This window comes from Dipodomys spectabilis, unplaced genomic scaffold, assembly GCF_019054845.1.
Source record: "Dipodomys spectabilis isolate Male_0828 unplaced genomic scaffold, ASM1905484v1 ptg000783l, whole genome shotgun sequence".
Taxonomy (NCBI): domain Eukaryota; kingdom Metazoa; phylum Chordata; class Mammalia; order Rodentia; family Heteromyidae; genus Dipodomys; species Dipodomys spectabilis.
Genome location: NW_024871460.1, coordinates 8,234,931 through 8,372,500, shown reverse-complemented (window position 1 = coordinate 8,372,500; position 137,570 = coordinate 8,234,931). Strand labels below are relative to the sequence as shown.

The following is a 137,570-nucleotide window of genomic DNA, read 5'->3' as shown; positions in this document are numbered from 1 at the left end:
TTGGTATTCTTGTATATACATTTATCTAATTTGGGGAGGGAAGAAGATATATATATATATATATATAAAAGAACATAACCCCACTTAAAACAGGTTGGAAAGAAAAAAAATTTTTTTTAAAGAAAGGGAGCTACAGATGACTCTAAGGTTTGGGGGCTGAGCAGGGCTATTAGCCTAAATGGAGAGAATGCAGATGGAGCAAGTTTGAGGAGTAAGATCAAGATTTCCAGAATAAATCAAATCAGAGCTACATAAATAATCAGCTACTATCTCATGGCTGAGAGGCAGAGGAGACTAAATTATTGCAAATTTATGTAGATTACAACAAACTAACCCTGAGAGTAACTGCTCCAGTTTGAAAATCACATATATTTTGAAAACAGTGACTCTGTTTCTTGAATAAAACGTAAACTATTTAAATCTGTGGGAAATTCTAAATATTGCCCTTCATGTTTATCAGAAACATTTGTTTCTCAAATTCACCTTGAGTACACAGATAGTTTAGCATGCAGGAGAAGCTCTTTGAAAAATCTGTGGAAAGCTTTTTGAACTTGAAGGGCAGAGAGAGCTCTTAAGTGATGAATCTAAGTAAATACTTGCCTCGTTATGTAAATTAATTTAGGTACCCAAGACATGATGTTATTTTGCTGAAAGTTTCTGAGTGTTCTGAGTTTTGGGATCACTTTCAAACTGTTTTCATTGTATTTGATGTTGGTATAATTTGGGGAGGGGAAGGGAAAAAACAAATTGTTTAAATAGGGATACAGGTGGACCCATTGAAGCAATGAGATGTACAAGACATTATGTTGAAAAGCAAACTTTACAACTTTGCAGGGGCGGGCAGTGTTGGGGGAAATGGGAGGGCAAGGATGGTAAGGGGAAACAAAGGAGGAGGCAACAATGCTTGATAAGAAATGTACTCATTACCTTGCTCATGTAATTGTAACCCCTCTGTATGGTATTTTCACAATAAAAAAAACTTATTAATAAAAAAAAACAGTTCTAACTTTCTTTGAACACCTTGACAAACTCTCTTAGGGATAAGAGATAGATTGAAGCTAGTTCAAAGTGATATAAACAAAGGCTGGATACAGTAGTATCTGCCTGGGATGGCTTAGAACCATGATTCTTGGATCTCAACCCCTTGAGTAGCTAGCATTACAGGCATGAGCTACCAGGGTTTGATATTGATCAAAGAAACCTTAGAAAAAGAGACTGTAGGCCTTACAAACTCTTTTCTCTCAAGATATACAGCTTATCTTTATTGTTGTTGCTGTTTTTGTTGGTCGTGCGGCCTGAACTCTGGGCCTGGGCACTGTCCCTCACCTCTTCAGCTCAAGGCTAGTGCTCTACCACTTGAGCCACAGCGCCACTTTCAGCTTTTTCTGTTTATGTAGTGCAGGGCCTCATGCATGCAAAGCAAGCACTCTACCACTGAGCCACCTTCCCATCCTACAGCTTATCCTTTTGAAAAGAGCCCAACAATGTTTGGAGAATCTCGCATCAGTGTCTTGCACAAGTTTGTCCAACTAACACCTGGTGAAACCAGGATTTGAACCCTTTGAACATGGAATTACTTGTCTCAAAGGTGGTCAGCAATCCTAAGAGACTAGGAGTTTTTGTGGTCTGTTAATCCCATTTGCTCCCCAGTAGAATGAAAAATTTTGACATTGATGTACTGGAGTGGAGGCAATGTGGGATTAAGCCCTTTATAGTTGGTTTCCTAAGGTGTCAGCTAAACTCAAGTCTAACCCTTATGACACTTCTATGAGCTTCCATCCCCTTAGGTAGAGTTGCTCACAATCATGTGCCTTGTAATTCCCCTCTACCATATTTTCAGCAAATGATAATGTTATCTCATTATAATATCTATACTGGTGAATTTATGGCCTGTGACCTCTTTGAGGTCAAAGGTTTTCTCTGTTCTGATCTCTTTTGGTTCCCTATTGCCCTACATACAGTAGATATATGATAAATATTTGTGCTAGCAGGGTGAGAATAGAAAAAAAAGAAAGAAAAGCAGATATACAAGTGACTAAAGTGATAATTATCTTCTGTAATTATTTTATAATTTTTTTTCAATTGTTAATTCCACACTTTTAGTGTTAAAATTGCCCCAAATAGCTAGAGATGTTTCATGCCATCAAAGGAAGAATCTAATTTTTTTTGTTTGTTTTTTGTTGGTCGTGGGGCTTGAACTCTGGGCCTGGGTGCTGTCCCTCAGTCTGATGTTTTTATAGGATCATATTTTAAATCACCTTCTCTACTAAACTTTACAAATGTATAACCTTTCTCTGTCTCACTCTCTCACACACATGATAACCATCCTGTTAAAAGTTTATGTTTCATGTTTTCCCTACTGTAAAGTCAAGCTTAATTTCAGTATTGGTTAGTCTATCATTTGTTTTGCCTCTAAAATGTCTCATTAGCAGAAGTGAAGTTTTTTCACCTAGTCATAAACTTACTAATGGACTTTACTTTCGAAGATACTAATCTTATACACAAAAAATGCTTTAGGAGCATACTATTATCTAGTCATAATTTGAGTCCATGTTGACATCAGAATGCACTCAATTTTGGGTGACTGGGATCCAGAATATGTGCGAACTTCAGAGTTACAGTTGGTAAAGAATGGAAGTTGTCGGGGGCTGGGAAAGTGGCTCAGTGGTAGAGCACTTGCCTTGCATGCCTGAGGCCCTGGGTTCGATTCCTCAGCACCACATAAGCAAAAAGAAAAAAGCCGGAAGTGGCGCTGTGGCTCAAGTGGTAGAGCGCTAGCCTTGAGCTGAAGAGCTGAGGGACAGCGCCCAGGCCCAGAGTTCAGGCCCCACGACCGGACCCCCCACCCCCCCCCAAAAAAAAAGAATGGAAGTTGTCAAAATCATGACATTTATACATGAATTTACTGGGTCATACAACTGAAGTTCAGAGATAGAGTTAGCTTCAGCCTTAATTGGATCCAGATGTTTGGTTTCATTCAGATTACACTTTCCATATCCATCTCTATTTTGCTTTGCTTTGCTTTGGCTTTACTCTCAGGTAGATGGTTTCCATTTCATGGTCTCCTAGAGGGTATAGTCTCAAGATCAAGAGGAAAAAGGATCACTCTTCTCTTACTTGTTACAACAAGTCTCAAGAACTTGCCAATCCTGGGGCCATTAGGAAGCTCAGCAGTATGTGGTTGATGTCTGACTGGTTGGCTCTGGGTCACATGCCAGAATCGGGGCCGTGGTATTAGAGATAATACCAGGTTTAGGAAGAATGATACTATACCATTTTTAAAGAAATGACAAGACTGGGAAAAAATAGTGTCAAGTGAAGTCAGTCAGGCCCAGAGATACAAAGGATCCATGTTTTCCCTTACACGTGGAAGCTCAATTTAGCTTACAAACTCATAAGGAAATACGTTGGGTGGCATGCAAGTGTATACAATGTATTCATGGAAATAGGGTAGATCCAAGGGAGATCTCAAATAGTGCAATTCCTTGGAAAACCAAAGTTCAGCATCAACAAAAACTGTCAGGGATGTGAAGAAAAAGGAACACTATTTCAGGGCTGGTGGGAATGTAACCATGCTGGACAGCAGCCTGGAAGTTCCTTTAAAAATTAAACATGGACCTTACCTACCACCCAGGCATACCACACTTGGGCATTTGCCCGAACTTCACAAGCCAGGACACCACAAAGACAGTAGCACATCCATGTTCAATGCTGCACTATTCACAATAGCCAAGTTATAGAAACAACCCAGGCGCCCTACAATAGATGAGTGGATCAAAAAATGTGGTACCTATACACAATAGAATTCTACCCAGCCATTTGTAGGGAAGTAGATGATCCTAGAACGTTTCGTGGTAAGTGAGTTGGGCCAAGGTCAGAGACAAACAGCTCATGTTTTCTCTCATATGTGGAAGCTATATCTAAAATACATCAGGACATGATACAGGACTCTGGGCATTCACACACAGTGAGACCAGAGGTGTATATTCTGTGCCTCTGATCAAATAAAATACAATTTATCAAAATGAATTCCAGGAATTAGAAACAAAAGGTTTTTTTCTTTGTTGTCATTTTTCTTTAATTAATTAATTAATTAATTTTTGTTGGTCATGGGGCTTGAACTCTGGGCCTGAGCGCTGTCCCTCAGCTCTTCAGATCAAGGCTAGCATGCTACCACTTGAGCTACAACGCTACTTCTGGTTTTCTGGTGGTTTATTGGAGATAAGAGTTTCATGGACTTTCCTGCCCAGGCTGGCTTTGAACTGCGCGATCCTCAGATCTCAGCCTCCTGAGTAGCTAGGATTACAGGCATGAGCCACTGGCGCCCGGTTTTCTTTTTGCTTTTTTTCATTTGTTTATCTACCTTTGGTAAGGTAAGGGTGGGTTTACAGAAATGGAGGGACAAAGGGTGAACAAATGCAGCAATGGCACTCACTAGACACTATGTTGAAAATGAACTGTTTAACTTGTGGGTGGGACCAAGAGGGGAAAAACTGGGAGTGAGGGAAGAGGTGACATTGTCCAAAAAGAAATGCAATCATTACCTGACTATGTAACTGTAACCCCTTTATGCATCCACTGTATAATCACAATAAAAAAAAATGAAAACAACAACAAAAGAAATTTGTCTTTAGAACCAGTACACTTTTGAGATACTTCATCTTGACCTCTAGGGGGAGCTCCAGCCTCCTCTATGAATTCCTCCTCTGACATTTTCCAGAGGATTCTTGTTCCATGTCCAAGAATTGAGAAGAATCTTTTAAGGGTAGATTCCTGGATATTTTTTTTTAAAAATTTTTGTATTTTTGAGTATGTATCTCTCTTCTGATAATACAGCCATAAAAATACTAGTCCAGGGATATTGCTGTTTGGGATTGCCCATCTTAGAAAGGTCTGCAGATGTTGGATATTTGTCATCTATATTAAGTGGATTTAATATATGCAATTTGACTGCTTACCATAGCTTTTATCAAAAAGATGAACACTAAGTGTTGACCAAAATGCAGAGAAAAGGGAGCTCACATACATTGTTGACAGGAATGCAAAAAAACACAGCCATCATGGAAAACTACACAGAGAACTCTGAAAATTGCAAATGGAAATATCACATGATCCAGTACATCTTCTTTGGATCCATAACCCCAGCAATTGAAATCAATTAGATGGCTACCTGAGGCTGGAAGTGGAGGTGGGTGAAGAACCTGGAGAGTGAAAGAGGGCACAACCTTTGAGATTCATGGAAGGACAGAATGGAAGGCCAATAATAATAGTATATTTCACATAACTAAGAGTAAATTTCAGATGTTTCACTCTAAGAAATACCGAGGAAGGCCAGGCACTGGTGTCTCATGCCTGTAATCCTAGCTATTCAGGAGGTTGAGAAGGGTTTGAAGCCAGCCAGGGTAGGAAAGTCCCTGTGAGTATTAGCTCCAATTAACCACTCAAAAACCAGAAGTGGTGCTGTGGCTCAAGTGGTAGAGTGTTAGCCTTAAGCACAAAGAGGCTCAGGAATAGTGCCCAAGCCCTAAGTTCAAGCCCCACAACCAACAAAAAATAAAGAAATAATGAGGAAGAACAGAAATGTTTGTGCTAATGAGCTTGAGTTAATCCTGCCTTGTGTACTTTTGTCAAAACATCATGTTGTATTCCATTTCATCAACGTATACAAATATAATTGTCAATGAAGTACTCTTACTAATAGGAAAACTTTTGACTGTCAATTAATTTTAATTTTAAATAAAAATGTTTAGCACAGTGATGACAATACATTTGACTGAGACTATTTCACATGAGACTGGGAAAGTTCAAATACTTTGTTTACATTTAAGCAGTCAAGTGGCAGATCTGAGAGAGTTGAGCTCAAATCTTGAAATTAATGTGCTTCCAGGTCACAGGGAAGATGAGGGGAAAAGTGAAATCACCATCACAGGACAGGATTACAATATTTAAAGGCCTTCTACAAATCTACCTTCCCTGTGGAGATTCATAGTCCTACGACTATGAATTTCACTTTGGGAGAAAGTAACCTCAAGAACTTTGTCACTAATTTTAGAGAATAATATTTCGGGATAAAAGAAAATGCAAGCTATGTGAATAGTTCTTGTTCTCTTGTGTGCTTTTGAAACTTGTTCTGAAGATAATTTGCTATTGGGGAGGAATTTTATTCAGTATCAGCACTATAGAAAAAGTATACTTTTTTTCCCCCCAGGGGACTGCTTTGAAGTAAAACATTAACTTACTGTCTGGTCACATAGATCTATCTACAGGTTTTTGAATAGGAATCAATGATAAATAGGATTATGTCTTTTCTTAGGGAGTTTATGATGTACTTGAGTAGGTAGATAGGTAGATAGTGGATTTCATTACAATGGGATTTGTGTAATATAAAGCTTCTGCCTGCCATAAAATCCTTTGATTGTGCAATATGTGATACCAGTATTAATTAATTTGGTACAAGACAAGATTATAAATAAGTAAATAAGCATGTTGATTTGTAATGTTTTTGGAAATGTATTCTGTCTAGGAGCTTTGGGAAAAGCTTGTGTGGGAAACAACATTTGTGCTAGAGCTCAGATCATTTAATAATAATGTTTCCCAAGAAGTATGGGGATGTGGCTCCATGGTGGAGCAGATGTATAACCTGAAAAGCCCTGGGTTCAAGCCCCAGCACTACAACAACAATGAAAATAATGTGTACCAGGGACATAGAGGTCGTCAATAAATGGTTTTGTCTCTTGGTTGGACTTTTTTGAGGTTGAGATTAGCCTTCAATTGTGATTCTCTGGTCTTAGTCTCCTGAGTGAATACTCTCTGTGTCTGTGTCTCTGTGTCTGTCTGTCTGTCTCTGTCTCTCTGTCTCTCTATCTCTGTCTCTCTCTTTGTCTCTCTCTCTCTCTGTCTCTGTCGCTGTCTCTCTCTCTCTATCTCATTTAAATCTACCATATGTATACACTTGGATACCACCCAACATATTTACTTACAGGTTTATAAGCTAAATCTAGTTTTCACATATATGGGAAAACATGGATCCTTTGTCTTTCTGGGACTGACTTACTTGACTTAGCATAATTTTTTCTAGGTCTTTCCATTTCTTTACAAATGGTACAATATCATTCTTTCTACTGGATGAATAAAATTTAGTATTTCTAAAATGAGCCAATGACATAATCTTTCTAATGTCCATGTCCTGTATCTGTAGCATAGTATGGTGGACATAGACTTTTAAAGCTTTATTATATAGAATAGATAACTGGGCAGATAAATGAATATAGCCCGGACTTTCCAATTCAAGCCAAATAAATGTATGTTGCTCAACACTAAGGCTTTGACAGCAACTTTGGTTTTAAGCCCATGACCAGCTCATTAGGCCATCCCTAAGGACCTGGCAGCATTAGGCCAAAGTTTAAGGGGTTTAATGCCTCCCTAGGTTACATCTCCGTATTTACTTAGTATTAACCGCCCGTTAGAGTTACTTTCCTGAATAACTTCAGGCCCTTCCTTGTGAAGTCAGGAAGACAGAGGTGAAGTAAGAGCTGGACCTCTCTTTCCCTCCTTTTCATGCTGTGAAGCACAGGCCTTCACTGTAGCTGGCAGGATTGCTTCTTCTGACTTGGGCCTGTTTTCTGCATTGTGGTCCAGGGACCTGCTTTATCGATATCACTTGGCACATCATCTGCTTAGCACACAATTCCTGGATCCTGCTCCCTGCTCAGAGCAACTCAACACATTTTTCTTTGTTGTGTGTGCCAGTCCTGGGGCCTGAGGTCTGTCCCTGAGAGTCATTTTGTATTTTGTTCAAGGTTGTCACTCTTCTACTTGAGCCACAGCACTTCTGACCTTTTTTTTTTTTTTTTGGTCATGAGGTTTGAACTCTGGGCCTGGGCGCTGTCCCTGCTCTCTTCAGCTCAAGGCTAGTGCTCTACCACTTGAGCTACAGAGCCACTTCCGGTTTTCTGAGTGGTTTATTGGAGATAAGAGTCTCATGGACTTTTGGACTTTCATGCCTGGGCTGGCTTTGAACTGTGATCCTCAGATCTCAGCCTCCTGAGTAGCTAGGATTACAGGTGAGAGCCACAGGTGCCTGCTTCTGACCTTTTTTGGAGTAGTTTATTAGAGACAAGAGTCTCACAGACTTTCTTGCCAGGGCTGGCTTTGAACCACAATCCTCAGATCTCACCCTCCTGAAGTAGCTAGGATTACAGGTGTGAGCTACCAGCACCTGGTTTTAACCCACATTTCCCCCCCACCCCCCTTTTGGACAGTTGTGGGGCTTGAGTTCAGGGCCTGGGCAAAGACCCTGACCCTCTTTGTACTCAATGTTAGCGCTCTACCACTTGAGCCACAGCTCCACTTCCAGTTGTTTTTGAGTAGTTAATTGGAGGTAAGTCTCATGGGGACTTTACTGCCCTGGCTTCAAATTCCTATACTCAGATCTCAGCCTTCTGAGTAGCTAGGATTACAGGCATGAGCAACACACACTTTTTTTTTTGGGTGGTCCGGTCGTGGGGCCTGAACTCTGGGGCTGGGCGCTGTCCCTCAGCTCTTCAGCTCAAGGCTAGCACTCTACCACTTGAGCCACAGTACCACTTCTGGCTTTTTTCTTTTTGTTTATGTGGTGCTGAGGAATCGAACCCAGGGCCTCAGGCATGCAAGGCAAGCACTCTACCACTGAGCCACCTTCCCAGTCCCCAAGACACACTTTAATAAAGAGGCTGGAAAGTATATTTTTAACAAGCACTCCAGTGATGTAGATTCTCACCTCCATTAAGAAAGATAAAATAAATATAACCCCTCCTTTGGCTGCTTCCAGTCATCTTGGAAATCAGCTAACAACATGCTGACCCATAGGGTATATCCTTCTTCTCAGGAGGGCTGCCCTTCACTTCAGCCCTCTCTCCAGGTACTAACCTATGACAAGATTGTTACTAACTATCCTGGTTTACAAATGACAAGATAGGTACTAAGCTTAGTGCTCTCAAAATTCACCTATTGAGCAATGTCCTTGCATTTATAGTCATTTTTTACTTGATGTATTTTAAAGCTCTAGTATCAGGTTCATAAATTTTTACTACTTCTATATCTTTGTAATTGATATTTTATCATTATCAAGTGACCTTATTATCCCTGGCAATATATTCGTTATAAATATATTTTATCTAAGCTGGGCACCAGTGGCTCTTGCCTGTAATCCTAGGTACTCAGGAGGATGAGATATGAGGATCATAGTTTAAAGACAGCCCAGGAAGGAAAGTCCATGAAATTATTATCTCCAATAAAGTACTCAAAAAAGCTGGAAGTGGCACTGTGGCTCAAATGGTAGAGTGCTAGCCTTGAGCACAAAGAAGCTCAGGGACACAGTCCAGGCCCTGATTTCAAGCAAAAAGAAAAAAAATATATATTTAATATTAACATAGCCACACCAGCTTTATTTTGAAAGTTTCTTAATCCATATTTGCTTTTCTTTTATTTGTTGCTTCTTCTTCGTTTATTGTACAGAACAACAGGCTTCATTATAACATTTTCATACACCCCCACACACCCCTATATATATAAATATATATAATATTTCTCAATTGTATACACTTTTTCCATTGACCTCTTTTGTTCCCCCTCACAACTCCAACGGGTCTCCTTCTTCCCCAACAGTTAATGGTATTCTTTTTATTAATTTTAATTTTTGTCTTTTTCTATCTGAGATTCATTTTGGATAGTTTTTGTTGGTATGTTGTTAAGTTTATTAAACTTGTTTTGCAAGGTATAATGGACATTACTCTCATTTAATTATTTGCTTTGCCATTTTGATATTATGATTTTATTTCTAGATGTTTGCCTACGGTCTTAAAAACTGTTTTGCATACTTCTGTTGAATGCATTCCATCTTTCCTCTGACTCTAGGGCGTATGGAATGCATTACGATAACTGTTTCAATATCTATCTCTACTCATTCTAGATCTGTTATTTATGGGTCTGTTTCCATTCATCATTTTTCCTCATTATCTTGGGTTATATTTTTCTACATCGTTGTGTGCCTTATTTTATAATTCAGTGCTAGTCACTGACAATTGTTCCTTACTGGGTGACTGGTTTTATATTCCTTCTTGAAATAAAAACAATATAGTTACTTGGTAACAATTCAGTAAATTCAGCTTTGTTAGGCGATACCTGAGCAATGCTTGGTCCAAGGCTTACTCTGTCCCCGTTAGTGAGGCAAAACTCCCTTGAGTATCTGCACAATATCTGGAGAATTATGACAGCCTTCATTCTGACTGGTTAGAGCAAGAACTACTTGTTAGCCTTGTTTGAATTCCACGTGTTGTTTTTATAATGCTTTCAGGTGGCTTTTTTCCACTTCCACATCATTTCTTTTTATACAGGGGGTCAACAGTCCCCAACTGGAGACTCTGGGGGCGCCCCCTGCAGCCTCCTCTCGGAAGCACATGTATCTCTGGAGGTCTGATTTGGGAACTCTAGCCACCCTTTCCTCTGGGCTTCAACGTCATCTCTTCGTCTCCAGCAGTTTTGATGGGCTCCTGGCTCCTGGTTCTACTCTCCAAGCAGAAAGTTATAAGACTCCTAAGACTCATTTCATTTATTTCCACTTCTCAGGAAACAGAAGCCTTTTATTACTAATGTCCAATATCTTCAAAACTATTGTTTCATCTATATTGTTTTTTAGTTAGTACAGATGTGAGAGTAGCAGTAGTAGACGTTATTCATCTTGATTAGCAGCAGAATTTTCGCAGCTGTGGTACTTGGAGACTTTAAACCTGAAGTATTGGTGACTATTGTTAAAGAATGGTGTGAAGTCAGAGGCAAAACATGGTTTAGTTTTTAAAGGAAGAGGAGAGTTGTGTGATTCCATGTAAGGTCAGCCTGGATGGGAATGTCATTGTTGTTGGTTATTAGAAATGAGTCTTCTCTGTTTTTAATGGTGGCAATTCTGTGGACCATGATGAAATCATGTATCATAATGAGCTCATCCTAGATGAGGCTACAAAGAAGAAAAAGGTCCTGGGGAGATATGTCCTCTAAATTTAGAATACCTGGGCTTATGAACCATCAAGCCTTACTATCTCTTGGAGCTGCTGCTGCTGCATGGGGGGGGGGCAGGTAATTATTATTCATGATAATAGCAACCCTTATTTTTTAGCACTTGATATATGCAGGAAATCTGTTACGTTACACTGTTTATATACATACAAACAATCTCAATATGTAGATATTTTCTCTTATTTTGTAAATGATGGAATTAAGTTCAGATAGATAGACCAACACCTACAGTGTCTCTCAAATATTAAAAGCTACAGATTGGATTTAAAACTAAATCACTAAGATGGCAAGGTCAAACTCTTATATGTGATTGCAAACTACTGGAACTCTCGCCAGTCACTTTAGTATCTTTTGAGAAGATTTTTTTTTGTTTTTTAAAGATCAAGAAAGAACTCAAGAAGTGTTTTTGTGGCTGGGTATAGTGGTGTATACCTACAATCCCAGCTCTGGGGAGACAGAGGCAGTATTGTGAATTTGACACCATCTTGGGCTACACAGAAAGAGTCTATCTAAACAAGTGGGATTTTTTTTTTTTTTTGTATTCCACGCACTTTTAGCAAAGCATCTTAAGGAGAGAGGAATACAGCTGTCATCAACCAGTGTCGGCCTGGCTTGAATCAATCCAGGGCAAGTAAAACCAGGGGACTTGAATAGAGTTCTCATCATGAATTCATTTGGAGGTTTGGGGCACTGACTAAATTTTGCCTTTTGAAATCTAAACTGACATTAAACAGAGATTGACAGGTTCCCTTAGAAGAAATCTCATGTTTGCCCAAAGCCTGGGGGCAACTTGGTCAAGATGTCATGTTGTTCCACTTTAGCTCAAGTCCTTTGAAAATAGAATCAAGAAAGTTGAATTTTTATTCCATTGGGTAAGAATTCTAAGGTTCTGTTGCTGAGACCAGGATTCAATTTAATCTAATTCAACCAACATTTATTAAATGACTTGTCTCTGCCAGGTGCATTTTAGGCTAGAAAATCAAAGAGGAATAAGACACAATTCCTACCCTGGAGGAAATGAGTCTAGCTGGAGAGATGGAGGCATAAACAAATAATTAGGATAGGATGGAATAAATATGATGGAAGAAATCTGTATATAAAGAGTAATAAGGACTCAGAGGACGGGCCAGTGGTCACAGCTCCAGGTTGGAAAGGTTAGACCAGGATGGTTTTCATGCTTATCTGGATGCTTCATAAATAATATGATTTCAAGATTTTCAACATTATATTATATTGCTCTAGGAATGTAATGATCATGTCACTTCAAAATGTTTTCTTTTCTTTGTTTCTATAATTCTACATGTATCTCCAGGTTCTTAATGCTAGGAATATAGTGAGAGGAAGGTGGAGAATTCTAAATGGCATCCAGAGCTTGCTCAGATTTAATTGCACTCTGGGGCTGGAGTATGTCATTGGACCTTTTGGTTTTCATCAGAAATGGTATTATAAATACATTTTGTTTAGTAACCTCTTGGATATCAATAGCAGACATCAGAAGCTTTCCCAGAATGATATGATTGGAATTCTACTAACAGAAGGTGATAGCTTTCTCAAGTGCGAGTTGAAATTTGAGGATGCTGTGATTATATTCTACTATCACAGACTACAACAAGATTCAACTTTGTTAAAATGGAAAGGTATTATTAAGAATAGGTCTTAATAACAAATCACAATTTAGTCATGGTATTATAATCTGTATGTATTAGGAATCTTCGTCATAATGAATAACAATCCAACACCCACCAAGTGCGTAAACAGAGGAAGTTGTTGGTTCTGACAATTTGGCTGAAGGCTAAAGAAGTCTTCATATGTTCTCCAGGGTTTCAGGAGCCACTGAAACGTGAAATCCCAGCAATACCAGTTCTTACTCCATCTCCATGGCCTTCCCATGCTCTCATATCTTGCTTTTCACCCTCTCTCTCTAAGCCATAATTTCCTCCACTGGTGAGGAATGGGCTCACAGGAATCTCTCTGTTTAACCAGGTCTGTCCAAGCTCCTTAATGAAAAGCAAAATTTTAGTCTTAGATGGCCTGGATTTTTTTCTCAGACATACGAATACTGTCATAGAGTTAAAAATAAAGATTAGATTCCTCCATATCTGGGTCCAATCTTAGATAGGCTATTAGGACCAACCATCAGAACAGATGACAGTGGCTGCTGGGAGCAGCATCAACAATCTAAGCAGATTGAATCATAATGGCCTTGAGTCTTTTGACCACCAACATCTGTCTAGAGGAAGGGCTGTTGCAGCCACTAGATCTCTGGGATGTGTGTTTCTCCTAGACATTCTTTTGATTCTTCCCTTCTCTGTGTGTCGGTTTCATTTTTAGGGTGACAAGATGGCCACAGGTATTCCAGGCATGAGTCCCCAAAATCCCTTGCTCAAACTTAATCTAATGCCTGTGTTGCACCAGCAGCAAAGGGAATTGGGCCATTCGATTGACTTAGACAAATACAAACTGGAGCATCCAATTGGCTCCGAGAAGTGAGAACTGAAAAAGAAGTAGGATTCTGTTATACAAAGAGGAAACGGTGGACCTAGATGTATCTTGGGTTGGGCAGTCAACAGCATATGCTACAAGACTCAGGGTATTAGGGCAGTGACAATGCTGTGTGGCTCTAGAGAAGAATTTCAGAAGGAACATCCACCCCAACCACACTCTCCACATTAACAAGGCAGTTTTCCTAATGGCTTTACTTATAAAACACAATTAAATATTACCATAGGTAGAAAAAGCCATCGGAAATACAAGGCATTTCAGGGAATGGATCCCTTCACATTTTCTTTCTACTTCTCCAGTGGGTAGTAGAGCTCTAGAGATCTTTCAGATCAAAGTGGAATGGACTAGGGAGCTGGAATGTGTTGGAGTGAATTTGAAAGTATTATAAAAAGGAAAAAGTGAAAGAGCTTTTTGTATTATGATGTGTTACTTAATATTGATAAGTTAGTGTGATGTTGGACTGTGGTTTTGCAAATGTTCTGAATGGAGGAGGCTGAGTAAGAGATAGCTAGGTGATGATGATGATGATGATGATGATGATGATGATGATGATGATGATTTGCTAGTTATAGGGTTTGAATTCAATAGTTCATAGTTGACATAATTACTTCTTGAGCTAACCTACTAATTTCTGGCTTTTTGATGGTTAATTGGAAATAAAAGTCTTCTACATTTTCTGCCCAGGCTGATTACTCTTAGGTTTTTAAAAAGAGGTTGCTGAGTAGGAACCACACCACACACGTGGTATTCAGGTAAGGGGTAGGTTTATTCATCGTTCTGGCTGGCTCCAGGCCATGTTGGCACTCCATGCGGCTGGGCAAGACCTGGGCAAGAGACCTGGAAAAGAGATCATCTGGGCCTGGGCTAGGCCTTATCTAGGTTATGGGCGGGGAAAGGTGTGGCCACATCAAATTGAGATGTGACCTCAGCAGATTCAGATATGACCTCTTCCAGGTGTGCCAGTTGCCTAGGTAATGCAGTACTGGGCGGAGACTTTGCTGCGAGGAGGGTGGAGTCTGCTTGCCATCCAGGAGCGGACCTTACAATACAAACAGCAATCATCAGATTTTAGTCTCTTGAGTAGCAAGATTATAGGCACTATCTATTGGTGTTATTTCTTATCATTGCAAGTGAGTCTGAACTTAGCATAAATCATTTAATTAAAATATTACATTGAAATGATATTTTTCTTGATAACTAAGGTGTTTTTTTTTTTTTTTTAATTTCCTTAAAATTTCTACCATAGTGAGGCTTCCCTTTCCTGGCCCTTTTTCCCCTACACAGGCGAAGTGCCACTTTCTAGTAAATTATCTTGACCAAGCAGGCTATTCTTTCTAAGCCTCAGATTCTGCAAAAGAGGAACACAGGCTATAGTCCTTTTTTTTTTTTTTGCAGGGTGGGGAGGGGCAGAAGATTTAGTCTAGAGCCTGGTATACAAAAGTTCTATATATAAATATTACTTAGCTAGCAATATTAGAACCTGGAAACCAGTACACACCTGGTTACAGAAAATGGGGTTAGAAGGTAAGTGGGGTTTAGTTTGTGAATGACTCTGTCATGAGGGGTCAGGGTCAGTGTAGGTTTAAAAATGCCACGCCCTTCTCATGGAAGGCTTTGTGGGTGTGAGGCTTAGACAATCTCACAGGGCCTTGTGTGGTTTTGTGTTTTGCCTTAAAACCTTTAATAATTTTTCAACCAAAGGTCTTGTGTGTGTATGTGTGTGTGTGTGTGTGTTTGTGTGTGTGTGTTGTATTCCCTCACATGTGACATAACTAGTTTTGCCCCCTTAAGCCAATATGAGGGAGGGAAGAGGAGAGGGGAGAAAGAAAGAAAGGAGGGAGAGAGAGAGGGGGAGAGAGAAAGGGGGGAGGGAGGGAGAGAAAGAGAGAGAGAGGACCAAGGTTGGCAGCAGTGCACCTCCCCCTCCTGCAGTGGAGAGTTTGGGACCTCTGTTTCCCACAGCTGGAGCTGTGGTTCTCAGGCATCTTCCTCTCTGAGCCATTTCCCCTTCCTCTACTCCCTTTGTGAAGCTTCTTAATTCCCAGACGCTGGCCATCGGCCCCCAGCACAGCCCTCACCAGCAGGTGGAAGCCGCCTGGTTTGTTGAGTTCGTGGTAGGGTTGGCGTGTGGTGGCTTTCCCCTCCAGTTTTGTGGGCTTGGGTACTTTCGCTTGATCATGTTTCATGAGCGAGGAGGATTCAGCCCCACTGAAAATCACAGGCCGTGGGTCTTGCAGAAACGCGAAGCTCAAGAAGGAAAGCACAGAAAAATCGCCCCCCTCTCACTCGGGAGGGCTTTCCAAATGGCCCAAACCGCTTGGAAGGCTGTCTGGCTGCCCAGAGGCAGCGCGCGTTCCTGGGGGTTTCCACACAGCGTGGGGAAGGATGGCCGAGGAAGCCGCCAGTAAGATGATCCGGCAGAGCAATATTGTCCTTGGAGCCCCCTGGGTGTGGGCCCTGTTTGCCCAGGTGCGGCACTCATGTGCAAAGTGTCCACTCAGCCCCTCGGCCACTGGGCCTTGCCCAGACAGCCAGGTGCAAACCCTGGGCGGTGGGCTTCGCCTTTGGAAACCCACACCTCGAGAATGGGGAGGGGGGAAATAACCTGGGAGAGAGTGTGTGGCACCTCCTGGTGCAAGGATGTGCCTAGAATAACAAGGGGAGGAAATCCACACCAAAGGCAAGCACAGCAGAAGGGCTCCGACTACTCTTAGAAGCGATGAACATGAGAAAGAAAACGGAACTGGGGTTCAAACTGTGGCTGAGGTTATGACAGTAAATAAATCAGCGGGTCTGGAAAATGTTAAGTCTCAACAAGAAAATTAGGACGTTGCAACACTATCGTGGAATGAGTATTATTTTAGCAATATAAATTACTAACACGTGTCTCCTCTCTGCGGGTATCTTTTATTTATTCATAGGGAGACTCGACTTCTTCAAGAGAGAGAATGTGGTATAGCAATACGGGAAATGATTTGGCCACCCCCTAGCTAGGTGCACTTGGGTGGGCTGTTGAAGATCTCTCTCAGCCTCATCTCATTTATTTGTAGATGGAATGGAATAGTAGCTGTTTCCAAATACTTGGCAGCCATGGGGAGAAAGAAAGGCAATTTAATATGATTATGGAATATGCAAGACACAAGCATACACCCACACAGCTATCAATGGCACAGAGCTTTCAGGAGAGAATACAAAGCAGAAATCATACTAGGTGCTGGGCACCATAGGTACTCCATGAATACTGTAGTTGCTCCACAAGGTGAACAGGGTGGAACGAGACAGCTGTTTCTGCAGCCAGCTCAGGTGTCAAGGAGAAAGTTTGACAGATGTGGGAAGAGCAGGGTCAGGCATCATGGTCTTATTTCAGGCATCCTTTTCTAAAAGATGGCCAGGAGTTTGAGTGACATCACAATATGATTCGGTCCACTGAACCTGTTTGACACATGATCACAATGTTTGCCCTGCAGCTGACAGCTCGCCATGCCTCTGTGTCCTGTCCCCACCCACAAGTGTGCTGATCCTGTCACCGCCTCACAGGAAGAAGAAGGGATGAGTGGGAAGGGTCCTGGAAACAGCTGGAAAAAAGACCCTCTATAGACTCTCAACTGCCTCATTTGGGCCCTACATCAAATCACAGCTTTACAAATGTTCTCTGCTGAGTATGACTGAATATAGGGGTTTCCCATAGCAGTACTTTTATTTGCATTCATGACACATGCGGTCAATGCACCTTTTGGTCTTGGGAATCTGGTTTGTTTTATAAATGCTGGCCTCTTCCAGCTGGCCTTGATTTGCTTTTGATGAACACTCCCTCTAGACATCGCTGGAACAGCAGGTTTGAGGTTACTTGGACAGAAAAAGCAATCATGGAGGCCCACATGACTTATTCATTTATTTGTCTGAATTCATTCGACAAACCCCGAGTATTCGCTGTTGGCCCAGCATGGTGAGAGCTCTGGGGCTGCAGAAGTAAATGGGGCCATCTTTGAAACCTTCCCCTGCCACCTAGGAGCTCAGGTTCCTGTGGAGCAGACACTCAAGATGCAACTATGTTTTAATATGATAGAGTTGGGATAATACACTAAGTATTTCCTGAGCTGTTTCTATGTGTCAGAAGCTGTCCTGAGTTGAGGATACAATTATGTAGGTATAATACCTCACGTCAAGAGTTCATACAGAGTCTTAAGGAAAGTTAACATTTCACGGTTATAGACAGCAAGGTGAAGACAGTCCTCTGTGGGAGGAATCCTGGATGGCTTTCAGAAGAGGTGATGATATTTAAGCCAACCTTACTTATTGAATAGGGTTTTCCATGAAGCCTATGGGACAGAAAAGTCATACAGTGGGGAACAGGGCAGTAAATGCACTCTCAATGCCACACCTGCCAGTGTAGGCACCTTTGTATTTAGGGGAGGGAAGACAAGAAGGTGAAACCGAAAAGGAGGCTTATGTATCTTTGTAAGGAGTTTGGACTTCATTCTGTAAGTGCTGAGGTTTTATACAGGCCTTAACCTTGTGGTTGAGAATGATTTTTCAATGGTGATGAGGAACATGGAGTTTTGGAGGTTGGCAGGGAGACAGGAATAGTGCCAGAGGGAATGGTTAGCATTATCCAGTTTCCTAAAATGGAAATGATAAGAGTTTAATGGCTGTGGTGCTGATGAAGGGACAGAAGAGGAAACCTCTAGGGGCAGAATCTCTAGAACCATAGAACATGAATTGGAGCATTAGATGAGAAGAAGTAGAAGGGGTGGAATTCAAACTGAAGGCTAGGCTTCCTGTATCAATGACATAAATGCCCAATGCATGGCAATATGGCTAAGATCATAGGAGACTATCTTAGATGATCCTTTACTAGCTTTCACATGACTGTAAAGTCACCCTCGTCCACAGTGTAGATAGACAGCTTGTTGGCTTCTGCAAATGCTGTTAGGTTAAGAATGCTGTTTGTTACAGCACATATGCACATTTATGCATGTATGTGTGTGCCTGTGTATAGGTGCATGTGTATAGACACACATAGGGCATCTATCTTGATGCATGCCTGGCTAAGTGATCATCCATGAGCTTATTGACAACTTTTTTTAATGACATGTTAATGAAGCTATACCACGATGAAGTCATGTACCTGGGCTCTGGAGCTGAACTGCCCAAGCACAAGCCCTGGTTCTAGTCCTTCTATTGGATAAGTGATCTAGAGTGAGTAAAGTTACTACTTTCTGACTGTTTTCTCTTTATAAAACCAACCATATTTTTTACATTTAATTAATTCATGGTGGTAATTCACAGAGAGGTCACAGCCCTCTCTGTCTCTTTGTCTCTGTCTCTGTCTCTCTCCCGCTGTCTCTCTCTATCTGTGATTTTTCTTTTGGTGGTACTGGGGTTTGAACTCAAGGCTTCATACTTGGGCCACTCCTTCAACTTCCTTTTTGCTATTTTTTTTTGAGATAGAGTCTAGTGAACTTTTCTGCCCAAGGCTGGCCTTGAACCCTGATTCTCCAAATCTCATCCTCCCAAATAGCAAGGATTATATGCATGAGTCGCTAGTGCCCAGCCTCTTATTATCTTCTGTTGACAAGGACGTCTCCACAGGAGAAAATCCTCCAGGGATTTTACATGTTGCTACTGTCTTTTGCTGACATGCAGGGCCCTGGTTTTATGTGAGACTCTGGGTCATGGCTCACCTATCTCAGCTCCATCAATGTTAGAATCAGCATTATAAGGGCTTGCCTATAGCAGCATGATCCCAGGGTTATAGATAAAGATGCAGTGATTGGAAGCATTAAGCAGCTCACATCAGAAAAATCACACAGCTCAGGAAGCAGGATGTAAAAGAGGACTGCTTCACCAGTGTCAGTGATGGCAATTTGGGTTGTTGTGAGGGCAGCCAGGGACCAGAGAAGCCACCATTTCCAGCAGGCCACTGGCAGGGAGGACTTCAGCAGTTCAACACAAAGAGCCATGCTGGTCCTCAGGGTTTAAGAGCCCCTCTAGCACCATGGCAACCTAGAAGGTGTGTTTTGTTATTGGAGAGATAGATTGTGCATCTTCCTTTCTCATGCTCCCAGTGGGCCACAAACAAGTGCTCCTCCTCCTCTTCTTCTTTTTTTTTTCTTTTAAGGATTTAGAGTTGTGATAGAAGCCTTGAAACAAAAGGGGTAGCACCCTACAACTTGAGCCACGGCTCTATATCCAGCTTTTTGCGGGTTCATTGGAGATAAGAGCCTCAAACTTTCCTACCAGTGCTGGCTTTGAATGGCAACCTTCAGATCTCAGCCTCGCTGTGTAGCTGGGATTATAGGCATGAGCCATCAGCACTCAGCAGTGGACAAAAATCGTTTTCCACAGATAACTTTCCCAAGATTGAGGAAGTGTGGTTCCATTGGAAGCCACTGCTACAAATACTCATCATTTTCTTCTCTTTGGCACCCTCCCCCCCCCGCCCCCATCAGACACTAAGCCTCACTGGAAGTCTCTCATGTTGTGCTTTGTCAGCGAAGGAAAATCTGGTTTGCCTCTATGTCAGGTATGTCACTTTAGCTCAGCGGAATATTTGAAAATCTACACCTTAAAAACAGATGAAATAGGTAAGCTGAGGCAATCTAGTCATAATCCATTGCTTTTCTAAAGCATTTACTCCTGAGATGCTTTATATCACCCATCTCCCTCTTTCCACTGACATGATCTACAAATTCCTATTTGCACAGATCTTTTCAAGAGATTGCGTTTTGAGGGAAGCAGTATTTGTTGGGAAGATTTGAGGACAGATCTAAAAACAAAGAAAAAAGGAAAAGAAAGATTGCATCTACGTTTAAAAATATGGTCTGGGGGCCAGGAGTTGGTGGCTCACGCCTGTAATCCTATCTACTCAGGAGGCTGAGATCTGAGGATCGAAGTTCAAAGCCAGCCTGGGTATGAAACTCTGTGAGATTCTTATCTCCAATAAAACCCTCAGAAAACTGGAAGTGGCGCTGTGGCTCAAGTGGTAGAGCTCTTGCCTTGAGCTGAAGAGCTGAGGGACAATGTCTAGGCCCAGAGTTCAAGCCCCACAACCAGAAAAAAAAAAAAAGGTCTGTATTCTGTAATCTATAGAGATTACAAAGAAATGAAAAGCCCTTTAAACGATTAGGTTGAAAAGGAATGACTTTTCACAGTCCCAGTGAGTCTCCACCTCTCATTTCTGTGCTCCTGGCAGAAGGCTGGAGTTGTCTCATGAGGCTGTAGGTGGCTTACAGGCTTCATACAATATGCCAAAGTGTAGGTAAACTGACAGAACTGAAAACAATATGTTGCATGATTTCATTTTCTTTTGACACTTAAAATTAATTGTATTTCTGCATTAATTGCAACAATTGGAAAATCATTTAAAAATCTATTTACAATCGCAGGAGATTGCCATATTTTTAGTAATAGATGTAACCAAAATGATGTAACACTTGTACATGGAACCCTCAAAGCAGGGAGAAACAGAAGAAGACCTTGCTAAAACGATCATTTTACTTTCTTATCACTTGTGAGCCAAACAAATGCAAAGAGATTAATATACCCCATCATCTCATTTCACTCTTACAGCTGAAATTAATTGTTCCTATTTGGCCTGTGGGAAAACTGAAGCTTTGGGAAGTAAAGTCATTCATGAAGACTCAAAACATTGATCATAGATTCTTGATTTAAATGTAGATGTCAGTGTCATAGTTAACATTTATTGAGCTCTTACTGTGGACCTAGGCACTATTCTAAATATTTTCATGTGTGAAACTCATTTAATCCTTACAATAATGAGGGCCTCGAGAGGTAAAATGACTAGGAAGAACTGGCTCCAGAATCTTCTCCCCTAGCCATTGTGTCCTAGAGTTTTTCTAGAAAATTCTGCCACTCTATTTGCCACACCTCTATTGTACTGCCTAACCCTTGCCCTGTTTTATTTTAGCAGTAGCACTTCTTATAGCCAAAATACTTTATTCTTGCTGCATGATGTTTAGTTTCCCTTTTGGAGTTGTTTTCTCACACTAAAATACAAGCTCCAGACATCTGGTCCTCTTTGTTTACTACTGTATCCCTAATGTATTTATAATTCCTGGCTCAGCTATGACCTGATAACTAGAGAATAATGTCTGGCACATAACAAGCAGCAAGTATATTAATGAGATAATGATTGAATCACAGGCACATCTGTAAGCTCATCAGAAAAGATAGCTACTCAGAATCTACCCTGTTATCAGCCTGCTTTTGATCCTGATTTCGAATCCAGTTTAGCAGAATGGTAAGTAAGTAGCACAAATTGCTCTGGGACAGAAAGTGGACCAAATCAAGAAGTCATCCAGATGAGGGAAGGAAAGAGGAAGGATGGGAGCTAGAGAAGGGTATCAGTGGTGGGAATACACCTGTTGGTAGCAAGGGCTACAGATGAAGAGGAAGAAGCAGCAAGAAGATCTGAGTGGAGGGGATGGTTGTTCAAGGGAGAAAGGAGTTAGGTTAAGAGCTGTACAGGAGGGGGACAAGTTTGCAAGACGGGGGAGCTGTTGCTGCTCCTGAAACAGATCAAAAGGGAGCAATGACTGCTAATTATGAAGAGAGAGAAAGCGGAGAGAAGCTGAGAAAGCTCTTATTGCATGCCCTTGATCCTCCCAGCGCACAAACTGGATAATGCTTTCTGCAGGTACGTCAAAGAAAGTCATGATTACAAAATATGTCAGATAAAAGGATGGCTTGCCATTAATGAAACATGGAACAGGAGACAGAAATTTGCCTCACCTAAGAGATAAGGTTCTAATAAGCAGTCATTCATAATGACAGTACATCAAGATGTGGCAATAATTAGTGCAAAATAGTTCTCTGCAACACTGTTAGCGAAAGCAGGTTGTGGCTGATGGAGAAGTACTGGTTTGGGTTGTTTCCGCTGAATCAACTTTTATAGGAACAGCAATTCTTTTTCATCCTGATATCCTGATGAGATAAAAGATTTATGCCAGTAGAAAAGTGGGGAGGGGCTCTTGCCTTCCAAAGTGACATGGTGACTGGCCTTCTGAGTCTAGAAAGACACCTGTGGCTCCTGGCTCCTGGTGACCCTCATTTGCTTCATTCTGATTCTGTGTGTCTGGTCAACCTGAGACCTGGTTGCTTCTTGTTTATTATTTGAAACTTGCATTTGCCCTCTTTGTATTTCCAGTGTTTTCCAAGCACTTGTCTTTTCTTTTGTCTTCTCTAACTGATAACTAGTTTTCTGTTCCAGAAATCTTTCTACTTAGGTGCGTATTCTTTTGGGACTCTGCTCTGTCCTTGAGCATTTTTGCTCAAGGTTAGTGATCTATCACTTGAACCTCACCTCAATTCTGTTTTTTGGTTTTGTTTTGGTGGTTAATTGGAGATAAGAGTTTTATGGACTTTCCTGACAGGGCTTTGAACCATAACCCTTATGTCTCAGCCTCCTAAATAGGATTACAGATGTGAGGCCCCCAGCACCTAGCTTAGAAGCATACTTTTGTATTTTTTTTCCCTTGGGTCCAGTTGTGGGGCCTGAACTCTGGGCCTGGATGCTGTCCCTCAGCTCTTCAGCTCAAGGCTAGCGCTTTACCATTAGAGCCACAGTGCCACTTCTGGCTTTTTTCTTTTTGCTTATGTGGTGCTGAGGAATCGAACCCAGGACCTCATGCATGCAAGGCAAGCGCTCTACCACTCAGCCACCTTCCCAGCCCCTACTTTTGTATTTTTTATATATCACTGAATAGCAAAGTGTGTTAGTTAACTATCACTGTGACAAAACACTTGATACAAAGAAAAGAAAGGGAAAGTCAGGCGCTGGTGGCTCACATCTGTAATTCTAGATACTTAGGAGCCTGAGATCTGAGGATCATGGTTTGAAGCCAGCCAGGGCAGGAAAATCCTTGAGACTCTGATCTCCAACTACCCACCAGAAAACTGGAAGTGGCACTGTGGCTCAAGTAGTAGAGTGCTAGTCTTGAGCTGAAGAGCTGACAGACAGCATGTAAGCCAAGTTCAAACCCCACCACCGACCAAAAAAAAAAAAAAAAAAAAAAGAAAAATAGAAGAAGAGGAAGCACTTATTTGGCTATGGATTTAGAGCTTCAGTCTGTGGTGGCTTTGGTCATTGCTGTGGGTTTGTGGCAAGATAAAGCATCATAATAGAGATCATGGAGCAATGTAGAGCATGTCATCCTGGCCACAGAGGAAAGACGAAGGGGCTGGGAAAATACACATTCCTGAAGAGCATATCTCTAGTGACTTTTTCTTTTTCTTTCTTTCTCTCTCTCTTTCTCTTTCTCTCTCTCTCTTTCTCTCTTTCTCTCTTTCTCTCTTTCTCTCTCTTTCTCTCTTTCTTTCTTTCTTTCTTTCTTTCTTTCTTTCTTTCTTTCTTTCTTTCTTTCTTTCTTTCTTTCTTTCTTTCTTTCTTTCTTTCTTTCTTTCTCTCTCTCTCTCTCTTTCTTTTTCTTTCTTTTTGCCTGTCCTGGGGCTTGATCCTGAGCTTCTTTTTGCTCAAGGCTAGGCACTCCACTACTTGAGCCACAACACCACTTCTGGCTTTTTCTGTGTGTGTGGTGCTGAGGAATCTAACCCAGGGCTTCATGCATGCTAGGCAAGCAATTTACCACTAAGTCACATTCCCAGCCCCTGGTGACTATTTCTTTGTTTGTTTGTTTTTGAGTCTGGTCATGGGGCCTGAACTCTGGGCCTGGGCGCTGTCCCTCAGCTCTTCAGCTCAAGGCTAGTGCTCTACCACTTGAGCCACAGTGCCACTTCTGCCTTTTTTCTTTTTGCTTATGTGGTGCTGAGGAATCGAACCCAGGGCCTCAGGCATGCAAGGCAAGCACTCTACCACTGAGCCACCTTCCCAGCCCCTGGTGACTATTTCTTAAAGCTAGGCCACAACTCCTAACATTTCTACCAGCTTCCTTCAGCCTATTAAACTAGGAATCCACAAGTGGAGTAATCCATTTATGAGGTTCAAGTCTTCATGATCCAAGCACCTCACAGAGGCCTGATCAGTGAGTGAATCCTGCTTCACTGGAGACCAAGCTTATATATATGAGCTTTAGGGGGATATTGAAGATGTAAACAACACAAAGTTCTCTCCCTATCAGAGGCTAATACTTACCACCCGACAATTTCTATGTGAGAAGTATAGGAACAGACAATTCAATGTCTGTGGCTCAAGGTTTCTCTCTAGGCTGCAGTGATGGTGTTATTTTGGGCTGCAGTCTCATCAGAAAGCTTGACTGGGAGTTCAATAACTTTCCATTGGGTCTTACCTCAGGGAAGCTCATAGCATGGTGGCTGGCTCCGCTCACAATGAGCAAGAGAAGGCCAGCAAAATCGAAGTCAGAAATTTTGTAACATAATCTCAGAGGTGACATCCATTACTCTTTCCTTATTGTACTCATTCAAAGGCAAGTCTCCTAGATATAGGATTTTTTTTTTTGGTCTTTTTCTCTCTGTATCTCATTTGATATAGCTTTCATTGTTATGTCTTTCAGTTCAAAAAGCTTTTTTTCTGCAGTGTCTAATGTTTTAATAATTCTATTTAATACTTTTTAAACATTTCAATCATTTTGATCTTTCAAAATATTCTTTTTACTTAACACGTTCAATACTTACTTTCTTCAACATATGGAATATAGTCCGTGAATTATTGACTTTCTTTTCTACTAATTCTTTATGTAGCATCAGTTTTAACTCATTATATACGGGTTTCTTTAACGCATGTTTGAACTTTGAGATTGTCTCCCAGAATCTAAGAATTTTACCATGCTAGATGCTGAATAAATTATCTATTCATATATTCTTTTTTGCAGTACTGGGATTTTTGAACTCAGGGCCTTATGCTTGCTAGGTAATGCTCTACCACTTGAATCATACCTCCAAAGCCCTCTTTTTTGCTTTGTTATTTTTCAGTTAGAGTTAGAATCTTACTTTTTTATTTTCTTGCAAGACTGAGCTCCATCTACCTATGTTTCCTGTATAGCTAGCATCAGGATGTTCTTCAACACCTCAGGCTTGTTCCGTTTTTAAAAACAAAACAAAATAAAACCTCTTGTTTCATTTCCTGGAATTCATTTCTGTAAACATTATTTTGCATGATCAGAAGCACAGAGGCTTTGCACCGTTGAGTCTCCTCCTTTGGTCTCACTGTATGTGAATGCCTAGAATCCTTTATAATTTATCATGTCCCAGTGTATTTTGATCTAGCTTCCACATGTGAAAGAAAACATGTGCTGTTTGTCTCTTTGAGCTGGCTGACTTTACTTAACATGTTTTGTTCTAGGTCCATCATTTTCCTGCAAATGACATAATATTATTCTTTCTAATGTCTATGTAAAATTCCATTGTGTATAGCTACCACATTTTGGATCCACTCATCTATTGTAGGGCATCTGGGCTGTTTCCATAGCTTGACTATTGTGAATAGTACAGCAATGAACATGGGTGTGCAAGTGTCTTTATCAGGCTTGTTCTTTAAGATGGGGTCTTTCTACCTCTGCCCAGGCTGATCTAGAACTGTGATCTTCCTATTTCAGCCTCCCACTTTAGCTAAGGTTATAGGCATGAGCCGTAACACAAGGCGTGGCATTCCTCTTCCTCTCTCCTCCTCTCCTCTCCCTTCTCTCCCTTTCCTTGCCATCCCCTCCTTTTCTCTTCCCTTTCCCTTCCCCTCTATATTCTCCCCCTCCCCTTCATTTCCCTCTTCTTAACTTTCCTTGCTTCCTTTCTTCTCTCCTTTCTCTTTCATTCCCTTCCTTCCCCCTCCTTTATTTTTCTCTTTTTCTATTTCCCATGTGAGATGTTTGAAAAGCAAGGCCATTTGCTTCTCTACTGATAGAACTGAGGGTTGTGCAATGGAATCGACCTAATTAATTCGTATAGTTTCATAACAGAGATTTTTTTTTAGTTTAAAGTCTATAGATTCCTAAGGGATATAAGCACTTAAAAACACACTTCTAATTGAAATGAAGCATTTCCTTTAATTATAAACACAAGCAAAAAATCATAAAGAGTGTTAGTCAAACCTGAGACCTTATCAACTTGGAGAAACCACACATATTTTTTAATATTACATCACGGTTATTGCAGATATGCAAAGTATTATTTGTGTTCATTACTATTCATTGCTACTTCAAAATTATAGTAGATTTCCTACTTAATGTTAGATCATAGTATTTACATTCATTAATAAGGAGCATTATTTTTTTATCACAAATACATTAAAAGTACTTTGGTAATTATATTTTAATATTGTTAGCTTTCTTCGTAAATTACCTTGTGCTTGTAGAACACTATTTTGACAAGCTTCTAAGACATCTAAAGGGATAAAATAATTCAGGATTGCCTGTGACAGTTATACCTCACAAAATTTCTGGTGGGAGTCACCTCAAGAAGAGACCAGGTAAATAGCAACAGGAAGTTCCTAGCTTTTCATGTATAGCTCCTCCCCAGCTGGGAGATATGAGGCTGTAACCCAACCCTGGGAGAATCTGACCTTCTTCTCTTATTTTAGGCTCACTGAACTGCTGAACTCAGCAGTTTATCTGTCTGATGTGATAGTTTCCATCAGGGCCAGGACTTACTAAGTTTGGGAGCCGAAGTTCTCTGCAAAGCTTAGCTGATGACAGAGTTGCGTCTCTTCTTTCCTGATGAGCTGGCGCCAAGATGCCTTTCTACATCAATGAAATAGCTTCAACTCTGACATTCTGGCTTGGGGCTTCCTTTCATTTAATCAGCAACAATTCCATCCTGTCTTGGAATCCATTAAATTCAGGACACAGGGCCTATGTCATCTCACTGATCTCTAACTCTGCATCTGCCCTCCTGATGCTCCTCCTCCTCTGTCCACATGCTCTCCAGCTGTGGCAGGTGATGCTGCCAGGAGACCAGAAGGTTGCAGCATCAGGCCTTGCGGGGGCCTGCTGAGATTAGCTATCAGCTTGCACTATTTGACAGAGGAGAATAACAACAAAATCAAGTCCAAAGCAAAGGCCACATGCAGCTGAAATCTCTGATCTTGTCATGCTTTGACCACAGAGCTCTCTGACCCAGAACTCTCTTTTTCTAAGATTAACTGAAAGACAAAACCTTCTGGTCTCTGTTAGCTGAATACATATACATATCTCCATTTTTTTCCTTTAGTTAGACTTAATGAGAACTAACATGTTGCAGTTGTAGTGCTTTCCTAGTTGTGATTAATTTAGTCTTCAAAGCTATTGTGTACATCGTTTGACTCATTTGACTAATGAGATCTCTAAGTCTACAAAGGTTCAAGTCAACCCACATGATTTGTAAGTAAAGGCAGGCCCGGGGACTTATAAAGGGATTGGCTCATAGGATTATGGTAACCAAGAAAATCCACAATAGGTTCTCTGCAGGTTGAAGGCCTTGTATGTGAATATGGCTGAGGCCAAGTCCAAAGGCTTCAGACTGAGCAAAGCCAATGGTATCATACTTGGTTTGACGTTGAAAGCTTGTATACCTGGTGGGGGACACTGGTGTGAAATATGGAGTCCAAAGGCTGATAAATCTGAGGTTCTGATGTCCAAAGCAGGTATGTCTTAGCTTTCAGAATGAAGATGCCAATTTGCCACCTATATTCCTTCATTTTGGTCCTTTGTGCAACTGGATGGTTTTGTTTTCCAACTCTTGAGATAGAAATGTGTTCCAACCCATTTTTGTTTTCTTTTGTTCAACTATAAAAAGGAACATCATAAAATAATGGTAAATGGAAACTGACACTTGAGCCTCAATGTCAGGAGAAATAGAGAGGTGTAGTGACTACAACACCATAAAATTCACATGCCTTCTGAAAGGGACAGCGTCACTCAGCCCCAGCTCATGGTTGCCTGTGAGAATGTATGTATCCCACCCAACTCATCTGACCGGGAAAACGTCCACGAGGCTGGGTTTTGTGATTCCAAGATTTGTAAATATTGAGAAATTCATATTGATATTTTTCAAAATTTGTTTAAAAGAACACAGAAAGCAACTAACAGAGTGTCTGGTGTTTGTATTATACAGAATATAGCATTCTGTTTACTGCAGTCTAAAGTGGATTAAGACAGAGATCAATTGTTCAGTATACTTTTCTTTCTCTCTTTTCTTTCTTTCTTTTTGTCTCAAGATTGGAACTCGTTGATGCTTTGTTCTTCGGCTGGTGCTCTACCACCTGAGCCATGCCTCCAAACTTTTGTTCAGTATTCTTAAGATGTTACTTCCTGTCTCTGTCTTTAGACTTTTTATCTGTACATCAGAAGTGTAAAAGGCCATTAACAAAAATTCAGGCTTGAACGTGACACTGTTAAACATTCTCCTAATAGAGATTTAATTTCATAAAACTGGCCTTTTCCTTGAATTAAAAAAAAATTAAGATAGTTATAGCCACATGTATCTCTACACCGTCAGGACAGATTAGTTAGGACCATTATGCCACAAACTAGTGCTTCATTGTACCAGAAATCCTTTTGTGTAACTTAGAAACAAACTATACTGCCTGAACAAATCAAGATAGGAAGTATTAATGTATAGTTCATGTTCGTGTTTTTTGAGTTACTTTTCTTTTTGAGATAGCATCTTAGTATGTAGGATAGGCTGGCTTTGAACCTGTCATCTATCTTCCTCAGCCTGCCAAGTACTGTGATTCCAGGAATATCTAGCACATCTACCTGGGAGTTACTTTTCCAAGTATTTTCACATAAGATTTTTATTTCAGGTGCAAACACATCATATAGCATAACCAAAGATTCTCTCCTTACAGCTGGCCAGGAATAGTTACCTACCAAAGCCAAGTTGCCCTTATCTTCCCAAGAGCCCTTTCATCTCTGATTGAAGTACTCATTAAAACCACATTGCTTGGAGACTAGTACAATTCCTGAACACAGTTGAGTGCGGTACTTCACATTGCTTGGGCATCATAGTAGAAATGATTCCAGGGTTGTGTTTGAAAATAAAAATCTGGGGTGTCCTGGTTAGTGGGTGCATGTGAGTGCACTGAGATCCTGGGAGACATTGCCAACCAAATGTAGAAAAAAAACATAGGCAAGAAAAAGTTGAAGGTGATAGTTTATGACAAGATAGGCGGCTGTGAAGGAACTTAGGCACGTGCCCATGGGAACAAGCTGTTGGCACATCATTCCCCTAGATGATACTTTACTATATGATCTTTTGGGAAAACTCTATATGACATGGCTTCTGTATGAAAGGATAAGTATGGATCACTTTAATAGATTTTCCAGACAATACCCAACTTTAGGAGTCACAGGGCCATGTTTCAATCAAGAAGTAGTGTTCTTTATAACCTGTATTTCATTTCAATGTGCAGTTCGGTGGCTAGTTCATCACTGTTTCTTTCCTTTGCCTTCTTTAGAATCATTTTAAGTATACTTTTCCAAAAAGACAACCTCTAACATCGCCAAAGTCACTGAGCAGAGCTCTTACCGCTGTGAACATTTCAGGTAATACTGTTCTTAGTATTCTATGTCATCTTTCTTTGGTTCTCATTTACTTTCTTGGCTGCCACAAGTCTCTCATTTATCTGTCTCCTGCCTCTTCTGTCAGGACATTCTGAGAGGTAATTTTTCATCCTGTCTGTTTCCTTATCCCAATGGTCCATTCGTTTCCTCCAGACTCTTTTTCCTTCTTCTTCCATTCCCCCTTCATGACAGCACTTTGTCGAGCAGCCTTTTAAAGCATTCAAGAGTTGACAGCAGAGGATGGTGCTTGGTCTCGAATGCCAAGAGGAGTTGACTTCCTAGTGATTACAAGGTTTCTAGTCTGTCATTGCACTCTGTTGGTAAGTGGTGGAAACCCAAGTGAGCACAAGGAAAGGGGGATCTATTGGATTCCTTACCAGACATTATACTGGGACAAAGCAGAAAGGAAGGCGTTGCTGTAGGAACTTGGATCTCACAAACTAGCAACAGAATTCCATGCTGCTGGGTTTCTGCCTTCTTGTTTTTCTACTTTTCTTTTCTGATTTGTTTCATTCCGTAGACAGAGCTTTTCTATGTGTTGGGAATAGAGCTATTGACTTTTAGGTCCACATTATTATCCTCTAAAACACAGGACTTCCTACCGTACCACCCCCACATCACTCCCAGGGAAGATACCTGGTTGGTCTTATTGGTCATAACACTCTCGCATAATAAACTGTAACCTCATAGAGATGTTGAGAGAATTCAATGAGGTAATCTGCATGATATGCCTACTGTTGAGCTTGGCCCATAGAAAGTATTTCACAAATTTTAGTCATGATAAACAGAGTATGTGGGCAAAAAAAAAATTTGATGAGTTTATGTTTCTCCAAAGAGCAGCAGTAACTATGCCTGAGCTTGTTTTAAACTTTTTTAAAAAATAGACACATACTTGTATATACTTGTAGGGTCAGATATGTGCTGACCCTACACATCTACATTATGTAATGAACAAGTCATGGTAATTAGCATATCCATCACCACATTGTTATTTTTATTTTTTTCTGCAGTGAGAGCATTCACATAGCTCTCCTCTAGGCTGGGAATGTAGTTCACTGATAGGGCACTTAACTAGCATGCCCAATGCCTGAGTTTGATTCCCAGAACTGCAAAACAAAATGTCCAAACCAAAAAACAGAAAACAAAACCTTTCTTGTAGCAATTTTGGAACAAACATTATTGTTAACTATAGTCATTCTAATTCACTTACAACATAGAAACCTACTCCTCCCATTTAATGTAGCTATTAACCAGCCTTGCTCCAGCCTCTGGCAACCACCTTGTACTCTGTTTCTATGCATTCCGTCTTTGAGATCCTGCAGTACGTGGCTTTCTGTGCCTGGCCAATTTCATTTAACCTAATGTCCTCCACATCTGCCTATGTTGTCACAACCAATAAGACTTCATCTTGTATTTTTTTTTTTTTTTTGGTCAAGTTGTAGTCTACTGTGTATTGGCACCACATTTTCTTTTTTTTTATTGCATTTATTCTAAAAAGGTTAAAATCGTAATTCAAATTTATAAAGTCTGTAATACAGTTACTAGAAAATACCCTGTTCTTTTTTTTTTAATGATTTTTGTGTGTGTGTGTGAAAATACTGGACAGAGGGGTTACAATTACATGGGCAAGATAATGAGTACATTTCTTATCAAGCATTGTAGCCTCCTCCTTTGTTTCCCCTTCCTATCCCTTCCCATCCTCCCCCTACCCTCCCACCCAATCCTCCCCCCCACCACCAAAGTTGTAAAGTTCGTTTTTCCACATAACGACTTGTACATCTCATTGTTGCAATGAATCCACCTGCATCCCTATTTAAATGATTTGTTTTTTCCCTTCCCTTCCACAAATTATACCAACCTCAAATACAGTGAAAGCAGGGGTTATACCATGGGGGAGGGACATACAAAGCAACAAAGAAATAATCTTATAAATGTGTTAGAAACAATCACCTGAAAGAAAAAACATTTGAATACATATCTTAGGGTTCATTTCCCTAACATCAACTTATCTGAGCTTTTCTGCTTGACTCAGACATATACTACATATACCATGGGACCTATTTCTTTGGGCCTGGCTTACTTCACTTATTATAATTTTTTCCAAGTCTTTCCATTTCCTAACAAATGGGGCAATGTCATTCTTTCTGATGGAGGCATAGAATTCCATTGTGTATATATACCACATTTTCTTGATCCATTCATCTACCGAGGGGCATCTGGGTTGGTTCCATATCTTAGCTATGGTAAATAAGGCTGCAATAAACATAGTCGTGCTGGTAGCTTTAGTGTGGTATTGTTTGTGAACATTTGGGTAAATGCCCAAAAGTGGGATTGCTGGGTCATAGAGGAGCTCTATGTGAAGTCTTTTGAGGAACCTCCATACTGCTTTCCAAAGTGGTTGAACAAGTTTATACTCCCACCAACAATGCAGTAAGCTTCCCTTCCCTCCAGCATCCCCTCCAGCATCTGTTGTTGTTAGAGTTCTTGATTATAGCCATTCTAACTGGGGTGAGGTGGAATCTCAATGTTGTTTTGATTTGCATTTCTTTTATGGCTAGAGAGGTTGAGCATTTCTTCATGTATCTATGGGCCATCCTTCTTTCCTCTTCAGAGAAGTTTCTCTTTAAGTCTTTTGCCCACTTATTTATTGGGCAGTTGTTTCTTTGAAGATTTGTTGTTGGGAGCTTTAATTTTTTGAGTTCCAAGTATATTTTAGATATGAGACCCTTGTCTGTTGTATGGCTAGTGAAGATCTTCTCCCAATCCGTGGGCTTTCTATTAATCTTGCTAGCTATGTCCTTTGTCATGCAGAAGCTCTGCAACTTCATGCAATCCCATTTGTCCAACCTTTCTTTAATTTGTTGTGTTTCTGGGTCTCTATTAAGAAAATTTCTGCCTGTGGCACCACATTTTCTTTACCCAGTGTTCCATTTTTCTTAGACATTGATTTCAAATTTTGTGTTATTAAGAATATGAAGCTCTTAACCATTTGTCACTTTGGGGCTCTTACATTTGTCCAGAATCAAGATAAAGGTGATTTTTGATAATCAAGAAATTCCTGAGAAACAAACTGCTAATACAGCTGCTGTTTACCCTTGGCCCACATCCTTAGCCATCAATGCCTTTGTCAGTAGGTCAGTGTTCAGGAGGACACTGCTATCTTTTTCTTTCTTCTAAGTGGTTTTCCAGAGTCCCTTCCTCCCCAGCTCCTAAGCTGTGAGAGGCTCAGATACCCCCTTGGCCATAGGAGGGTGGTCTGGTCAGGTTCCCAGGCAGTAAGAACCCTATGCAAGCCAAGCTGGAGCCAGACAGACTTACAGAAGTGATGGCTTTACACAATCACTTCTGGGAAAGGTTTTTAGCTATCTCTTCTGCATTTTGTCCTTAGATTCGCAGGTTAACCTGGTTTTTTTATCACTTCTATGCCTTTGCCTGTGTTATTTTCTTCCTTTAACAACCTTTGCTTCTATCCTCTCTGCTCTTCTGTACACCACCTGTTGAACCAAACTCCTCCCCATTCTTCATGACCTAATTTCAATGCTACTCACTGTTCCCTTATACTTTTCTTTTTGTATGCGCCAGTCCTGGGGCTTAAACCCCGGGCCTGGGGAGGGGGGCACTGTCACTGACCTTTTGTGCACAAGGCTACCACTTGAGCCACAGCTCTACTTTTGGCTTTTTTTTTTGTGGTTGAATGGAGGGAAGAGTCTCACAGACATTTCTGCACAGGTGGCTTTCAAGCTTAATCTTCAGGTCTCCTGAGAAGCTAGGACTATAGACCTGAGCCATTGGTGCCCGGCTCATACTTTTTAAAGGAATAATTACAAGGATTGTATAAATATGCGGTTAGAATCTGACCTGTCTTGTGCCCAGTAAATGTTGAGTTGGAATTCTTTTTCTCATTAATTTTTACCCTTTTGAGGGTGTTTATAGAGGCCGTCAACTGTGATGAAGTTTCAGGAAGAATGTGGAAGTTGATTTTGCTTGCAGTCTCCTTCAAGAGAATCCTTGAGTGCTATTAAACTGACAGTACTTGTGGAAGTTCCCCCCAGAAATCAACCTGAACTATATTGCATCCTCTTACCTTGCAGAAATCGACTTTCAAATTAAGGCCTAACATCATCATCATTAGAAAGGAGGACTCTTCTGTCCGAGGAAGCTGTGCGGTTATTACTGTAACGATATTTGTGGTGCCTTCCGGATTGTAAAGTCTGCATCTACATTACCCTGATCAGTGTTCTTCAGGATCATGAGCTGGTAGGGCGGGGTGGGGTTTCAGATACCGACTCTATAATCAAGCAAATGTGACAGTCTCTTTGATATAAGCACAATCAAAACAAATTTAGGACGGCTTGGTGGGGGGTAGAGAAGTGAAGTAACAAAAGGACAAAAACAACTCTGTTTTCTAGAAAGCAAAGCTTCATGCCAATAGTATTGTGGGGATCTGGAATCCCAACTCAAGAGTTCTCCTGGTTTTATCACTTCCTTAAACTCTACAGGGTTGTCTTCCAAACTTTCTACCTGAATCTGGGCCTTTGGCCATTTGTTCTCATCTGCCCTGCTCTGGAGGAGCCAAGCCTCCTGCCTTGGCAGGGAAGCAGGGATCTTGCTCGGTGATCTGGCAGGGGTGGTTCGCTAGTGTTCCATGGAACAAACCTTTGGCTGCTAGCAGATGAAAGATGATAGATAGATTACTCTCCCGTTTTTGTTACTTTCTCTCTGTCTCTGTCTCTCTTTTAGAGCAAAAGCCATGAGATTTGAAGAACTATAGAAACCCATCTGCAAATGACACAAGAGTCCCAGGATCCATAAATGGACAGTTTAAAATTTAACCTTCTTATACAATCATTTGAAGACTTAAAAACTACTCATACTTTACTCTCAGTACCACCCAATCTGCAGACATCGACTCACCAGAGTTATTTTCACCCTTTACCATTGGTTATGTGGAATCCAACAAGCAGACATCATTGCCTCAACTCATGAGTCACAAATAGCTGGGGGCTGGGAAGGTGGCTCAGTGGCAGAGCACTTGCCTTGCATGCATGAGGCCCTGGGTTCGATTCCTCAGCACCACATAAGCAAAAAGAAAAAAGCCAGAAGTGGTGCTGTGGCTCAAGTGGTAGAGCGCTAGCCTTGAGCTGAAGAGCTAAGGGACAGCACCCAGGCCCAGAGTTTAGGCCCCACCCCCCCCACCCCCCCCAAAAAAAGAGTCACAAATAGGGATCCAATGACTCTGAGACTACAGACCAGCTTTCCAAAATTCACAGGTAGTGAAGAGAAGCAAATGGGGAAATTACAGTATATTCCACTAATTTTCATCAATGAGAGAAACCATTGTGAAGAGAGAAAAGATGGGGGCATCATTGGAGAAACTGAATTTATTCAATTGTTCTAATTCTCTACTACTGAAAAAAATGTTAGCTCTACAACAGGAAGGACCATCTCTGTTCTATTCATGGCAATAGTCCTAGAACCAGTCATTCCTTGGTTAGGGTAATCACTCCATATTTGTGACCTGAAAACCAGTTAGGAGTCCTAGAGCAGCCCCTACAGGCTACACACCACGCTCAGAACTTTCCTTGAATTATGTTAGCTAATTATCACAGGGGTTGTACAAATGTCCTTGGAAGACTTTGGGAAGTTAAGACATTCACCATGGTTTCTAGTTAGAGGAAGAGCTGATGATGGTGGACTCTCATTCTTCCTCTTCCAATCCCATCTCCAGCATGAGGTTTAACTCACTTCCTAAGGAGAAGCTGTGCTGCTGTTTTGAGGGTTCACTGTGGATACCACTATGGTGCACTGATTCTGCCCTTACTCATTTTCATAGCTCTTAGGAGACTGTCATCAGCAGCTGGGATAATTAGAATGGGACACAAGAGCCCCCCGGGCAGATGTCTTCTGGAAATAACACGTACCAGCGTGCTCAACTTGGAGAGCATGGCCCCATCCTTGAACCGTACACGTTTCCTGTTGAACAGCTGTTAGCCAATGGAGAACTAATTAGTCCTGGAGTATAATTAATCGCTGATCACAGAGGGCACTGCCTCCCAGCAATGGGGGCTCCAGATGCCTGGCCCACATTTGAAATAGTAACTCTGAGGATGATGCTAAATTCTGGAAGTGAAAATGGCCACCAAAGAATTACTTGCCTGTATCAGAAACAGTGCGATGTAGATTCCTGGGCTAACTTTCAGGCTTACAAGACACAATGGTCCACACTGATGGGCTTGCTAGCCTCTGGGAATCCCTACCTTGTGTGGCTTGGGAGACCTAAAATGTTCCTTTTGTCTCTAAAGACCTTGGGAAAAATTAATAGTGTTGCTAAACAGCCAGTATGTTGCTTCTGAGGCAGCACTAAAGGGCCCAGGTACCCTGCTTTGGGGGCACAAATGACTTTTCCTTGTGGTCCAGAGTTGATTCAACAGAAGCCATAACTATGAGGCTTGAGCCAGGAGTGCTAATGAATGCCTGTAGTCCCAGCATTCAAGAGGCCATGGTAGGAGGACAGACTTCAAGGCCTGGGGTAAAACAGGGAGTTTAAGGCTAGTTTGGTTTACATAGTTTATCATCAAAAAGAAACTACATTGAATATGTTCAAGTTTATTGACTTAAGCAATGTTACAAAAAACCAATTTTAAATCATCTTATTTTTTAAATTATCTTATTCCATTTTGTCTTACAATCATTGTATATATATATACATATATATATATATATAACTGTCCATACAGATGTAGCATGGTGTGATATGAATGCATAGATATCACATGTATATATAATGTCTAACAGCCAAATACCATGTATATATAATGCATTGTCCTCAGAAATGTATCATTTTTGGTCAGGAATGTACAAAATCTTCTTTACTAATGATTTTGAAATATTCAGTTATAATTATCCAGTTACTCTTTGGTGGTATAGAACCTTAGCAGTTATTTCTCTTCTCCAGCCCTTCTACTCACTTACCATCCTCTATCCCCTCCTCTACATTTCCCAGGTTCTGCTAACTGCTCTTTTTTTGTTGTTGGTCATGGGGCTTGACCTCTGGGCTTGGGCACTATCCCGTAGCTTTTTAGCTCAAAGCAAGCGCTCTACCACTTGAGCCATAGCGCCACTTCTCGTTTTCTAGTGATTTATTGGAGCTAAGAGTCTCATGGAGTTTCCTCCCAGGCTGGGTTTGAACCGTGATCCCCAGATCTCAGCCTCCTGAGTAGCTAGGATTACAGTTGTGAGCCACTGGTGCCTGGCTCTGCTAACTACTCTTCTATTCCCCACTTCCAGATCAATCTATTGGCTTCCATATGTAAGAACAGTTATTATTTGCCGGGTGCCAGTGACTCATGCCTGCAATACTATTCCATTGTGTATTAATATTCACATTTTCTTTTTGCTGATAACAGGGTTTGCATTTACAGTGTTGCACTTGCTTCAGAAACACATCCAGTTGTACGACTTCAGAAACACATCCAGCTCAGCCTTTTCTGGTGATTTTGGAGCTGGAGTATCAAAGCTTTTTTTTTTGTTTTGCTTTTGGGTCCGGTCGTGGGGCCTGAACTCTGGGCCTGGGTGCTGTCCCTCAGTTCTTCAGCTCAAGGCTAGCGCTCTACTACTTGAGCTACAGCACCACTTCCGGCTTTTTTTTTTCTGCTTATGTAGTGCTGAGGAATCGAACCCAGGGCCTCATACATGCAAGGCAAGTGCTCTACCACTGAGCCACCTTCCCAGCCCTATCAGAGCTTTTCTGCACAGCTGGCCTTGAACTGTGATCTTCTGATCTCAGCCTCCCAAGTAGGAAGGTTTGCAGGCATGAGCCAATGGTTCCTAGCTGACACATTTTCTTTCAGTTGTCAGTGGACACAGCTGGCTATTGTATTACTGGTGCAATATACATGTTTTAACATACTGCTATTTTTGGTTTTATTTTGTGGTACCTCCAGACTCACTTCTGTATTGACTATACATCCCCAACAACAGCATTTGAGTGTCCCTGTTTACTAATTCCTTACCTGTCCTTTCCTATGTCCAAATGTGGCTGAAATTTTACCAGGTGCTGTGCTTGCCCTCCCTCTCACTCTCAGGGACCCTCCCCACCTTCTATTACACAAGGTCTCTAGTTGCCATCATTTATATCCACGACCTGCAGCACAGCTGAAAGGTAGCAAAGGGGAAATGGTCTTGAAATACACTTCCTAACCCACAGTAGCCAAGATCTGGTATTACCCACCAGTGGATAAATGGATACAGAAGAAAATGTGGTATGCATACGTAACAGAATACTACTCAGCCATAAAAAGGGATGCAGTCTGGATGTTTGTGGCAGTTGAGGAGCCAGGAAGAAGACACCGAGTGAAATAAGGTAGGCAGAGAAAGCCAAATGCTACATGATCTCCTTTGTGACGTCAACAGAAGCTGCTCATACAGGATGGGGAGAGATGAAGAGCTAGAGAGGAGAAACAACTTCTGACCTTTTACATAGCTGCATAACTATAGTTAAAAAGTAATATGCTCTTAGCAGAACACAAAGGCACAAGACGTATGTGCCTCTGTGTACGTGTTGAAATGAACTCCAGGAAAAAATATACTAAGTAAGGAACACGTAACTCCCCTCCCCCACCAATTTCATTATTATACAACACACACACCCAGAAATATCACTCTAACCCACAAATAACCACAATTATGTGTCAAAACTCAACTTCCTGTCTTCACTTTTGCCAACTCACAACATGAAAAGGTAGTTAGAAGAGATCCTTATTTGCAAAGTTGCTGTTCCCCACTGAGGCTCGAGGGGCCTCCTTCCTTGGGAGAGGCCAAGTACTGACTTCTACAATCAATAAACACAGGCTGGGAATCTTCCCTGCATGTAAACCTGGGCTAGGCTTGTTAATTTTAGGAAAGACAAACTTTTTTTTTTGGTGGTACTGGAGTTTGAACTGCAGTATCAGGGCTTCTCCCTTCCCATGCCCCAAATACCGACTTTTCAGATAAGGTCTCTTCCTGCCTTTTGCTCTGGTTAGCCACAGATCATGATCTTTCTACCTCTACTTTCAGGTAGCTCAGAATACAAATGATGAATTTTAAAAAGCCCTCATAAAATTTCCAGTATATAAATGATCTAATGATTTCATACATGAAAAATCTAGAGAAAATGATCTTACAGTAGACCCTCTGATTTGATATTGTGAATTTAACAGAACTTACAGGGATATAAACACCTTCAAGACTCTCTAGGTAATATAGGCCTGGCTTGATTACTGATGGCTTTCAATTAGTATCTCATTCAGCCCTTAACAAAGCAGCTAAGGTTCAGAAAGGTGAACATGTGCATAGGGCCTGCTAGTCATGGGGCAGAGTTGAGCTTTAAATCCAGATGTACATGATGTAAGTTGTGATTTTCTACAGGGAGGTCTTAAACTGGATAGTATCTCAATTTTTATTTTTTATACAGAGAGGTCTAATTTGATTGTGTGTCAACTTTTTTTCAAAGATAGTTTCAAGAATCATGAGGAAACAACGTAAAATACATTAACTGTAGGTTACATATCACTTCTAAATATCATACTTTGAAACTCGGCCTGGGCACTGTCCCTCAGCATTTAAACTCAAGGCTAGCATTCTAGCACTTGAGCCACAGCGCCATTTCTGGCTTTTTCTGCTTATGTGGTGCTGAGGAATAGAACCCAGGGCCTCAAGCATACAGGGCAAGCACTCTAACACTGAGCCACCTTCCTACACAGGCACAGTTTCTAGGTAGTATTATCTGAGTTTGGGTAGGGATTTTTCTCCCTGGTGATTTAGACCTCTTGCCATTCATTAAACAGTATGTAGTTTGCTTAGATGTTAAACATTTGAAATCCCCTCTTAGGATGGTAGAAAAGTATTGCTAAGTTATAAGGACATTTAGTAAGAAAACCTGACCTAGTGTGAAATGGATTATGAATCAGAACTGTCCCTGAGGAACATATACTTCAGCTGGAATCTGAAAGGAAAGCAAGACTGGGTTACCTTAATCAGAGTAAAAACACGTTCCAGAAGTACCAAGTGGCTTTACTAACCACAGTGTAGCCATACTGGTCTTTAATAGGTGGAGCTCACCTTTTCTCTATTCAACCCCTTTACATCTTCCAAATGCCTTCAGGTTTTTCACTTCTCAGAACTTGACCTTCCTCAAGATACCCTTCCTAACTACCCTATCACTAAATTCTGCAACTTGTTCCACATTTTCAATCCTAGTTTATCATTATTTGTCTTCATGACAGAATATAAAGTGTATGAAGTCTGAGAAGTTTATTTTGTGTACTCGGGCTTTAGGCACCCTGTGGAGGTTTAGAATCCCCTTACTGACTGCAAAGACACTAGGTCTTGTGTACAATGTAACTTCTAAAACTCACTCCATACCAACAGTTATTCTAAATAAAGTGAACAAAAGAGGCACTCTGCCATGTTAACTTTCCCACACAACTCTTCCCCGGGGAAACCACTAACTGAAAAATTCTCCAAAATGTACAGCTTATAAACACAATTTTTATTAGAAAAGTTATACATAACATAGCATCAACTATTTTCAAGAACAATATTAAACCCAAAAAGCAACAAAAACCAGACTAACAAAATGTGTAACAAACTAATGACCTTTCTATAATCAAACATTCAATTATCTACAATGTCTTTTTACAAGGGGGAAACCCATGGTTTACAGGCACATCATATTGAAAATAAAACTTCAATAGCAATTTTAAACAATTACCATCCTTAAACTGAATTATTAAAACAGTAATTACGAGTTCACAAATTCAAAATATTTCACACAATTTTAAATTACTGGGTATACATGGAAGTCTGAATTTTAAGTGATTTTATTTTTCCCACAAAAGTGCCAAGACTTAAGCCAGAACTTTTCAGTATAATTTTTCCCTAAAAAGTTAAGTCGTGCTTTGATAATTATAATAGTCATATAATTTGTGGTACTATCTGGTCTGTTAATAATACAGCTTTTACCTGGATCTGTTTTTCTTAAATTATAGGAAACCAAATATAGGATTTCAGCAAAGAGCTATTGAAGAATTCCAAACAGAGGAGTGTGCAGCACTGGAAAGAGATGGGTACTAACATTTGTAATAAATATCAGAGAAGCCATTAGTTTTTACAGCATTGTTTGCTTAAAGGTTAAGTCAACCTGTTTAATTTTCCATCGTTATGTCCCTTTAGGGAATTTTCTATTTTGATGATCTGAATACTCAAAACATCTTTAAATCTGGTTTATAGCTCCTGGAAAGTTAGAAATGCTTTAACAGTCCCAAGCCCATTTTTACTTATTATGGAGCTGCACTAAGACAACATAATTTGGGACAGTAAAATTTACCAAAAAAGGTTAAATGGAATGATTGGCAAACCACAATGATCTAAACCAAGTGGAACCTTTTTTTTTTTGATAGCCAAAGGTCAGTAAGGCTCAGTGCAAATTTACATACTTGTGCTCCTTAGGGAACTAATGCTGAAAGTCGCAAGGTTTCTACTGTTTCAGGTACTATGCCCAGGATCTGGGTTAATCAAACTGTTGCTTTTATTGATGGAAAGAGTTGTCTCTTCTAGTCAAAAGGATGGACACCACAGTTTCTAATTCAAATGTCAGGTTTTCCTTTTCAACACAGTAATTGAGAATTAAGATGAAAAGTAATGACTTTTGACTGTTATTCAGTATTACTTAGTGCACCAAGATTGCACACTTCTGTTCTGAAAGTAGTTAAAATAATGTTCTGGGTCTTAGTTCCTATAAGCAGTTTCCTTTAATGATGAAATGGGCAAATTAAAATTACTGGAAAAAATGAAAAAAGAAAATGCAGATATTTTATACAGACAAAAATCTAACAATTCTCTTAAAGGGTTTTGTGTGCCCTACACACGGGGGGCAATTTGAATTCACTAGTGTATGAACACTAGCTCCTCAAATAATATGGAACCGTGGTCCAGGTGTTGCAATGATATCACTGTAAGGCTCCTCCTGTGACAGCTCAATAGCTTGCTGCTTCTTAAGAACCAAAAAGCTGTAGAATTTCGCTGCAGCCTGCTTTCGGTTTGTGTTTCGACATAATTCAAGCAAACTGATAGACTGAGCTCCAGTTTTAGCAAGGGCTCGCTGGAAAAAAAAGACAAAGTAAATTATAGCACAGTGATAACTGAAAAATGAAGCCTATTTGGTACTGGAAAACGTAAACTATGTATTCTCCTGGGACTGGGCTTGTGCTTTTTGAATCTGTTGTGACCTCATGTATACTATGTTTAAAAGCAAGCAAAGCTTAAGAAACTAATGAATAAATTTGCTACAATACATATTATTTGAGCAAGTCATTTCTTCATACATCCATCTAGTGTGACAGAATGGTGAATTCATGTCTTTTGAATTTTGAAGTATCAACAATTCCCTAATGAATCTATTTTCTAGGACACATTGAGCAACTTCTCTCCACTGGACATTACGATCCAGGGATAATGACATCTGAGGGTATATAATAAATCAACACATCAAATTCACTCAACCAAAACAGATGCAAACTTACAAATATACTACCACAGGTCTGGTTTTTTTTTTTTCTTGTCGGTCCTGGGGCTTAAACTCTGGACCTGGGTGCTGTCCCTCAGCTCTTCAGTTCAAGGCGAGTACTCTACCACTTGAGCCACAGCACAACTTCCAATTTTCTGGTGGTTAACTGGAGATATGAGGTTCATGCACTTTGCTGCCCGGGCTGGCTTTGGAACGTGATCCTCAAATCTCAGCCTCCTGAGTAGCTAGGATTACAGGCATGAGCCACCAGCACCTGACTGGTTGTTTTTTTCTTTAAAATAACGGTGAAAAGTCTCTGAATTTCTAGACATACTCTTGGCCTAACAGTTATCAACAAGGCCAAAAATACTAGATGAAGTATTTTTCTCTTATACTGGTATACCTGAAGGCCATGGAGCATCTGCTGAGTTCTTTTGTTCCATCTCCTTTCTTCTTGATCCTGATCACCCCCTGAAGCATCTTCATCCTGAATGAAAATATCCCCCAAAAGATGAAAGACTGCTTTGATGCAAAATAAAATATTTCTACATCTCCTAAAAATGCTTAACATTTATTTTTCTGGTGCCAGACCTGCAACTTGAACTTAGGGCTGGGTGTTGTGCCAGAACTTTTTGTTCAAGGCTAGCACTCTACACTTGAGCTACAGCTCCACTTCTGGCTTTCTGGTGGTTAATTGGAACTTAAGAGTCTCATGGACTTTCCTGCTTGGGCTGACTTCAAACTGTGATCCTCAGTTCTAAGCTTCCTGATTAGCTACAATTATAAGCCTCAGCACCACCAGCATCCAACGTTTGTTAAAGTATGATTTCATAGATTAAATCTATTCTGGCAAGCTCCTAGCATCATTGTGGACCAATACTGAAGAACCTCAAAATTGGCATTGGTATTGGCGTATATGGCATATTAAAAGAAATGGACTATAATTCTTAGTCCATATTTTAATTCAGACCCACTGCATAAATGATTCTCTGAACTCTGAAGCTGGTGTCAGGCAGAGGTTGTACATATCCTCAGCTGTGTGGGCATTACATACCAACCACATTCCAAAAACCCAGGCAGGGGTCTGCAGAAAACACCATTTTTAATATTGACCTAAATACTAAGTCTGAGACAATGTCACACAGCTGCATTTAGATTGAGCAATTGTGAAACTAAAATTTGCTTTAACACAGTACCAACTGTTATCTATGGCTGACTACAGTGAATTAAAAGTATGAATAAATGCTAATAAAAATGTATTGAATCTGTAACTACTAATCTTGGAAAATATATATATGTTTTTTTAAATTTTGGGTCCGGTCGTGAGGCCTGAACTCTGGGCCTGGGCGCTGTCCCTCAGCTCTTCAGCTCAAGGCTAGCGCTCTACCACTTGAGCCACAGTGCCACTTCCGGGTTTTTTCTTTTTGCTTATGTGGTGCTGAGGAATTGAACCCAGGGCCTCATGCATGCAAGGCAAGCACTCTACCACTGAGCCACCTTCCCAGTTCTTGGAAAAAATTTAAAGCTTCATTATTACCAGAAAGACATCTTAAAAGATTTAAATATACAATAGAGCATCAAGAATAAATTCAATCATACTATTACCTCAACAACTGTTTTACCTTTAGTTAAAAAACAGTCCATGAAAAAAGTAAATTCAGTTTTAGAGCAGCTCTAGCTTTTTAAAAGATAAAAGGCATTGAAGGCCTTACCAAAACTACTTTAATGGAGTCATGTTATGACAACAGCAGTAAAAATTAGCCATTGATCATAAGATAGTACAAACTATACTAATTTAAAACTCAATCAACAAGTAAATGTAAGGGAATTCCTGTGTCCTTCAAAAACCTACAAGGAAACCCATGAATTACAGCACACAAAATCTGATCTACTAATGAAGAATTATGACACTTTAGGAATTTAGTTAAGTTTTAATTCCGTGTGAACACTTTTCATCTCTCTGATGTCTAGTATCAACTTAAATTTAACACAAAAAGTAAAAGGGGGTCAAGACTATTGATAAATCTGGAACAGGTATTTATCAGGAATTTAGTTTACTTACTTCCTCCTCTTCCTCTTCTTCTTTTTCCTTCTCTTTCTCCTTCTCTTTCTCTGGTAGAAGTTCTAACTCTGGTATTAGTTGACAGATATTAGGAGGTTCTTCTGGGGGAAGCTCTACAGGTGGTATTTCCATCTGTTCTACCTGCTGAGGCTTAAGACAATAAAAATAAGACAATGTAAGACAGCCTCAATGGTTACTTTCAAATATCGAATAACAATACAAGTTTTCCAGCTGAAAAATACTGTGGTTTTATCTCTCTCCTTTCCTAGTCTCAAAACTGACAGTTTTTTTTCAAGTTGCAAAGTAACAGCATCAAACAAATAGTTAATGATTACGCTAAAAAGTGTTATTGTTCTTTTTAGAAGTCATATATTCCTCAATTCCAAGAAATTTTTGAACAACTAAAAAGAAACCAGACAAAAATGGAAGCAAGCTTTCCCATGAATAGTTTAGAAAAAAACACAAATAACCTATTGACCCTCATGACAAAAAAAATGTGAACTAGTTCAGAATTACTGGATAGAATTGTTATAAAACTATCATACAGTAATATATAATCTTAAGCTTTTATTCTCAAAGCTTTGGAACTGTATGACAGCAAGTAACACAGGGAATAGGAGACTATTTCTAAACATGTTTTCTGTATTCCTTCCCTTATGAGCTTAATAGTTAAAAGCATCACAGGAGAGTAGTATTAGTCACCTACCACTACCTATTTCCATGCCTAGGCAGAAAAAGGCTCCTAACTGATGGCTTCTCACCAGGGGGCCAGAGAACTAGTTTCTTAGAATTGCCAACTAATTTTCTTCTGCTCATGCCTCTTGATGTAGACAGAAATGGGACCCTAGTATCTTCCACTCAGGTAGACTATGCTCCTATCTTCAGTTCACATTCTTCCCAGTGTGGTAATGGGAAGGACTCAGACTTACCATTTCCTGCCTAAAACAATACGCTTAAGAGCTCCTTCAATACCACTTGTTATTACCTGTACTAATAACTTCCAATGCTTTGCTTACTTACAGGCATCACTGGCTCTGGGTCAATTTGTTCAGCTTTTCGCTTAACTCCCTGAGGTGGAGGTGGGGGCATGGCAGACTCATCCAAGTTTGTTCTGCTAGCTTCCACGATTGACTCTTGGAGGCGGCTTGGCTCCTCCAGTATGGGCTCATCTGCAAATGATTATATGAAAAGTTAGGGTACGCAGTTTTGACAATATTTTAGAACAATCTAATTTCTAAATTAGTAATAGTAAGACATACTTTCTCTAATGAAGATCAGATAAAAATTTACCTCCACAAAGATTATCCAACTTATACAGGTGAAGGAAAGGTCTGGCAAAGAGTAAATACCACTTCCACTCCAATACTTGGCAAACTATCAACCCATCTAATCCTCAACTGTAAACTTTTCTGAAGACAAAGCTTACTGAATAAGGTAATCCAATACATTCCCCTGTCCCAAACTTTGAGCATACTTTTACATTCCTCATTTCTTTTACTTTTGGCAAAGAAAGGGTAATATTAAGTGCTATAAGCCAAATATTAATTTCAACTTCATCTGGGAACTATCCCAACAAAACGGACCAATAACATCACGCTGTTGATGCTGCTGCTGTTGATCTTCTCTAGGAACCTCTGGATTTTCAAATTCTTTGAGGAACTCATCCAAATTATCTGCCTCTCCTCCTTTCCTTCTTTTTCTAAGGTCTTCTGGTACAAGTGGTGTAAGACAGCGTGTAAAGAGCTATGAAAAAAATACAAGTATAAAAGAAATCATACCAACTAAAAACTCACCGACATTTCTTATCAGTTTAATGAAGTTGAAATCACTGTATATAACTTAGCATTTTTACTTAACATCATCAGAATGACAATTTCATCTTAAAAATGATTTTAAGTATAAGCTTCCAAATTGTAACAACAATTAACAGAAATAATTTATCTCAATTTTAAGCTTTCATAATCACAAACTGAAGATATATATCAAAGCATACCAAAGTTTTATTGAGCTGTTTCATTAAACGTCATGATTATCTAAAGTTTAAAATGGCTATATACTATTGTGAATTATCTCATTCTTTATCTCGCCCTACTTTTTTTTTTTTTTTTTTTGTCGGTCGTGGGGCTTGAACTCTGGGCCTGGGTGCTGTCCCTCAGCTCTTCAGCTCAAGAGCGCTCTACCACTTGAGCTACAGCGCCACTTCCGGTTTTCTGGTGGTTTATTGGAGATAGGAGTCTCAGGGTCTCTCCTGCCAGGGCTGGCTTTGAACCGCGATCCTCAGATCTCAGCCTCCTGAGTAGCTAGGATTACAGGCGTGAGCCACCAGCGCCCGGCTATCTCGCCCTACTTTTAATATTTAAGTTTCTCACTACATCTTCACAGCTTTCTCCAATCTTAAAACGCTCTTTATAAATTGTCATGAGTCTATTTTACAGAACCTCCTTTACGATGATTAGCACAAGGCTGCCACTACAGAGCAGCTTCATCATAACCCTGATGGTGCGCTTCATATTACAGTAAAATTTGCTTTTATATGCACATTCCAACTTAAGGTAGAATAACAGCCTACAAACACTGCTTCACTAATTAGCACCTCTGAAACTTATTTTAGAATAGGATGGAAGCAAAATGAGGAAAAGCTAGACATCTTTACTACAGAAAAAATAAAAATTACCTTGTATTTTACTCAGAAAACAATATCCAGAGAATATGTTTGAAGGTAGTATATATTAAGACAATACAGCAAAGTTTACTATAGGCATTTGAGTAGAAATTATCAAAAATGTTAGTGGTTATTTCAGTAATGAGAAAAATCATTCCATATCTTAGATGTAGATGTCACTTACCACTATATTGCAGATAAAGTTATATACAGGATATTGGGATTTGAGAAAATGTTGGTGTGCCATACATTTGAAAAATATCAAAAATGATTTAAAACTTTTAGAAACATTTAAGTCATGTTAAGTGTTTATTAAATAAAAATATTCCCACAAATGGTAATTACCTTCAGTAGTCTGTTATTCCATAATGGCTGAGCAGGTAAAGAGAAAAGTTTTTCCACTCCTCCTGTCTCTTTCCACATCATCAATTTCTTGGTGGGTGGTGCCAAATCCAAAGTTGTAACAATATCAGAATAATCACTAAGCTGGGCTCGAATGGTCTTGCTATCTAACTCTTTTACACTGTCAACAATTAGCTTCCTCTTCCTCTTGGCTTTTGTTTCTTTCACTAGAATATAGATAAAAAGAAAAAAGGCCATTTTCTAGAAAGGCTAGCATGGAACATACATACATACACACATAAATATATACATATGTGTGTGTGTATGTATATGTGTATATGATCTGGTCTGTCTCCTCTGCTTTTTTTTTTTTTTTGAAAAGGTGATGAGCAGGAGGGTTACAGTTGTATAAGGTAATGAATACACTTGTTTTTAATCATTGTTACCCTATTTAACTCCCACTTGCCTCTCCGTATTCCCTTCCCCCCAAGTTGTAAGGTTCTTATCCCACAGTGTCAAAAGTGAGTATCAATGCTGCATTGGTACATCCTCTGTCCTGCTGTTTCTGTGATTCCCTTACATATAAAAACACATGGTACTGAAAACTAAGAGAAATGGAAAACAAACAACAACAACAAACGACATATAGGGCATATTAATAACTTGTTTCCACATATTGGACTTGATGTTGAAATGTTTCATTATATATGGTCCTGTCACAGAGCAATTGGGTTATTTGGATCCCCTGTTAAGAATATCGTAGACATTCTAATTCTTACAAATGATCTCCTCTGCTTTTCTACACAGTCCATTGTAGACAGTCCTTACAAAAGCAGAATGTTTTTAATTGACATTTTCCAAGTACCACTTAGAATGGAGGTTGGTATATAACAGGAGTTCAACAGAAATTTACAGAATGAATAAATATGTACAGACTTTCAGCACAAAATATTTTTTTAAATGCAAAGGCCAATATATTTTAGCCTATTTAGCGTTTGTGCTGTGTACACTAGCATTAACACATTTGCCTAAGAGTTGGATAATATTGTGGGTTCTGATATTTCTTTGCTATGTAATCATGAAAAGTTATCTTGCTAAATTCAGTTTTTGGTTTGAAAAAAAGTCAACTGTGAAATATTCCCCTAGTGTCTGACATAGAATAAGTGCCCATAAATAGTTACAAGTACTATTATTTTTACTGGAAAAGTTCTACTTCATATATGGCAATTGCATAAGGTCCTTGGATAAAGTAGAACACATTCAAGCCCTGTTAAGAGACCCGAAACACCATATACCATACATTTTTCCATATTGGAGTTGCTATAATACTATAATATTTTCTATAATAAAGCAGGTAGCAGCTCAATTTTTCAAGTAACTTCTGTGACTAAATTCCTCAAGACTTTTATTAATTTATTTTATAATTCATGTTTTTGTAAATACAAATTTTATAAACATAAAATTTAAAATAAATTTATAAATTTAAATATAAAAATGAGGCATTGTATCTCAGCTTTAATAAAACATCCATGAGATCCCTAATTAAAAAAAAAATACTGTAAGAAGTACAGACTGCCTGTCTAATGGAGTCTCTTCCCCTTACATCAAGCATCAAGTTCTTTCAATGGCTCTTTCAATGTCATACACCTATCCTACCTACATTTTTCTCTGTGGTATGTTACTATCTAGCTTTAATTGTCCAGGTTTCCTTAGTTATTAACATTGTTGATGAAGACTTGCTCATCTTTATATCTTTTTTACATGTATGTATCTTTAGTTCTAAATTAAAACCAGATTCACAATAAGTTTTCTGTACAACATTGTAGTCCAAGCTACAACGTTCATTGATTGGGTTATTCTCAGTAGGAAACTAAATTTTGTCCTACTTAAAAGTAAAAGCGCTGTAATTTTTATTTCAAATTTCTTTTTTGACTCAGAAGCAGCTGTCCAATTAAACAGTATGTGTTACAACAAGCACTAACAGAAAATGACTACTAATTTTAGACTCAAGCCTATTTTCATTATTCTTAAAGTATTTTTAGATTTTCCCAAATTGTGGCTCAATTATATAGAATCTAGAACTTTAGACGACAACTGATTAATCTTGTACTCTATTGTAAAATATCCTGTGGTGTTTTCTAATTGTTACACATGCGAACTGCTACTATCCTAAGGATCTGGAAATGACTTAAGATGTTATTAGTAGAAAACTTGCTTTATATTTTTATGCTTTATAGTAACTTATAGTCTACCAAATATTCAAATTGTAATGAAGATGGATAGATGACTATGACAGATGAGAAAATAACAATAGTAGCATACCAGTTGGAAGCCATGGACCAGAACTGCAATCTTTTCTTCTGTACACTGTGTATAAATCTAAAGGTTTGCTCACCAGTTATATCAATGGGCTCCAAAGCAAATGCTTCTTCCTCATTTGGAACAAGTGTAGTTTGATCAGTCATAGTTGGCATTGGTTCAACAGGATCTACTGAATCAGGACTATCAGGCCCACCCACTATAAAAACAAATGGTTACAATAGGATTATGTATAATACATTAGCAAAGATGGAATAGAAATCCCTCTCTGTTGTGACTGGGAAGGTGGCTCAGTGGTAAAGTGCTTGCCTTGCATGCATGAGGTCCTGGGTTCAAGTCCTCAGTACCACATAAGCAAAAAGAAAAAAGCTGGAAGTGGCACTGTGGCTCAAGTGGTAGAGTGCTAGCCTTGAGCTGAAGAGCTGAGGGACAGCACCCAGGCCCAGAGTTCAGGCCCCATGACCGGGCCCCCCTCCCAAAAAAAAGAAATCCCTCTCTGAACCCAAAAGACGCACCTGTGGTACTAAAAAACAACCCCCAACCAACTACTTTTCTATTTGTAAGGTAGCCCCCCAGAGTTGAATTCAGATGAGCAAAAAAAGGGAGGGCACAGTACTAATTAGAACTAGTAACCATAAGAACTGTCTCAAGGATATTAATAGTTTATACTTCAGCTTTTGTTTGTAGTTTTTGATGTGAACCTTTTTTGGCTGCCATACAATCAACCCCAGAATCACTGAAGATAAAAATGCTCACTTGATACGTTATCGTCCTCATCCATATCATCATGAGCAGGCTGCTCTGGCAACATTACTCCTGCCTCTGAGAGGGCGGGGGGATCATCAAAGATGCCACCATCGTTATTACTAATCAGTTTATCATCTGAAATACAAAATACAATTTAAATAAACTGTTTAAATTAGTGGCTTAAATTTAAACCTATTAAATTTGTAGGCTTCTTTCCAAAAAAGCTTCAAGTATAAAACAAACGTATAGAACAATTACTACATAAATCTAGGGCACATATTTAAGAATGTGTTTACTTAGAAATGAAAATATCAATAGTACAGTGCAAAGAGAACCAGTAAACTTTACAACCCAGATACCTTTTTCTTTACAAACATCAGGCAAAACCATTTTTAGGTTAGTTGTACAGAAAACAATTCACACACACACACACTCTCTAATATCCATAATTAGTAACTTCTCCAAAACAGCACAAATGAATAAAGAAATCACAATAACCAACTTTTGGTGACTTACCTAATATTCCACCATCATTTCCTTCTCCAAAATTATCATCTTTATATTGGTCTTCGTATTCTAGATGGTTAATTTTCTCATTCAGGTTGCTGGTGCTCTGTTCAGGCTCTAAGAGGAGGTTAGAAGCACTAGTGCTTACTAACATATCGTCATCCTCAAAAGCACTGCCTTCTCTCATTATTTCACGATCATCCATTCCAAAGTCACCTGAGCAAATTTTAGTCATTAGTGAAAAAGGTTTATTACAGACACATTGCTTAAGTCTTATTTGTCTTCAAATATTAAAAACTGCTAGTTTAAACTTTATGCTCCTAGGACATGACTAACACAATCAGACTTAGATCTAAATTTAGGTTACCATAAATAATGTTAGGTAATCTTAACTATGTTATTTTCAGCAGTGTTCACATTTAAAACTTGTTAAAACAATGTGGCTTACTACCCATTTTAAATGATTAGATTTTCAAGCAGTGTTTACAATAATGTACCTAGATTAGATTAATGTGAGCAATACCTTCTATGTTGGGGCTTCCCACAAAAATGAAAAATATAAGTTCTTTCATTGTGCATGAAAAGCAGGGGTATGTAAAAAATAGGTGATGATGTTTAATATACCGCTTAGCAAGACAATAAACCTTTTTGAAAACAGATGAAGTATTAACTGTCAAAATCAATGTAGTAAGAAGCCTGGTTTTCTTTTTGAAATTGCTAGGAGTCTCAAACATAATTAAAACAAATGACTAGCAATTTTTTTTAATTTTTTACCAAAATCATTTTCTTGTAGGATACTGATGTTCCCAACTTCTTCTCTCATGGTTATCTCTTCCACTCTGCTCTGGTTCAGGCTGAACTGCTGGGCTACATCGATGTCACTTTAAAAGAAGTTCAAATATATTTTATTTTCAAGTTTTACTATAATGTATTTCTAAGAGGAACTCCTCCCACTCCCCATTGTCTTTAGATATATAAACCCATCAAGTTGAGAAGTCTAATATTCATGGGCTGGGAAGGTGGCTCAGTGGTAGAGCGCCTGCCTTGCATGCATGAGGCCCTGGGTTCGATTCCTCAGCACCACATAAGCCGAAAAAAAAAAAGCCGCAAGTGGCACTGTGGCTCAAGTGGTAGAGCATTAACCTTGAGCTGAAGAACTGAGGGACAGAGCCCAGGCCCAGAGCTCAGGCCCTCGACTGGACTCCCCTCCCCCCAAAAAAAGAGAAGTCTAATATTCAGTATTTGATAAATTCCAAAACTCATCACCTAAGTGTATAGGATAGAGGGAAATATGAGAAATGACAGGTTACACAGGTATGAGTTTTTACCAGGGCCAAGTAAATTACATGCTATATGAACAAGCTAAATTTACTTGGCTTTTCTACCGAAAAAATGCACCCCCTCCCCCCATGTTAACACTCATCTTTAAAGTAGAGAACAACAGTGGAGTTTGATTGTGCCAAATACTAATACAGTATGAACTAGGTTAAAAAATTGCTGTAATTAAGTGTCAGATAACTAAAAAACAAAATAACAGCAACAAACTTTGCTGTAAGTGAGGTTCTGGTATAGAGGGTTTTTGGTTATCAATTCTTCAACATGGTTATTTGAAAAGCTAGTCACGGGCTCTACCACAGTATAAATATATGGGAAGAGGACAGGAATATACCAAAGTACTCTGCATGGCCATTTCTGTTTAACTTGCTGTTTTCAAACGTATATTCTGGCAACAATCCTTTCTTGCACTTCATAGTGACATTAATTATATTTATTTTTAAATGTGGCAAAGTAGAGCTTAGTGAAGAAACTAATCATTAGGTGATTTTAATCTGTACATTTTGAAAAACATATCATGATGCAAAAGTTACAAGTTTACCGGTGCCCTTCTATAAAGAACCCAGACAACAGTTCAGTTTATATACATTTTGCCTTTAGTACATAATTCTCCTATCTGAGCTGTTAAGATAGCTCTTCCTTTACTTATCTGAATGCCAAAGCATTCCAAGAAAAACTATACATTTGCAAGCCAGTAATATGCTCTTTGTAGACAAAGCTAACAAAAAATGAAAGACAGACATACTCTAAGTCTGGCAGTGGCTGATCAAAGTCGTGAAATTCTTCAGGTAAAGTAATGGCATTGTAGGCTGCTTCTCGATTTTCCTCAGGCAGGTCAACAACACCTAGGAAAGAAATGTCAAGACTGATGGCCTACCTATACCTCAGACCATCAATTGACCAAAGGGAGATAAAGTAGGAATAATTTCCTATGATAAACCAAGCAAAACAGTACTCGGTTTTCTATTATCATATGCCATATTACTACTTGCTTTATAAAAGAAGTCTAAGTGTTTAGTATATATTAAACTTCAAATTTTAAGAGAACATATAAATACCATAGTTTTCTAATTTAGCGTGAAATTTAATAGGGGGAAACAGGAACGACTGCAAAGGAGTACAACATATAAATTCAGATAACTATCCTAGCTGTAAGGTCCAATTCTCTACTCATTTACCTGAACAAAAATATTAACCAAGAATTTACAAAGAACATTTAAGGAAAAGTCTGATCAACCAAGAATTTACAAAGAACATTTAAGGAAAAGTTTGATCAAAGTATTAAGCTTGTTTAAGAAAACCCCAAATCTTAAGACTTGAGCTATCATTAAAAGTTATCATATTAACTATGAGTTTTTAATATATGAAACTGTTAACTCAGTTCTATGTAAGTTGCTAAAAAAAAAGGGGGGGATAAAAAGAATCACTCCAACTGGACACCAGTGGCTCACGCCTGTAATCCTAGCTACTCAGGAGGCTGAGATCTGACGATCACAGTTCAAAGCCAGCCCAGGCAGGAAAGTCCATGAGACTCTTATCTCCAATAAACCACTAGAAAACTGGAAGTGCACTGTAGCTCAAGCAGTAGAGCGCTCGCCTTGAGCTGAAGAGCTGAGGGATAGTGCCCAAGCCCATAATTCAAGCTCCACAACTGACCAAAAAAATAAAAAAAAAATTACTCCAGTAAGATGTAAGTGGGTTTCCCTTCAACTATTGCCTCCCTAGACTCTGTCCTATCTGAGAATATTCCTATGCATTTCAATGAAAATAAAACAAAACATGCCTATCTGGAATATATACGTAGCAATTTTCCACACAAAGCATGGGGATCTTATAAGAAAAGGAGGTGGAGGGCTTGGGAAGGTGCTCAGTGGTAGAGTGCTTGCCTTGAATGCATGAGGCCCTGGGTTTGATTCCTCAGCACCACATAAGCAGAAAAAGCTGGAAGTGGTGCTGTGGCTCCAGTGGTAGAGCACTAGCCTTGAGCTGAAGAGCTGAGGGACAGCGCCCAGGCCCAGAGATCAGGCCACATGACCAACCAAAAAATAAATAAATAAATAAAATCAAAACATAAAAATAAAAGGTGGAGAGATGAGGGGCAGGAGAGAGGAAGAAGGGAAGGAAGGACTGAAACAATACCTGGCCGAAAAGCCATCTTTATCTTAATGAATGCTTCATTACAGTCTGCAAGAAGGTATTTGGCTTTTCTGTGATAGATTCGAACTACTCCCAGTAAGAGATGTCCTGATGTTCGCAGTGCCATCTTGACCTTTGAATAAAACATATTAATCTAATTTATAGATTTGGTTCTGTATACAAAGCTTGCATTTTGTACTACTTATATTGAGTTCTCACTTTCTTCTATACCTTTTATCATTTAAAGATGCCTGATAAACCCTTTATATTTTGTCAACGCATAAATTCTTTGAATAGCACACCAAAATAGCCCAAACACTAATGATTTATGAGTTAAAACAGTTATGAAGATAGCTATGGTACACCTTAAGGAGAATATACCTTGGATGCCAAATCAGAGCTATTTCTCCCTGCTAGCTGAGTTCTGCTAGCTTTGTTTCAAAAGCAGACATCCCCAACCTTTAAAGAATTGTTTCATTCTTGTCTGTCAATACTTGCTATTGAGTAGACAAGTTAACACTTCAGCTAAAAGAAAAAAGGGTCAAGTTTGCAGGACAGTGTCTGAGAAAGATTTTCCAAATTAAAGAATGTCTGTTTTCCTTCCCTCTTGTCTTTTTGCTTTGTAAGTAGGGCAGGCTGTGGAGCTGCTTGCAAGTCACCTGTAACCATGATGATGAAATCAGAAGGACAAGAAACCTGCAAACTGGGAAAGGAGAAACTTTGGGTAATATCCTTGAATTGCTTAACAAATCCTAAATTTACCTGTTTCCAAACTTCTGATTAAGTTAACTGATTATTTTCTTTATAAATTCAATTTTCAAGTGTCTTTTACTAGTTTCTTTTCATTTTTTGGTCCAAGACAAGAACTCACCTGATGCTTTCGCTCATTGGCTTGCTTGCTACTAACTGAGCCACACCTCCAATCCCAATTACTTTCTATTATTTGAATGGAAAATATACTAACCAACAAGTACATGTTACAATTCTATCTTTATTTCACTAGGAAATGTATAACCTAGTTTACTTCTTTCATGGTAGACCTTGATCAATATTAACTGAGATATCTAGTATGGGAGAAAAAATTAATGTTTGGGAAAATAGGACAATCTAAATACAAGTATTCAAACTTCTAAATATAAGGAACATTTAATGAGAATAAATAATCTCTAGATAATCTTCCCCAACTATGAAGCATACCAAAATTCTAGGGTCACAAAACTGTTTTATTTCCTTTAGGACTCTACTTATAACTCTCATATTCTCTGCATACTTAAGGTTACTTTATGATTTACAGAATAACATGAAGTTTGTTGCTATAAATTTTTAAATGTCAAAAATTTTAACAACCTAATCCATGACTTACCCTGTGATTAATTCCTACACAACAATAATTTCAAATTAAAACACTGCTTCCAAGGGAAAAATAGAATCTACTTATATTTGGTCTTATATGGTATTACCCTTGTCTATAGCAATATCCAAAAGTGATGTTTGGCAAAGGCTTTCTAGACTTGTTTGGTTCACAGAGGTAAAAGACTTATAAGCAAAAGAATGTATGCATAATAAAATAAACATAATAAAACCAGATGCATTCAAGGATAGCTTTGCACAGTGTGCAAGTGGTTCTTCTAATGGGTAAAAGAATGACCACATAGGCTTGCAGTTAAATACTCAGCTACAAATCTGACATTTACTGTAACCAACTAAACCAGTACTTTCCCAGAAGAATTGCACACTAAAACAAAACATTAGAAATCTTCAGGTCAGTTTACTTAGTGAAAATGAAACTATCCTTACACACTCTTACAATAAAGAAAAAGAAATCAAGCTGGACGCTGGTGGCTCTTGCCTGTTATCCTAGCTACTTACTCAGGAGGCTGAGATATGAGGATCTAGGATCAAAGTCAGACCAAGCAAGGAAAGTCCATGAGACTCTTATCTCCATTTAACCAGAAAACCAGAAGTGGCATTGTGGCTCAAGTGGTAGAACATTTTCCTTAATCTTTAGAGCTGAGGGATAGCAGCTAGGCCCAGAGTTCAAGCCCGACAACTGACAAAAAAAAAAGGTAAGTTCTTCAAGAAGTCTTAGGAAACTCATTCCTGGAATAATACTAGGTGCTAGGGAAGTTGAGATTGGGAGGATTGAGGTTCCAGGGGCAGCCTGGGTAAAAAAAGTTTAAGATTCCTACACAACCAATAAAAAGCTGGATGCGGTGACGTGTCATCCTACTACGTGGGAAACATTAATATGATTACTGAGGTTCAAATTGGCCTGGGCTAAAAAATCAATACCTTATTCCAAAAGTAGTAAGAACAAAAGGGTTGAAGACATGGCTCAGGTGGAGCAGCACTTGCCTAGTGAGTGCAAAGTCCTGTGTTCAAACCCAAACAAAATGCACAATTTATAAATGCTTAAAAATGTAAAGTGATTACTACCTTTTACATTACTCTTGAACTGTATGCCTTATACACATCACTGTCCCATATGCTTCCATAGTGCTAGTGGGCCATACCGTACTCTGTACCTACTCTGCGAAACAGTTACCCTCTTGACACAAAACATTCTCACTATTGGCATATAGATGGTAAAGAGCAGCAGCAAGAAATCAATTTCAAAAAGTGCAACTTCCCAGTTTTCTATGTCTCAGTTAAACATATCTATTTTAAAAAATACTAAAAAAAAAAATACTATATTCTCACAGTTTGACTATAAGTGTGAACTGGTAGAATCCTAATAGAAGAAACCCTCAATGGGTACCAGAAATCATAAAAATAAGTCTATTTCTTAACCCATCAATTACATTCTTGTTAAACTTAAGACTTAAAAAAATATGAACAGATTTAACAAGAAATGCTCACTAAATGATTATTTTTAAAAAAGAAAACTGAAAGCCCATAATCTTATAAATTATTTTGGCATGTATCCTAGGCTTTTCTGTGTTTTAATGTGCATATGTATTGAATATATGTGCATGTGATTTTTTTCTTGTACCTATATATCTATACGTATACATACAAATGACACTGTTATAAAAACCGTATTCAAGAAGAGCCGTTTACACTTGAAACATCTTTTAAAACAAAAAGCAGTTATAGGTTTATAGCAAAGCTGAGTGAAGAGTTACAGAGATTTTCCATGTACTCCTTGTACAGGAATAAGTTCCTTTACCCACGTCATTTATCACAGTTGTACCTTTACTCTAATTGGAAAATGATGTCAACATACTTTTATTACCCCAAGTCCATAGTTTACATTAGGACCACTTTTGGTCTAACATTTGTTAAATATGAACATAAAATGGCACACCATTGTACTTTAAGGCAAATAATGGTTGCTGCCCTAAAAAGAAAAACAACAAAAAAACTCCCGTTTTCTGCTTTTATACATCCCTTCTGCTCCAACCCTGTTATCTTTTTTACCTTCCTCATGATTTTGCCTTAACCAGACTGTCTTACAGCTAAGCATCACACAGTATACAGCCCCAAATTAGCTTGCTTTTCCTAATACATGTTTATGATACCTTTATGTCTGTCCATGGTATGATAGTTTATCTTTTTTTTTTTTTGGGGGGGGGGGGGGAGAGGTCAGTCATGGGGCTTGAACTCGGCCTGGGCTTATTTTTTTAAAGCACAAAACAATAATTTCACTCTCTGGATATACTATAGTTGACTTTATCCACTTACCTATTTATGGGTATCTTAGTTGCCTCCAAGTTTTAGTAATTATGAAAAAGCCGCTTCAGGTGCTTGTAAAGACTAAGTTTTCAACTATTTTGAGTAAATACTAAGGACCAAGGTCATTGGACTGTATGAGAAGAGTGAACATAAGAAACTACCAGGGCTGAGAAGGTGGCTCAGTGGTAGAGCACTTGCCTTGCATGCATGAGGCCCTGGGTTCGATTTCTCAGCAAAGAAACTACCAAACTCTCTCAAAATGGCCATATCATTTTTCATTCCTACTAACAATGAAGGTGAAGGAGTCTTGCCCAACATCTTACCACTATTTCCTGTTAAGTGTTTTGGATTTATTTTGGCCATTCTAATCTTTTAAGTAGTGGCATTTGGTTGTTTTAATTTGCATTTCTTTAATGACATTATTATTAAATGCTTTTTAATAAACTTACTTGATTTATGCAAGCTGTCTGTTAAAAAGTCTGCAGTTTCCCTGCTCCTTGTTGAATTTTAAGAGTCCTTTCTGTCTTTGGTGGACAACAATTTTTCAACAGGTATGTATGTTTTATACAGTTTTTCTACCAGTCTAGATTATCTTTTCATTTTCTTGATGTCTTTCACACAGAGCATTTATTTTTCTTTAGTACCAGGGATTGCATATAGTACGTATATACTCTCCCACTGAGCTAGCTGTATCCCTAGACCCAGAAATGAGCATTTTAACAAAATCTAGCTTTATTTTTTTAACATGGATTGTGTTTTGGTGTCTTGAAAAGATATACAGTCATTGATGTTTCATAATTATTTGCTAAAAAAGACTTTTTTTTGGTATCACTTATCTGTCATTCTAAATGACTGTACTGTTAGGACCATGGGACCAGAAGAGTTAAATTTCAAAAAATTAGAAATAATATAAACTATACAAGAGAAGAACTCAATAATGTTCAAACAAAACAATGACCTATAATATAAGCTAGATACTCTGTATAAGAAATCCTAAGAACAAATGTGTTTTAGAATTTAAAATTTTTGAGGCAGGCACTTATAGTTCACAACTTAACTTTAGCTACCTGGAATACTGAGACCTGCAGGATTGTGGTTTGAGGTCAGCCTAGGCAGAAAGGTCTAAAGGGAACATGCATGGAATGGAACATTATCATTATCCCAGTGGGAAGCATAAGAAGGCAGATTTGGGCTCAATTGAGAACTGAGAACCTACCCTAAAAATAATCAGCTAAAAACAGGGCAGGAGGCATGGCTCAGTGATAAGAGTACAAGTCCAGCAGGTAAGAGGTCTGAGTTCAAACTCTAATGGTGCTAAAACAAAAACCAGAACTTTCTAAATATAGCACATATGCCATATATTATAATATTCCAAAGAATATCTAGAAGCAGCTTCCTCTATAATCATACATATTATAAATACTTGAATTACTTCACTTCATCCCAGGTGAAGTCTATTTCAAATTCTGCAATTAAGTTCTGTGGCTGACAAATTATGGTCCTGTTTAACCATAATTTGAGGTACAGCTACAAATACAGCTTCTCCCCAATATAGTCTAATTACCAAATATTATAATATACAATAATACACAAAAGATGGGCAGGGAAGGTGGCTCAGTGGTAGAGCGCTTGCTTTGCATGCCTGAGGCCCTGGGTTCGATTCCTCAGCACCACATAAGCAAAAAGAAAAAAAAAACCGGAAGTGGCGCTGTGGCTCAAGTGGTAGAGCGCTAGCCTTGAGCTGAAGAGCTGAGGGGCAGCACTCAGGTCCAGAGTTCAGGCCCTACGACTGGACCCAAAAACAAAACAAAACAAACAAACAAAACCTTAAGAGAGCATCAGTAACAACTACTCCTGGAACACACTTGTAAACAAAGCAAATCAAATAAGGTTACTTTAGAAGCTTTCATCCTCGTGAGAGGCAAACATAAATAAGGGAGCAAAGATTTAGTGGAAGTTCCTGCAAATGGGCACAGCAACTGCAGAAGCTTTATAAGCTTAGCATTCTTAAGAATTGGTATGTAGACCTGTGAGGCACAGGTAAACCAAGTGGTGTAGATAGTGTCTGCTAAGCTGGGTAAGGTGGCTGGATGTGGCCCACCCCCCCCCCAAACTCCTTTTAATTAACAATAGTTCCTCATTTTGAACATTTTGTAATTTTCTTATCACTTACACAGAAGTATAAAAATACCTAGAAATAATTGCCCCACCTCATGCATATTTCTTATTAAAATAGGCAAATAAAAAATATCTGTGCGCTTAAGAGAATTTTAAAAAAGAGTATCAAACAGTTGGATCCAAACACATCTAAAGGTGATAAAAGACAAAACAATGAAAATGGGAAAAACCTATGGATTTTCATTGCCTCCAATATACAGAGATATCAAGGACTGTTTTTTGTAAGTTCTACTTCAGATATCAATAAAATGAATAAAAATACCAACATCAAACATACCTTTGGTGAGATGATACTTTCCACACTGCTCTCTAAATTACACTCGAACACATGGGCTTTGGTTAGCTTCTTATCCCAGTGGGCTGCCAGCCAAATTTTGGCCAGAGGCCCTCTTTTACTGAGAACAAAATGTGCGTAGAACATGATTCTGGTTTTCTATGAAACAAGAGGAAACCTGTGGGAAGAAAAAAAAGTATAGTACCACATGAGAACTTAAGTATTTATGAAGTAAAAACAAACAAACAAAAACCCCTGGAAAAATCAAAGGCCTGAAGGTATAAAATGTATTTTACAAAACACAGTATTAATTTTTGATGACAAGAAAAAGATCTCCAAATAATTGAGCAACAGGGAAAAGAGACAAGAATCAAATCTATTTATGCCTTATCTTAAAAACTATCGTAAAAAATTCATAAAGAATTCTTTTAGAAGTTCTATAAAGCATTAATTTCATTTTTATCCTGATTATTGACAGAAATGGTCAGTTTACTGACCAAAACCTTTCATGACAGTAGAAAAATGTCTAAGCCTAGTAATGTATGAGATTGTAGGTTCAATCTCCATTATCATAAAAATAAAAATACATAAATAAATAATAAAGTCTAAGAAAAGGATTCAGGCACAGGTTTCAATGGGGTTTAAAAATACCATTAAAATGAATAGTGTTCAGTTAAAAGACAATTGTTACTTTGTAATAATAAACTGCTAAGCACTTCATAGTTCACTAAGCAAAGTTAATCAAGTATTCTGGTCCTATTTTTATAGATTTAGAAAAACAGACAAAAAAGTAGAGTCTCATACACACAGAGCTTTAAGTAGAGTGAAGTGTACTTGTCTGCTGACTTTACTTTTCTGAAACTTTACTTTTCTTTCAGCAAAAGATGGCCTGTAAACCTCAGAGATTACAGTAGCTATGCAAACTGTTAATTTTCCCCTTTCACAGCTTATTTTTCCAAATAAAGTTCTGTCTATGTTTATGACCAGACCAAGATAAGTAACATTCAGAACTATTCTAACACCATAAAATTCTGTTATACCCATCACTTGCTTCCTACCATTCCTAAACGTTGGCATTCTTCTGTATATTTTGAATCTTGTCATCTTGAGAATGTTATATGGTCATATGTTCTTGAGATCCATCTACTGTGTTAGCATTTATCAATAGCACGTCTCATCTACTGCTATATAGCATTCTATGAGACAAGCAACCTACCACTGTTTAACCTTTTACCTTTAAAAGACATTTGTTTAGGTTTTATTAATATTCAAGCTGCTATAAATATTGATTATTTAGGATAAGATTGTTTTCTCCAGGGCAGTTATTCTATACTGTAACTGTTTGGTAAGTATATATTAAGTTTTAATAAAACAAACACAATTATTAAGATCTCCTGAGGTTTTCTTTGGACAAGATTAGCCAACATGGAGAAATGAAATAGCTACAACTATTTCAAAGATGATGAAAATGGGAATTAGTCTATCTGACTTCAACACTTACATACATATCTATAAGTCAGTGGCAGAAACACATTCATAGATAAGTCCAACTATTTTTTAAAATAAAAAAATACAAAAGCAATAGAGAAGGAATAGTCTCCAACAAATAGGACTGGAGTGGCTGAACTGTCATCCACAGCCCCTCCCTCACAGAACAATCTCAACCCAAACGAACATACCATGTTAAGAATTCATATTAGACAACAGATTTAAATATAAAACTACAAAACTTTCAGAGAAAAGAAAAACAAGGAAAAGTCTTTTGGTACAAATAATGTGGTAAATTTTTTTTCCCAGATAACACACCCAAAACACAATCCATAATGGAAAACTAGTCAATAAATTAGTCAGATTCAACAATTCTTGCTCTAAGAAAAGGCCCAAACACTTATAGACTGGGAAGAAATATATACAACCACATTATCTTTTTTGTGGGGGAGGGTGGGAGACGCTGCTATGGAGGCTTGAGCTCAGGGCCTGGGCACTCTCCCTTAACATTTTGTTCATGGATGGCACCACTTTAAGGTTTTGGTGGTTAACTGGAAATAAGAGTGTCACAGACTTTTCTGCCAGGGCTGGCTTTGAACAAGGCTCCTCAGACCTCAGCATCCTAATTAATTAGGATTATAGGGGTCACTGGTGCTGACAAAAGCCACAAATCTGACTGGGACTCAAATATGGAAACAAATCTTAAGCTCTCCCCCCCCCCCAAATTGAATTAGAAAATGAGCAAAAGAGAAATTGCCATTGCAGAAATATTCAATGCAAACAAGAACATAAAAAAATGTTCAATGTGATTAGCCATTAGGAAAATGCAGACTGATACCCAATTAGTTGACACCATATACTTATTACAGAAGTTTAGGAAAAACAGAAAACACTAAACACTGTTAAGAATCTCACACGTGTGCTGGTAGGTAAAAAAATCTTTGGTTAGCTTACAAAATAAAAGGCCCAGAGTAATTACACTTCTTAAATTTAGGATTTCCTTATTGTATCTTCAACTAAAAGTATGCCTGTTCTTTCCAACCTGAACATATCATAGGCAAGCGATTTCTTGAATGGTAAAAATAACTGGAAAGGTGAGACGCAGTGTAAACAGAGCAACAGCAAGCCATGTTTACCATCTGTTATATTTTAATAACAAAAAGACTCCTAAGAGATCATTAATTCACAGTAGTTTTCTATGAGGTGGGGAGCTTCATTAACTGTCTAACACTGTAACCTCCTTCTCCCAAATTTGAAGTAAAAAAACAAGTACTAGAAAGAATTCAGATCAAATGCTTTTTTAAAAAAATTAGTCATGGGGCTTAAACTCAGGGCCTCGGTGCTGCCTCTGAACCTCTTTGTGCTCAAGGCTAGCACTCTACCACTTGAGCTAAAGCTCTACTTCCAGCTTTTTCTGTGTATGGGCCACTGAGGAATCCAAGATTTCATGCGTGTTAGGTGGGCACTCAACCACTAAGCCACATTCCCAGCCCCAGAACAAATGTTTTAAGGCAGGGATGAGGAAGATTGTACAATCATTTGGTAGAATTGTATAAATACATACGTATGCTTTCCATACACTTCTCTTTTGCTGCTTGTGGACATCAGCCTATTTTCACAATTTTCTATGGCCCTCAAATAATGTTATAAAGATCCAAGTGACCCTGGGCAGAAAAAAAAAAGTTCCTCACCCTTGCTGAAGTTTAAATATTAAATACTAGCACTTCAAAAGTCCCTTATTTACCTAGTATTTTATAGATCATAATATACTGCTCCTGATGGAAGAAAAACTCCTATATTCAAATCAATGTGTCTCCTTCAAGCCTTAGAAAGGTTGTTAAAGCAAAATCTAAGCTGCCCCTGCAGTGTAATAAGAATGTAGAGAATTTTTATTAAAATCCAATGTGGCAGCGTGTTCTTAGAAATATAGTCACTGTGATATCCCAAGTTTCCCCACAGACACAACTTTCTGTCCCAAGTAAACAACAACAAAAAATCCTGTTTGCCATGTGACAATTACTAAATATGTATTAAATGAGTACATAAATGAGATACACCACATAATTTGACACACATAAACTGCTGGCACTATTCAACAGGTGTCAGTAGTTTGTAAGCATCAGTTCAGCTGCTAGGCAGAGCACCAGGCCTAAATATTCCAGCTATGTACAGGCAGAGATTCCTAAACAGATGCCTTCTTGGCATGGGATTGGGGGGTGGGGAACAAGTAAAGCAGAGTCAGCTAAAATTAAATCTGGGAAACGATTAGCAAGAGGAAATCACTCTAGTAACTGCAGGAAGCTGAACTGAAGGAATAGTGGTGGATCAACTATTGGCTTAAATCTAAATAAAGAGAAAATGTAATCGTTGCCTTTGCAAGCCAATTTTTTCTTGGTAATACTAACATTTATCCAACATTAAAAAGCCATCTCTATACTTTTGGAAGTTTCTAAATTCTTATAATCTTTTATAAAAGCCTTGGCAGAAAGCCTGAATTTGATACCACAGCAGAGCCCAAAAATTCCATGAGTTCTCAATCATTTTCTAAAGCAACAAGCAACTTCTTCAATTAATCCTTAGGGAAAAAAAATGTCCTGAGGACTGGCATTTTAGAATATACTAATTCAAGGAAGAGCAAGTTAAGATTATTCCAAAGAAGCAAAGTCAAACTGAAGCTAAGTTTTCCTCTACAATGTCAGCCATTAGCAGTATTCAGCCCCTCTATTAGGACAGTAGTTATGTAAACTAGTGAGAGAAACACACACCAAATGTTTTATAATCCAATTTTCTAATAAGTGTCCTATAGGTTCATTTTACATGAGAAAACAACAAAGAAAAAATTTAAGTCAGTGCTTACACTTCAAACTACAACACTGTGCTGCCTTGCCAGTCTAACTTTTAACAAAACACTAGAAATAGCCTACGTGATTATGACTGACCTGAAAATGATGAATACAAAATAATACCAGGCAGCCTTAAACACTGATGCAGAATTTGCACCAACTCAGGAATCTCTAAGACAAATTCCGAGTTGTTGGAAGGGCATGCATGGGTAGACAGCCTTTTGCTGCTCTCACTACATATATATACATAAACAGGGTTACCCTCCTTCTCTTAGGGTTCCACATCCTAAGATTCACCCACATGTGGGCCAAAAACAACTCTGTACGGACTATGTACGCACTGTCTTCCTTTTCCTTATTCCCTAAACCATAATCACCATTACACAAAATTTACACTGGATTAGGTATTATAAGCAATCTAGAGGCTATGTTGTATGCTGGAAGATGAATGAATGTTGCTTGAAAACACTATACCACTTTATTTACAGAGCTTGAATATTCAGGTATTTTTCTGGTGATGACAGAAGGCTGGGCAGAGGCATCCAGGTGCCTGGAACCATCTTCTGCAGATAAGCGACATCAATCCCACCTTTTACCAGAACACACGCATATCTCAGATATGTTTGGTTCTAGATTACTACAACAAAGACACGTAAGTTTTTTTTTTGGATTCCCAGTACATGTATGCCTTGAAGTATTATTTATAAAGAAATGGTAATCATAATCTGAATGATGGGGAAAATGGTACTATAAAGGTGCTCAACACAGAGTTCTGACAAACTTTCAACGGGTAAAAACGAAACAAAAGGAACGCAGTAGCCATGAAGAGGACTACTCCATGATAAAGTATGGCTGAGCTGGGCACATGTGGCTTATGCCTGTAATCCTAGCTACTCAGGCAGATGAGATCTGAGGATGGCGGTTCAAAACCAGCAGGGGCAGAAGGTCCCTGAGACTCTTATCACCAATAAACCACCAGAAAACTGGAAGTGGTGCTGTGGCTCAAGTGGTAGAACACTTGCCTCAAGCTGAAGAGCTGAGGGACAGCGCCCAAGGCCCAGAGTCCAAGCCTCAAGACTGACCAAGGGGGAGGGGGGGAAGGAAGGCAGGCGGGCAGGCAGGCAGATAAAATAAAACATGGCTACTTTTGACCTGTAGTTGTTTGAATCCACCACCTATGTTGAACCCTACAAACCCGGAGCAAATGTATACATTTAAAATCTGCTTGAACAAGTATAAAATATCTACACAGTACACAAAAAAATACCAAGTACACAAAAAAAGTACCAATCATCCCTTTTTGCAAAGTAGATCTTCAGGGAAAGTGAGGTGCACCTTTTTGTACTGCCTGACATACATACTATGTACACATAATACGAACAGTTCAAGCACCTTGCTTAACAGTAACAAACAGATTAACTTGGGCATACATACAAATCACCTATTCAAAGTAGTAATGGCCACACTGGAAATCAAGACAAAATCTGCTTTGCCCTTAACTAGCAAGTTAAGCATTTAACCTCTATACTATAAAAGAATGGTTTTTGGGAGTTTCCTAACCTTGGAAAACGTGGAAAGTTAACTTATATAAAAATGAAACCCTTTGAGGTGTTGAGGGAGGAGGAAGAGTAAGTAGGTTTTTCTAAATTTGCACATTGCAGCTTCACTCCCTTTTAGTCCTAGTATTAGATCCAGGGTTTTCACAATCAAGACAGGCCTAGATTTAAATTCAGCCTTTTCTTTAAATGGCTGTTTCTTTCTTTTCCTTTTTTGGGTCTGGTCGTAGGGCCTGAACTCTGGGCCTGGGCGCTGTCTCTCAGCTCTTCAGCTCAAGGCTAGCGCTCTACCACTTGAGTCAGAGCACCACTTCCGGCTTTTTTCTTTTTGCTTGTGTGGTGCTGAGGAATGGAAACCAGGGCCTCATGCATGCAAGGCAAGCGCTCTACCACTGAGCCACCTTCCCAGCCCCTACATGGCTGTTTCTAAAGGTAAATAAGTTCTAAATTTTAGGCTGAGCTTAACAGGTTTGTAACTTCAGCAATCAGGAAGCCCAGGCAGAAGGGAGGATCTTCAGTTGGAGGCCAGCCTGGGCTTGACAATGAGATTTGTCTCCTATCTCAAAACAAAGCAAAATAATAAAATCTGAATCTTTAGCTTTCTCATCTAAAAAGTGGGAAAACTTACTAAGAATACTTTAAAAAATCATGTTACAGCGCATCTAACTAGTGCCACAGCTGATGCAAATAGTAACTTTGAAAGATATACATCACTTAGCCAGCACAATGTCTATTATATCACAAAACAATTTCTCAAAAATCTCAACTTTAATACTCTACCTCATACACAATCCTAAGTAGACAACTTCGTTTTATGTATACTAATATACAGCCTTTATAGATACAGCAACATTAAGATTATGCTCTACTGAAATGACTTGTGCACAGACTGCACTATGTCCATTAGTTATACATTGCTGTTACCTTTTCAGCACTGTCAAATAATTTAATCATTGGCCACTGCTTTCATCCTTATCAACCTTCTCAAAAGCGTTTTGCGACTTCCAACATTAAACAAAGGTGTTAAGTGACTTTTACTACTTGGGAAAGTTTCTTCGGCTGGTCTCTCTGGCAATTATTTTCATTAAGAAAACAGGATTCTCCTTCCCTGAAAACCGATGGTGACTGGATACCAATGGTTAACTGTATTCTAAGTCGAGTGACAGCAAATACTTTCCCTGGTGAAGAGAGCCCTTCACAACACCCATGCTTCTGGAACGTGGAAGACAGCCTAAGAAATCAGACGGATCTGGGAAGACTGACCAAACCAACCCCTCTTTCCTTCTTCCAAGTTTGAAGGCCGCTAAGTCTGGCACCTTAACAGGACAGTGTCATGGGCCAAGCCCCCCCTCTCCACCCCGCAAGAGAGCATCTGCACCGCACCCCACAACCTAAGTAAGTTCTAGAAAAGTTAAACTGAAAGCTGTTCTACTCGTGTCCTACGACACTCAGAGACGAGTTCTTGTCTCCTTTCCCACCGATCTAACCTCTGTGTGTGTGTGTGTGTGTCCAACCTGAGTTTCTTTTAAAGAGTGGTGGGAAGCGGCAGCCAGGGGTCGGGGAGCGCCTCCCCCCCCCCCCGGCCCCGCGCGCTCCCCATCCCCCGCGCCCCGCGGACCCCGGGCTGCCCTCGGGCCTGGCACCAACGGCGGCGCCAGGCCGGCCCCGCGCGCTCCCGCCCCGGATCCCGCGTCCCCGCCGACAGCCATTTTCACCCGTGGAGTAGGCGGCCCGGTCTCCAGAGCGGGCTCGTTCAAACCTCCTCCCTCCCCGCGGCTCCGCCGGAGACCCGAGCGGGCCCGGCTCCCCGGGGCGGCGGCGCGCGGCCGCCTCCCGCCCACCCCCGGAGGCCCGGCGGCCGTTCCCGACCCGGACCGGCGCGGATGCCCGCCGCGGGCGGGGCGAGGGCGGCCCCGGGGCGGAGGAGGCCCCGGGCGGCGGCACGCGGGGGCGCGGCGAGGGCCGCCCTCCAGCCCGCCCGGCCGGACCCCGGAGTCGGCCGCCCCGACGGCGGGAAGGGGTGGGGGGAGGGAGCGGAGCGAAAGCAGGGGGTCGGCCGGGCCGCTTACCGGTTCTCCGCCGCGAGCGGGGCGGGCTGCGTGGCCCGGGGAGGGGGGAAAAGGGTCGGGGGAGGGGGCGGGGAAAGGGGGAACTCTGGAGAAGTGAAGCTGCGGAGCCGCTCCCGACGCCGCTCTGCCGCCGCCTCCTTTCCGATTCACTCAAACAAACAAGATGGCTGCCGTTACGCCGCGGCTCTTCCGGCCGCCCAAATCCTCGGTTCAAATCGGCAGGATGTTTACGGTCAAAATGGTGCCTGTGCGCTTGCGCGGCTAGCCGGAGCCTCCAGGAGGAGGGACGCACGCGCAGTGATCACTTCCTGTGGGCTGGGCTCCGCTCCTTCCCGGCGTGTGGAGCCCGGAACTGAGCAGGCGCGAAGCTACTACACTGGCGAGCGAGGCTTTCCAGAAGTGGCGGGTAGGGAGGGGAGTGGTGGCGGCGGCGGCGGCGGCGGCGGCGGCGGCGGCGGCGAACGGCGCATGCGCAGTGTTGAATAGTAGAGTGACTATTAGATTGTTTGATTCTTGCCCTGGTTTTAAAGAAAAGGGCTGCCTTTGTGATCACCCGACGCACAAATTCATTTTGGTGACTTTATAGCCACGAAAGAAGCATGAAACCCTTCAAGTAGCTAAGTGAAATCCCAAAGCTCGTTGATTTAGTCAACTTATACTTAGGAAACAACTTCTGTTTGCCCACACGGGCCAGCGAGGCTGCAGGATAAAGTGATGAATGCCCCCACTGAGCTCATGATAAAGCTCGGGAGGGATCTTGAACTTTTTAGTTATTTATCATGAGGAAGCGATGTGAATGGAAGGATGATTTGCATTTGTGTTTAGTTTCTGTCTCTCAACCCTGAAGATAACACCATCTAGGAGCAGGAATAATCTCGGGCTAGGAATTAAGCCTGAAGGCAGCCATTGGGCACAGTTGAGAAAGTGAATTTAAGGAAAGGGATTATTACCTCCTTAGAATACTTAGAAATATTTTAGTTTTGCTATCTGGGCCTACTAAAGGGATGGTTTTTCTCAGGTAGCTTGTCAAAGACTGAGGTGAACATGGCACTCCTCAGAAAAGGAAGCTTGATCAGGCTTCATGATGATTACTTGGATTTGGATCAGAAAACTTAATTATGCTAATAACTTTTAAATTCACCTCTTCAGGTGGGAATTTTTGCCAGTGACCATTCTAATGTATTTCCTCTTCATTCATTACCTGTTTTTCATCTATAATAGTGCTGAATCTCTGGAAATGATAGATATTTAATAGATACATACACATTGATAGTGTTTGCCTTGATGCCCTCTAGGCATTCAATCCAGAATGTAGGTGTTTTATAAATGTTTTTTAATATAGTAAGTACTGATGCTTTATTCTGCAAGTGGTTTAGAAATTTATTAGATAAACTCATGAAAATAGGATCAAGATAAACTTTTTTTTTTTGGTTTGGTCTTGAACTCAGATCCTGGTTGCTGTCCTGAGCTCTTTTTGCTTAAGGCTAGCATTGTTTGGGCCAAAGCGCCACTTCCAGTTTTCTGGAGGTTAATTGGAGATAAGAGTTTCATGGACTTTCCTGCCTGGCCCAGCTTTGAACTGCAATCCTCAGATCTCAGCTTCCTGAATAGTTTCATGGATTTTCCTGCCTGGGCTAGCTTTGAACTGCAATCCTCAGATCTCAGCTTCCTGAATAGAAAGGGTTACAGGTGTGAATCACCAGCACCTGCCTAAGGTGCTTAAAACAAATACAACTAACAAAAATGCTAACAAGCTGAATAAAAACTCCTTTAGACTTTTAAAAAGTGTGAGATCGCCAAAAATTGAGGAAGTAGTCTAGTAAATATAGTATTCTTACTATAAAGAATGTGAAGTTTCTTCATAGGAGGCATGTGAGGAAATGTAGTTGCTAAATTATGAGAAATTAGAATAATTTATGGATAAGAGAAACTACCACTTCAAAGACAGCATGAGTAACGACACAGCTCCAATTGGTAATCGGAGCTGAAGGATAATATGAACACGTAGGCAGTTTGCATAGTACTTGGTTCCCTGTAGCTTGATAGGAACAGCAAAACTTAACCTGCTATGGGAAAAAAATCATGCCTCAGTGGCTTCTATGCTACTTGGAAATCATTTATTTGCTCATCATGCATGAGAAACCAGCATCATTAGTAAAACTCTCACTTTAATATAACATTGAAATTCTTTCCCTAAATTTACTCTTTTATCAGAAGAACAATATATTCATAGCAAGTAGCTGAGAGTGATATGTCTCCAATTTTCCTAAGATCTTGTTTATACTTTAGATATCTAGAGATCTTGTTTATAATTTAGAAAAAAGTAGTACATTTATTTTACAACATCATGAAAATATCACGGTGAGTTTATTAATCTAGGATGTGCAACTGGATCTTATTAGCTTGTGTTGCTTTTTCAGAAACAGATATATTGGAAAACTAGTTTGTAGTTGATAATATCATTTGAATTCAGGACCTCATGCTCTTGCTAAACCTATATGCTCATGGCTCTACCATTTGGGCCATTGTGCCAGCGTAGCTCTCTAGTTGAAGATAGAATCTCAAGGACTTTACCTCTCTTGCTGGCTTTGAACTTTGATCCTCAGGTCTCAGCCTCCTGAATAACTAGGATTACAGATATGAGCCACCAACACCTGGTTGTTCTTGATGTTGTTGTTTTAATTTAAAGTTTATTATAAAGGTGATGTACAGAGGGGTTTCATAGTCAGGTAAGGAGTACATTTCTTTTTCAAGTGTTACAACCTCCCTCATTTTCTCCCACTTTTCCCCCTTGTCCTTGTTTTTAACTGTTATGTTTTGCTTAATGAAAGCAGCAAATTTTAAACAAGTCTCAATATCATTCCCTTCAAGGATTAATTCCTCTTTCTGGGCATGAGATATTAAGAAGCAATATCTATCCTCATCTGAATTGTGAGTATACATTTCTTACCAAAGAAAGGTAAGATTTTGCCGGGCACCAGTGGCTCATGCCTGTAATCCTAGCTACTCGGGAGGCTGAGATCTGAGGATCGTGGTTCAAAGCCAGCTCAGACAGGAAAGTCTGAGACTCTTATTTCCAATAATTAAAAAAAAACAACAACCAGAAAACCAGAAGTGGCTCTGTGACTGAAGTGGTAGAGCACTAGCCTTGAGCTGAAGGACAGCGCCCAGGCCCAGAGTTCAAGCCCCATGACCATCACCACCAACAACAAAGAGACCTATTCTCTGGAATAACAATGTTGTTGAAGAAGTGAGTGCACACAGACCTCATGTTATAATGAAGCTCAGCTTAACACTCTTGGCTGTATTCTGTATGTGACTACAGACAATCCCAATGACAGCAAGTTCTGATTCCCCACCATTTGTCAGTCCAGAGTTTCATCTTTTTCCTTTCAAGGATACTAAGCTCCACATTGATGTGACTAAAGGTGTTAGAGGCTTCTTCTTGGCACCTTCATAGTAGCTGAGTCCTTTCAGAGTGATGTTGACATTCTCTGGAGTGTGGCATTCTGACAGCTAAGAATTACATTCATTGCCTTGCCAAACCCCAGAAGTTCTATCTGAATGTGTTTTCCAGGGGTGGGGTGGAATGAAAAGGCCAGAAAGGAATTTGCATCTTGTGTTGCTAGATCCACATGACATTTAACATGCTGGGAAATAATCAGGGTAAGGAAACTGACCGTTACTGCTGGCTTTTCTAAAGCTAAAGACTTCATATTCACAGTACACACTGAGATCGTGTTTAAATCAAATTTGAGTTCAATTTTGAGTCGTCAGAGAGTCTACTATTGTTTTTTGAAGCAGTTTTCAGGTAATCACAAAGCTGCTAATATGTGGACCACTTTTTTTTTTTTTTTTGGTGCCAATACTGGGGTCTGATCTGGGCACTGTCCCTTACCTATTTTTGCTCAATTCTAAAGCTCTATCATTTGAGCCACAGCTCCACTTCTGGTTTTTTACTGGTGATATGGAGATAAGGGTTTCATAGATTTTCCTATACTGTGCTAATTTTCAACAGTTATGTTCAGATCTAAAGACTCTGGAGTAGTTAGGATTATAGGCATGAGCACCAGCTCCTGGCTCCTCCTCATCAGGAATGAGGAGGAGCCAAAAACTTCAAAGACTTCAAAGACTGATACCATTTGCATCTTTCAGCTCTATCTTCCTTGGAGTACTTACTTGTTTCATGGCTGGAAGATAGTACTTCTTCTTTTAAGCATCATTTTAGCATTTAGAGAAGAAGAAAGAAAAGAGTTACCCAATGCATGCGTCTATACTCAGCACACAACACTGATGTAAGAAAAGAAAAAGAACAGAAAGGAAAACTGAACAGACCAACAGGTTTCGTTTGGGAGGAAAGCCTGGGAAAGGCAACCAAGTTTCCTAAAACCCAGCTGAAGGGGAAATGGATCATTCCCCCCACCCCCCTTACAACTAGGGTTCTTTTTTTTTATTGTGAAAATACCGTACAGAGGGGTTACAATTACATGGGCAAGGTAATGCATGCCTGCCTGCCTGCCTGCCTGCTTTCCTTCCTTCCTTCCTTCCTTCCTTTCTTTCTTTCTTTCTTTCTTTTTTGGTCGGGTTGTGGAGCCTGAACTCTGGGCCTGGGCGCTGTCCCTCAGCTCTTCAGCTCAAGGCTAGAGCTCTACCACTTGAGCCACAGCCCCACTTCCGGTGTTTTTCTTTTTGCTTATGTGGTATGTGGTGCTGAGGAATCGAACCCAGGGCCTCAGGCATGCAAGGAAAGCGCTCTGCCACTGAGCCACCTTCCCAGCCCAATGCGTACATTTCTTATCAAGCATTGTTGCCTCCTCCTTTCTTTCCCCTTCCTATCCCTTCCCATCTCCCCCCACACACACTCCCCCCTCCTTCCCCCCTCCCTAGCCCCCCCCTTTTTTTTTGTCAGTCGCGTGGCTTGAGCTCTGGGCCTGGGCACTGTCCCTGTGCTCTTCAGCTCATTGCTAGTGCTGTACCACTTTGAGCCACAGGGCCACTTCCAATTTTCTTGTGGTTTATTGGAGGTAAGAGTCTCACGGACTTTCCTGTCCAGGTTAGCTTTGAACCACAGTCCCCAGATCTCAGTCTCCTGAGTAGCTAGTATTACACCAGTACCAGGCTAGTGTTCCTTTTTATTAGGTGGAAAAAGTGAAGTCAGTCAAGGCAGATGGAAGCGGGATGAGATGGAGTTGAGGTGGGAAAGCAATCGAGTAGAAGGTTTAAAGGGTTCAACAACATCTGAGTCCACCAGAGGCAGCAGTGCCAGATGTGGCCTTGGTCTCAGACTCTTCCAAAACTACCCCATACATTTGTTAAAGGGAAAGGGGTAGCGGGTAAGGGAGGGAAGATGATTCAGCAGAGGCAGCAGCAAGGACAATTCTAAGATAAGGCTGTCAGGGGAAAGGTAAGTGCTTTCAGTTTACGTTATTTCCCATCAATTGATATTAGCTGTTTGATATAATTAAGATTTAATTATCAACTTTATGCCAATGTGAAAGGCTACAGAATTCAATGACAAGTCATATATGCATATTCTGGGCCCTTTTGTAAATCCTATAGATCCAAATAGGAGAATACAGAGCCATATCCAAGTAGGAGATACAAATAAGAAACTTCTCTTCCCTCCTTCCTTCCTTCTCCACCTTCATCTCTTCTCTTTCTCCTCCTCCTCTTCCTCCTCTTCTTCCTCTTCTTCCTCTCTTCTCTTGCCCATTTTCATTCTTTTCTTTTTCAGTACTGAGAATTGAAGTCAGGACTTGGTGCTTTATAGTCAACTGTTCTACTACTTGAGCCATATCCCTAGTCTTTCCACACTAAGTTGGTTTTTCAGATAGGTTATAATGTTTTGCCTAGACTAGTGTTGGACCACAATTCTACTTCTGCTTCCTAAGTATCTGGAATAACAGGTGTACACACTCACCCCTAATGCTTTTTTCCCCCTATCTTATGCATGGTTCACTACACAAACAAGATTATTCTCCAACCCCTACCCCACCCCATTTACCTAAGTTCTTCTATCTGATCTTCCTGGTACATCCCGGATGTTATCCCATTTGGTCATATTTACTGTATAATGCATTTAGGGTAATAGCTTATGTGACCATTTTGCGCCATAATTCTGTCTTAAAATCCTTTTAAAATACAATTTCTATCAGTAGTAGAATTACAACCTTCAAAGAGTGAGACAATCCGTCGAAGCACGGTTAAAGATAACAAAAGAATCGTATTTATACTAGGTACACCAAAAAGGGGGGACTGCGACTACCTTGTCCTGGGCTGGATACTTAGAACCAAGAGCAGCCTGGACCACCAAACCTCCAAGCCTCCAATGGGCAGTCCTGACCTTTATTAGTTGGTCGGCAAACCACCAGTGAGTCAGTCTGCAAACCTCCAAACCTCAGACCTCCAAAGCTCCAAAGGGGAAGGCTTTGCCTTTTCCTTCCTTACTCCCCTGCAGGCCTGCCCTGCTGGGCCCTGGGAGGGGCCTCTTGCTGCCTTTCTTTCCTCCTGCTGTCTCTCTCTATCCCCCACTGCTCTGAGCACACAGCTTAAGTATAGGCTTGCTCCTCGCCCACTCCCATGGGTCGAATGGCTTTAACCACTGCTTACACCCCCTCTCCCAAGCTGTCCGCTGTCCCACCATGTTTTTGACAGCTTGACAGGTCTCGCTGTGGGGGAGTGACAGCAGCCTCTCGAAGCCCCGCCCCCTTGGTCAGCATGCCCCACCCATCAGGGCACACCCCGCCTCCTCCAGCAACAGGCCCCACCCCTCCAGCAGGCCAGGCCGCAGGGCAATGAGGTTACTACAGAGCAACAACTTTTCATATTTTTTCAATCCCTGATCTCAATCTAACAAGCTAAGGTTAAATAATATGAAAATGCCTCTTTAAAGTGGTATTTTCTGTGTTGTTAGGCCAGATCTCCGTTGGATCAGGGATCTAATGTTGGATTTGATTGCAAGATAGACTCTCCTTTTAATAACTTTTAGACAGTTTCTCATGATCTAATCTAGTCCTAGGGAGAGGTTGTTTATTCCTCCTGTACTTTCTGAGCTAACTTTTGAAAAAATAGAATTACTCTTTAGATAAGTAGAAAAATAACAGTGTGAAAAGCACAGTATAATGAATTCACGTATTACTTGATTAGTTTGTATTGGTAACTTTCAGATATCACTGCAAAAAACTGTGCTGGAGCTCTTCATCTCCAATCCCTTTCTTTATTTTTCTATTGTGGGATTTTCTGTTACTTCAGAGGAGTCTGTCCTTGACTCATCTATATGATATTATTTAAATAAGTGGGGAAGATTTTGCTCTTATGTTTCTTTGTGATTAAAAAAATGTTTTCACTTTCAAAAGCTCAAGAAGAATCTACAAAAATCAAGTAAACATGGAAAGGGTTCAGCTGTGGCAACAGAATATTCCTGTGATGGGAAGCAATAGCTGGGTTTGCAGCTACTGGTTGTCCCGAATCACAGAAGTCATCAACTATGTCATCCAAAAAAGGAAAACAAGCCATACTTAGTAGAAAGATTGGTGTCTAATGTACACAGTAAACCCACAATGACTGTTTTAAAACCAAACATCAGATTTTTGTGACTTAATTTGGGTGTCCCAGTACAACATGTCTTGAAAATGCTTTAAATCTTATACATGATACATTATGCAAAATATTCAACTATTGAGAGATAAAATTTTCTTGACATTTTGGAGTTCCTTTAGCAGAAGTTTGTAGCAGGTGCAAAGTATTTCAGAACAAAGTCTGGGCTGGAAAAATATTTAGTTACCAGCAATCCCATGCCTCTGAGGGATTGAGATGGAGGAGTTATTAGACTAAGAAAATTATAACTGTTCTGAACTTTTAGGAGATGAATTTAGAAATTTCTGTGGTGTTGTGAAATATGTTGGACTTTTGTCCCCATTTCCTGATATACAGCTCCTATAATACTTGAACTCATGGCTGGTATCCTACCACTTGAATTATACTACCCTCTTGGCTTTTTGCTGGAGGAGCTCAGTCTTCTGATTACAGGTGTCAGCCACTGGGTTGCTCTGCTTATATTCAGAAGATTTTTCTTCTAGTACAGAGGCTTGAACTCAGGTGTGCAGCAGATGCTATACCACTTGAGTCATGCCTATGTCCAGCATTTTTGCTGGTTAATTGGAAATATTGTCTTGTGGACTTTTCTGGTTGGGTCGGTTTGAATTGCAGTCTTTAGTGTTCAGTCTCCTGTGCAGCTAGGATTATAGGCATGAGAATCTGGTGTCCAGCTATTAATATGAATTTTGACAGAAGTCTAATTAATATATACTTGAAATGCAAAGATAGATCTACCAATGGCACTATATTTGAAGCCACTCGGCTGTCAAATTTTTTCTTTTTTTGTCAATTTTTTTCTTAATACAATTATTGTCTCTTTAGTGTTTTTACATTTTCTTTCTTAAAAGATTTATTTGCATAAGAAATTAAACTACATATCTATCTTGGATGCAATTGTTTGTATAAAATTAATGAGTATCATAATTTTGCTCTGTCTTTTGGAAAAATTTAACAAGATTCTTTAGAATTGTATAGTATAGTATACAGGATAGTATAGTTAGAATAGTATAGTATAGTATAGTTATTAGAGTCAAAGAAAATCTGAGTCCAAGGTGTCATATTCATCAATGAGACCAGTCTTAAGGGAAGAGGATAATCCTTAGGCTGACTTTGATATACTTTCTATTTTCAATTTCAGTTTCTTGAAGTGAGAAAATCAGCTCATTTCTGTAGGGAATAGCAACTCACACACACTTTCCTTTAATATGATACTCTTCCTTCACACACACAAAAATTTAAGAACAGTAATTTTGTCTGAAACAAAAGTGACCTTGAAAAACCCCCACTGCTTTGTAAGTATAATATATTAATTGGTCTAAGGCTTCAATGGAACATACAGAGTTTGGCTGAGGAGAAAACTAAGAAACAAAAGCATGAGTCAGCAACTGAGTTCTCTAAATCATGGCATGACCATGATTTAGCATATTATAAATGGCTCCTCAGCTGGTATTGTTGTCACTTACCTATAATCCTAGCTACTTGGGAGTCTAAGGTCTGAGAATAGCAGTTCAAAGCTAGCCTAGGAAGAAAAGATCTTGACACTCTTATATCCAATTAATAACCAAAAAGCCAGAAGTAGAGCTGTGGCTCAAGCGATAGAGTAAACAGCCTTGAGAAAGACAAAAAAAAACCGCGGGTGCTGGTGGCTCATGCCTATAATCCTAGCTCTCAGGAGGCTGAGATCTGAGGACCGTGTTTCAAAGCCAGCCCGGACAGGAAAGCCCATGAAACTTTTATTTCCAATAAATCACCAGAAAACTAGAAGTAGCACTGTGGCTCAAGTGGTAGAGCACTTGCATTGAGCTGAAGAGCTGAGGGACAGCATCCAGGCCCAGAGTTCAAACACACACACACACACACACACACACACACACACACAACAAATGGGAATGCAAGACTCTTGAGTTCAAGCCCCAGTACACTCTCTCTCTCTCTCTCTCTCTCTCTCTCTTTCTCTCTCTCTCTCTCACACACACATACACATATACACAGAGAATATATTATTTACTTATTCTACTTAGCCACCTTAACCTCCTTGCTCCTGTTTAATTGTTCCTAGAATATATATCTCAAAGTCTTTGTGCTTGCTGTTCATTTATTTGGGATATCTACAGGACTCTGACTTACATTCTTCAGGTTATTCTCAAATATCACCTTATCAGGGAGATCTTTCTTGGCTAGTATGTTTAATGAAACAACTGGCATTACTCTTTGGGTGTAATTTAATCCTCCTTTCTTGAGGAAATTAGGATAGATTTATTGTCACACAATGTAATTTTCATTGTTTGTTTATTATCCAAGTTCACTCTCTCCTGTATACAAACTAGCAAATGATTTCTTTTATATGTACTGCATATTCCCACAGTCTAGAACACTTGCAGACACTCAACAATCACAAAAGAGGGGGTAGCTGCAGGGTACCAAAATCAAATACAGTGACAGCAGGGGATATGTGTTCTTTCCCTATGGTATATCCCCTGCTGTCACTGTATTTGATTTTGGTACCCTGCATCTTGTATGTACATTTATCTGATTTGGAGAGGGGAAGGGGAATAACAAAATGCTGAAACAAGGACACAGGATGACCCATTGCAGCAATGAGACTCACAAGACACTATATTAGAAATGATCTTTACAACTTCAGGATGGGGAGAATGAGGGAGGCAGGGGAGGGAAAGGATAGTAGGAAAAAAACAAAGGAGAGGTTAAAATGTGCTCATTACCTTATTCATGTAACTGTAACCTTTATGTATAAAAACAATTAATTATTAAAAGAAGAGCGGTCTTTCCATATTCTCCCAGTGATTCAAATAATAGATCCTCACCAGTAGTGGGAGGAGATAGGAGAAAAGGTTCATGCTCTTTCTAAAGGTTGAGGTATAGATGTGAATAGTAAAACTCTTGGCACATCCACCTGAAAAACACCCTTCCCAACCTCTTGGTTATAATCAGTAGGCATTTAATAAATTGGCAATTTGTCACTACTACTATATTAATACTACTGCTAATAATCATGGCAATGGCAATATTAGCATTTGCTCTGTTAAAGATACTTTGAGAAGTAAGTGAAAGTAGATAGACATGAGCACACTGTTCAGTTTCCAGAAGGAAATAGTGTTTTATGTACGTGTATTATTTATTCTAGTATAGAATACTATGATTCTTGTATAGAATTCTAGCATAGAATTATATTGTGTTGAATAGATCATCCTTATCTCTATAAATTGAGAAACTGAGACTTAAGAGAGGTCTGAGAGTCTATTAGGAAGTGGCTGACTCACTCTTTGAAGTCTATTTGACACTCAATTTGTAGGCTTGTCAGCTAATTCTTAGTGCTTAGAATTTTGGTTTTGCAGCATCCTGTAAATCCTTCCTAACATTAACAGGAATGAAATAACTCTTGGGAATGAAATAACTCTGCCTGAAGCTCAAAGATGGGATTAAAAAAAAGAGACAAGAGTGTCTTTCAGGTGTATAATCCCAGCACTTCTAGTATGGTTTTACAACTCTATCCAGATTGTATTTATTACTCTCATGGCTTGTTGCAAACACAGGTCATGGAGACCAAGTAGTTTGCTTCAAGAAATAAGGGATAGCATACGGAGTCTTTTGCTTTTCTAACGTGGGGTAGAGGATGTCAGAAATAACTTCTATCATTAATATTTCCATTGAAATTATATTATTGGTATTTGAATTCACAGAGTTGAATCCATAAATGTATGGGAAAGTATAGTAATTCCTTTTTTTTTTGTTACAGAAGTCAAAAGTTTCCAGTAGGGAAGCAAATGGACTTTCAAGTGATTTTCTTATTTCACTTGTGTCAATGAGGCTTTTACTATGAAGTTTTCTGAGTGTAGCTCAGAGGCAATGAATCCTTCACTTTGAACAGCATGAAATATCTGGGAGTTAGTTCTTATCTGTTAAATTAATAGTTCATGGACCTGAGTTTCATAGTTTGTCCTTAATTGAGGGTAGAATTAAAGTTTTTCTCCCTAATGAAAAACAAAACTTCTCTGCTTCTAATCTGAGATTAGTTTTGACAAAGATTGTGGTTTGCTCATGGATTTAATTAGGCAATTTTCATTTTATCCTACTTTAAGAAGTTGTCTTTATGGGATTCAGGAATTTTTTTTTTTAACAGGGAGATGATGCAGGGGACAATTACTTATCAGCTCGTATCATAGAGAGCTGATGCCATTATTAGACTGTCAGGCTGAAGTGACTTGAGATGATGAGAGATACTTTTCAAGAGCACTTGTTAGTTGGTTAAAAAAAAAAGGAGAAAGTTCTCTACTAGTACTTCCCTTTATGGCAACAATCTCACCTTTTAGAAATTATAAACAAAATTCTCCATTAAGCACTTTCTGCAATGGACGTTCTGTGAACATTATCTGCAGATAATTTATTTCACTGAAGGCTTGAAAGCCCAGGCATGTCTTCCCAACATGGAAAACGGCTCCTATTGTTCTAAATAGATGAGACTCAGCTCTGACTCTGATTCTTCCTCATCTGAGATCTTTAATGATGCCATAGGAGAACCAGTCACAGTGCAAAACAGGAATTTACTAAATAATTCCATTGGAAGATAGGCTAATTTCATATCGATTCTTTTCTGTTTTGTCCTACATTTAAAGTACACTAAGCTTTTAATAAAAAAATAATCATGTTCCAGGTTGTTAACGCCTACCTTTCTGCACTGAAACAATTATTATGTTTTCTTTAATTTATTATTGCTATATATTAAGCTTATCTTGGGTCAGTTTGTGTGTGTGTGTGTGTGTGTGTGTGTGTGTGTGTGTGTGTGTGTGTGTGTGTGTGTGTGCCCTTGAACTCAAGGCCTAAGAGCTGTCCTTGAGCTTTTTTGCTCTTGTGTTAAGCTGGCTCTTGTCTACTTTTTTAATTTTTATATGCTGGTATTTTGAACTCAGGCCTCATACTTGCTAGGATGGCACTTGAGCCACATTTCCAGTCCTTCTTGCCTTCTCGTCTGCTTTTCACATGTTCCTTCCATCCTCAACAGGACACTAACATTTTTATAAATTGTTATCTGGGGAAGACCAGTTATAAGATTCAGTTTGTAAGATTATTTTATAGGCTAGAGAATGCTTAGCTAATATGTTAGAATATAGAAAATAGTATCTTTAAAAAAAACTATTACTGACAGGCCATGGGAAGAATTACTGAAACAATAATTTAAAGGCATCAAACCTCACTAGGTCAAATGCATAAAATGTTTACACATTATTTTGTCAGGAAAAACGTCTAATTTCTTCCTACAGATTGATAAGAGCTGACTATGTTTACTATAGGTTTACTATGTAGAACAGGATCGTGGTTCATTTGCTTGCTTAGTAGGCAACCAGAATTTTGTTGTTGTTGTTGCGTGAACCTACAGGGTAAAGGGTCAGATGTATTCCACAGCTGTTTTCAATCTGTTGAGGGCTAACCAGTATATGATACTATTCAAGTCATAGTCCTTTGATGCATGTTATGAAATTAAATGCTTACTAGCTAACAGGGATTCTAAAGGTGTAAGGGTGGTCTGCTCGCTGGCACTATATTTATCAGGTCACCAGTAACTAAACTTTGTCTTGCCTTGTTTTGAGTTTCACTATTACACTAAAAATATTTCTTTTAGGAGATAAATAATTTCTACTTACTAATAACAATACTGTTGTTATAAGTCAAATAGATACCTAATATACAACAGTAATATCACCGATATGCTAATAATATGTTACATACAGTATACAATGATATATGGTTAAATATTAACTTTAGCAATTTTATTAAAATTTACTAATATAATATCACTGATATTTTAATATATTACTAAAATATTTTTACTTTTTCAAGAGACTGTTACTCTCTTTGTAATGACTTAATATTAGTTGTTAAATGATTAGAGGGAATATATTGATATTAATAAAGGTGATGTGATTTGAGTAGTGTTTTATGACTTGTATTTTTATATAATTTTTGGGCATTCATTTTTATAAAAATTATTTAAAAACTTCTGTAGTTTCTTTTCATTCTTGAGGTTTGTTAGAACAGAGATAAACACTTATCCTCTGAATTCCATGTTCACATTCACTATGATTAAAATCTCATGAGCCAATGTCTTTTCTTGCACAATATAAGTTTTGAACAAAGCTGTTTTCTCTTTCAATTTTGATGTACTTAACACTATATGCTTGAAAGTCCCATAAGTATGGCATAAAGTTAGAGGATGTTATATTTTTGTCTATTATACACTTTATGCAGTGAACAACTTACTATCTTTTGGTTTCAAACTTTAAAAACTTTAAAGTATATACTGATTATATAAGCTTTACTTGTAGGGCATGTAAAAAGTTGCAATGCATTATACTCCCTTTCCTTAAAAGGTAAAAACTAGATATGCTTGAAAACCATAGATTTTTCTGAATTTATGAGAAAGATGAAGATTCAATGGCACCTCAGTGAATTAATATCATTGATGCCTGCGGTTTCTTGAGGATTTGAGGTTCCTTAAAGACTTGGTTATTCAATTTTTTTTCTTTGTCGGTCGTGGGGCTTGAACTCTGGGCCTGGGCGCTGTCCCTCAGCTCTTCAGCTCAAGGCTAGTACTCTACCACTTGAGCTACAGCGCCACTTCCGGTTTTCTGGTGGATTATTAGAGATAAGAGTCTCACGGTCTCTCCTGCCCGGGCTGGCTTTGAACCACGATCCTCAGATCTCAGCCTCCTGAGTAGCTAGGATTACAGGCGTGAGCCACCAGCGCCCGGCTTCAATTTTTTTTTCTTGTCAATCATTGTTCTCCCACTATCCCTTCTTTTTTCTTTCTTTCTTTTTTTATTGTGAAAATACTGTACAGAGGGGTTACAATTACATTGGCAAGGTAATGAGCACATTTCTTATCAAGCATTGTAGCCTCCCCCTTCGTTTCCCCTTCCCATCCTCCCCCTAACGCCCACCCACCCAATCCTCCCTGCTCCCTTCCCCCCTCACCAAAGTTGTAAAGTTCGTTTTTGACATAACGACTTGTACATCTCCTCGTTGCAATGGGTCCACCTGTATCCCTATTTAAACGATTTTGTTGGTAGTGATTTAAAGTTCAATCAGAATAATAGCAGCTTCACTTTCAAACCTCTTCCTCCAATAATGACTTTTCATCAACTTATGTATTATTGAGTAGTAAGCTCAAGAGTATAAGAAATGTGTACTACTTATTGGCTTCTTAAAACTTTACTCAACTGAAGAGCTGCTATGTGGGGTAGAAAGTTTGGTTTTCTTTTCTTTCTTTCTTTTTTTTTTTTTTTTTGGTCGTGGGGCCTGAACTCTGGGCCTGGGCACCGTCCCCCTCAGCTCTTCAGCTCAAGGCTCACGCTCTACCACTTGAGCCACAGCACCACTTCCGGCTTTTTTCTTTTTGCTTATATGGTGCTGAGGAATCGAACCCAGTGCCTCAGGCTTGCAAGGCAAGCGCTCTACCACTGAGCCACCTTCCCAGACCCAGAAAGTTTGGTTTTCTAATTAATCCTTTTCTGCTTAGCAGATATATTAACTAAAAAGCACACTCTCATTGACCTGAGAGCTGTATTTTTAAATTGTAACTCAATAAATAGTTCTTTGGGGTTTATTAAAATAGGAAACAAAAATGTGTTTTATTATTACAATATGATTGGTTTGCAGGTCAAATCAACTTTCTCTAGTGCAGGGTCTCTGTAAATTTGATACATAAAACTTAGTAATTGTGAATCACTACAGAGAAGATTTATTTTATAGTTTTAAAATTCTCACCAGCTTGAGAGAATTTCTACTTGAATAGCGCAGCTAAAAGTCAAAGATAGTTTTCCAAAGTTATTTTAGTTTTTAAGCACCACTCAATAAATTTTTATGATTCTTGGACTATGAAATCAGATTTTGTCTTGCTAATAACTACTTGACATTATGAAATCCAGGGGCAATAATTTATTTTATTAATTAAGAGACCTTGTAATAATGCCATGTTTAATAGTAATAAGAATTGGATAGTATTATTAGGAATTGGGTGGACATATGAAATAATGTTATTCATGACTAAAATTTATCTTGATTCACTTTCTAAAAATAACTCAATACATTTCATTTCTCTGGTAGTTTCATTAAATATTTCATGAGAATAATTTAGCTAGATAGGGTATTTCATTAGTTATGCATAAATTCTTTTAAATCAAAGCAGAAAAGAATAAAGCTTTGGGTAAGTGTTAAGATATGTGAGAATAAATGATAAAAATTAATCTAACCAAGATGCCAATCATAAAATAAATTACATTGCTGAAGAAAAATGTGAACATCAAATTAAAAAGAGGAATTACATTCTAAATCTAAATTAAGGTGGGTGAGTAGAGTTGAGTTACATATAAAGAAAGATTTGAGGTCAAAACTATAACAACTTTGTGGCAAGCCAACAAATCACAGTTTAGATACTTCCTGAGCTACAGCTAATATGCCTGCATTCTTGAAGTCAAGAATTATAGTAGAAGATAAGTAGAATCATTGTGGAAAAACAATGTCTGTTAACCTAAGCTTCTAATTTAAGTGTTTGAATGCTTTTCTTTGTCTTGCAGAGTCAAAGTCCAAGTGTATGGGGCTGGGAATGTGGCTCAGTGGTAGAGTGCTTGCCTTGCATGCATGAGGCCCTGGGTTCGATTCTTCAGCACCACTTAAGCAGAAAAAGCCAGAAGTGGCACTGTGGCTCAAGTGGTAGAGCACTCACCTTGAGCTGAAGAGCTGAGGGACAGTCCCCAGGCCCAGAGTTCAGGCCCCAGCACTGGCAAGCATCTTGTATATACATTTTTCTAATTTGGGGAGGGGAAGGGAAATACAAAAAATGCTGAAATAAGGATACAGGTTGACCCACTGTAACAATGAGATGTTGGAAATGAACTTTACAACTTGGTGTGGGGGTGGGGAGAGGGAGGAGTTGGGGAGGTGGGGAGGGAAGGGATAGTACAGGAAAAACAAAGGAAGAGGTAACAATGCTTGATAAGAATTGTACTCATTACCTTACTCATGTAACTGTAACCCCTCTGTACAGCATCTTTACAATAAAAACATCAAAAAAGTCCAAGTGAGTGAAGAATCCATGTCTGTACGGTTCTACACTTTGTTGATCTCCTGTCTAGAGGGTTGTTAAAATTATGGGTTGTTAAATTATTGATTTTGCAATTTCTAGCTTTAATGTTTTTGTTAGCACAATTACAAATTAGTTTTCCTCTCAAAGAATCACTTCTTAGTAGTCAGTAAGGCCCGGGATGTGAACCATATCCCAGTCCTTTTTAGCTTTAGTTATTATTTCAGATAGGGGCTTATGTTTTTTTTTTTTTTTTGGTGAGGGGGGAGGAATCACCTTGAACAGTGATCCTTCTAGGTATATTCCCTGCATAGCTGGGATTACAGGCATGGACCACCATGTCTGGCTTGTTGAGTTAGTTGGGATGGGATCTTACCACATCTTTCTAGTGCTCACAATGAACAGTGATCCTCCAGAGCTCTGCCTCCAAGTAGCTGGTGATTTTCTTAAAATAACCAATTATAACATGGAGTGCCACTGTTTCTTCTTAGCATCATGTCCCTTTGAACCATCTGGCTTTTTGATTACATGCATGATCATTTCTCGTCTTTTGCTACTGTCTACCAAGGTTGTCAAGGTTGTTATGACTCTAAACTGTAATCCTGTATAGGAGGACCCTATAAAATGGAATGCTGGTACGTAATTGAAACATAAGGAACAATGCCTCTCATTTCTTCATCCAATTAGAACAAAGTAGTGAAGTGAGAAATACAATTCTTCTAAAGATTTGGGTTCTGATCAAGTGGATATAGGCCAGAGGTGATCTCCTGGCAGAAGACATGAACTTTTAAAGTGTGCCCCAAAGCTTGCACTTCTGAAGAAATATACAGAGTTAATACGTTTTCTGAGCTGGGATGTAATTCAATGGCGAAGTGCTTGCCTAAGCAAATACAAAGTCCTGGGTTTTGTCCCTAGTGCCAAAACAAAAAGACAAAAAAAGAAAAAAAGAATGTTTCCTGCTTTAAGTACATCCAGGCCCTGTAGGTAACCATTGCTTATAATTTGGCACTTATTTTTTTAACCGTCTTTAAAATACATCTGCATTGGAAGTGGCACTGTGGCTCAAGTGGTAGAGCACTAGCCTTGAGCACAAAGAGGCTCAGGGACAATGCCCAGGCCCTGAGTTCAAGCCCCAGGACCAGTAAAAAAAAAAACCAAAACCAACTAAAATACATCTGAAAAACATGCCTGCCTACACTTGAAAAACCATGCTTGTTTTACAGCTTATATTCTTTAATAATTTAGTTGTACTAAGTAGGCAATTGAAGGTCACCAAGAAGTGACAATGGATTTATCTTGCCTTGCTTTGCCTGAAGTTGCTTGCCATTAGGTGGCCAAGAATGGACTCTTGAATGAATTATGAAGTAGACTTTGCAATCACTAGGGGGCACTGGAGACAAACCGAAAGAAGAAAATGGGCCAATAACCCACTGATGCACAGTAAGTGTGGTGCGTGTCAGTACAAAGACGACATCTTCAAATGCAGTTGTTACCCTCCGGTTGTAGAACCCTGGATGTGAGTTGCGAACATATTTACCTCTCCCACTAGATGCCGAAATATTTGAGATCATGAATTAGGTACGTATGTTCTTATATTCCATTTGTCGTCTTGCCACATAGTGGACAAAGAAAAGCATTCAAACACTTAAGTATTCTATGTCAGTTATCCTCAAACTTAGAAGCTTAGGTTAACAGACATTGATTATTTCAAAATTGCCATGGTTAGGAATCTGTGTCTTCCTTTGCCTCAAGGTCTCTCATATGGATGCAATGATGGAACTACGTGGGGCTACAGTGTCGTCCGAAGGCACCAGAGGGGGAGGGTCCCCAGCCAAGCTCGTTCACCTGATTGGGCCAAAAGTCAGATCCTCATGGCTCACTAGACCGAGGGCCTCAACTCCTCTCTGGCTGCTGACAAGGTACCTCCATCATCTGGTTTTTGCTACTGAGGTCTTTCCACGGAGCAACTCCTGGCATAACAGCTATTCTCCCCAGAGCAAGTGAGCAAAATAGCTGAGAGAGTGAGTAAGGAGAATTTTTTAATGCCACGCCTGTCAGAAACAACATGCCTTTTGCTCTTCTCTGTTGGAATGAGTCACTGCATCTAGGCAGGGGTATGGAAGTTGTTTTAGAGGCTGCCTACTATAAATACTAAAGATTTTTTTGGCAATTACCACCTTTAAAATTTTAATCCATGTCACTAATCACAAAAATAATGTGATTGTTGACATACTTCTCTGCTTCAGTGTCTGTGAGTGTCATTGCACTAAGATCCAATTCAACGAGTACAGGCTGAGTAGCAGTGGATAATATTTCAATTTTACATACAGAATTCAGTTGTAAAATGAAAAATGATGGGCTTTCCAGATCTTATTTTCAAAGTGTGTAGAACTTTCAGGATCAAACTTGCAAATGAAAATAGTTATTCAAGGACTACTGTATTTTTAAACACAACAAATCAAAACAATGTTAGCCTACCAGAGTTTGTTTAAATAGATTTGACTACTACTTTATTTCTCAAAACTCTTGGATATCATAGTACACAAAAAACCTTGCAGAAAAGTGCCATAAATTTTCCAGTGTCTCAACGTAAAAGGTGTCAGGTGTTGATGAATTGTAGCAGACTGTGATAGAAATGTCTTCAAGGTAAAGAGTACAAAGATGAGACAAATAATCAAAACTACTTTAAAAGAACAGAACCCTCATATTTGGTGCAGAAGCAAGGCTCTACTAATCTTCTCAGACAATAAAATGACAGTGTCAAATTATATAGTACCTTCTATAGGAGCTACATATTTTCTGTCAATAAAATTGTTAATGTGACCTATATTTTATATCCAATTGTCATAATTCATTTAATAAAAGTGCAAGTATATTTGGAAAGTTATTAGGACTTTTGCTTATCTTCTAACAAGTAATATTTTCTTCTCTGGTACAAATAATTTCTGTACATGTCTTTGCAGTGATGATTCCAGCAATGAAACTTCCATTTACCAGGGCATTTAGTGTTTTGGATGAGTACTTTTGCACTCCACTTTTAGGGAAAGAAGATAGAATGGAAACAAGAATAATATGTTAGGGGCTGGGAAGGTGGCTCAGTGGTAATGCGCTTGCCTTGCATGCCTGAGGCCCTGGGTTCAATTCCCCAGCACCACATAAGCAAAAAGAAAAAAGCCGGAAGTGGCGCTGTGGCTTAAGTGGTAGAGCGCTAGCCTTGAGCTGAAGAGCTGAGGGACAGCGCCCAGGCCCAGAGTTCAGGCCCCATGACCGGACCCAAAAAAAAAAAAAAAAAAAAAGAATAATATGTTAGGGTTTTCAAAGTAGCAAATATATAAAGCTTCATGAATTCTACTCATTTATTTTTCACTGAAACAATATCCCAAATCTGGCCAGCTTCTTACCTTGGTGAGCTCTTCATTCCAAGGCCGAGGATATAGATAAAGAGATGTGAATTGTATGATGGTGTCTAATTTTTTTCCTAACGAGTAGAACCTGTCCCTTTTGTTTACTATCCATTGCTCTTAAGCAAAGTCTCACTGCTCAGCCGGAGGTCAGAAGGGTGGAGAAATATGATCTTTCTACGGAGAGGCAGACATCATAATGAACAATAAAGCATCCTATCATATACACTTAGGGGATACAATGATAATTGTATCATTCCATCTAGTCACTAATGATTTATAATGGTTGTCTAACCCATTGGAATGGTCAATGGCTATGCTGATATCATTGCTGACATTTCCAACTTTAGTTCTTTGAAATCCTAATACACATTCCCCTATATCTTTTAGACGCACAGGTCTGTGATGCTTACAGATGCACCATTTGGTGACATGTCTTTATAGCAAGAAATTCAGCTATATCTCATGTAAAGGAAGCCAGGGATAACATTTAAATTGTTTTGAACTTAGCTTAGGACCCTTGGGGAAAACTTTATGTTTATCTTACTTGTGAACAAATTAGCCTGGTATTTATACAAAGTAGAGGCAGGATGTCTTTGATTCCAGAATTCTGGTAAAGTAAGTCAGAAAGGCAATTCTACATTTTGGACATTCCATAACCAAAATTTTTTTTTTTACTATTAGGTAACCAGAAAATGATATTACCTTATTCTTCTCAAACTCCTGAATATGCCAAGATACTAAATACTTCATGAAAAAATATTAGGAATATTTAAGAACTTATAAGGAAAATTATCTTTCCCTGAAGCCTAGAAAATATTTATTTTTTTTTGGCAAAGAGTATTCAGGGATATTCTATTTGCAGAGGGTACACACAGAGCTTAAAAGAACAATTATGAGAAGGATGGCTGAAGAGCAAAGCTGTGGCCCCATGGCACAGACAGAAAACAGAAAAATTTAGGGTCCAAATTTTCCACAAAAAAGTGACCAGGCAAGAAAAGAGGTAGAAATGACTTAAAGATATGTTGTATGAGTGAGGTAGAAATGAGGTACACTTTATTATTTATTTATCTATTTATTTATATAAGGGGTTGAGCTCAGGGTCTCACACAGGCATTCTACCACTTGATTCATACTCCAAGTTCTTCTGTTTTCAATTCCCTTTTCCTATAGGGTCTTACACTAATTTTTGCCTTAGTTGGCCTAAAACAGTGATTCTCTACTTCCTTGTCCTGAATTGTTTGAATTATAGGTGTAGCTCTCCTATGCCTTATCCTAAGTAATGAATCTTTAAAATTTTAAAAAATTGTTATTATAAAGTTGATGTACATAGGGGTTGCAGTTACATAAATCATGTAATGAGTACATTTCTTTTTGGATGGTGTCACCCCTTCCTTCGCTCTCTCCCAGTTTTTACCTCCCATCCCTACCCACAGTTGTATAGGTCAGTATAGTGTCTAGTGAATACCACTCTTTTGTCCCTCCATTTCTGCCCCCCTTTGTCCTCCCAAAGACAGCTAAAGGAACAAACAAGACAAAAACAAAACAAAAGACAATGAAGAAAAAAAACTCATTTCCAATTACTGGAGTTCATTTTGATAAATATTAACTTTTATGACCAGATGTGCCTTTGTGTTCTTTTCCTAAGAATATGCTCCTTTGGTCTCACCGCGTGTGAACGCTTACAGTCCTGGATAATTTATCACGTTCTGTTGTAGTTTAGATCTAGCTTCCTCACATGAGAGAAGGTCTTTGTGAGGTTGGCTTTCCTCACTTAGCATTTGTTCTAGGTTCATCCATTTCCCTGCAAATGACATAATACTCTTAGGATTTTCTTTTTTTTTTTTTTTTTAGGTCCGGTCATGGGCCTGAACTCTGGGCCTGGGTGCTGTCTCTCAGCTCTTCAGCTCAAGGCTAGCACTCTACCACTTGAGCCATAGCGCCACTTCCGGCTTTTGTTTTTTTCTGGTTATGTGGTGCTAAGGAATCAAACTCAGGGCCTCATGCATGCAAGGCAAGCGCTCTACCACTGAGCTACCTTCCCAGCCCCTCTTAGGATTTTCTTTAGAGAGATTCAGAGATGACATTGGAATTTTGTGTACAGAATGCCAGCCTTGTTTGGCTTCTGTTGTATGAACAGGACCATGACCACAACAAAGCAAATGCCCCGAGATGGAGACATTAAAGATGCCAGGGTGTGTGGAAGGGGATGAGATCAGAGATGTGGAGGGGATGCCACGTGGGGCAAATCAAGATGGGCCTCAAAGGTTCTGTGAGTTAATAAAAGATGGGGCACCAAACTCCTGAGTATGTGTCCAAAGGAAATGGAAGTTAAAATGTCAGAGACAGCTGCACTCCAGTGTTTACTGCAACAGTACACATAACCATCAAGAGACAGAAACAACTTAAGAATCCATCAACTGATAAATGGATAAAGAAAATGGCAAATATACAGAACAGAATAATATTTAGCTATAACAAGGGTGAAATCTGTCATGGATTTTCATCCATGACAGAGGACATTATTTTAAGGGAAATAAGCCAGGTGAAGAAGGGCATGTGCTGCATGATTTTGTTTGTATGTGAAATCCATAATATATTGATCTCATAGAAAGTAAGCAGAATGTTGGTTATAGGGACTGGGGAAGGTGGGGGATAAGAAGGGTGGAAAAAGGCACAGATCAATGAGTTCGAACTTATGTAAGACAGGAAAAATAAGTCTGTGTACTCTCGCACAGTGGAGTGACTATAGCAATGGCCTGCGTATTTAAAAAAAAAAATCTAGAAGAAAGATTTTCCTTCCTCCTTCCCAATCTCCCTCCCTCCCTCCTTCCTCTCCCTCTTTCTTTCTTTCTTTTCTTCTTTCTTTCTTACCATGAAGTGTTCAGATAGATAGATAGATATACTCATTCTGATTTGAACATCACATGTTGCAACATCATATAGGATGAGATAAATATGTGTAAAGTTTTTGTATCAATTAGAAATAAGAAAAATATTATCAACTGGATGTGGTGGCACATACCTGCAATCCCAGTATTTGGAAGATTGAGGTAGGAGAATTTCGAGTTCAAGGCCAGCCTTGAACTCAAATGAAGAAAAATAAAATACAGAATTCAAACAGAAATGAAAAATATAAGAAATGCTAAGTACCCATGTGTGAAAATATGAATGTGTATAAATTATTATATTACATGTTATATATAAATTATCCTTGTAAGTTTTGTGGTTTCTCAAATATTATATACATATATGTTTTATTTATATTTATAAATATAGAATATATAAATATGTATATAAGTATATCATATGTTTAAAATGTAAAATAAAAACATGTAACATTTTGGGAAACCAAAGAAATCACCAGGGAAATTAATATTACTGTTTTTAAGTCAAATTGGAAATAATTTGTTGGGCAGGAATAGATACCTAATGTATTTCTTACCTTGAATGTCTGTATTATTAATTCCTAACTCTCTAACTTTCAATTCACTTTGCTCATGTAAAAGAAAATAATATCATAAAATTCAAAGTGAACCTTAGCTGAAAAAGCAGTCTATGGCAGGAAAACCATTTATTTGTGGTAAAATTAGTCTATTTTAGTATATGTGCTGCCCAAGGGTGCACAAACCAGTCCATTTTAGAACACAGTTTTGTGTCTTTGGTTTATTCTGTAGCCTGAGCATGGTGGGTCATAATTGGTACATAATGTGACATAAGGTAAACACTGTTGAATGAATGAATCCTGGGCTCTAAGCTCCTGGAGACAAAATCTATGTCTTATTTGTTTTTTGTATTTCCTCACAAGGTACAACACTCCACACCACACAGCAGCCATTCATTCTTTGTTGAATTAAATTGAACTTCACAGAAATTCTTGTTGAAGTAAATGATCTGGGAACACAAGTGAAAAGTCATGGTGGAAAACTCATTTTAAACACTTACACAGTTCCTTGACAAGGGCTGATGTATTTTTCTTTTTTTCTTTTTTTTTCAGTCATGGGGCCTAAACTCTGGGCCTGGGCACTGTCCCTGAGCTCTGCAGCTCAAAGCTAGCATTCTACCACTTGAGTCACAGTGCCACTTGTGGCAGCTTTTTCTGCTCATGTGGTGCTGCTCTTGCATGCAAGGCAAGCACTCTACCACTGAGCCCCCTTTCCAGCCGCAACAAGGCCTGATTTTCAAGTTCCATCAACCAACCACCAAACCAACCCAAATTGAACTTTATACTCTATTGCTAAGTGGTGGACTATATGTATTTTCTATATCCACCAACACAACACATCCTCCAATGTTTCTAGAGACTTTGAGAGATACACAATGACAGGTAATCATTGGGGTTAGGTTGTAAACCATTGCGAGGTGTAGACTATGTTCATGGATAGAGGACATACGTAATGTTGGGACGTGAATACACTGGTCTTTATAAAACTGCACACTTTGGAGTAAGATGCTTTGATTTTTATTTCACGCCCTTCATAAATTGGACATGGTGTCAAGGAGCCAAGGGTAGGAGGGAACACTGAATTTCAGAATTCCAGCAGGAGGGAATGGCCTGGGATAACTCACTAGTAAGACCATTCACAGCCAGGTAAGGCCAAGGGGGAAAGGGGAGCAGAATGAAGAGGGAAATGAGACTACAGGCAAGACTAAGTTGTATATACCACAGAATTGAGAATACAAGGGAGAGGGTGGGTTGAAGGGGGATGTTGAAGGGATGACACAGCTCAAGATGCAATGTATACCTAAACTGCTTTCATAAAGGGCAACACATTCAATGCACAACCTAAAAATTAAGAAACGTGAGGGAAAGGGAGGGTTAGGAGGGGGTGGGTGAAAATATTGGAAGGGATCAAGATGCAGTGTATTCATAAACTGCTTTGTTGAATGACAACTCCTTTGTACAACTACTTAAAGATAGAATTATTCCTAAAAGAAAAAAAAAAGAAGGAAAGAAGAAATAGTAATTCGATGTCTTTTCTCAATTGGTGGGCAATTCCTGGGGAGAGGAAAGGGATCAGATTAGCCTTTGTTTGGCAGACCGTTCAGTCAGAAATAGTTTAAAAGCCGAGTATTCAGCAGTCAAAGCAACCTGGAGGGCTTCGTGTCAACACAGTTCACCATTGGGTCCAAACCTGCTTGCATCTCAACATCACCTACTTGCCCACAGCTCAGTGTCCAAGCCTCCTTCCTTAGTCTCCACCCCAAAGAGCATGAGGAAAATGAGGAAACTTCTACCGGAGGGAACCGCCTCCTCCCGCCGCAGTTCAAGGGCAGTAGAGGGGTTGGAGCCAGGTCGCCGCGAGTGGCTGCGCAGTCACAGCGTCCCTCGCACCGTCCCGCCCCGCGCGAGAGTTCCCCCGCCCCGGGCCTGACCTCAATCCCTAGGGCTCACACGTGCAGCCACATCGCTAGCAGACGTTGGAAGGGAGACTCTGCGTCTCCAACATGGGCCTGGGGGACCTGAGCCAGTCCAGACAGCGCAGCACCCGGAGACTCCTTGGAGTCCCGGGTAGGGCTGGCCTTTGGTCTCCAGGCTCTCCTTCGACGGGTGATGATACCTTCGGGGGCGACACGGGCAACCACGTGCAGGATCCGAGCGCCCCGGCCAGCTGGCGGCTGGAGGACCTGGGCCGGCGGCTGGTGCGCGTCTTCCAGCGGGTGGTGGCGCGCGGGGGTTCTCGGCGCGCGCGGGAGGCGGCGGCGGCGGCGGCGGCGGCGGCGGCGCGGGAAGAGCGGATCCGGGCGCGGGAAGAGCCGAGCGGGGCGCGCGTGCAGTGCGCTCTGGCCAAGCTGCGCGCGGAGCTGGTGAGCGCGCGGGCGGTGCGACTGGCGCTCCACAGCTCTCTCGGGGGCCATCACCCCCCGTTTTAGGATGGCATAGCCCACCTAAGGACTTGGGGGGTAGGGACAGGAGTTGCTCCCGGAGGCGGGGGGCAGGGGAGAGGTCACTAGCCTCCGATCTTCCACAGCTCTGATGTGTGCACCAACCGTGCCATCAGCCACCTGGGAGGAAAGCGGTCCTCAACGCTGACGCCCATTTTACCTAATCTACACACCATATTTACACAATAAGGCCTTGTGTAACACTGCAGCTTTGGAACATTAAGCAGGTTAGTGAAGACTGAAAGAGGAGGAAACATACGTAGGCATTTTAGATAGCCCCTGTTCAATGAAAAACTTTCTAAATTAAGCGATCTGAAAAAAAGACAAGCACTTCAGGCTTTAAAGCAGTGTTGCTTATGAACCTGGGTAATGGAGGCTTGACATGGAAAGTTCTCTTTGGCACTGAATGCTAATAGAATTGCTACCCCATTGTCATCCACAGTTTAAACCCGGAATCTAAGTTAAACAAAGAAACCATCTTCTTAGACACCAGGCCTGTGCTTTGGGCTGGGTGCCAAGCTGGCTAGCTCAGGAGCCTCTCTGTATTACTGACCCACAATGTGTCTTTACCTTTATCTGCATCTCAAGTCATTTATAGTTAAACCCAGCAAGGAGACCATACTGGAGCTATGAGACACCCCTGCACCTTAATGTTCTAGTAAGTTACTCTACAGCTAAGAATTTTGGGTAAGGAAGGTATCCAGGGACTAGGAGAAGATAGAGAATAAACCAGAGGAGAGTTTGAACTCCAGCATTAGCTAACACCAATGACTTGGGAGAATTAAGAACCAAATGTGAACTTGTTCATTTACCTGGAGATAATACTCATAGAATTGCTGTAAGAATATGAGATAGCATTATGAGAAGTGCCTCCACTGTAAGTACTATATGTTGCTCCTATGTGAAAAATTATAGAATTTGAGGATTATGTCAAAAAGTGTATATATATGTATACACACATATATACATATATAGAGAGAGAGGGAGAGAGGGAGAGGGAGAGAGGGAGAGGGAGAAGGGGGAAATTAGATGTGCCTCGGTCATGGTCATTGGTCAACATTGTCACAAAAGTGCTAATTGTTGGCTGATTGTTCATGAGGAAGAAGCAAGAGTGGATATTTGAGCTCAATATTGTCAAATCTAGAAGTAGTTCCTGATAATACGCTATCAGCTTGATACCTGTAGAACATTCACACACACATATATGCATATACTCTCTGTCAGGATGAGATTTATGGAAAGAATAATGATGAACAAGTCCAGTTAATTTAAAGTCATGTTGTTATTTCTACTGTTTTCTGTGTGCCTAGTCCTCTAAGAGGAACATATTAGTTTCTAGGGTCTCTGAGTGGATTTTAGGTATTCCATAAGCCTAAAATTGAAAAAGGTTTTATGTGCGTGGCATGCATTTTGTTTTCTTCAGGGAGAGTTCACAGCTTTCTCTAAACTCTGAAAGAGATCTATAGTGAAAGTAAAGTTTAAAGACCATTGGTGTTTGAATGCCCTAAATAAGTGTGAATTATACATACTTTAGTAAATAATTATCAACAATTTTGCTCCTTGGTTCTTAGTGGGAAAGTAGAGGACAGATATATATCAATTCACTCATTTATCCTTTCATTCACTCAGGCTTTTAAGGAACCCAGAGACTCTTCCATGTGTACACTCATAATTGGGGATACAATCAGGAACAAGTAACAAACTCTACTCTCAGCAGTATCATTGTAGTCTAGCCTGTGTGTTATGAGAGACATGTGCATGGATATTGTTGAAATGCAAACAAGGGCACTTAGCACCTGCTCATGCAGTTATGGAAGAACTAGCATATGTGTTCAGTGGAAAGAGAAATGACCAAAGAAGTCTTAAAGGGATCAGGAGGTGTGGCTTAGCATAGTATTTCCTCAGGGACTTGCAAGGTGTCTGAACACCTGTAGTGGGAGTTGGCATGGGAGAAAATGCCAAGAAAAAAGCTGGAAACTCGGGTCTGGGCAGGAACCTAGAGCTTTGGGGATGCATTAGAGAATGAAATCTTACAGACAAGGTGCCGTGGCGTTTGGTGTTTGTGCTGTGAGGTTACCATTACTATCTGTTTGGCAGATGCCCATCTGTCTTATTTTTTTTCCCAAACCAAACCACAACAAAAAATCATGTTAGAGGAAAATAGAAAAGATATTTTTCCCAATAGCATTATTTCGCAAAATGAGAAGGGACAGCCAACATAGTATTTGCTTTCTCCTAACATAATGTCCTGGTGACTGCTGATGAGTTGATAAAGAATTTTAAACAGAGAGAATATGTTTCTTATGATGCACATCACACAAACCCCCAATTGAAGATGTTTGCAAGTAGCTGATCATTAGTTTTAGGTGATAATACAAAGATTATATTAGACTAAACTTTGTGAGATTGCCTCCTAGGTGATCTTCCCTAGAGAGATATTAAAAAATTTATTTTAACACTTGAGGACCATCACAAACTCCTCTGGAAGGAGAGTATAAATCAGCCTTGCTCTATAATAGATTGCATCCTAGAGTGAAAAGCATTCGATTATATAAGTACACCCAACTATACATGTGCCTTGAAGGTGTCATTAAATGTTTTTGTTCACTAGGGAGGCATTTTAATCCTGAAAACTTGAAATGACAAGTAATCAAGTAAATGGTCTCAGGTCTGGAACACTCAGATGGCCCCGGGCAGTTACCCTGTGGCTGGGAAAACTCATAAAGATAAATGATTTCACCACGGCTCACATGCCATTGCTGGAAAATAGCCTTTCGTGCCCAGGTATTTTTCATATGGACAGCTTTGTGCATCAGCTAGTTTTGTTTTCATTTCAAGGCCATTTCCAAAGCAATTTATATATCTGGATTTTACCTTGTCAGATAGAGAAGTCCGTTTTATAGCCAGGCCACATACTCAGAATGGGAGAAAAAGAGGAGAAACACATCTTTCTTGATATCTTCGTTTCCTGTTCTTTCTCCTGTGGTGTCAGAAAGTGGTTTCCTTTGATTGGTCTCTCAACCTAATCAAAGTCTTTATTTTCTTCCAAACTTGTAGCTGGATATGCGTTTCCAGAGCCATCAGCTGACCAGAACATTACTGGAGTTAAACTTGAAAATGTTGCAGTTGCAAGAGGAACATGAACTGGAGACTCCTGAGAATCTGGAGCATGGAGACTTGGAATCTGAATCTTAAACATAGCATAGATATTTTTGGACCAATTCTGAACCCTAAAAAACCCTAAAAATACACCATATCTAACTCAAAAACAATCCTAAAACCAACATTATGGATACTTTGCATGAAAACTGAAGGGCATTTTGTAGACCAAAATCATCTAAGAAAGGGAAGAGAAAAAATAGTATAGTATGTTACCATTAAAATATTTATTCTTTGCTTTTATTACTTTTTTAAAGGATTTTTTTTCCCCAGAAAGCATCAAGGAGTGCCTTAATACTAACTTCTAGTATTCGATGTTAGGTTATCTTCTTTCTTTGACATAGCTGAGCTTTCAAATCTGGGCTTGCTTTTGTTTTTCCTGATTATTTATTCTTGTACTGTCTGGTTACTAGCCTGTTTAATGCCTCTTCTTTTATTGAGAATTACCTTTACTTGGATCCTGGGTTCGAATTGTGCCCTTGAGGTGATTTGTCCTCTGGATGTGGCCATCAAACGGGAAAGCTCAAAGTCTAAGAAAGGGGCTGAACCACTGAAGGGACCAATGGGAGGGAAGGTGTTGGGCTTTCTTCTCTTTGTGGTTGAGCTGTGTCAACCCCAGGCTCTGTTGATTAGATACCTGGACTTTTCCATCATTCTTACAGAAATACTCGTTTGCCTAAGCTGACTCAAGTTGAAGTTTCATGAGTTGGATCTGAAAGATTCTTAACTAATACAATTCCTTTTTTCTAGTTATTGGAAGTTAAAATAGTTCTTACTGTCTAACTATACCTTGCTGTCATTTTAATGTAAAATAAGTGAATAAAAATAGTGGCTGGCCTAATTGATATTTGTAATGGTTAATACGTATAAAATAAAAACTGTACCAATTGATGTATTACTAAAAATCAGAAGGCAAGAGAAAACAAGAGGAAATGGCCTTTCTCTTTTTGAAATAACTGCTAGAGTGAAATGTAGATTATGGCAGAGTGAGTCTAGCACGTTGAAGACATGGAACTCAGTCCCTAGCAGCAAAACAAACAAAAACAAAGAAAGAAAGGAACAAAAACATTTTAAAGAGGAAAAGAGGAAGAAAAAGAAAATTGTCTTTAACTTCATTTCCTTTTTGTTCCTCTTTTTTTTCCCTCTGTGGGAATGAGGGATTGCTTTGTTCAAATTTGAGAACATTGTCTGATGAACAGTAGAAAGCATTCTGATATCTATTTTTGGTGGTAATGAGGCTTGACCTCAGGGTCTTGCACTTGCTATATAGGTACTCTACCACTTAAGCCATGCCTCCAGCCCTTTTTGCTTTTGTTAAGTTTTTAATAGGGTCTTACTTTTGGAATGGATTGGCCTGGATAGCAATCCTCCTACTAAGGCTTTCCATGTAGCTGGCATGACAGCAAGCATATGAGTGAATTACACCCTGCTTTTTATTGGTTGAGACAGAGTCTCATGAACTTACTGGTCAGGCTGACTTCAAACTATAATCTTCCCAATCTCCACTTCCTGAGTATATATGATTTCAGAGCTACTACAATCAGCTTACCACTCTGATTTTTGATCACTAGATTCTTCCGCACTCCCCCAATATGGCCTCTTGACCTGTAAATATAATTCAAGACTAAAATCATAATCATATTTGTAGAACAAATTTATTTGTTTCTTCTTTTTACTTCCATAAAACTTTTGAGAAAGGAGTTGGTGGAGTTCCTTGGGACCTGCTTTTTTTTAGCAAAAGCATCTAGTTAGATGTTTGGGAAAGTTAGTCTTAGGTACATTTTAAAAATTGTCATTTATAAACTTGTGACATGTGTAGAAAACATGCAAACTGTTGTATTTAAGTTTGTACAAACAAGTTACAGATTGATATTGGTTAGTATTCATTTAAGAAATTTAATTATACTGACAACGTACTATATTGGATATAAAAAGATTGAAATGCAAATGAAAATGTCTGAAAATGGATGCAGTGATGCTCCATTTTCAGACAAAAAAATCCATTGTTTTGTTGCAAAATTTTGGTTTTTTATTTGTCTCCTTTCAGAGCTAAGCTTAAGTCACCGCATCTTGTAGGGGGACACAGATACAGAAACAGAACAACAAATCTTTGTCCCTAAAGTATCTTATTTGTGGAAGTTATAGTCAGGGGAGGTGGCCGCTCATTGCAGCTGTGTAAAATACAGCGAAAGCCTACAGCAGGGGACACTGTCATTACTAAATGGTCATGCTCTGTTTCTGATCCAGTATATCTCCCTTCTCTACCCTTCCCTTATGTGTGTGTGTGTGTGTGTGTGTCGGGGGGGGGGGGGGTTGTAGGGCCTGAACTCTGGGCCTGGGCGCTGTCCCTCAGCTCTTCAGCTCAAGGTTAACACCCTACCACTTGAGCCACAGCACCACTTCCGGCTTTTTTCTGCTTATGTGGTGCTGAGGAATTGAACCCAGAGCCTTATGCATGAGAGGGAAGCACTCTACCACTGAGCCACCTTCCTATCCCTACCCTTCCCTTTTTATGCTGGTATGGGGCTTGAACTCAGGGCTTTGAGCTCTCAGTTGGCTTCCCCTCCTCCCCCCTGCAATTCTATCACTTGAACCACAGCTCCACTTCTGGCTTCTTGGTGGTTAATTGGAATAAAAGCCTCAAGGACTTCTTCGCCCAGGCTGGCTTTGAACTGCAGTCTTCAGATCTCAGCCTCTGAGTAGCTAAGGTAACAGGCAGAAGTCAATGGCACTCAGCTTACCTTCGTGTGCGTGTGGTGCATGCACACATGCATGCATGCATGCACATGTGTGTGTGTGTGTTGAGAGAGAGAAAGAGCGAGAGAGAGAGAGAGAGAGAGAAATGGTGTCTTCCAACTTTTTCTTTGAAATAGCGCCCAGCTGTGCACTGCTGGCTTGCTAGAGTTCCACTCTATCAGTGCTAGCTAGCACACAGGCATCCAGCAGCTTTTTAGAGACATGAGAACGCACTGACTTTGGTTACTGTTTCCCTCTTTCCAGGGTTTTTCAATAAGCTAGGGCAACAGTGTGACATGTTAAAGATGTACAAGATGGAAGCAACCAAGACTAGTGCCAGCTGGAGAGGAAAATGAGAAAATAATTGCAACTCAAATTATGCATCAGAGAAGTAGTAACTAAATGAGCCAGAGAAAGTTAAGATGTTTGTCACAAGAGTGGAGAAAGAGAAGGCCAAAGGAAGAGACGCTAAAGACGGGTTTCTGAGGAAAATATGGTACTTGGGTTTTTTCAAATGACACAGTTCTACGCTGCATTAATTATGGAGGATAAAACCAACGTTAACAGGAAATGGACTTTCCTTCTATGGCACTGGTGTAGCACCTACTGGGGAAGAGGTGCCAAGTGAATTATGACAATTAGTAGCTTTGTACAGGTTGTTAGGCATTGAATTCGTTTACAGGTGGCCTGGATGAGTCACATTTGGTTTGGCTTGCCAAGCTCCTGCTAAAATAGGAGCTGCTGCAGGATCCAGAGTCCACTGGGATAACCTCATGAGCCTGCACCAGTGTAATTACAAGAATCCTTACCTCCCCTGTCCCTTCCTGGCAGGATCCAGTGCCACCCCACACACAGTTATTGGCTCTCTTCATTTACTGCTGCAATCAGTGTCAGGGACCCTCTGGGAAGGGGCCTGGCACAAAGCCCTCCCATACCAGCTGCTTTCTCTCTTGGCTTCATTGCTGCTGCAGCCACTGCCTCTTTGCCCTCGTTATTAATGAAAACAGGGTAGAATGAGAAGTTTGACTACATGTAGAGCTAAGGCTGGGCCATCGGGCCTACTTGCAGTGCCTACGCAAAGTGCTGAGCATCAGAACTCTGAGACGGGTGGATGTCTCTTAAAGCAGCATGTCAGGCGCTGATTCTGGCATTGATGAATGCTGAGCTTTAGGGGCGCCACTTTTTCTTTCTTTTTTTTTTTTTAGGAGCCACAGTTCTGTCATCGTTCTCTGCTGGATCCAAGAGACATGTGTGGAATGTAATGACAGTAATAAGAATAGGAATGATACCACTACACCTGTAATAGAATGATACCACTACATCTGTAATAGTCTTTTTATTTTTATTTTTTACTTTTTGTGGTACTGTGGTTTGAACTCGCAGTTTCACACTTACTAGACATTCATCAAGGAATCTGCTTACATCAAATTCATCCTTACAATGAATTGTAGGGGCCTAGAACTAGTTTGTGGAGACATGTGACCTTGGTACTTAGTCTGAGTGGTGCCACTTTATAGCCATAAACTCTAAATTCCTTAAGTGTATCTAAAAATGTATTATGAATATAATACTTGTGTTACTTAAGTATAGAGATTTTCAAGTTGAAGAGCCCGGGAGCTGGATTGGGGAATTAGTGGGAAAATCTCCTCTACTACTGTGTGTTTCCTTTGCTCATCCATCTAGTTTTACAGTATGTTGCCACCCATTTAGACTGAGACCTTCCCTATGTCTCTTTCTATATTTCATCTTTATCTCTTTTGAATGCTCAACTTCCCTGTTACCTTGTTGATTGAATCTTTTTGGTTGTTTGATAAGATGATTTATCAAACATGGAACACAATTATCTGGGAAACATAAAATAAATAATAACTGTCCCCTACTTATCCCAGAATCTTCCTGGTGTACAACATGGTGTGTAATGCAACAAAATGGTCCTCTAGCACTGTGAAGTTGGTGCTGTTGCATTTCCTATTTTAGAGAAGAAGAGCTGGGGATGTAAAGCAACTTGCCATGGGTCACTCAGAGAGCAAGTGCAGCTGTAGAGATTCATATCCAGGATGTGAAGGAGAGACCTACCCACAAATAAGTAAGCTCAATATAATAACAAAATTTATTAAACAAGCATATATGAAATATGACTTGGTTTTTATTAGGCTCACAGAAGCCCTCAGTGAGGATGTTTCTCTGAGTTATTATTTATGTCTAGCTGAAATAAAGTCCCTTTTTTTTGGTCTCATATCCTGTATAAACTAGGTAGATGTGCCTGGACAAATTATTCTATTTTATGTGTCTATTTTTTCTCATTTGAAAACGAGATGGAGACTAGCAATGTCTCCTAAAGCATTCCTCTGATTTAGAAACCTCTCTTCTATTTCCAATTCTGTCTGCTGATGGCTGGACTTTACTGGCACAGATATTGGCATGATGGACTGCTGATCAGGAAGTGGACTCTTCTGCTTGGTCCCAGTCTTTGCCCTGTCATGGTCCCATTGGTTGTAGCCTTGATAAGGACGGGAAGAAACTCTCATTACTCTTGGATGCCCCTTTGTCTTCTCACATACCATGACTGAAGTTGGGACTTCAGAGGGAGGCAGCAGCTCTAAGGGCTATTAGACACAGCCTATTGAGGAAACGCTGCTGCCGATAGCCATTCCTCCTGCAGCCCTGTTCCCAGACCACAAAGCTGGAACCTTGATTTCTTCAGCCCCTCGCTGTCTCACCTTTGTAACCACCTTTGTGATTCACTTTGCTAATTTGTCTAATAATCATATGGAAGTAAGAAGGCTAGGTCTGGCTGGCACCATATTGGCTACATGGTGGATGTTAGGGTCTGGCATCTTGTCTTCATGGTGGAGGAGGGAAACGAAGGGAAACGTGTCCATCCCCTCCTCCCGCCCTGTCCATCACCAGGTAATGGGCATGCCCAGATCCCTGGAGTCAGGGGTGGGCACTTGGCTGATAGGTTACTGAATCTGTCAATCCAGTGCCTGGGACTGGGAATTTCCTGTATACCTGCACCCTGCTTAGACCCTGTTTAGGCCCAGACCAGCCCAGCCGTTGTGAAGCCGTGCCACATGTGTCTATGTGATCGTGTCCAGTCTCTTTTCTCCTGGCTCATCTCAGGTCATCATGGCTTCCCAGTTCAGCTCTCCATCGGAGCTGAATTGGCTTGTTGGCATTGTTTTTGTTATTTCTTTCCTCTCTAGCATGTTTCCTAGCTGTGTTATGTGTACTTGGGGGCTACAGGCCTTTGTAACAACGGGCAGCCTGTGCTTGCTAACTGTATAATAAAGACTCCAGTATTTCATTTTCCAAAATGTGGCTTCTGAGGATGATTCACCTTACAACAATACCTACCACATGAGTTTTTTGTAAAGAGTCAATGGATTATTAATATGAAGTGCTTAGGACTTCTAATAATGGCCTACACAACAGGCATTTTCATCATCCTGGTTTATCTCTTGAGAATGCCCATACTCAAGGTAGTAAGTGAAACCCACCTTTTTCTCAGTCCCTCTTGCCATCTAAGGTGGCTGTGAAATCCAGATCTTTCCAACAAGACAAAAGGGGCCATTTCCCTGGGCAGTTTCTGCAAAACATTTCTTTTTTCACGTACACAAGGACACCTAGGAGGCAAGTGCTCTTCATCCCTTGCTCCTCCTTTCTTTCTGACATTGCCCCATGACCTTGCAGAGCTTTTGTCTGAGACAGCCATCTTATGGCCAGGGTGGGAGACATGAGGGCATGTTGGAGAGGAGAGGGGAAAAAGAGGAAAAGAAACTGTCGCCTGCTAACCCTGGACTGCCTAATTCTGTCTAGTCTTGTTTTGAAAGACCAGTCACAGAAGCCATTTTTATCTGGGTATTCAGTTCCTTGCATCTAAAAGACTAAAGACAAACTTGAAAACTCCAAACTCCTTGAGACAAAGGTTCACAACAGGAAGTGGTGCTGTAGCTCAAGTGGTAGAACGCTGGCCTTGAGCTGAAGAGCTGAGGGACAGCGCCCAGGCCCAGAGTTCAAGCCCCACGACCGACAAAAAAAAAAATTAAAAAAAAAAAAAAAAGCTATACTTTCAGTCTTCAAAGGTTCACAACAGTACTCTCTCTGATGGCATTTGTAAATACCGATGGGCAAAGGACTCCAGAGACTTCAGGCAGTTTCATAAATGTTTCACATGAATCTTTAGTGAGCACAGATCTGTTGTAGGAGGTGATCAACTAAAATAGATTAGTGGGAGACTTGTCTCTGATCCCTGAAGACTCTGGGATCCCATAGGTAATATTCTGATTGTTGGGAACCTTTCTCTATACTCATCCCATTCTGGTTATGAAAACTTAACTCCTCTGTTTCTACAAAGAGAAGCCATTTTACTTTTTAACAACTGAAGGAAGTGGGGTGGAAATTTTTTCCTTAAATGTCTCAAGAAAATATTTACTGGGTGAGACTCAGCAAAGCCTAGTAAATTGTTTATCAGCTCTGAATTTTTTATACAAGGGACAAGGGGAACTTTAACAAAATCCATTAAAGAAAGACCAGCCTGAAAATGGAGTTTTTATAAAAATAGCTTCTAAATTGCTTTGGAGGATATTAGTTCCTCCAAATTTCTGCAGGATTCAGTGAGGAATTGTCAAGCAGAAAAAATATCTCAAGATTTCCCAATGTCCTCTAAAATGATCTATGAACATTTGCACTGGGTTGTGTGCTTTACAGTTTACTTGGTACCCATGTGCCAACTGTTTTAAGGTCTATAATCTACCAGGTGCTATGATGACAGATAGCTCATTAAACTTACAACAGCTCTCTGAAGGAGGTGTTGCTTGAGGCTGTTGAATTTTAAGGTACATTAGGAAAGCTTATTTGTGGCTTTAAAAATATCACCCTTGCCCTGCTTTCACAAGTATTCACATACCCTGAGTGGGTGAGCTTACCTGCTGGCAGGAACAGTGAGGAGATAAGGAGCCTGCTGTAGGTATCAGCTCTGCACTGAACTTGCTGTGATATCCAAGAACCCGTTGATGTCTTCTCACAGAGCAACTAGTCTTGCCTAGAATGATCTGTCTCCTTCCTTCCTTCCTTCCTTCCTTCCTTCCTTCCTTCCTTCCTTCCTTCCTTCCTTCCTTCCTTCCTTCCTTCCTTCCTTCGCTGCACCATTTTACTGAACTTCCTTTTAATGATGAAGTATCTAAAGCTATTGTATGCCTTGGTGATTTATTTCCCCTACCAACTTCAAAAGATTTTCTGAGGATTAATAATTTTTGTGAAACTATTAGAGGCTTTTCAACGAAGCCTTTTCATAAATTAAAGGTATTATGTGCTCTGGCATTCGAGTGTAGTTTGCAAGGACTTTGATAGTTCAATAATTTACACAGAATGGATAGGTATGGGCTTTTGCAATCTTAGGAGACCTGAAGCTAAAAAGAGACAAATTGAGTTGCATTAGTTTGTCTTGTTTTGATCTGATTTTTTTTCCTAATGAGAAACTGGAGGCAAAAAAAATTGTTATCCTTCTGAGGATTGATTTTTGTTGTTAGATCCATTAATTAATTTATCTCTATTCAGAGCATTCAAATGAACCAAAACCCAAGAGTTTGAAGCAATAGGAAAGCTCAGAAGAACTGATGATGTTTGCCATGGTCAGCAGGCCTCCACAGTCATGTCTGAGATAACCAAGTGAAAACAAATTTGAACTTTGTTTTTCCTCCCATGGCTTTAGACAGTGTCTAAAATGCTCCTGTGAAGGGACAGCTTTCATGATGTGTCTAACATATGTGGAGCTTTTCAGGGAGCTTACCAACCTAGCAAGGCTCAGAACACCCTTCTTGTAGCATGAGATCCTGCATGCAATAATCCACGTCTTAGGCTTGAATCATTTCCCTATTTGTCTAAGGGATCAAGAGGAGCAAAAGCCTACATAGCAAGCAGAAGAATCAGAATAAGATATCAAGAACACTGTGTATGTGTCTTGCCTATCAATGCTTTCAGAATTTTCTTATATGCTCAGCATCTGTCCATTCCATACATTTTCATACCCCACTTGGCTAATTTGGCATTTATTTCATATACCTTGACCCAGGAAATGTTTTGAATAAGCTTTTTGATTACCAAGAATCTTAGTACCTACCATGTATTTTGTCTTTTGATCTTCACAGTATCTGTGTGATGTTGGTTTAAACTCATTTTTGGAAACAAAGACACTTTCTCTGAAAGATCAGAGATTGACAAAGCCTTTCCCGTGCTTCCCTTCCCTTCTCCTCTTTTCCCCTCCTCTTTCCTTCCTCCCCTCTTATCCCTTCTCCTCTCTTTCCTTCCCTTATCCTCCCCTCCTCTTCTCTTCTTCTTCCTCTTCTATTTTCCTCCCTTCCCTTTCCTCCTCTCTTCTCTCTTCTTTCCTTTTCCCCTCCTTTCTCTTCCCTTCCCACCCCTTCCCCTCCCTTCTGTTCTCTTCCTTTCTTTTTATTCCTTCCCTCTCCTTTCCTTCTCCCTCCCCATTCCCTTTCTTTCCTGTGGGTATAGGAATCAAACTAAGGGACTTATATATGTCAGAGAAGTTCTCCATCACTAAGCTATGCTATGTGCTTTATTCTTTCACTTGCTTGGGCAGAAAAATCTTGCCTTGGAATGGTTTATTTTTTTCTGTTAGTGAAATCTCCTACTGGAAGTCATTCCTCAAGAATGGATTTAATTTGTGATGAGATAAAGCAAATGGTAGATCTAGCTTCACCCTACCTCCCTTGCACTCACTGCAAATTCTCTTCATAGGATCTGATCACAGATTGTCATTCTGATCACAGCTTGAGGTGAAAGTCAAATTCATTTGAACCTTTAGGAACAGAATAATCTTAGCTCAGAGGAAAAAAGTGAGTGTACAATACAAAAAAAAAGCCTCGAAAGGTTTGCTCTTTTAATATCTTCAAAAGAAGTTATTTTAAATTCATAAATAATAATTGCATGTCTGTGGGAGTATAAGGTTATATTTTGATTTGTTTACATTGTAGAATGGTTAGATTATGATAGTTAACAAATCTACTATCTTGAAAACTTACCTTTTGTGAAAACACTTAAAACCTACCATTTCAGAAATTTTTAAATATATATGGCATCATCATTTATTATAGGCACAATTCTGTGTAACAAGTCACTAAATTTATTCTTGTTTAACATTTTGTGCATGTTAATGAACATCTCAGCTTTCTTTATCCACCTTTTGTCTAGTCTCTCATGACTGCAATTTCACTTGACTTTTTTAGATTCCACAAGTACTTGAGCTTGTGTAACATTTTTCTTCCTATTCCTGGATCAGATCATTTCACTTGGCATTCTGTCCTTTGGTTCATCCTTTTTTTTTTTTTTTTGCAAGAGATGAAGAAATACCTATATTACTGGGTTGAATGCAGCAATATTCTCAGTAGCTAAGTTAAGGAAATAATCAAGATATACAGCGTCAGGTGAATGTATAAAGAAAATGTGGTATGTGCACAATGGGAGAATATTCATCACTGAACACACTTATGTTACAATTGAAAAATATCAAAATATCAAAAATATCAAAAAATGGATTCTGCTTTTCCCAAGTTCAATGGCTAGCTTATTCCTGGGCTCTGCCAAATTTACCCTTCAATCACTGTCTTCTCTTTTTGGTATGTTTGCCTTTTTCAGGCTTCCTACAGGTAAGAGTTGGAGTTTTTGGTATTTCCAAAATTTTCCAGCTTAGTCAGACAGAAGCAGGGAATGAGGCCATATGCTAGAAACATGTTCTACTTTAAAGAAACTCTAAAAGTCCATAATTTCTATGAGGTACTTTATGAGTCGTTCCTCTTTTACTTCTTTGATTTCTCACAGTCACAAGTGGCTTTTAAAATGGTCACATTTTAAGTTTGGCAAGACCAATAAATTATAAAGAGATAGAAATAATAATGAATTTGGTCACATATAATCTAGGTTAGAAAAATAGAAATGAGAATGCCAATATTCTCAAGGTAACATCATATCCTTTTAAAATATTTGCTCAACTATAGAAGAAAACAACTAGGGAAATAAGGAATAGGGGTTATTACTCAGGTACAGAGCAACAACAATAAAATACTTGTCTGTGCATAGAGGGTAATGAAGCTGAGTCCCAGAAAGCACTTCATTGATAACACCCCAGCCAGTAAATACGCGTCTGAATATAAGGACTAGAGATTTGAATGCAGTGAGTCTTTAGCTCATTCACCAAAGGGAGATTCAGAATAATTTGCACTAATCTATTCTCCTTCCCTGAATGTTGACTATACAGCTGCTTTGTTTAAGCATGAAAAGCAATAAGCAGCCATAACTTATTGACAGAAGAGAAAAGTAAAGTGAGGGTATACTTTACATAAAGGAACAAGCCAATATCTTGACTCAAATAATCCCCCAGGCTACGGCAATGGATGTTTAGAAATGTAGGCTGAATGCATTTTCATAATTACTCTGTGTTAAACAGTAGCCTAAGTTTAAAACACAATCAAAACTCATGAAACCCAATTTTGCTCATATGAAAAAGTAGATGGAAGAGAGGAGATAATGAAAGCATAAAAAAATTGGAGAATCACCAAGTATCTTTTCCATATGATTTTCAACTTGCCTGGGGACTGTGATTTAATAGAAGCTAGTGTGGATGTACTCCTTCATGCAAATTGCCCAACCATGCAATTTTCTCTGGGTTCCCTGGAGATTGTCCACTCAGGACACTGATAATTAAGAATGCAATGCTGTCTGGTTTGTATGCTCATCACGATGCATTTTACCTCTGTATGTACAGAGGGGTTGCAATTACCTAAGTCCGGTAATAAGTACATTTCTTTTTGGACAATGTCACCTCCTTCCTTGCTCTCTCCCAGCTTTTCCATCCCATCTCCATCCACAAGTTGCGTAGTTCATTTTCAACATAACATCTAGTGAGGATCACTGCTGCCTTTGTTCGCCCTTTGTCTTTTCATTTCTTTGACCCCTTACCCTCCCAAAAACAAGACAAAAAATAAAGAAAACAAGACAACAAAGATAAAACATATTGTTTCCATTTTTGTTAGTTCATTTTGATAAATCTTATATGATCGGAAGCACAGAGACATTGTACCTTGGTGTTCCTCTCCTAAGAATATCCTCTTTTGGTCTCACTGTGTGTTGATGCCTAGGGACCTGTAAAATTTATTATGTCCCAATATATTTTAGTTCTAGATTCCACATATTAGAGAAAATGTGCACCATTTGTCTCTCTGAGCTTGGCTTACCTCACCTAACATGATTTGTTCTAGGTCCATCCATCTCTGCACATGACATGATATTTTTTTTTTTCTATTGGCAGTATGAAATTCCATTGTGTATAGGTACCACATTTTTTGGAACCACTCATCTATTGTAGGGCATTTGGGTTGTTGTGAATAGTGCATCAGTGAACATGAATGGTATCCTGGCTTGTGATGTTCTGGATAGATGTCTAAGAGTGGTATGGTTGGGTTGTAGGGAAGACTTATGTTTAATTTTTTGAGGAATCTCCAGACTGCTTTCCAGAGTGGTTGTAGTAGTTTACATTGCACCAACAGTGCAATAGAGTTTCTTTCTCCCATATCCCTGCCAACATTTGTTATTGTTTGAATTCCTGATGTTGGCCAATCTAACTAGGGTGAGATGGAATCTCAGGGTTGTTTTGATTTGCATTTATGGCCAGGGATGTTGAGTATTTCCTAATATGCTTCTTTGCCATTCTTATCTCTTTTGAGAAGTCTGCCTTTAGGACCTTTGCTTATTTAGTGATTGATTTATAAGTTTTTGTTAATTTCTTGAGCTCCTTGTATATTTTAGATACTAGGCCTTTGTTAGGTGTATTGTTGGTAAAGATCTTCTCTCAGTCTGTTGGCTTTATTTTTTTAATATACTTTTTTTATCATAAAAATAGCACACAGAGGGGTTACAGTTACATGAGAAAGGTAATGAGTACATTTTCTATTGAGCATTGTTACCTCCTCCTTTGTTTTCCCCCTACCATCATTTTCTTCCCCATCTCCCCAACTACTCTTCCCCTCCCTACCTCCCCCTTCACCGAAGTTGTAAAGTTTGTTTTCAACATAGTGTTGTTGGCTGTCTTTCTAGTTCAGTAATAATGTCTTTTGCTGTTCAGAAACTTTTTATTTTAATGTAATCCCATTTATCAAGTCTTTCTCCTATTTGCTTTGCTCTGGGATTCTTTTCAAAGTTTCTGCCTATGCCTATCGGTTCTAGTGTTTCTCATACTCTCGCAGCAATTTCAAAGTTTCAGGTCTGATGTTGAGGTCTTTGATCCACTTTGCGTTGATATTAATGCATGATGTTAAACACGTCTATAATTCTTTTTTGTTGGTCGTGGGGCCTGAATTCTGGGCCTGGGTGCTGTCTCTCAGCTCTTCAATTCTACCACTTGAGCCACAGTGCTACTTCTGGCTTTTTCTGCTTATGTGGTGCTGAGGAATCGAACCCAGGGCCTCATGCATGCAAAGCAAGCATTCTACTACTGTACCACCTTCCCAGCCCCCTCTATAACTTTTACTTTATTTTTTAAATTTTTTTATTGTGAAAATACCATACAGAGGGGTTACAATTACATGGGCAAGGTAATGAGTGCATTTCTTATCAAGCATTGTTGCCTCCTCCTTTGTTTCCCCTTCCCATCCCTTCCCATCTTCCCCCTCCTTACACTGCCCCCCCCACGCCTAAGTTGTAAAGTGCGTTTTCTACATAACTTCTTGTACATCTCATTGTTGCAGTGGGTTCACCTGTATCCCTATTTAAGTGATTTGTTTTTTCCTTTCCCCTCCACAAATTATACCAACATCAAATACAGTGAAAACAGGGGTTATATGGTGGGGTAGGGACATACAAAGCAACAAAAAAATCATTTTATAAATATGTTAGAAACAATTACAAGAAAGAAAAACCATTTGAATCCTTATCTTGGGGTTCATTTCACCTAACACCAACTTATCTGACCATTTCTGCATGTCTCAGACATATACAAGTTATTGCAAATAAGGGAAACCATGGGACCTATGTTTCTTTGGGCCTGGCTTACTTCACTTAATATAAAATTTTCCAAGTCTTTCCATTTCCTAACAAATGTGACAATGTCATTCTTTTTCATGGAGGCATGGAATTCCATACCACATTTTCTTGATCCATTCATCTACTGAGGGGCATCTGAGTTGGTCTATGGTAAATAATGCTGCAATAAACATAGTTGTGCTGGTTAGCTTTAGTATGGTCCTGTTTGTGATCATTTGGGTAAATGCTCAAAAGTGGGATTGCTGGGTCAGAGGGGAGCTCTTTGTGGAGTCTTTTGAGAAACCTCTATACTAATTTCCAAAGTGGTTGAACAAGTTTACACTCCCACTAACAATGCAGTAAGGTTCCCTTCCCTCCAGCATCCCCTCCAGCATCTGTTGTTATTAGAGTTCTTGATTTTAGCCATTCTAACTAGGGTGAGGTGATATCTCAATGTTGTTTTGATTTGCATTTCTTTTATGGCTAGAGAGGTTGAGCATTTCTTCATGTATCTATGGGCCATCCTTCTTTCCTCTTCAGAGAAGTTTCTCTTTAAGTCTTTAGCCCACTTATTTATTGGGCAGTTGTTTTTTTTTTGAGGATTTGTTGTTGAGGGATTTAATTTTTTGACTTCCAGGTATATTTTAAATATGAGATCCTTGTCCAGTGTATGGCTAGTGAAGATCTCCCAATCCGTGGGCTTTCTATTGATCTTGCTAGTTATGTCCTTTGCCATGCAGAAGCTCTGCAATTTCATGCAATCCCATTTGTTCAACCTTTCTTTGATTTTTTGTGTTTCTGGGTCTCTATTAAGAAAATTTCGGCCTGTGCCAAGGAGACCTAGGGTTTCTCCTATTCCATCCTGTAATGTTTTCAGAGTGTCTGCTTTGACTCCAAAGTCTTTGATCCATTTGGAGTTGATTCTGGTGCAGGGTGATATATAAGGATCTAGCTTTAGTTTTCTACAAGTAGTTAACCAATTTTGCCAGCACCATTTACTGAAGAGGCTGTCTTTCTTCCATTCTATTTTTTTAAGCTCCCTTATCGAAGATTAGATGGCTATAGGTCTATAAGTTCATTTCTGGCTTTTCAATTCTATTCCATTGGTCCTGATGTTTGTTCTTGTGCCAGTACCAAGCTGTTTTGATTACTATGGCTTTGTAGTAGAGTTTGAAATTTGGTATTGATATTCCTCCAGCACTGTTCTTTTTGTTAAGGATCATTTTTGCTATTCAGGGTCTTTTATTGTTCCATATGAATTTTTGGATTGCCTCTTCTATTTCCTTGAAGAATGAGTTTGGAACAATGATAGGTTTCATATTGAATTTGTAGATAGCCTTGGGAAGTTTTGCCATTTTCATGATGTTGATCCTTCCAATCCAGGAGCATGGGAGTTTTTGCCACTTTCTAAGTTTTGTTTTGATTTATTTTTTTCAGGTTTTTAAAGTTTTCATCATAGAGGTCCTTCACTTCTTTGGTTAAGTTAATTCCTGGGTATTTCAGAAGTATATTCTTGATGTACACAGGTTCCTACACAACACTTCATTCTAACTGTAAGTGGCAAAGGTGTTATAGGGAATTCATAGGTTAAATAGGAATGGAATCCTATTATGTTAGTCACCTAGGATAATGGTCAGCATTATCCTAGGCATAAGGAATAGCTTTCTTTTCCTTCCTTCCTTCCTTTCTTCTTTCCTTCCTTTCTTCCTTCCTTCCTCTTTCTCACTCTCTCTCTTTCTTTCCTTCTTTCTTGTTGTGAAGCTTGAACTGGGCACTGTCCCTGAGCTCTCAACACTGGTTCTCTACCACTCTGAGCCACAGTGCCACTTCTGGTTTTCTGGAGGTTAATTGGAGATGTGTCTCATGGACTTTCCTACTTTAGCTTTCTTAATTGTTCCTGAACAGGGAGGTCTTCCTTCTGACCTTTGTTTTTAGCTCCTTTAGCATCTTTTACTTACTCCTGTTTCTGTTTCATAGCCTCATCTTTCTCATTATCTCCTTTGTCTCCTTCTTGGGTTGAGTCAGTGACGTCTTCCTTAACATTTGTAGTCAGATATGGGGCCTGCCACCACTGCCTCAGACCCTTTTGTGAGACATTTTAATGATCTTGCTGTTTTCAGCTGCTTTTAGAAATTCCCCAATTTTTTCCTTTGGTGTTCGCATTGAATCAAAATTTGAAAGATGTTGAATTCTGGTAATGAACATTAATCCTTGTATCCTGGGCTTGTCTCTTAAGAAATCCTTCCATTACTTTAATACTTTATCGAGGAATAATCTAGGGGGCAATTTCCCAAATAACATCACAGCAGTAATAACATAAATGGCTCCAGGTGTGTAATGATGGAGATGAATTTTGCATGGCTTATTTTCTCTGTTTGGATCACAGATTCTAGTGTAATTTCCTTTGAATAACACCTTTGAAGTATAATAGTTAAATAGAAGTATCTACAGGTATACATTCAAATAAATGTTTGAAAGAATGATAGCTTTTCTATCATAAGGAAATAGTGAAATACTAGCTCAATTACAACTACTCATTTCAAGTGATAAGAGCACAAATAATGAGAATAGAATGAGTTACACAGTGCCAGGCATAGTGGCTCATGTTTATAATGCCAGCTATTTGAGAAGCAGAGTTAAAAGATCTTTGTCCGAGATCAGTGTACTGCACAAACATGAGATTCTGTCAAAAACTAATTAAAGTGAAAGGACTAGGACATGGTTCAAGCAGTAGAGTCCTTGCCCAGCAAGTGCGAGACTTTGAGTTCAATCCTTAGTATTGTTCAAATTACGGTCACCATCCAACTTGTTAGTACCTTTGTTTAGTGTTTTATTTTATTTCTACAAAATGTATCTCACTGTACATTTTCATCTCATCCTCCACTTGTTAGATGTGTTATGCAACATTCTTTAATTTTTCATTGGCACAGGATTTCTCCCAAGGAACAATTAATAACAACTTCACAGTAAGGATGTCTAGGCACCAAGCTTAATTAGAGGTCTGGTATTTGATTTCTGCAGAAATTTCCATCAAAATAAATAAAGCAAATCTGTGAGCACTTGTTAAGCTGAGACATAAAAGTAAATCACTTAGTAAGTGACCTTGGCCCTGGAGGGATAACTGTTGTTTTGAATTGGGTAAAGATGAATGGGCCAGGAGGAAGAATCTTCACTACTCTACACTCATCTCTCAATGTAGGTTTCCCAACATTGCCTCCTAGAACTGACATATAGCGACTGAATGCGATCAAGAATATGTCATATGCTATTTCGTTTATGGAAGGACTAATAACTATTCACCATTCCTAGTCAATCTCTTTTCTTATTAGCAATAATTTTAAGTTGGGCACATAAATCTCTACTATTAATCACATTTCTCAACCTTCTGTTATCTGCATGTTTCTTTCCCCTACAATGCCAAATGTTGAAATGGAATCATTAATGTGATAATCTAAGAAAAGGCCTTTGAGAGTCAATTAGGTCATTAATAGAATTTGGGCTTTTATAAAAGAGACCATAAAATGTTCCCTTATCTTTTTCTGTCACATGTAGATTAACTGAGAAGATGTCATCCAAAGCCAGGAAGCTGACGTCTGTCTACCAGACCCAAAATTTGTTGACACCTTGATCCTGTACTTTTTCAGCCTCCAGAGAAGTGAGAGGTACATTTGGTTATTAAACTACTTCACATGTGGTATTTTGTTTTAGAAGTCTGAATAGCCTTCATTGAAGTATAGTGAGTTCACCAAATCTGAATGGTAGGTGAAAGTGCCAATCCAACTTTTGGCTCACTTTATTTTTTAAAAATTGCTTTATCTAGACGCTCTTCTTTATGTGAACAGGACATGGAAATAATAAGCATTTAAAAAAATCTAGAACTATTTCTTTTTTTAGTTTCTTAGTTGTCATCTGGAAAGATGACATTCTAGAGTAACAAAAACATCCCTGAGAAATCACAGTCATTACTATGCACCTAAAGCAAGAACATTTGAAGAGGTATGATACAGGACTATCGGAGGTCTATACTACTAGAGGATACAACGAAAAGGGCATTATTGGGGACTTGAGTTTACTTTTTCCAGAACAGGGACTAAAGGATGGTATGATATAGCTCTATGAAGAAACACACTTTATGCTGCTTTGGTAGCTCAAGCCTGTAATTCTAACTAATCAGGAGGCTGAGATCTGAGGATCAAACTTCAAAGTCAGCATGGGAGGGAAAGTCCATGAGATATTTAACTCCAACTAACTTCAAAAAAAAAAAAAACTAGGTTAAATGGTAGAGTGCTAGCCTTGAGCACTAAGAGGCTCAGGGATAGCACCCTGAATTCAAGGCCCAGGGCCAGCAAAAAAAAAGGAAAGAAAGAAAGAAACTAAGTAATAATAATATGAAGGCCTGGGGTAAAGCTCAAGTAGTAAAGTGCTTGCTTAGTATTCATGAGATCTGGGGTTAATCTCTAGTCCCCATGAAATAAAAAGAAATAAAAAAAAACACAAACAGAACAACAAAAAGCTAGAAATGGAACTGTGGTTCAAGTGATAGAGTGTGCTAGCCTTGAGCAGGAGCAGAAAGCTCAGGGACAGGCCGCAGTCTTGAGTGTAAGCCTCAGGACTAGCACCAAAACAAACAAACAAACAAACAAACAATAAATAAGAAAAGAAATGCACTTGCATTGATATATTTTCCTTCCATTAATGGCACAATTCTAAAGTTCTAAGTATTCACTTTCTTCATAAACGTCAGCTAAAAACTATTAAAAAAGGGAGGAGGAAGAAGAAAATGAAACCCTAAACAATAAGGCAAAATCATACTCCACAACTACTGAATTCATGCAAACAAGCAAGAGAATAATGAGCAGTTTTGTTCATAAGTTGAAGATATCAGATCTATTCCACCAGTTTTAGACTCCTTAGCTTTGTGATAGTATGCAAGAAAAATGTCATATTTCTCTTTTTTCTTTTTTGGGTCTGGTCACGGGGCCTGAACTCTGGGCCTGGATGCTGTCCATCAGCTCTTCAGCTCAAGGCTAGTGCTCTACCACTTGAACCACAGCGCCACTTCCGGCTTTTTTTTTCTGCTTATGTGGTGCTAAAGAATCGAACCCAAGGCCTCATGCATGCAAGGCAAGCGCTCTACCACTGAGCCACCTTTCCAACCCAAGTTATATTTCTTTAGAACATATATATTTGGTGTCTTTGTGATCACACTTAATCTATACACTACTTAACACAGGAACTAGTATTCAAAATTTTGTTGCTGTTGTCACAAAACTTTAAAATATGTGACCTATCTTAGGTGGAAGGAAATCAAGGAGCAGTATTTTGGTTAGAAGGTGAAAAGTCTTGTGATTGTTTTGTAATGCCTTGTCAATAAAATTGGTACAACTATCACTTGCAGTGGCCTTGGAGGGCCGATCACTAAACATCAGAGAAAGATGGGCCATCATGGATGTTGACTGCTGCTTGCTGCATGGAGCAAGATTTCAGAAGAAACACATGAACTTGAATCAGAATTAGCCATTTTGAAGCAGAGATGGAACGGAATGGAACTGCACAATTGGAGGTTTTATTTGCTTTTCATCTGTGGTGTATATTGAAGTTCTAGAGATTTGGGGTCACAAGGTTGGAAAATCGAACTTGGTTCTTCAAACAGCAGGCAATAAGACTCACTCATTGCTTTCCCATTAAGATTGTTCAGCTAATGGGATGTGGCCCACGGGTAGCAATCACATGAAGTTATGGCCTCAGCTTAAGTTTAAGGATGCTCTTGTTGAAAAAAGAGGAGAATGGGTTGCCCTAGAAGGCAGTCAGGACAAGGAAAGACCAGCAAGCGTGGCAAGGCTGTCCAAAAAAGATTTGGGGGTTTGATGGTTTTCATGTAGAACCAGCGGTGAAACTGTTTGATAACCAAGCTTTCTCTTTGTTTAAAAACATGTCCTAATTTTTAGTGTTTTTCTGACCTCCATGGGATAAATACTTTCTCCTGGCTTAGTTCATATTACTAACAGGATGCTCTCTGGCACATGAGGATGGAAAGCAGCAGGCACAATAGGCTCTTGTAAGCTGATGTAAGCAAGACCAGAACAGCACTATGTAAGACGGACTGGAAGAATAGAAGACAGCCTTGTAAGTCTTTGAAGTAATTATGTTTCCCAAGTGACAAACCTAGATCACAAAGGCCTACATGTTTTGTCATCCTTTTAGAATCCATCAGGCTTTCAAGTGCACAAGAGCAGAAAATGAGTTGTCTCGAAGGGCACATTCTCCATCCAGCGTTTTCAGAGAAGTGATCAGAGAGCAAAGTCAAGGTCACAGTTCACTATGTTCTCCCTTTAAGGGCAAGCAATTCTCACAATTACAGCTTAACAAGGTATCATTGTTGCTGTGAATCACAGAGTGACTGAGTATTTCTGTCCTTTCCTAAATGGGAGTTTTTAATTGAGGGTTTTGTTCCCATTCAACTACTTTTTATTGACTCTTGGGTATGCACCTGGAAAAATGAATAAGTCAACTTAGTATAAACCAACTTAGAGAAACCAACATGTCTCTACAAATTAACTTCTCTTTTCAGATTACTAGCTCAATCCTAAGTTTTAGTCCCACAGATTAAAGATGAAAGGTCATGTACCAAAGTCAACACATATACATTTAGGGTTAAGCTTGTGCCTGTACATAGTTGAATCTTTTGTCCCCATAATCAAATAATCTGTTTTCCTGTGAATTCATTTGTTCGTATAATCATTGTTTATTTGCCATCCTAGTGGTTTTACTCTGGGTACTGGGGATATATGCTTGTGTTCCTTGACTCAGGCTAGTATGGGAAAGGATAGAGCCACCATATCCTGAGCCCCCAACTTCGGTGGTCTGAGAATAGTGAATAAGACAAGGACAAAGAAAAGGATATGCTAAATCCCAAGCTGATGGGAAAGAAGAATTTTGCCTATTGGACATTTTGGAAGATGGATAATTAACATTTAAATGAAGAGTGGAACCCAAACACTAAATTTCTATTGATGGTCTGCCGTGAGAATCAATAAGCAACCTAGAAGATAGACTTTAAAACAAACAAAATAGGCAGCTGATCTTGTATGTTACGCCAAGAGAATTAATCAGCTGTACCCAATCAAGAAACCTGGCTGGCAGGTACCTATTTCAGCCTTTTCACTGTTCTGTTCAGCAACAGCTGTGAAAGTCGGAGGGAGGGTAGGGTGGGCACATGGAGGTTTTGTAGACAGATGGGACCTTGCTAGAGTTGATAAGGATGATCATCACAAAACAGCAAATCTTATCTTTTTTGAAACTCATAGCAATGGGAAAAATTTTAATGAGCAAAACCTAACTTTTTAACTTATTTATACTTTTTAACTTATAAAGACATATTGTTATTTATATATTTTTGTTTCTCAAAGATATAGTATTCTTGCATCACCACCTTTTGTTTTTTTAAGGAGAAGAAAACATTAATAACACAGCTCTGTGTGTGTGTGTGTGTGTGTATGCGCGCATGTGTCTATGTCTTCATGTGTGCTAGTATCAAATGTTTGAACTCAGGTCTTTGAGTTTATTCACCTTACTTGGCTGCTGGTCTATCACTTGAGTTATGCCTTCCAGCCAGCTTTTTGCTGAGTTAATTGGAGATCCAGTTTCACAGACTGGAAGCCAGACTAGGCTGGCTTCAAATGGAAATCCTCTGATATCAGCTTCCTGAGTAGCTAGGGATTCTATGCTAAGCCATAAGGGCCTGACTAGTCATGTGGTCTTTAACAGACATAGATAGTCCTTATCCCTCAACACATACACACACACACACACACACACACACACACACAAATAGCACTCTACACAGGAGAAAAAATTTATTTTCAGCATTGGAGAAAAGATATGTATTGTCTAAGTCAGAGATTCTAGCCTCTATTCATATCATGGAATACAACTTCTTCTATAATAAAATGATGGCTCCTTTAACAAGTAATTTCACATCATCTAGGCTGGGCTTAATAAAGTTGAATTCTGTACCTATTAAATCCCAGCATTCTTTAATAGCAACATGACTTAAATAGCAACAAGAAGTTCCATCAGCCATGTAATTAGTATTTTATATAGGTATGGCACCATCATCTTCCAAAAGAGAATAATAACTATATATATATATATATACATATATATATATAAACATATATATTGCTTGTGACGTAGTGAAGTTTGCCCTTAATGCCCTTATTTACTTATTTTTATTTTTATGTCTTGATAGCTACTCTCTTCCCTCTTTGAGGAAATTCACACATCCCTATTGGGCATTTTCTGTAGTTGGAGATTCCCCTCATTACATAATGTTTAGAAAACTGCCCTCTTTCTTTCCTCTTTAAAAATGAAGTTCTAGCAGAATAGTTGGTATTTTTCTCATTCCTTTGCATTTCCTCTACTTTCAAATACTCCTCAGAATAAGAATCTCTCTCTCTCTTTTGATATTGTGTACTTATATTTTCAACTGTTTTTCATTTTCTTACAAGTTAATTGCAAAACCAAAAATATAATTTTTAATCGCTTCTAACATTAGTTGTAATAGCAATAAACCAGACAAGCTTCAGTCTGACACACATGTCTAAATGCAGTCCTATTTCTTTGTTTCTTGATGACAGGAGTTGGTACACATCAACAATATTGTTGTGAGTTATCTTTGTTTTGCTTCTGAGAAAAACGTTTCTCCCTCTGTCTTGTATCTTGAGGACTCATGGCTCCCCTGGTAATGTATTATAAGGAGAACACAGAAGCCATCTTGAATGATGTGTATCAAGGTCCATTTAATTCTACCGCAAGGGTCTTGTAGCCTGAAAGTGCAGGTTGACAGCCTGGAATAACACTTATAAAGTTAACTTGGAATTTATGGTTCTGGCAACTACACCTGGCTTTTTATGTGCTGGGTGTTAACTAAGAATACTTCACTGGGAGATTTATTTGACTAAAATGCATTGAAATTACTTGCACCAATGAACTATATTATAGATGAACCTTGGTATAAATTATGAAGGAATGGATGAAAAAAATAATGAGGTGACAGAGCTTAGAAAAACCAGTCACATCAGAGCTTCCCTTGATTGGGTTTTAGATTATTTAACATTCAGTTTAGAAGTAGAAAGTTGAAGTAAAATGCAAATGAAGAACTTTTGTAATGATGATAGGATCACTGGCATCAGATGAACCCATCTGCCAACTATGGAATAAGCCTGAAAGCATAAAACAAATGCAAGGTGGTATCTGCCTGTCATCCAGCTACCAAGGAGGTGGAGTCAGGAAGACTGCAAATTTGAATACCAGCCAGGGCAAAGGTGGAGGTGAGAATTTTTCCTAAAAATTGAAAGCAAAAAAGCTGGTGGCATAGTTTAAGTATTAGGGCACTTGCCTCCCAAGAGTGAAGCCATTTAATGTGACATCTACATTTAAACTCAACAGAATATAAAATATATGGCCAGCAAAAGGTATGCACTTGAACATTCATAACATAATTATTTATTGTAGAAAGAATCTAGATGTCCAGTCATAGGATAAATTAAGTTGCAAGTCATCACATAATAGATTATTGTACAATGCATAAATTACAGCCATATCATTCAGCACGGATGAATCTCACAAAACTAATGTTAGCTCACATCTGTAATCCTAACTACACAGGAGGCTGAGATCTCAGGACTGTGGCTCAAAGCCAGCCCAGGCAGGAAAGTCCATAAGACTATCTCCAATTAACTACCAAAATTTGAAAGTGGAGCTGTGGCTCAACTGGTAGAGCACTAGCCTTGAGCAAAAAACTCAGGACTGGCACCAAAAAATAATAGCAGCAGCAGCAGCAACAACTAAAACCCCTTTTCTATGATAATGGCAGATAGATATATCTACTTAGAAGGGTAATTCTAAGAAGCATGTAGAGAGAGGCCTATAGACTCTTGGAAATATAGCTTGATCCAAGAGGTGGCAACTCATGTGAGATGGTGCAAACTTAATTTTGTAAATTTAAGATTTATGAGTCCTTCAAGAAGATCTGTTCCCCTGTCCTTCTTAAAAGCAAAGAAGTGATTCAAAATTTCAACAACTGTTATCTCTGCACTCTGAAGCATAGAAAAATGATTTGTGTATATAAAACAGATCAAATACCTGATCATGAAGGAAGACTGCCAAAATGTAGTCCATTGATGCTAAGTGACTGTTTCTTCTGTCTCTCATCCTCCCCCCCCCCCATTTGTGTATGTGTGCTTCTGGCTGTAATTACAGAATACACAGCAGCAGGTCATTCTAATGTCTCTTCAAATATTAATATATTGTAAATGTCATGTTAAGCAGCTGGGAGCACATCAGACACAGAAAAGTCATTGAAGACCTGTGGGCTTTAGCCTTGAAAGACTCTGTAGCCCAAGAAACCAGCTAAACAAGCCACCTAGGGCCCAGTTTCTAACATAAGGCATTTCATCGCCACAATTGAAGGTTACAAGACTTCATTCCCCATTAGACAAGATTCCTTAGTGGTATTATAGGGCAGAGTCGTGTCTACAAAATAGAAAAGTCCTCGCTTCTTCTTCACAATGGAATTTGAATCTAGGGCTGCCAGTCCTTAGGTCTGTGTCCTTCAGGAAGCCTCTCTGTGGCTGGGATGTGCTGTTTTGTCTACAACAAAAGCCTACACCACTGTATGACAAGAGGCTGATGGGAAAGTGGTGAGTCCCCGGGCTGTCTTTCACCATCAATAGAGGAGGAACCATTGTAATAGCCACTTGGTCCAAGGTTTCAAGTGATAAAGATTTCCAATGAGTGAAATGCATTGTAAATGCTTTATTTTTAGATTCAGAAAATGCTAGCCCTTGAAATGAAATCATCTCATTTTATTTTTTTATTTTTAAAAATTTTCATGTTTTATTGTTACAGAGGGGTTACAATGACACGGGCAAGGTAATAAGTGCATTTCTTATCAAGCATTGTTGCCTCCTCCTTTGTTTCCCCTTCCCTTCCCTTCCCATCTCCCATTTTATTTTTTATAAAAAAAATCGAGGCTCAGAGACTAAGGATATGAATTCATTATTTTAATAAAATTCATTATTTAGTAATAAATCATTTTTATTGTTTTAACTATTTTATTGTAATTAGCTCTTTGAAGTTGACAAATAAAATGTATATACTTATCGTGTGCAACATGTTTGGAATTATAGTTTGTAGAATGGCTAACTCAAGCTTATTGACATATCAGTTACCATATGCAGGTGTAGTTTGTGTGTGTATGTATGTGTGAGGTGTGAGCAAACATTTAAGCCTATTCTATTTTGTTTCAGTTTTCAAGTATACAACACATTGTTAATAATTGTAATAACTATTCTGTCCAATAGAAGTCTTGAACTCTTATCTAACATTTCCTTATCCAGCTATTTCTTATTTCTAGTGGAAACTCTGTCTGTAATTTTCTATAACATTCCAGTCCTCCTCTGAGCACTCACCTCATTGTTTCTGCCACATTCTCTCTTGGTCTCTATCCTTGATTAGGGAGAAGGTTTTTGGTTCCTGTTACCTGTTACAAGCCCCTCAGATGTGAGTTGGTGAGACAATTGGTAGCTGTACATTTGGTATTTGTTATGAAACCTCGAATGCTTCAAGTTTCTCATGGATCCATGGATCCAACTCAGTGACTTTTGGGGACATGGAAAAGCATCTAAAGCATTCTTCTCAGAATGAAAAGCAAAAGTAAACTAGAAACAAACACGACCCAACTCTGATTCCAATTATTGGTGCTGTCCCCTAAGTGGAAGTGATTTAAACAGAAAGCAAGAGAGCTTCAAGGTGGAGGTGTTCTCTTTTGCTAGTGTGTATTGATGACATGTATTGTGCTACTTTCATGCATGAATATAAGATACACAGATCATATTCACTTCATCTATTTTTCCCCTCTCTGTCTTTTGGTGATAATTTTAATGTTTTTTTTCCAGTTCTGTTCCCATATATTCATAAGAAGTACTTTAATGATATTCACCTCTTTTCATCATCTCTTTTCACTTTTTCCCTTCCCATTGATTTTTCACTCTCCAACAGTCCCCCTATTTAAGCACTATAGTCTGCATATGAGAGAGAAATGCACTATTTGTTATTCTCAGTCTAGTTTATTTTACTTAATTTTCCTGCAAAAGACAAACTTGTATTCTTCTTAATGGTTAAATGATAATTGTCAATCAATCAATTTATTATCTATATACCTCAATCAATCTATTATCTATGTACCTATCGTTTGTAAATGTAGATACACATCACATTTTCTTGATCCAGTCATCAGTTGGTAGGTAGGTACTTAGGCTGATTCCATTGGCTATTGTGAACAGTGCTGCTATTTAAAAAAAGGATGTGTGTTCTATAAAAGATGAAGGCATTCTTAAGCAGAAGTTCACTCTTCAGAATCCAACCTATTTTAATTAAAAATTGTCCTTACGTCATTTTACTAGGGGTTTCAGTTCAGCAGATCAGTTTATAAGTGCAATGTGACCCCTTCCATCATTCTCCCTTTTTTTCCCAACCCTACCCAACCCGGTAGGTTATGTAATCCCATTTTTACGTATGTACATTGGATATAATGACTAGATTTGCCCATTTAACAAAGAAAATGTTTGCAGTGTTTGTGTTTTCAAGGAGTGCATGACCAGAATGATACATGACCACTATGATAGAAATCCTGTTTATGCATTTGAACTTCCCAAAGCGGAAGCAGATCCCCATTCTATGCTCTCCATTCAGCTCAGGAAGCATGGCCCTGAAGAGGTTAACTACATAATGAGAAACCCAACACTCTGTTATTCCAGTGTTAGTCTTTATGAGATGGAAGCCTCCTCCCCACCAGAGCCCACTTTAAAATGTAATCTATAATTCATTGCAGATGAACCATAAAATGCGAAAACATTTATTTTTTACAACAACTATCATTATTTACGACATCTCCCTGCCCTCCATTAAAAATATTTCTTTGTAAGAAGTATAGAATATTCACAGCTGCTAGATTATTTACAAGGGACTTGATAAACAGTAGTAACAATTTAACCATTAGCAATTTTTAAAAACATTAGCTTGTTTCTGAAGGTTTTTTTTTGCAGTAAGATCAGAACAGGAGAATAAATTTTACTCACCAAAGCCTATTTGCCAAGTGAAGTTGATATAAAAATAGGGCTTTTAAATTTTAATTTATTCAGGGTACATGACAAAATATTCCAGATGGTATTTTGAAAATGAAGACTATTTATTAGAGGCATTTCTTTTGGATTGAAAAAATTGGCAGAAATATGATTCAATGGGACTCAAGACTAGTGAAGTTACTGAAGTTGCTCTGTGGATTTATTACTTCATCAGTGAGACATGGAAGTGGCTGCTTGGAGCAGGCATTGACCTGAATATTGAGGATAATGATGAAGTCACAGAGATCTCTTTCTTCAAATGGCTCCAAGTATGAGTATGGAGATGGGACAAACTCCTGGAGAGGTGGCTGCCATTTGATCATTGCTGTCGAGATGCTGTGCATATATCAGGATGTCCTTTGTGTTGATGGAGTCTGAGGACACTTGCTGGAGTGGGGTGTGTTTGAGCTCAGCAAAAGTTATAAGATGACAGATGCTTACTTACCTTGCCTTGTATGGTGCATGCACAAAGAAACTAAGGTCCGACTCATAAAGATACAGTGAACTGAGATGTTGTTTACCTACACATATAGTAAGGATGGATAAAGTGTGTATTAAAAAAAGCACATGACACATCTATTGGCTGGGGATTGCCTGTGTTTTCCATATCACCCTGGAGCTTCCATCTTGTACCAGTTGGACAAGGTCCTTTCAAATTTCTAGGTACCTTGAAAGTTCATAACTATCTCTAAGAACTAGAATGGCTCAGAATTATGACAAGATGAGAAGGGAGCAATGAGGATGACCTGTTTTGTCAACTGGAAGGGATGGTCAGGAATTGGGCTTCTTCACAGATGGAGTGATCTCTTTCCCCTCCTAATAGGTTAATTAATTAATTGTCCTTAAGCAGTTGTACAAAGGGTTTTCAATTCAATATATTAGTTTGTGAGTACAATGCACCTTGGTCAATGTCACCCCTGTCATCATTCTCTGTTTTCTACAGGAGATAGCTAGGAGTCCCTTTCAACCATGAAAAGCAAAGACTAGAAAAATCTACCATCCTAACGCCTTCAATGTTCATGATCTTGTGATCTTGCCTAACCTCAGAAACTAAGCTGGGGCAGGCCTGGTGAGCACTAAAATGGGAGATAAGGCTGGGAAAAACAATCTGTGTGAGTCACAGTACTTAGAAACATTTTTGCAAGTGTTGCAGAATGATGCTGTTCTATTAGCTTGATAACTGCTTATATTCTCAATGTCATCTTAGGGAATCAGAAATATTCTATGCCAATATTGAATGGTCTTACTTTTCTTTAAGAAAACAATGCATGTCAGATATCTTGATAGGTTTGCCACTTTCTGATCCAGCTCTTTTTGAAGAGAGTCAAATTCAAGATCTAAGAACACAGTGGTTAACATAATTTTTAAAAAATTTCCACAAAGACCTCTATGGTTCTATAGTAAAAAGAAATTGGTATTGTTAATGCTCACCTAATCAGCACCACTTTTTATTGGGTAGCTACTTAGTGGTGGGGAGCGTGAGAAAGGGAGAATAAAAAATTGGGGTTTGCATGTTTGCTGAAGTTTTGGAGATTAGCTTATAGAATGTGCTGCCCTATTCAAGTTATTGAACTGCTCTAGTTCCTCAGCATTAAGAACAGAAGTTGTGAGAGTTGAAAATATTGGACTGCCTGTAAGGCCTTGTATCTACTAAGGTTCGAGTAACACACCATTGTGGTTATTAAAGTTTAAAGGAGACATTACTTGTCCAAGTTGATTTTGGTGGAAGGAGTAGAGCCAGAGCCGCATCTGAAGAAAGGTCTATCAAAATATGCATGGTATTCTGCTGAAGAGACTGGGTCTGGACACAAGGGGTTCATGGAAATGGTGATCTGTGTCTTAAAGGATGAGTAGGAGTTTAATCAGTGAAAATAGTGAGCATCTTATTCATTTTCCGAGGCCATTGCATTCTCAGTAGTATATGCAATGATGGCAAATGGGCATCCCTTATTCATTTATTTGAAGTAACTTATTGGCAGAATACATCAATCAATTAGTGGTCCTGAGAGACACATCTGAAGGATGTACCTACAGGCCAAAATTATCTTATTATATTATCCCAAGCAAGAGAGAATTAGATGGTTAAAATTTTATTTCTTAGACTAAAACATAAAGTTATTTTTGTTTATATGTTGTGGAACAGATTTTTGGAGGCAGTTGGTTTTTTTATTTTATATATATATCTGGCTTCATAAATATTAAAATCTTTCTTTTCTCCTTTTAAAAAAGGTAAATTATTTTGGAAACATATAAACTGAGGTTTTACAGTTATAAAACTGCCTTTTAGTGACTAATATTCTGGAATGTTGCTTGAAGAAAGGTGAACAACTGATTTCAGTATTCCTAAGCCTAGGGCATGCATTTTGCTTCTGAGTTAGCCAGACTTTCCTGGCAGAAGAGCCAAATCTCTTGTTGTCTTTTTCAATTCCTCTCTTCAAATATCACATCATGAGGTGGAAATTACATAGCATTAACTGTTCTGCATACAGAATTGCATCTGACCCTCACAATAACCCTATAGGATTGTCATTTGTGGAAACTACAACAAGGAGAGGTTAAACATATTGCCCAAGATCACACATTAGTAATAGTACCAATTGCTACTGATTTCTCCACCCCACTCCCATGTTCTAGTACCCTTTTGTGTTAATTTCATTTCTGACATTCCAACATGAGAAAAAGTGACTAGTTCTAGAACTATATACCTATATACCAAGATATTTGCTTGCTAACCACAGTTCAAAAATTAGCCACTTTTTCTCATCTTGGAATGTATATATAAATTATATATCCATATATATATCCATATATATATGTTTGGATAAACATGGTCAACCTCCAAAGGTGCCAAAGGGTCTCATTATAATAACAGAACTAAAGTGATTCCAGGGTTATTTCTGAGTGTTGTGTTGTTGCTATTCTAAGAGAGAAGCACTTGTCAATAATGGTAATCCCCCTAAATGCTGTTTTATTTGGAAATGAATTTGTGTTTCTGTGAAGACCTCCTCAGAGACACATTTACATCATATGTCTTCAGTTGACTCTGCATCTGCCTCCAAAGTTCCATCCATAGCAACCTAATTCAGTCTGATGATGGACTGTGAAAATATAGATTAGATAATGTGACATAGGGCCAAGAATCTACAACGCAGAGAAGACTGTCTCTGGCCTGTTGGGATGACTTTATAGATGTTCTTTCTATTTTTATTGGAAGTAGTCTTCATATTTTCTAGTTCATGGAAATTGTGTCTGTTTCTTAGGAAGAAGCTCTTTATCCCAAACCCTAGAGCTTCATGTCTTATTTTATATATCTGTCTGTTGCCATCAACCCCAGAGTCTTGTCTTTCTTATGACACTTATACACTCACGTATCAAGTACTCCTTTCATTTTGTGCCTTTGATCCTGTTTTCACCTTGATCACCTTGTTTTCACCTTTCCTTTATGACTCCTGTGTTGTTAGGGTATGAGACTATTAAATAGGCAAGCCCATGTCAGGAGAGCTTGTCTGCTATGTTAGGAATGTAAGCTGTGTGACAACTTACTTATTTTTCTTAAATTCAGTCTCCTCTTCAATAAAGGCAGAATGATATAGAATTACCTGAGAATCAAAAAAGATGATCTCTATAAAGTATTCTGAACAAATAAATGCTTTATTGATGGTTTTCTGTTCTGTACTCATGCTTAGTGGCTTAGTGATCAAAGTTCCTTCTTTGTAAGGTTTCTTGAAAACTCAGTAATACTCATCCTGAACTTTGAAGCTTTTCTAATCTCTTGAAAATTTTAGTCTGACATCAGAAAAAGAAATTCTGTGGAGGAATCTCAAATGGCCTCAAGTCAATGAGGGGAGATTTAGAAGAGTACTTTCCACATTTCAGAGAGCAGAACACAGAGGCTAGCATTTGCTACTGAAAACTGTTGAGAGAGAAAATTGAAAAAGAAACCTACATTCTGAAAATTCTGTAGGAACTAAACTAAGTGACTTGAAGTGACCTTCAAGCACTAAATGAACAGAACACCCTTTGTTTCTTGTCTTTCTTAGATGATTTCAGTTGCAACTCAAACAAGGTGTAGGGACTAGTTACTTTGTACCTACATTACACTGGAATTAAACAAATGTTATCCAATTGCCAGTGACCTTAGAGTACAGGATCTCATAGTTGCTTCCCAAGGAAACAGTTTGTATTTAAATAGATTCTGATGTTCAGCAAGTACTGGTGGCAAAACTCCACAAAGGAGATGCTTCTAAATTCTGGCTGTTCATCAAGTAGTTTACTTTGCCAGGAACACAGAAAAAGAGTAAACCAAGATGACAAAGGACATCTGTTCAGCTTTGTAGTAGAGAACATAAAATATTTACCTTGAAAAATAGTCGACCGAGTCCACAATTCACATAAAATTATACTACCTTTCTCAGGATGTCATGGAAGCATTTTTTTGTCCCTTGTTTGAAAATTGCTCATTTTCCAAAACATGATTCATTTCACAATATCTCTTTGGAAATGAAGCAGGCAAAGTCAATGGACTGAATTAGAAAAGGTAATTTTTGATGAAAGTCAATGACAACTGCTTTGAACTTGTCTTAGATTGGTTCCTTGGAAAGAGATTCTGAGTCAGAGTTTTGCGTATGTGAATTCTAGTAGGAAATACATTTGGTAATAGCACAGGCAGGGAAATGGGAGACGTAGATTTGCGAAGGGGAAGTCTAAGAGGATGCAACCAGAACACTAGTATTGGAAGAGCCCATTAGAAGTTCTTTGCCGTAGTATGATTTGAGGAAAGGCACTTAGGCTTGGGTACCTCTTTTTAAAAAAATAATTATTGTAAAGGTGATGTACAGAGGAGTTACAGTTATGTAAGTCAGGTAATGAGTATATTTCTTTTTTTATTTAATTTTATGGTAAAGGTGATATACAGAGAGGTTACAGCTATATAAGTAATTAGTGCATTTCCCCTCTCAACTCTCCTACCCCCAAGTTGTATAGTTCATTTCCAACATAGTGTCTGAATTGCTGTCAATGCTGAATTGCTTCATCCTTTAGCCCACCATCTCTGTGCTTCCCCATCCCCCTCCCAAATTAGATAAAATTATATACAAGACAAAGGGTATATTTCTTAGGAGAGGATCACAAGGCTCAATAGCTATGTGTATATGATTATATCAAATGATGCTCTTGACAATGAACTCCAAGAAATGGAAAAAAAAGAAGTTTTTACTGTATTGTTTGCGGTTCCTTTTTTCCCCTTTTGGATACCTCTTATCAAGAGGCCTAACCATGGGCTAGGCAACTCGCTTTGAGGAGGGAAATTATGGAAGAGTACAATTATGAGTCTATAGTCTATAGTCAGCACTTTGGCCAGCTCCTATGAGGTCCAGTCTAAGAATCATAGTCCCTTGAATCTGGTAACGCTGTGCTTTTGGGAATTTGCCCAACTCCATTAAGTCTCTGAGATTATCTCTAAGATTTTTTTTTTAGGTTTTACAAGTTTTATTAATGTGTAGGCGATGTTCAACTAATATTATTAACCTGTGCTTTAGAAAAAATATTAATATTTTTCTTTTAAGCTTTATATTTCATATATATATATATACATATATATATATATATATATATATATGCAATGGTTGATTGCCTCTTTATACTTTGTTTCCTTTTCTTTCTTTTTTTTGGTCAGTCCTGGGGCTTGAACTCAGGGCCTGGGCACTGTCCCTGAACTTCTTTTGCTAGCACTCTACCACTTGAGCCACAGCGCCACTTCCAGCTTTTTCTGTGGCTGTGGTACTGAAGAATTGAACTCAGGGCTGCATGCATGCTAGGCAAGCATTCTACCACTGAACCACCTTCCTAGCTCCACCTCTTTATACTTTGGCTTGTTAAAGTTTCTTCAAATTCCACTATATTGTTTTAGTCAATATGGGAGTTTGAAGTCAGGGTGTCATGCTTACTGGCTTGCTTGTTTTGGCTGGAGCTCTATCACTTGAGCCTTGCCTCCTGCCTTGCTTTTTGCTGGTTATTTTTTATTGTGAAAATATTGTACAGCGGGGTTACAATTACATGTGCAAGGTAATGAGTACCTTTCTAATATTTTTGAGGTGGAGTCTAATGAATATTTCAGTTCAGTCTGGCTTTGAACCAAGCTTCTCCAGAATTCAGCCTCCTTGAGTAGATAGGATTATAGATGAGATCTACTGGTAACCAGCCAAATTCTATTCTTTTACACCAAACCCTTACCCACTCCATCTACATAGCCTAAGAAATGGAGTTGATTCATAAGGAGAAATTGCTATAGGAACAAAACTGAGAGAAGAGAGAAATAACTTTTTTATTACCTGAAGATCCCGAGGCTAGAATCTTTTCTGGACTTCCTAGTAAAGTGAACCAATTCTCTTTTTGATGAAACAAGTTGTAATTAGTTTTCTGTCACTTGCAATCAAGAGCTGTGACCAGGGTTTCATTTTTCAAGTTGTGTTTTCCTTGCCTGAATGGAACAAATCCTTTTGGTCTGCCCTCTTATTGGGAAGGTCTTGGTAATATCAAGTGGCTCAATGTTTGTGAGGCCCCTATGGTAAACAAGCCAAGGAGGAGATACTTGAAAACTGAACTCTTCCACCTTGCTTGCCACTCAAAGCCTGAGACAGGGAGAAGGCTGGGAGCTGACAGCAGAAGTCACTTCTTGCTCATTCAGCCTTTTGACTCATGGCTCAGTCAGTGCTGGACCTTGTGTAATTCTGTACTGCTCTTGGACACTATTAAAAGGATAGAATACAATTTCATTGGGCAAAAAATGAAACTAGGGATGATATCGGATTTCTTAAGGAAAAGTAAATATTCAATTCTCTAAAGCTTCTTAAATAAGATTTATAGCATTTCATTGTATGTTAAAAGACATCTAATAACAAGTGAATTTTAATAATTCAATAAATCATAAGCAGGACCACTACTTGATAAATGTTTTTGGATGCTTCTAGATAGGTATATTTATGAAGTGTTAAGATTGAATGATTTTAGAAGAGTATGTATAATGTATAACTATTACATTCATTAGGTCAGAAAGTTTCCTTGTTCTCTATTCTTGTTCCATTGTGGCTAATTTTTACTGTTTTTGATGTAATAATCTATGGTGATTTTGAGTTCTACTGGGGGCAGAAATCGTATGTACTCAGCTTACTTGGAACTTTCATATTAGCTAGTTATCCCATACAGATATTACTCATTATGTATTTAGCATACACTGTCTTGCATTTTAACTTATTTAATTTGAAAGTTCTATATTGAAGATGTGTGGAGAAATACAAATAGTTTTTCTGACAAAATACTTCCTATTTTAAGTTTATGTTTTAGTCTGTTTTCTATATTATGCTATTTAAATTCTATTAAAATTATGCTATTTAAATGATAAAGTTGTGATATTTTACAAATTAATCTTACCAATTTAATAAAGTTCTGCACTTAATTACCCTAATCATCATTATCAGATTATACAAACACACACTGGGTCATCAAGGATATGGGAAGGCTTTGAAGGCAGTAATCATATTTCTTACTCAACTCCTAGGCCTTTACCCAAATGACCACAAACCAGGCCACACTAAAGCTACCAGCACAACCATGTTCATTGCAACATTATTTACCATAGCTAAGATGCCCCTTAGTGGAGAAATGGATCAAGAAAATGTATGTATACACAATGGGATGGCATTGCTCTATTTGTTAGGAAATGGAAAGACTTGGAAAAACTATATTAAGCCAAATAAGCCAGATCAAAGAAAACCTAGGCTTCATGTCTTCCCTATTTGTAATAATTAGAATATGCCTATAAAGCTACAGTAAACCCAACGGATAATAAAAGACAAAAAATTACACCTGAATATGACTAATTAAACAACACTTTAAACATTCACATAGTGAGACCACAGGAGGATACTCTTAGAAGATGATCACAATAGCTGTGTGCACATGATCATTTAAAATGATACTTATTGAAATGAACTCCAGGAAATGGAAACTACAGGTTTTTTTTTTTATTACACTGTTTATTCTTTGTTTTATTTCCTTTTGTTGCTGTTTTTGATCTCTGTACTCTTTGTCTTGTATATAAGTTTGGGGAGAGGAAGGGAAACATTGGACAGGCAGTGAACTAATTACACAGTGATACTCACTACACACATTGGAAATGAACTATACAACTTAGGTTAGGAGGGGAAAAACTGTGAGAAAATGAGGCACAGGGTGCCACTGTTCAAAAAGAAATGTACTCGGGGCTGGGAAGGTGGCTCAGTGGTAGAGCACTTGCCTTGCATGCCTGAGGCCCTGGGTTCGATTCCTCAGCATCACATAAGCAAAAAGAAAAAAGCCAGAAGTAGCACTGTGGCTCAAGTGGTAGAGCGCTAGCCTTGAGCTGAAGAGCTGAGGGACAGCGCCAAGGCCCAGAGTTCAGGACCCACGACCAGACCCCCCCCCCCAAAAAAAAAAGAAAAAAAAAAGAAATGTACTCATTACCTGAATTAATGTAGCTGCAACTCCTTTGTACATCATGTTTACAATAAAATAAGGCAAATCTTTTTATTTTCTAATGACAAGCATAGTGTTTTGTACTTTGTAGTAACTCTACCGACAGTGTTTTTATGGACAGTATTTTCATTACAGTGGTCATGATGACAAATGACTTTGCAGATATAAGAGAAAGAGCTAATAAATCTCTGTCACATGACTACCTTGTTCTAATGGGATTATTAATTTGGAAGAGCAGGCAGACTTGGAAATTTTCTTTAGTTTTCTCTGTCTTCCTGTTTTCTCTATTGTTTCCTTTCCTTCCTTCCTTCTTTCCTTCTATCCTTTCTTCTTTCCTCCCTTTCTCTCCTTCTTCTTTCCTTTCTTTCTTTCTTTTTCTTTCTTACTTTCTCTCTCTCTCTCTCTCTCTCTCTCTCTCTGTTTCTTATAACTTCTTGGCAATTCATTACCTCCTAAATCAGGAGAAGTTTAGCTTTAAGTGTTCAACTCATGTTAGGATAGAAATGTTAAGAAACTTGGAAGATATAAGAAAGAAATAGAAAAAATGGACCATGAGGTATAGGAAAAGTGTAAGAATATTTCTTTGTTATTTTGATATTTATCAGTCAGAATTCTGCTTTCTATAGTAGAGCTTGTTTTATCTGTCTTTGTGCCTACTGCATGATGCTTTCTCATTCCTTGAAATAGTTGTGGGAAGTAAAAAAAAAATCAGTAGTAAAAGATTTGGAATTAAGGATTGTAGAAAAAGGCATTAAGTAAGAAATATAAAATCATATAATTTCTCTTTTAGAGCAGTATTTTGTCATACACTAGGATAAATAGAAAAGAAATGACAAAGAAGGAAAATAGCAAAATTATAACATTTATCCTGCTTCTTATTCTATAGACATTTGTTACCTACAATGTTTTCCACACGCTGCTTTGTAGCGTAAAAATGAAAGCTGTGTGTGTGTGTGTGTGTGTGTGTGTGTGTGTGTGTGTGTGTGTGTGTGTGTGTAGAGTGTGAGCCAGATTTCTAAATGCAAGAGGACATTCTTCTCAGTGGAGAAGGAAGAGACCTGAGATTGCCAGAAGGGATGAAGTTGAGGAGGTGAGCATATGTTTTTTCATGTACTCTTCAGTCATTCTATTTTGCTTTTTTTGTTCCTACTCTACTTTTTGTTTTGTTTTGTTTTGTTTTTTTGGGTCCGGTCGTGGGGCCCGAACTCTGGGCCTGGGCACTGTCCCTCAGCTCTTCAGCTCAAGGCTAGCGCTCTACCACTTGAGCCACAGCACCACTTCCGGCTTTTTTCTGTTTGCTTATGTGGTGCTGAGGAATCGAACCCAGGGCCTCAGGCATGCAAGGCAAACGTTCTACCACTGAGCCACCTTCCCAGCCCCATCCTACTCTACTTTTTTTTTTCCCATTAGTGATTTCAGGGTTTTTTTTTTTTTGTTGTTGTTGTTGTTAGTTATGGAGCTTAACTCAGTGCCTGGGCACTGTCCCTGAGCTCCCTGAACTCCTGCTCAAGGCTAGCAGTCTACCACCTGGAGCCACAGTTCTACTTCTGGGTTTTGAGTGGTTAATTGGAGGCAAGAGTCTCATGGGGACTTTTCTGCCTGGGCTGGTTTTGAACTGTGTTTCGCAGATCCAGCCTCCTGAATAGGTAGGAATTACCGGTGCCTGGTTCAGATTTTTTTTTAACACCTTTAAAAGAGCATATTCTCTCTGTAGGTCCTATGAGAATTAACTCATCATTTCCAATGAGTTTCCAATAGAAGCAGGCTGAAGCATAATTTGCTAGTGCTTAACTTAATGAATATTGTGGGTTTTGATAGCTACAGCATCTTTAACTTCAGAGTATTTTAGAAAAGCAGAATCTATGAACTATCAATATGTTTTCATTTACCTCCTGGTGACACTTGAATATACTGGAGCTAGTTAAGATTCTGAAACCATGGTCAGACCCCTAGACACAAACTAATACTCATAGCTTAATTTTTGGGGGGAGGGCATTTGTTAGCCTTTTGTTACTGGTCAGTCCTTTTTAGTTTCTTGAGTATGGCCGAGAATAATGATGGTACAGCAAATAAAGTCTTTAAATAGAAGTAGCCTTGACTTTGAGGATATCCTCACTGGGTTAACCAAAGCAAGTGAAGGACAGATGTACTTTCTGGTCCCTTCTTTATCAGTATTTACCTGCTCATATAAATGTGTTGAATCTGTACTATTAGAATATATCATGATCATTTTGGTTTCCTTCAGTCTTCAAGTGTCTGACCAGATAGATTTCAAATTAAAGAGTATTACAACTATATGAATATTGAATGCTGGAACCAGAATTTGGGAAAAAGTTGGGATTCTTCCTAAGGTGATACAAAAGACCAGAAATTGGTGAGGTGAACTTCTGAGGTCCTGTGTGATCCATATAACCAAGAAGTCTAAGGATCCCTTTATTAATCTTATATAAAATGTCTCAGTTTTCTCCATTTGACTGGCTTTATATTTCCTAAAGTGTACAAAGATTTAGTGCATATATCTTGTATCATCATTCTAGTAAAAACACAAGACTGGCCAATGCGTCTCAACAAACCTCAGCAAACAAACCATTCTTATTTAACCTTTTGCTTACACACACACACACACACACACACACACACACACACACACACGTGCACACTCCACCATTACTTTCATTTTGTACTGCACATCTTTCTCTGTGCTCCACTTCAATTTCCTTTGAAGGTGAAAAACATATGAAGTTCATATTTGCCTCTTTAGAACTATAAGTCCTCTGTAGGTCCAGTGGGGATGTTAATGGAGGTTTTACAAACAAAACAAACAACAACAGCATTAACAACACAAAGCTCCAAAAACAGAGACAGGAAGTATTATGTCAAATTTATTTGCTAAAAGGAGGACATTCAGAATTCAATTCTTTTCTCTTACTGTTAGAATGAGTATTTCTAGGACTCATTTTGGGACCCAAGCCTAGAGTAAAATCCTTTCCATTAAGTGGGAAATATTAAATATGGTTTATTATTCAAGTTTTCTCATTAGTTTGTGCTTTAATATTCAAGTGACTCTCATTAGTTTATCCTTTAAGACCTGGTATTTCAAGCATTATGGTAGGGTGAGTCACTGAAAATTCAACACTTCTCAAGTACTTGCTGGATAGTCTAACTTCTGACACTGAGATAGGTGCTTGGTGGTTTGGGAGAAGAGGAAGGAGAAGGAAGCATATGAATAAGAAAGAACATGGGCAGAAAATAGAGAGAAAGAAGATGATGTGGGAAATGAAGATTACAGTAGGTAAACCAATCCTGGAGAGATCTGGCCTCTGTGAAGACCAGAGGGGAGAAAAACAGAAATCAAAAGTGGGATATTGAAGGACAAAAGGGAGTAAGTGTGGGGAAATGAAGCTCAAGGTATTCATCCTGTCATGTTTGAGGCAAAGGCTCAGTACATGCTCATTAAACAAATGGGCCGTAGCAGTAATTGGAAGATAATATTTAATCAAAGGGCTCTTGAGTTTGGTAGGTTCATTTTCCCGCTGAGCATTAGACATGATATCAGACTGTAGATGTGCCAGTGGGGAGAGAAAGGAGCAGAGAACAAAGTCTCTATCAACCCCAGTTTGAGATGCCTATAGATAAATCAGCTTCTCACTGTCTCATTTCTCCTCTAGGATGCTCCTAATAGCTGCTGAGTTAGTCTCACTTTTGTTGCCTGTTTTGTCACTGAAATCAGATACTGTCATTTTATGAGAGACTGGCACGTGAACCTATGGTTACCACATGTTGGCATGACAAGTTTACAGCCAATGAAGGGTGAGCTTGAGAGATTAAACTGTATGAATATGCTTAATGCTGCCTAGAAAATGCTCACCTCATGTCCGCTTTGTGCTGAAGGTATATATTTAAGACAGAATGAAAAGTCAGGATTTCTTTCTTCTCCATTTATTCTGAAGTTTTACAGTTTATTGTTGCAATGAGAATCTCATACACTTTTAGTAAGAGTTTCAAAAGACCTGTATCTCTAATCCATGTTATGTAATATTATTTCCAGCTTGTTCTCAGTAAGATAAAGCTAATAAAATCGGGGATGAACATTGAGGTTTAAAATATGACAGAGTGGTTAAGACAGTTTGTATCTGGCTTCTGAAGCTTATGAGCTGTATGACCTTGGGTAGGTCCTTTCACTGTGTCTCAGTTATTGAA

General features: G+C 39.1%; 2 protein-coding genes across 2 annotated transcripts; one reads left to right on the top strand and one right to left on the bottom strand.

The window, feature by feature from the left end:
- Positions 1 to 40,533: 40,533 nt before the first annotated feature.
- Positions 40,534 to 68,949, bottom strand: Rad21 (RAD21 cohesin complex component). Its single transcript, XM_042672957.1, has 14 exons — positions 68,764 to 68,949; positions 60,811 to 60,985; positions 54,684 to 54,813; positions 53,290 to 53,389; positions 51,984 to 52,090; positions 51,219 to 51,425; positions 50,712 to 50,837; positions 50,032 to 50,154; positions 47,640 to 47,863; positions 46,216 to 46,375; positions 45,653 to 45,801; positions 44,633 to 44,782; positions 42,974 to 43,057; positions 40,534 to 42,165 (listed from the first exon to the last, which is right to left on the bottom strand). Exons 2-14 carry the CDS (start codon positions 60,952 to 60,954, stop codon positions 41,974 to 41,976), a joined length of 1,896 nt encoding a protein of 631 aa, XP_042528891.1. The 5' UTR covers positions 60,955 to 60,985; positions 68,764 to 68,949; the 3' UTR covers positions 40,534 to 41,973.
- Positions 68,950 to 94,305: 25,356 nt separating this feature from the next.
- Positions 94,306 to 97,938, top strand: Aard (alanine and arginine rich domain containing protein). Its single transcript, XM_042672902.1, has 2 exons — positions 94,306 to 94,665; positions 97,801 to 97,938. The coding sequence occupies exons 1-2, from the start codon at positions 94,306 to 94,308 to the stop codon at positions 97,936 to 97,938; spliced, it is 498 nt and encodes a 165-aa protein (XP_042528836.1).
- Positions 97,939 to 137,570: the final 39,632 nt, after the last annotated feature.

Coding starts and splice junctions, on each gene's coding strand:
- Aard (XM_042672902.1), top strand. CDS start 94,306: ATGGGCCTGGGGGACCTGAGCCAGTCCAGACAGCGCAGCACCCGGAGA. Junction 94,666..97,800: donor CCAAGCTGCGCGCGGAGCTG/GTGAGCGCGCGG, acceptor CCAAACTTGTAG/CTGGATATGCGTTTCCAGAG.
- Rad21 (XM_042672957.1), bottom strand. CDS start 60,954: ATGTTCTACGCACATTTTGTTCTCAGTAAAAGAGGGCCTCTGGCCAAA. Junction 50,155..50,711: donor TGAGGACGATAACGTATCAA/GTGAGCATTTTT, acceptor TTGTTTTTATAG/TGGGTGGGCCTGATAGTCCT. Junction 47,864..50,031: donor GGAGCCCATTGATATAACTG/GTGAGCAAACCT, acceptor TCTATATTCTAG/TGAAAGAAACAAAAGCCAAG.